We start from the raw sequence: 144,179 nt of genomic DNA, 5'->3' as shown, positions 1-144,179 counted from the left end.
TACCGTATATGAGAAGAGGCTGAGAGACTGAGGTCATCCAGCCTGGAGAAAATATTGCTAAAGGAGAACATAATTGCTATCTACAGCTACCCAATGGAAGCAGGAAGAGAAGGCAGGGCCAGACTCTTCTGTATGATGAGAGGACAAAAGGCAAGTGATACAAATTAAAGAAAGGGAAATTCTCATTAGGTATGAAGGAAAAGAAAAAGTTCATCCCGATGGTGGTCAAACAGAAGAACAGGCTGCCCAAAGGAGTGATGGAATATCTGTCTCTGGAGATGATAAAAACTTGAATAGATAAGGATACGAGCAATCTGATCAAACTCTGAACTTAGATCAAACTTCAAAAGTTGGCCCTGCCTTGAGCTAGATGACCTCCTATGGTCCCCTGAAACCTAAGTTATTCTGAGTTTATGACTTATTCAAACAAGGGAAAAAGCATTGCTAAATCAGAAGAGCAGCATTTCACAGCACAAGTAACTATAAAGACAATGGAGACCATACAAAATCATCACCTTCATACACAGGGATATGCAAACATCATTGCACAACAGACAGCTCTGTCCACAGCTGAACTGCATGACACCAAAACCGAGTTTTATACTTACCAAACTGGCCATTGCGTTTTACAAAGAGTTCAATTACACCATAGGCAATAGTGGTTGCAGGAGGAATTTCAAGGATCACACTAGAATCCTTCAGCATACTTCCATTTTCACTCACTGAAACCTAGGGGACAGATTTATTCACCATTTATCTGATTCAGCTATTGTGTAGCTTGAACACAGAATTAAGGGGAAAAAAATACAGAGAAACAATGTGCTTTATTCTCCATGATGTCTAACTAAAGCACAGGTTACATCTATGAAAGGAAACAAATAAGCAGCGAGGTAGAAGCACAATACCAAGAGCAGCTCTCAAACTCTTAGCTACCCTGTCCTAGTACAAAGTTGAGCTCCAGGTGCAGCTTTTGCCTGTGTCACTAGGAAACGGGTACCCACTCCAGTATCCTGCCCTGCCCTCTTCTATCCTGACACCCCTTTTGCCCAGCTGAAGACCGGTACCAGGAAGGTAACATTTGCACAAGAGGGTTGAACTGCAATTCCCAGATTTCTGCTACTGGAGACAAAAGTGATTCATCTCCAGCTTTAAAAAAAAAACACCAAAAACTTAGAATGAACGAGCATATGTTTTGACTTCACTAATTCCCGCTCAATTCAAAGGCAATTTTTCAGATAGCCTCATCATGTAGTTTATCTCTACTCCCATGATCAAAAACAAATAGCTTCTCAGTAGAAAACACTGCAAACATTTTTGATGAATGATTACTTCGGTTTTCAAATACATATGCTTCAGCAATGCTTTTTGTTCTTCATCTTTCACTAAACTGTTATATGTTTGGTTTATGTTCTGCTGTAGGCAGGAATCTACACAGAAACTGAATCACAATTTGACAGTATTGATGGAAACCATATTCCAGGCTCACACTAAAAGATAGCATCTTTTGCCAGTGAGACAACGGAATAAAATATTTTACCTTTCTGAGGTTCCAAAACTAAACAGTGCAGTGAGTTCTTGCAATTGGGAGAGTTCAACATATTAAGTAAGCATGAAAAATACTCTGAAATCTATTTTGAGAAAGCGTAATTTCTTCTCAGATAATCTGCAAATGTTATATACCTTGTAGATTTTTTAATAACTTTTACCTTTACTGTTTTTCTACTGCATCCCATCACACCGCTGACTTTTTCTTCAGTCTGGATATGTTCAGATATTGTACACTTCTGAGTTGTTATTATCTTTTCTCTCAAGATGCACAGCACCTCACGTTTTCTTTCTATTACTTGTTGCAGTAAACTACTATTTAGATTTATTGCTCTGAAAAAGAAAAGACGCCATTAACAACATAAATACTAGAATTGAGAAAAAACATTTTCTTAATTGCTTGAAAAAGCTTTTATTGTAAAAATAACAATTCAGTATGAGCAGTCTCCTCAAAATTATTACATCCTCTTTTGTTATTTCCTAGCAGTAAATATCCGTATTCCACAGTGAGTTCCAATGCATGTATTGAATTCTTGATTCCTTACTCTGTGTAAAAATGTCAGTTGTCTGGCTACTTTCTAAGCAAAAAAAAGCAAGGGAGAACTAAAGACAACTTCAGGCTTCCAGTGTAATATGAAAACAATCAGCCAGGCTCACGGACACTGGATTTAATCCTCTGCTACTGTGAACTCACACTGACATTAACATGGCCATGGCATGGGATGCCAGCTAACCATTCTCTTCAGAGTCTCACGTTAGCACAAAAAGTGTCAATAATTCAATGGGTCACATCCTGTAGTCTTTACTCAAAAGAATTATTTCAACCAAAAAAAGTTACCAGGGAGTACAAACAAAAAATCTGTTCTCATAGTCCGTACTATGAACTCCCTGCAGCCTACCACGCTACTGCATACATTATGCATGCGCACACAAAAATACCTATAATAGTGTAATACATAATAAGCATGTAATATAATAGTATTATCCACACATCACAAAGCTCTGCTTAGAAAGAGTGAAGTTGCAGTCAAGCTACTGGAAGCTAGAAAATAGATAGCAAGCAATCTTTCAGTCTGCTTAGTGTCTTTGTAATCGAGCCCCATTTTTCCTTAAAATAGTTCTTGGTTTTCTCTCTTTTACCTGATCAGATCAAGTCCCATTTCTTCCCCCTCCTTCTCATTCATCTCAGCTTTGTCCCACAGCCAGCCAGCTCACCAGTCCCACTTCACGTGATTTCGCTGCTATCTTCTACCCTCAGATGACACCAGCTGTTGATGGCTTCCAGCCTTAGTCTCTCCTCCTCACAGTTCATGGCTAGCACTTTCCAGCCATCTGGCCAACCTCAGTCTCATTTATCTCCTTGTCACCATTCAGTCCTGTCACCCTTGTCTTTGTATATCCTTTGTACATCCAGGTGCTTCTCAACAGCGGAGGTGACACGGGCTCCTTCATGCCAAAGTACTCACCCTGGACTAGGACAGCTTGAGGCGACCACCATTAGGAATGCTGGTTTGGCCTCTGAAAGCCCATGTGCAGGCAAAGGAGTGCCCTGACACACTGCTGAGTGACGCCTCAATGCCAACCCTCACAGCTTGCTATGGATCTGTTTCGGTGTTCACTGAAACCCTAAACTGGCTGAGTGGGATCATCACTGAGCAAGTGCTTCAAAGGGCTGGATGAGAAAACAGAAAATACTTCATAGATTTTGGGATTGGAGGTGATTACTGAAAAAAAAAAAAACCAAACAAACAAACCCACCCGCTATAAACTCCTGTGTTATTCACTGGTATAACCACACAATTTGCAATGACTGACCAGGACTCTCACAGTCAAAAGAAAAATGACCTGTGGGAGGGACCTCAAATCTCCAGCCCATGCCTCCAACTTAACAAGGCATCCCTACTCCACAACATAATTCAGTGTGCATTTAAATCCTGCTGGAGATACTAAAGTTAGGTTCTTCTTAGAATGAGCAGGAAAAAGAAAGTGAACTCCCAGAAACAATATGAGAGGATTATTTTCTAAGAAAAGATGACAAAATTCACTACCCTGTCTTCTGGGGTGTTAACAAGCTTTCCGGTAACAGTTAAAGCAACTTAACTGTACTTGATTGATTAAAACGTGTCAAATATATTACGCTTTTGCAAAATACCCACTGGTGGTCCTCAGATGAGATGTCATATTTTCTTTGAACAGACAACTCTAGCAAGACAGCCGGAAGATTAAAAGATTGCTATCCCTGGCTCACTTATTCAGTCTTTTCTCCTTTTTACTGTAAATGGCTATTCACGGGGCTAAATGGCAATTCCCCCAAAATATGACAGAAAGACACATCTGACTCCGCTTTCTTTAAATCAAGATATCTCCACTTTTAATTAAAAAGTTTTAGATTTATTAGATTCTGGAGTTTGGGATTTATGCAGTCTGTAAAAGACTGTAGTCGGCTAGGTTCTTTATTAAATTAAAAATATCCTGAGGCAATTTTTGATCTTTGAAGAGTTACATGCTTATGTGAAAGTTCAATCAGTTGGAATGAACTGTCTGAAAACCTTAAAGTTGATTGTTTAAACAAGCTAAATAAAATACCTCTGACGCAACGCAGTAGCCACTAGAAAAGCACCCCCAAACATTCCTGAGGTTATTAATATAACTTTTTTTCTTTTGATGCAACGCCATGCTTTATGCTTGGAATGCAATGAATCTTTGGATTAAGCAAAAACTGAAGAAATGTCAAGCAATCACAAACACCGCTGCTCTTAGAAGTGTCTGCCAAACCAGAGCTATTAGTTATCACAGTAACAGACCATCAAGCCTATCATACACTTCACAGTAATTATTCATGATTTTGAAGAGGTGCACTAAGCATCTTGAAAATACAAATTAAGGCATTAAGAACTTGCAATTTTAACATTTGACCGAAGAAGCCACAGAGGAATACAATGAAGAAGCAGAAAAGCAATTTGTCATTTGCTCTCATATGATGTATTTTTTGCCTGTTTTAGAGGATGACAAACTCACTGGATATCTCTAAAAGTTAGGGCAAAAGAAACAAAACAATCAAAGATAGAAAAATACAGATTAAATAGAGATTTGTTGTTTCTGAATGAGTGTTAACATCAGAAGCATATAGAATATGGTTTAGCTTTATACAAATTAATGACCAAAATAATTCAAGAGACTTTTTCTTCTATCTACTTCTACAGTATTCTGCCTGAGGTGGGACTCCCTCAGGCCCTTTCGTGCTCCTGGCTTTGAGGTTCAGAACTAACAACAGAGTGGCAGAGCGGGAAGAGGAGAAGACATAGGTAAACTTGCAAATAGGTGCAGTGAAGAAACTTCTCAGGCAGTGCAGGATGAGCTGCTGCTGCAAAGCTGGCAGAAATGCTCTCCTCTTCCCAGTAACTTTCCTGAGTCAAGCCCACTGGATTCAGAGTTTTAAAAGGATTCAGAGTTTTAAAACGCATACCCTTACCAACAGCTGCAAATACCTCTTCTGTTAAGGTAGCACAGTTAAATGATCTCCTCTAGACTTCTGGCACTGAACTATCATAAAACCCTGTAGACTCCAGGGCTGTGTGTGGGCACATCATAAGTTATCACTGGGGTGCAGCCTGTGGAAGGCAAAACATTCCGCTCTTCTCAGCAACTCAAACAGGAGACAACATGAGGTAAGCAAATACCCAGCTTATCTAAATTACCATTGAAAATAGTAATCAGGAGGAAAATGCAAGAGGGTTAAAGTTTGACAAGCAGAGCAGAGCTTACAGTATTGCAGGACAATGGCCACTGAATCTGTGAGTGGATTTTTGGCAAAAGCTGAACTACTTTGCTAGCATAACACACTGAATATCATGAAGATACCTAAATAACAAGAGATGGTTGAGTTAAACCCCCAAGAATACATGCATGCAGGCACACGCATTGCATTTTTTTATTTTACAGGTCACGTTTCAGAGCTTTTATTTCTGTTCTACAACAACCACTCTTACCACCTCTGTCACCACATACTGTACAGAAGCCCTCAACAATCTTGTGTGACCTGCACTACTACATCAGCGTACTCCTTCCCACCTTGAGAAGCTGAGCTGAAGTACTCAAAAGTAAGACTATATAAAACACAATGAGATGTTGGTTTGCTAAGTCCCATTATCAACACACAGAGTATGAGCCTGTATAAATAAAGATAATTTAAAATATAAGGATTATGGGGTTTTGTTTGATTGATTGTTCTGCTTAAATAACCTTCCTGAAATCAATGATTTACTATGCTGGAAGCTCTTTAGGTCAAACATGAACAGAAAACAATTTCTTTTGAGTTTTGGTCTCTCTCCACATTTAATTGGATTAAACACTTCCACTTTCCTACAATGCAAAGGCTTCCTTCACTTTTATTCAACCTTTTTCTTCTTGCATGAGGAAAGGAGTGGAGAATAGAGATGCACAAAGGCAATTTGCTCCAGACTGGAAGCAGAAAAGAAGGGAAAAAGGCAGAAACCCATGGAAGGCAAGAGAAAGCAGACAACACCTGGCAATAGAGCAGGCTCTCACAGTTAAAGGACAGAGCAGGAGCCTGCTCTAAACCCTACAGCTGTGACTGAGGGTCTTTCCTTTAGGCACAGAATCTCTGACCAGATCGTCTACAAAGCAGGGGGGCTAGGACCATTCTTCCATCAAATCCTGTCTAGCCTTCTTAGTAACCCACCCTACAAATCCTTAAAGCAAGGTGCTTGCCAATTTACTATGAATACCAAAAAGAATAGTTGCTGCTGTGAGTATTCTCCATCCTCACACTGAAGTCAGCACTGTTGCCTGCCTGCACAAGTTTTCACTTGTCCAAACTACCCACAAGTGAAAAACCTTTTCAGTCCTGCACTGGGCAACGTCACCTCAACACACCTCCTCTCCCAGCTGTAGAGACATGGACAGCCCACTCTCACAGCCTCGCCCAAATGCAACTTCTTCCATAACATTCACGTGACTGACTTCAGAACATCTCTCACTGCTTGGCCAGAATTCCTCAGCTTGTTCAGTCTTCTACACTTCATTTATAATCTGCAATAGTCTGATGTCTTCCATACCTGTGGTGCGTGCTGCACAGTGAGAGGCTTCACCTACCTTTGCTCCTTCTCTATTAAGAGACCTCTAGATGAGTGCCATGGACTAAATCCACCTGACCTCACTCTATCACTTTCCACCAAGCACAGATGCATAATATTTCTTTTGTTAATCCATTTCAAATATAACCTCTCTGACCTACTTCTTACAGTCATACCAGAACGCAGTACCTGCTATAGTCAGTTTACTGATAGTATTTCACAATTTTCCCTACAGAATACCCTGACATATAGAACATCTTCCCCAAGAATATCGGAGACTTTTGAGAATGCAAGTGACAGATATTTCCTCTATTTTCTATTGGGCATCCTCATTTTTTAAATCAGACACACACAATGGGTTTTTTTCAATCCTGTCTTGTAACACTCTATGACTTCAGCTTACCCACACAGTACCTTTGGTAGAAAACTGACTAGTTTTCTCATCATACACATAAATGCTCCAGGAGTTTTATGGAATAAATAACAAAATGGGCTGAACTTCTACTGCACTCAGATTAGGAACAGGCACCTATTTTTTGTCTCAGTGTGGACAATATTTGAATCAATGAAAGTGCATATTAAAGTGCAATATGCAATACCGTAAAAAATATCTTTCAATCACGCCAGTGTATATACTACTAACACCCTGTTTTTCTAATATGCTAATCATAGAGTTAGGAATCACTCAAATGAAATAATGGAAGTGTGACAGGCAAACCTTTCTGCAGTTGATGTGGTCTGACTGACTGCTGCCACTTGGTCATATTTCTTTCCCTCTGCTGTCACTGTCCTCTCAGAACTTCTATTTCAATCACCTAACACAACTTAGTGAAATGCTAAAAACAAACAAGCGAATTTCTTAATCCATGAAAACTACAGAGATTATGGCCTTCTCATAATCCTTTTCACTGGAGGGGAGACTACAGTAGGGTTGAGGTTGGAAGGTCATCTGGTCCAACCCCCCTGCTCAAGCAGGGCCATCCAGACCAGGCTGCCTAGGATCATGTCTTCAAGGAAGGAGACTCCACAACCTCTATGGGCAACCTGTGCCAGTCCTTGGTCATCCTCACAGTGAAAACGTATTTCCTGATGTTCAGACAGAACCTCCTGTGTTGCAGTTTGTGCCCACTGCCTCCTGTTCTGTCACTGGGCACCACTGAAAAGAGCCTGGCTCTGTCCTCTTTGCATCTGTCCTTCAGGTGTTTATGCACACTGATGAGATCCCCCTGAACCTTCCCTTCTCTTCTCTAGGCTGAACAGTCCCAGCTCTCTCAGCCTTTCCTCAAAAGTGAGGTGCTCTAGTCACTTCATCATCTTCATGGCCCTTTGCTAGACTCTTCAGTAGCTCCATCTCTCCCTTGTACTGGGGAGCCCAGCACTGGACACAGTACTCCAGGTGTGGCCTCAAGTGCTGAGTAGAGGGGAAGGATGACCTTCCCCAACCTGCTGGCAATACTCCTCATGCAGTCCAAGATACTGTTGGCCTTCTTTGCAGTGAGGGCACGTTGTTGGCTCATGTCCAACTTGGTGTCCGCCAGGACCCCTAGGTCCTTTTCTGCAAAGCTGCTTTCCAGCCAGTCAGCCCCCAGCATGTACTGGAGCTTGGGGTTGTTCCACATGCAGAACTTTGCACTTCTTTTTATTGAACTGCATGATATTCCCACCAGCCCAGCCTGTTGAGGTCCCTCTGGATGGCAGCATGACCCTCTGGGTGTATCAGCTACTCCTCTTAGTTTTGTGTCATCAGCAAACTTGCTGAGGGTGCACTCATCGACCCCACCACCCAGACGACTAATGAAGATGTTAAACAGCACTGGACTGTGTTGTCCCCTGGGGAGCATCATTAGTCACTGGCCTCCAACCAGACTTTGTACCACTGATCAATACTCTCTGGGCCCAGCCACTCAGCCAGTTTTCAATCCACCTCACTGTCTGCTCATCCAGTGCACACTTCATCAGCTTCTCTATGAGGATATTATGGCAGACGTACTGAAAGCCTTAAAATAGAAGATGGAATATACTCTTAAATCCATAGCAATCTCACAGAGTTAAAGGCACAGGACTCTGACCTAAAAGCAGTACGTTACAGTACTCTGTGAATTAGGAAGCATAATGTAATATGAAAAGTAAGAATAATGTAAAATAAAATATGCTAAGTCTATATACCTAAAAGTACCATTTAACCTGATTTTTATATTGCACATTATGTTAATAAGTGTGTGCTGCATTTAAAATGTCATTGCTTCTGCAAATCAGGAAGGATCTCATCCCACATCCTTCAGCTGTCATCCCTTCTCAGAAAAGGAGAGCCAATGCTGCATCTGGAATCTAATTAAAAGATCCGTAAGATTCTCCTTCAGAAGGTTCACATAAGAAGTGACAGGAAACCTATTTGCTGCCACCCAGCACTTCCAGCTTGCTGAACCTTGAAGTTTAGAAGCTCTATCAGCTTTGACTATTTATTTTTTTTAGATTTTTCTGCAACTTTGACTTAAACAGCCTAATACAAGAACAACATTTTAAAATACAACTTAATTAGGCTATATATGTAGAAATAATAAATGAAACAACAGTTGACCTAGCAAGCACAAGCAACATATGTCATTAGATGACATCAAGAACACTTAGCTGACTCATCTCACCAGGACTGACAAGTAAACATCCTCTTAGTACCATAATGCTTTGTATCCAAAAAACACTAACTTGTAGACAACAGCTCTCCTGAATGCTGAATTCCTGAATTCCACACAATGCCCCATGAACGAGACGAAAGCTAGAAGCTTGGACACAGTCCATCATAAATCATAGAATATTTATGAATGAGTAACTGGAATTTCATTTGTAAGGCATTGCCACAATTTCCAGTAAGCCTCGGTGTTATGCTGAAGAAAAAAAAATTAATTATGCTACCCTCATCATTTTCAGTGACCTGGCAGAAGCCAGACTGACTGCGTATCAATTATACGCTTTGCCTCACAAGCCTTAATAAGCTATGAGCATCTTTTCTATGAACTAGGAAGTAGCTCCTTACATAAAATGGCACACACATTAACCTCATTTACAGGTATACTCAGATCAGTGTAGAACTACTGATTTTCCACACACAAAAGAATATATTTCTAAGTATTTAGTTACATTCAGGATTATAACCCCCAGATGCGCTGAAGTAAATCTGATTTACTATGGGAAGATTATTCATTTGAACACAGTAGGTAACTTCCTGCAGAAAACTAAGTAAAAGCTTACTGACCTAAATAGAAGTCACTCCAGTTTGGTTTTCCATAGGATTCTATCTAGTGTTAGAAACAAGATTCTAAATCTTGGCTGACACTATTTTTCTGATACTAGATGCATACTAATTTTACAGCCCTGGTATGCACATTTAGCCCAGTATTTTCTGCTTTTAATAAGGCATTCAGTACAAAGATAGCAAGGTGCCTTATTAGAGTAGGTTTGTTGACTTGTGAATGCTCATGATAAAGAGAACAGCAGCCATTTGTTCCTGTGAACACTGAAAATTGATTGTTTCTAGAACATCAGTGTATCTAAAAAAAATGCACATTGCTCCTGACCACTTTTGCACTGATAACAAAAACCTATCATCTTTATCTTCAGAGTATCAGCAAAGTCTATTAAAATGCATTACACCACCTCCTACAGACCTAGGGTACAATGCTGTCATAAACAAACCACCCTCATCTCCCATGAGTCAGGACCTGCAATACAGAGCAGCCCCGACTCGTTAGTTGGTTGCCAAGTAGGCTTTGGTCCATGACTGTCTTAGTGCAAGATTAAATCGGTCCCGATTTCAGAGTAGGACAGGAAGCGTTGCATTTCTTGTAAAATTAAGATTCTAGTTCCCTATAGCTATTACAGTGTATAACAGTGAGCAACCTATAAACTATTTTGTTCAACCCATAGAATATGCATTGACCATGCTTGCTCACCTTTGCTATTCCTTCAACTTGAAATAATCCAATTTTCTAGCACAGTCGCTCACACACAAAATTATAAAGCCTGCTTACAAGAACATTAGTAGTTCTGATTTCAGTTTCCACAGCATTTGCCCCAGTTACAGAGAGAAACCAATCCATTTTTTTTCCCAGATTGGTACCTCACTATAGTCCCAGACGGGAGGATTTGGCTCGTTCCACGTGGTAATTCATGCAAATACACAAGATGAAATTGCAGAGAGATGTTTTTAAAATGAAAGGGAAAGGTTTGGCCATCAAACCTTCAAAATCTGGAAATTTTCATTATTGTCTATACGATTTATCATCTGAAAATGAGAGCTTACGATAAAAATAATTTTCAAACTATGGCAACACGACAGCATCAATTGTTCAGTGATCACAGCTGGCCCAAGTCTTTTCAGCTCAGTAATCTTTCCTGGCCATTACAATGCCCACATTAAAAACATACCTGTCCTTGACGTCTTTCATAAGCTGCTGCAAGTCAATCTCCTGCTTCCTCAGGTTTCCAAATGAGGACTGGTTTTCCACATAGCCCTTCCCTCCAGCTCCCAGGTTGATCTTCCCCAATGAAGTTTCAATACTTCCTTGAAGAAAATCTTCAAACTTCCCCATATATTTTGCAAAGTCAGACTCCACAATTACTAGGAAAGCAACAAAAGTAATTTCTACCTGTGAAGAGAAGTGCTGAAATGGTCTTAAAGTGAAACTTACAGAAAATATGACAAGGTAGTGAAGGTAAGGAACAGTACTGAGTAGGTAAATAATGAAATTTACAGCTCTGCAATTCTTACTTCTGCTTCCTCCATATTTTCATCATCTTTGCTTCACTATCTTTTATATTTTGCCATTTTAGGAAAACATAATGTGATTGAAATGCTGAGCTCAGATGCTATGGAAGATATATAAAGAATGTTTGAAACTTATTTTGGCTAAAAGAAAAACTACAAAGCACACCTGCTTGTACAATAGGGTTAGTATTTTGCCATTATCTTGACATATCTCATTACAGAGCTGTCCCAAAGCTGACTGAAAACCAATGGAAGTATCTAATTGGCTTAAAACAACTCTCAATCTTATACACCTGAAAGCCAAAGAACTGACTCAGAATCAGCTAATCTTCCAAGCCAGCTACAATTAACATCTAAACTTAGGGACTTATCTATTTTCTTATATGGAATTGTGACATGCCCAGAAATATGGGATTCCACATCATTAATCCTAAAACTTGGTTAGGACTACTGCAGCTGGATAAAGAAAGAAGTACAAGGGTCAACCATTTTTAACAGTCTGTGCAAGAAGAAAAGAAGCAGTGGTAAAACTTGCTCAGCCTTGCCTGTGCAAGCATTTCCTGGGCAACTATCACCAAGACACTGTTCATCCAGTGCTTTTTGACCTGGAGCACTACTGGTTTCGCACTACTATCATATACTGAATCCTCCAAAAATATTCTATGGGAGCTCCTGTGGCTGCATTCAGCCCTGTTACTAAACAGTAGGACTGTACAGCTTGATAACCTTCAGCACTATTTCAGTAGTCTATCTAGGCAAAACATTATGTTTTTTAAACAAACATTTATTATTACTGCTTTTAGTTAAACAAATAGTCAAGTAAGAAAAGATCCAGTCATCTCATTTCCACAGATGGAGAATACTTCAGAGCATTCCTCTAAAAGAAGCCCTCTAGTAACACGATCGAGAATAATAACAAAAAAAGATTAGGCTCTGCACTCTTTTTATCTGCAATAATAGTGCTGCCCAAGTATGCCTTTACCTGGTTTTATCGGCTTGTCTTCAGTAAGCACATCACTCAGGGTGACTGTCAAGAAATGATACTTGGGCTTCTGCCAGCACCAGAATTTCTTCCTCTTCGTAACTAAGCTCAGAAGCTGCAGCTTGTCTGAGGCATTCAGGTGGGAGACAGGGATCAAGTCACCTCCACTGTCAGTTTCCCTCACAAAATTCTTTGTTGCTTTTGCAAACATCTTGGGGAATCAATTAAAGCCTGAAAGAATACATCTGTTTTTCAACAACTACAGCTGTAAAGTATAAATATTTACATTGTCACTTTAAGAAGTTCTTAGTTGTATTGGTATCAGTACAGGGATAGTTAGTGTTTTCACCCCACCTTCTCCACTCTGAGCTGGGAATCATGATGGTTTAAACCACTTACCTAAAGTTAAAAAGTTCTCATAATAACAGATGAAAGAATTTCACTTGAAATTTTAAATAAGCAACAGTGAATAAGCAAAGAACAATGCACTGCAAACACAATATGCAAGTCTTAAACATTAGAAGACAAATGTATGAAATTTATGATCACACAGATAATGAAGAAAGAAAATAAATGTGTGAGAAAATAAATATTCCCATCTACAGCTGAAAAGTTCCTTCAAGGAGTGCTCACAGGTGATTAATCTGTTAGGGAGGAAAAAACTTACACAGCTTACCCAAAGTCCTACGTAAAAGCTTCTACTAATGAGCACCCCACAGAGACCAGGTGGGATGAGGAGAGCACTGGTGCAATGGCAGAGGATTTCTACCTCCACACAGAATCCTTTTATTACCTAAGATAAAATCATCTTACTCCATATAAGGTAACTGGGTATTATTCACACAAATTATCTTGTCCTTTTTAATAGTGAGTAAACACAGATAAAGATAATAAAAATTATTCTATAAAAAGCAACAAATATTTGTGCTGGCATCTTTGTGACTAAGTTTTGTTTCTGAACTACGCCCCAATTAATTTTTTTCTTTCTGAACCTTTTTACCTCCAATGTTTTCCAATTTTCTGTTTGCCATTAGCATAACTAGAGCTAAATTGAACATGTTATTTGCAACTGTTATTCATACCTGCTAAACAGCTACATATATTATCTTATTCTAGCTCTTAAATTAAAAAATATTGGCATCTCTTATTGTGTAAGGTTTCCTTTATCCCAAGCAATGCATTTTGCTGTATTTATAAGGAACTTTTTCAATACTGGAAACCAGCTAAACTCACAGGAGAAATGGTAAGAATGACCATTCACAAGTGCTAAACACACAATTCTAATAAACTAATTTTTGATCTTTTTAAAAAATCTATTCTTTTTTAGTTCTTCAACTCTGTGTTACTTGACCTCATGATATTTCCAGAATTAAATCAGGTTTTTTTTTTTTTAAAGTTGGCAGCATTTCCTTTGAATCCCCCAACTAACACTGACTGGAAAGTTCTAAGAGCATAAGATATCTTAGCTGGCTATCCACCCGTTCATGATTAGTTACATTTCTTGCTCCACAGAGATGTTAGATTTGTCATTTACAAATACCAGTCAGAATAAGTTAGAACAGACTTCAAACACAAATTGATACTGCAGTGGGCACTCCAGGATTATTGAGAGAAAAATGGAAAACTGAATAGATATTAGTGGCTGGACCACAGGCTCCATGTTTTATTATCAGTTGGAGGAAAAAAAAGCCTTTTTGCAGATAGGAACTTCCCCTTCTGTCAGCGTTTCCCAAATATCCCATTTCAGATAGTATTTCCCACAGTATTTACCAATTCATGTTGAAATATCTACCAACTCATTAAACCCCTATGACCTACTTTTAGTTCTCTAGGTAAGCAAGTAAAGGGCGTTTCCCACAACAGCCGCATGGAAAGGATTTGAATGATGTCAAAGTCACGTAACATTTCACTGAAGAGTCTTCTGGGACTTTCATTGTAATTGCAGCTGCAACAAACACGCAGCACAGCCCCAGCTAGATGCACTGGGAATATTTCCACTCACATTCTTATTCTCTGACCTTTTCCTAAACTCTGAACTGAGATTGATTTTTTGCATTCTTAAATCTCTCCTCATTAATTTCTATGGGTTTAATGTCAGAGAGAACACTTTAACAGAATAAGCAATGCAGCTCCACTGCACCAGAAAAAAAAAAAAACAAACAAAAAAACCCCAAACCAACCCAAACAAACCAACAGCCCAAAAAACTAGCATTCTTTTTCCCTGGGACTTCTTTTGCATGACACTGTATTTCATAACCAACCAGATGACTGAATTGTAATGGAGGGGACCATCAAAAAAATTCTCATTGCCTGCATGAGCTCCTCTCTCCCAGCATAACCTTCTTGAAACACTTCTGTGCTTTACAAGATTGTTCACTCATTCTGATCCCATTCCTACATAACCAACTCACGTGGGCATAGCCTCTGTAAAGAAAAAGACGCACCAATTTCTGAGGAGTTAATGATAAGACAAAATGCAAAAAACAGTTCCTATGATTTGGCAATGTTACACACTCACTGAATCTCATGAGAAGAACCACTAACACCATTCTATAAAACTCCTGATGCATGGTGGTTTGTCTTCACTCCCAGTCACCACACTTTTGACTAGCAAAAAGGTCATCCAGGAAAGACTACAGAGTGCTTATGAGAACTGCTGAGACTCACCAGGCAGGAGAGATGGGACTGTCTTCAGCCTCAGAGTGGCAACGTCAGTGTCTCCCACACTTTGATGTGCTGGGAATGTCTTTGCAGGAAGCATATTTGCTTGTGCAGCTGTACCTGCTAGCAAGAATAATCTATTTAAATTCTTGTTTATGTCTCTTTGGTTATAGTGCCTTTAACACAAATTCTAAAACACACCTAAATACCTTGTTTCACTAGTTCACAAAACAAAGAGGAGTTGAATATGCCCTTAGCCAACATCATGGAGTTAATACAGCTACCAGGATCAATGGCATCCTGACTGAACGGACACGGAGCGGTTACGGACATAGCATTAAGAAAACTCTGCCTTTGGAGTTTCTTCCTCTGGAAATTTTATTAGAGCTATGCTTGGTTTGGCAGAATTAAAAGCAAAGATATCAAAGCTGGTAGGAAAAGCCTGTCAGAGTGAATTCCCTCTTGCAGATTGATAGCTAGGCGTGAAAGCAGAAAAGGAAGGAGGAGTACCTTCCTCGCCTACTGAGAAATTTAAAATTAGCCTGAACCTGGGCTATGGGTAGATTATTCAACAAAGAGGATGGGCTCAAGCAAAGATATTTACAGCAACTTCACTGTTTACTTAAGCAAACAAATCTTACTCTGCTCCCTTCCTTTATCACAGCTCAACAGAGTGGGACATTAGATCCAAAGAAACATTTTATGAATAATCAGTGCTTACTTTTGGCAGCACAAAAGCAAGTTCTGAACAGTTGCCTGATACTTTTTACACTCTGTATACACATACATTGACCTTTAAAAAAATACAAAAACACTCTTTTTTTTCCCCATTTAATACAAGATTACCTATCACACCGGGCACAGTGCACAGGGAATTTGGGAAGAAGGTGACAACAACTGGATTGCCAAATACGTTAGTACATCCACTGCCAACCCAGGTTGTAAGGAAATAGGTTAAAAGGACAATCCCTAAAGGCCAAAGATGGCCATGCAGGAGCCACGGCATCAGAAGAGCTGTTAGGCATTAACTTCGCTGAGCAGCAGTGGTAACGGCCTTTGAATCCTAATGAAGTTGGAGTTTATGCTGCAAGGCAACTACAAGTGTAGAAGTAATGACAAGCAATACGTGTATTTTATTACAAAACCTTATTTTCACCTCCTTTCTAGATAAATTAAAAAACAGCCACAAAAGCTAACATGCAAAACCTAGCAGGGATGTTCACACAACGAATTTCAGTCCTTGAATGTACAAGGTCCCTGAAAACATATCCAATAAACTTTAGCCCTGGACGTAGCCCTCTTCTGTGCCTCCAGGACTTCACGGTTCTCATCTCCAAAGACTCTACGCCACACAAAACCACGGCGGTTCGACGCACCCAACAGGGTGCCAACCTGCAAGGCGACGCCATGAGGGCCGCACGCTTTGGCAATGGGCTCGAAGCATGAGGAGATAAGCTGCCTTTGTCCTTGGCGAGCAAAACACTGCCCACCTCACCGAGACTGCGCTGAGGCTGCTCACGCAGGCGTCCCAGCGCGGGCATGGCCCTCAAACGCTACTGCGGCCCCGCCGCGCCACGCTTAAACCCCTCTCAAAACCACCACACGTGAATTGCAGCCATTCAGCCTTGTTCTTCCCCCCGCGAAGCCGGAGGGCGCACACAGGCAGACAGGGAATGAAAGCAGAGCTCCAGCAGTCAGCGAGGCGGCCGCAGCAGCTTCCCCCTGGGTGTGTGACAGGGTCGGGCGGGGCGGCGGGGGGCACACGGCGCGCCCAGGCCCCGCTCCCCCTGCCCCAGCCAGCCGGCGGGACGCGGGGGGGGTCAGCCCACCGGGAAGGGAGGAGCGGCGGCGGCGGCCGGAGCCCGGCATGGCTAGCCCTCACCGCCTCTCCAGGCCCACTCCCGTACTCACGGCTTTCCCGGTGATGCCCGCCGCCGGGCCCCGAGGATGCGGCGAGCTCCGCCCGCGGGGCGTGCCGCGCCGCGCCCCGAGGCGAGGTGCCGAGGGCGAAGCTCAGCGAGGAGCCGGAGGGAAAGCCTCCCCAGCAGAGGGGGTTTCTTGCCAGCGCTATGGCGCGGCGAGGGGCGAGGCGGGAAGAGCGCAAGCCCCGCCCAGGTGCTCATGGCCGTGCGGGGAGGGCGCGGTGGCGGTGCCCCGGGGCGCTGATCGAGGCGGCGCGGCCATGTTGGTGTGCAGGGCCGCTGCCCCGGCTCATGCCAGCTGGGCTGGGCTGCGCCTGGCTGAGGCCCGGGCGCTGCCGTTGTCTGCCCGTGAAACCCCGGGGCAGCTTCCGTTGACATTTTGGCTCCCTCACCTTCCCTCCAGCCTGCCTTATCTTCCCTCAGGGGTTGAAGATCGAGCTGCGAGGCAGCTATACACAGGGGACAGGTGGAATGGGCTGCCAGCCATGGCGGGCTCTGCCCGGGGTGGCACACCAAGTCCTGGCCCCGCCATGCTGGGCGCAGCTGTCTGGCATGGACACCCAGCCAGAGGTGCCCATGGGGGCTGCCCTCGTGGTGGTGTGGCCCTGTGAGGGGCTGAGATGGAAGGCTCAATTGTCCCCATCAGCCCCGCCAGGGGATGGAACAGCTGGTTTCGCATGGTTCCTTCCAATCAAATAACACAGGCAGCTTCCTTTCCATACTGCTAATTGCCTGACAATGATGTTTTATGACACAATTAAAAATGAAAATTTTGTGACATCCTCTCAAATCTGTCTCGGATCGCCCATGGTCAGAAATGCAGAGTATCAGCAGCCAGCGTGCAAAGTCGGCTGGAAGCAACAGCCCTACCACATTTTTGGCTGTGGGTTCGCAGCTCTGGGCTTGGCTGGCCTTGCAAAGTTGCAGTGGTCTGAGTGGGAGCTTCCCCCAGTCCGGGGACCTTGAAGAGCAGTACTGCGGAAAATGAGAAATGTGGTCAATGGAGCACAGGGAGCAGGTTCATGAACTACAGTGTGAAATACTGAGTTCTGTCACCATAGCTCAGCCTTTTGAAAACAATGCAACACCAAAATAAAACAACTTAGTTGTTTATGATACCAAAGGACTGATCCAGAGAGAAAAAGATGAGTCCACAGAAACCCAAGGAGTAGTTTTTCCAAAATAATAAACCTCAAAGAAATATTTTCAAGTGAACCATGCCACAGGCCAGGTACTTCTGTTGAGGTTTGAAGAGAGAGCATTTGAGGCTGTGGGATACAGTCCCAAGTGTCACATCACCAGACCTTAACACAGTAACACCTGGGCTTTGGAACAAAGGGAAGTTGAAAGTTGCATGTCCTTAAATCAATATTCCTGGGTGAGAGCTAACGGTTAACACATATAGCTAAAGTAGTATTCATTTCTTCATTTCTGTTTAACTCTGTACATTATCGAAAACTTCCAATTATTTTCAGCAAATTTTAATCCATCACCCCTTTCTGATTCGCCCCGGTGACATCCTTGATAACAAATCAATGATAAATAGATTTCCCTTCAGGGGTTCCACCTGCTTACAGAAATTTGAACAAATACACTGGACGAAACTAAGCAAGTATCTGCATTTGTGATAATTTACTTTTTATGGATTAATATATAAAGCTCCATTCTTAGAGCCTCCTCCTGAGAAAAAGCACCTACACATCCTCAGGAGATCTCTTTTTAGGATGAGCACCAAGCTGCAGAATCGCTAGCTCCTGTAATAATCTCCCACAGTGGCCAGTAATAGCACACGTTTCATCAGCTATCATGTGTTTTTCCAGGGAGTGGCAATGTGTGATTCATTTCAATTGCAAGTGTCTGCTAAAGCTTATTTTGAGAAATGAAGCCAGGAAGTTGCACTGAACAAGATTACCATGGAAATATTCACTGGGGAGGGAGGACACAAATAAAAACAGTGAAATTTGCTAGTTATTTTAAGGATGCTACCAGCAGTTGCGTGCACACCAAATAAAGGGTACCCACACCAGGAATTTTTCCATCTTTTCAAGAAAAAACTTGAAGCAGAAATCTTCTATCCACTTGAAAGACACAAGGTAATATAGAATCATTTTCAGATGCTTCTCATTGATTAGAAGAGACAAACGTAAGTCTGGATATTAGCAGACAGGTTTTGGGCTATGCAGCAATTAATTTAAAGGCTTCTAAGACTGTTATCAAAACTGGCTCCAAACAGGAGATGTTTAGGATTGAACACCCACCTTGAGTCTTCATGGAAATGCTCTTCAGGTGTACTGCAAATACACATTGTGAGCGTTGTCTGTGTTGGGATGTCTGCCACGCACGCCGTCTCCTGAGCTGAAGCATGAAGTGCATCACTTCTGCATTAGAAGATCCTTCTGCATTTCTGCAGATCCTCTGGCAGAAAGAGCAGAAGGAGGAAACCAGAGCTTTTGCCTCTGGGACAAACTCCTTTTGGTATAAGACAAGATTTGGCTACCTTATTTAAATAAATGAGACAATCGACACGAGAACTTCACAGACACAACTTAAAAAATGAGTAATATACATAATAAGTGAGCAATAACACAAAAGATAGTAGTTTGAAAGAAAAAAAAAACCCAACACAATAGTTGTATGCTCTTTGAACACTTCTGTGAAACTCCTCAGGTGTGATACTAAGATAAGACATCATTGAACAGGCCACCACAAGATGTCAGCATTGCAGAATGGTTCTTCCTACCAGGTACAGAAAAGGTCTTTGCATCCTGTAAGCGTTTGGTGTTAAATCTTTGGGTTTTTTTCTTTTGGTATGATGGCATAATCTGGCCTTATTTTTTTCAACCATTGACATTAGGATGGAAGTCCAAAACTGGCTGCAAGGGGGAATTTCTTAAATGGCTATTTTTTGGGGTCTCTATCTATAAAAGAGTTGACTGACATTCAGCCTGTATATTGGTATGTCCAGAGGCTGTCTGAAGTGCTCTGTTGCTGCGTGCTTTTTTTAAACCCTCACACTGGCTGGAGAAGGGTCTGCTGGCTTCATTTCTACAGAGGAAATGGGAAGAAAGTGTGAAACTATTTTGGGCTTTCATTTAGAAAAGAAGGATATTTGGGGCAGCACATCTTTTTAAAGGTGTCCAGCAACATAAGCCAAATCACCAGCAAAAGAATGAACTTTTTTCCTCCATTTCCTGTTGCAAGAATAAAAGATCTGAGCAAGTTTTTTGTTTGTGTCTTTCAAATCAACTAACTAGCCTTATTTGTATTTCACATTAAAATTCATCTCCTGTTTTGGTGGGATGCTCTGTAGTTTTCACCTCTACTGTTCAAGTCCCCCAAAACATTTCCTGTTGCAAACAACAGCTTTCTTGCTCTGCTGCTGGTACGGCTGTCATCAGCCTTTCCACAGTGCCAGCAGCTACTGACAGGTTTAGCAAACACCAAGTTACCTTGTCCTGCTCGGGGGAGACCACTGAGAGGGTGTAGTAAGCCAGGAGGGACTGTCTGAATTCAAAGCAGCCAGAAAGCCATTCTGCTGCATTTCCCTACCTGTTCTTGAACGCGGTGATGGGAAAGTGGCATCTTTAACTATCTGAAGAATTTGCCTGTGAGATGAGTTTGGCCACTGTTTAGAGGCTATATGTTTTATTGTCAGGTTCAGCTCTGCTGCCATATATCTCTCTCATACAGGGACATATGAGGAAAAAAAAGGGTTCACTAGTGGATCATTTAGTCCCTTGGAGGGACAACTGAAGAGTGGCATGCAGAGGTGCAGGAGGAAGCGGATGTGTTCAGTATAACTCAGTATAGCCTGTGTGCTGTAACTCAGTCAGATCTTGGCATCTTGAGTATTGATGTTGGCATCGGGGGAAATGATGCTCTATCTGCCTTTCTGTAGTAAATGTGTAGTGGCACAGGGCTCCCCTCTGTCACTGTAAAAGCTCTCTTATCCCCATGGTGACTGTTTTAAGGGACGTGCCAATATACAGGCTGAATTTCAGTGAACTTTCTAAAGATCTACCTATGAAAACCTTGTGATTATTTGATGGTTTTCCCATGATTTTAAGAAAATTGTCAGAGTAGGCTAGGACCATGTCTAATAGATTGTGGTCACCTAAGGAGTCATCTACTGATGTCTCTAACAATAATCTGGAGGACAGTTTGCATGAAGCTGCTTGAACTAAGTGCTTCTAGTTTTAAATTGTAGATTAGACGGCAGCCACAGAACTTTATTTCTTTTACAATAATGATAAATGAAGACTTAGGAATATATAACATTTCTTGCATGTTTCAAAAGTCTTTTTCCATAATAGCTTATTATGAACCATCTGGTCTTATTAACATTTTATCACAAACCATCTGGCTGCTATATTCTTCAAGTGATTCAGTATTAGGACTTCCTTTTAAATTAGGCAAAAGGAATGGCTCTCAAACAATTGGGTAGGAGCCCCAAACATTTATGTAGGTCCTATTTTAAAAGCATATTATTCCACATTAAACTACAAAAGTCTAAAAAATAGTAATAAAATCTGAAATGAAGTTTACTCCCTATGCTTCTTAATTTTTCTCTTTTTTTTTTTACATCTTTGGTTCTTGGCCAGTTGGAACAGGACCTACAAAGTCAAATGGTGAACTGTATTAAAATAACAAACATTAGGATTTTTTTTTTCCATAAAACATTGCAGAGGATACCTGTCACTGAGCCTCAAAAAAATGAGGCCCTTCATCTTTGTATCTCTGCACACATACACCTTTCAGACTGTAAGCACTCTGGCAGGGTTCTTTAAAATATAACTGTACAGCACATGGCACTATTTGAAGTATAGTTGTACAATGCCTAGTACTATGGGCAGCTAGGTACAACTGATTATAAATGATTACCCAATAGGCATTGATTTAGTAAATTGAACTTCCAATCATAATTTTTCTACTGTTACATTTTCAATCAAGAAAAAATGTGATCCTAAAATTAGTGCAGTTCATATTGATTTTGTTATTTATAGACAACCTTAAAGTTACAGTGAATGGAAGAACTAAGGAAATCACATCTAAAGAACCCATAGAAAGTTCAGGACAAAATTGGCATAACTAGAGGAGTTAAACGATCCACGGGGAAAAGCCTGTGACTGAAGCTGCCTGAAGAGAGGAAAGCTGACTGTAAGGAACAAGTTTCTTTGGTCAGCCCCCCCAGGTTTATTCTGATTCACACAATTCCTCTTGCATCCTCTGAATGGATATGTACGCACAAGCGCCCTCAAAAACACTCACTATCTGACTGCGAGAGCAAATTATTTGGGCAGAATTGTCCAAAGAATCCGCAGGATGCGATTGTGGTTCCTCACGAGGCAGCCGGCCGGATGGCGTTTGTATTACACTGACACAGAACTGGAGCATGGCCATAGTCAAACCTTGCAAAATGTTCAGCAGCTAACATTAATATTTCATTGAATAACACCAGACACATGTTTTCATCTACTACAACATTTGTAGCAATAGCTTTATTATGATATAAAACAAATTTTTACTCTCCCTTCTGTTTTTTGTGTCACCTTTGTTGTATTTCCCAATTATTTTGCAACTCCTTAACCCCCATTCTCATTACCTGTTAACTGTCAGCTCAGTCTCTCTCTCAGAACTGAACAACAACTGGAATTCCTGTTCCCGAGCAATCTGAAAGGGGTTTCTCCAGGAGGATGAGATAAATGCACTTTTTAAGTACCCATAAAGACAGAAATTGATGGTTTTATTTGGAGAGCTTTGAAGCAGGCCATGGCCCACAAAAGTAGCATATGCACTGAGGAGAAGACCACAAATGGCAAAGCAGCCAGTGGCTCTAGAGGGCCCTGAGGAGCTGTGAGGCTGCATTGCTACTACACGGTGAGTCAGGACTCCTGTGGCTTCCCAGGAGCTGCCAGGGGCTGTCTGCACCTTCTGCTGTGGAAATGCACAGTGCAAGGAAGGACAAAAGGGGAAAAACCCCCGCCCCATTTCACACAGGGCTGTGGGGCTGCAGGCTGTTCAGTCCTGTTGGGTACCAAGACTAAGGTTTCTTTTTAAAGCCATTTCATTTTTCAGCTTGCTCTTGCTGCCTCCTAGCTTCAGCATGCAAAGGGTCGTCTTTTCAATGTCTCACAGACAGTGAGGTAAGAACATACCTGGGTTCTTTCCACTAAAGGGAAGGACAGTGAAAAGAACACAGTTCTTTTTGAAACAAGAAGCAAGAGCTGGCAAGCAGCTCAAAACTGTGTGGGCCGTTAATTGCATAGGAGTTCCTTTTATATTATAAAACAGTGTTGCCCAAAAAGACAGCCAAAGTACTGTAAATGGGGTGATGTGGGTCAAAACAGATTGGTATGTGTAGGATACTGCAGCTGTTCTGTGAACAGGGGGGGAACCACCACACAGCAGTGGTGTCCTGCAAATTCGTGGCTAGGGCTAAAGTCACACAAGTCCAGGTTATTGATGCTGTTTGTTACATTGCAGTTACACATACAGACCAAGTCTTCACTATGCTGGGAAAAAAACCCCACAACATCACATAGGAAACAAAGTGCTGGCCTGTTCTCTGACAATTAAAAATGTATTTTATTTGCTCTGTCGTAGGACTGAAACTGGTGTCCTTGCTGCTTGCACTGCCCTTGTTTGTCTGAGTGACACATTGACTTGGGTGAGTAGCATCTGTAATAGGTGATGCAAGTAACCTTGGGTGGATGGCTTGCTTATTGCCAGTAGTACCCTCTTTGCAAGCAGGAGAGGGGAATGCATTTCCTACAGAACTGGTTGTAGTCAGCTTGAGCTGGGGCTTATTTGGTTCTTCTGCAGTTACTGTCCAGCCCCACCAATGCTAATACACCACAGTGTGAGCAATGTGATTTCTAAGAGAGAAGGAAGACCACCTGTGTCCTGAGAGGAAGTGTTAGTATGAAAGGAAACAATGAGCAACCGGTACTGGCAAAGCATGAACTGCAGTCAGTCTGCTGGCTGGGACCTTGTGACTGCTCACTTCAATACTGAGAATCTTATTTCAGTAATATATACTCTTTCCTCTCATTCCTTTCCCCCATCATTTCAAACAAAAGAATTCCTGTTGATACCAAGGCCAAAACATTCCCACGTGCATCAGCTTCGGGAAGCTTTGCAGCTGGATAAAATACAGTGGAACTCCTACTATGGCCTTTCATGCAATGTGGCACATCCAGATCTCTTTTCCAGTTTCTGATATCCACAAAAGGTGAGAATATATTCTTGACTTCTCTACCCTCCATCAACTTTGGCTGAAGTTTTACTCTGTCTCCAAAACAAGGAAAGGGGAGACGTTAAGGATGGACTAGGCTCACCATCCTTTGGTACCTAGAGAACCAAGATAGAAAAAGTCAAGCTTGCTCTAACTGACCTACCTGCAGTGCTCTTTCTCAGGCAAAGTCCTCAGTAGAAGTTTTTCCCCACAAAAGGCCTTAAGAATTTGGTGTGCTATTTTTGAACTTCATAAGAAAATTTATTTTCCCATCCAAAAAACCTATATAGCTATTATATAGCTCTAGTGGTTTTCACAAGATTTGTTTCACTGACTGAAGTGCAAGTAACAAACAATGAATACAAGTAGAATGATCTCTTGACTTCACTCCATCTTCAGTCTGTCAGTGGCTGAAATGGTAACAAACGTAAGAGTAAACAAAACAGTAAATCTCTCTCAGCTATTAGACAGGTTCTCATCTATTGATAAATCTACATAATCTTCCTTGCTCTAGGCTGCAATCTAGACATTGCAGACATATCCTCATAAAACCTAAGAAGGAAAGGATTTTTCAAGGCATGTACTGCAGTAATTCAAACTAGATTTACTTCAGCCTTTACCAAGGCGCTTTTTTTTCCCCAACACAAGTTAAAAAGAAATTTGTCATTTAGGAAAGAAATTTTTATTAAAGAAATTTTAATAAAAATGTTAACTAAGCAGAAAATCATATTTTCAAATGTTAATATTTGATCTTAGTAAAATAGCAAGTGAAACATCAGCTCAGAAAATCCTCAAAGAGGAATAGTGCCCCAACACATTAGATAAAGCCAATAATCCCTGAAGTCTGTGAAATTACAGACAGAAACATCAGTTGATACATCATCATACACAACATCTTGTCTTCCAGGAATTTATTATTGTTCCAAGAGCCTGTAAAAACTTACATCAATGAACACACAGAGTCAAATTCTCAGTTAACTTAAGCCTCAGTTATACTCAGCTCAGCAGAGCAATGTTGATTTACCTCAAATGAGGGTTTACACAGAGCAATTTCAAATATTTCCCTTGGTACAGAGTAAGCAAAGATACAAATTCATAAGTATACAGTAGAATTTGGTATCTGGCCAGCTTTTAGCCCCATTTAAAAACTCAGACTAACCCTACAAATTCTAATGCATCTGCTGGGATGGGGACCTAAGTTAAAAATCAACAAATTGAGCATGGAGAGAAATGTTTGCAAGACAGAAGAAATATCACAGAGGCATTAAAAAAACAGAAGAAAGAAAAAGAAGCCAAGAAGTGTCAGTTACTATGCAGAACAAGCTTTGCTCAGCTGTCAGTGTTTTTCCTCACGCTATGGTGGTTTGAATCATTTTGCAGTAAGCAAAACGATTTTAAAATAGAGATTACTGTAAATGAACAGACAACTGAGCTTAAACACAAATTGGATGCAAGGTCTGTAGGAGCCAAATTTACCTTACACTTCTGTAGGGCAGACCCAGCCTGTTTTGTCTGGGTAGCACTGACTACACATGGGTACCTGGCATGTTATTAGCTCCAGGGGCAATTGTGAGAAATTCACTCCATATCCATTTCTCTGTAAGAGAAGTTCCTACTGCCCTGGGTGTTCGTGATCAGGGCACCAATACTGAGGATCCCTTGCCGTCTTGTTCTCCCTTTTATAATTATAAAAACAAATAATTACTGCTTCTGTAAACTGCTATTTTCCCAGCAACTTGAACAACATGCTAGTTATTTCAGGTACCAATTAAAGCATATTAGATTTCTCTGAAATTAATCAGCAATTAAGTGATTCCCATGGACACAATGAGCAAGTTCCAAAGTTCTTAACCCAATACAGAACCAAAATGGCAGGATTTCAAAAAAACACGAACTGATTCTTGCCCACTATAAAAAACTGTTTTTCATTTGGCCTCTATCCCTATTCTGCCGTGTACAACAGCTGAGGATATTTGGCATGGTAACAGATTTATTGATCTAATTTTCCTAGCTCTTCCTGCAACCTCTATGCTCCCTCCCACCAAATCTTTGTACACACTGAATCTGGGAAGTGCTGCAGAACTGCAGTCAGGAATTACAGGTTGGTCAGGAATTACACTCACTGTACTCCCACATTTTTCAAGATCCTAATCCATCCGCATTGCATCTTACACACATACAGTGTGACCGTGAGACAGAGTTGAGATCTGATTGGCAGAGCTGTCCCGAATGACCATCTCTGAGGGAGAAAACACTATATCGATGCCATTTCCTTCCAGTTATTTATTTTATCCAGTAAATACTATGTTTCTGTGTTTTTACAAGTTGTTTTATGGAGAGCATGTGGTTTGTGGTCTCCACATTCATGCTAAAGCATAAAATTTATGCTGCACATCTGTCTGCTAAAAACTGCTTTTAAGAATCAACTTCCAGCTGTAAATGAATTCCATCAGCTTACCCCTTTCCCTGCCCCAGTGCCTGGCGTAACAGCCATATGATGGTGCTGTACAGTGTGTGCAGGTAACAGGTAAACAACTGGAACACTGGACAACTACCAGACAGATTGTGAGAGTGATAAATAAGGCTTCTAGCAGATGGAAGCTCTTTCATACTTGCTGTTTTCACAAGTGTAAAAAGCATAGATCGTTACAGCAGCTAGACTTATTTCAGCTGTCACTGACAACCTTTGAAGATGCTTACAACCCCTGGGAAAAAGTCAGGGTGCTCTATGACATTTGCAAGTAGGATTTATTAACATCCAACTAAATTGGTTACAGAGACAAAAATAATAAATCAAATTGTGCATCAAGGTGCTCCAACATTATTACAAATTTTTGGAGTAAGTGAAGCAGAAAACAGGAATGATCCTGACTACAGAAAGTTTTCTCAAAAATCTGAGAGTCAGTGATAATTCTAACACATAAGATCCCTTTCTTCATTCTCAAATCACTAAAGCCCTATCAAAACAAACAACAAATTCAGTATTTAGCAGCTTTGCGTATGTAATACTTCATACATGTCGTATGTTGTTCCAATACTGGAACTAGTAAAATACTGTTAACATAAATACAAGACTGCCTGATTCTTAGGGATACCAACCATCTCAAAGGTGCAGAGCTGAAGGAGCTCATCACCTTTTGTGGATCAACCTCCCAAACATTCCCATAAGATTTAATATGGTTTTAATTTTATACAACAAAAACACCAAATCCACAATTTATACAAAAAACAAACCGCTTTAAATGATTTTTTAACACATGGCAACTATTTATGTGGAAAATTTCTCTTATTGCTTTCAAAAGCTGCAGCAAGAACAGTATCTAAGAACTGAGCAGTACAATACTACATTTGGTGATAGTTACAGCATTCACTAAGTTTCAACAGATAAGCCAGATAACATGTGCAGTTTCTTAGGAACCCACAGCTGCTGGAGTAAGTTGCGCTCACCAGTAGCTAGAAAATAGAAAGGATGTTAGTGAATACTGTGAATTTTATTTATAGTAGGCATAATCCATGAATGAAAACACACTTAACCAAAAAAACCCTTCCATTTTAACTTCACTCCTTTGAATCGCACCATCTGACTCTAGCCCTTACAAGATGTATTCCGTTACGTGGAGAAGCTGGATTTCATCCTTCTCTCTATTATATATGCATTGTGAGCCAAGTTTTGCACTCCTCTTCAGCTTGCCCCCCTGTACACGTTGTACGTAAAGAAAAGCTGTATTGAACAAAATAAGATATGCTGAAAATTTCCTGCTCTGCAAAGTTGGTCATCTAGAGAGATGACGGAAGAGATTTACACAAAAGCAGATGCAAGGACATTAATTAGGAGTACGCTGAGCAGATGTAGCTGCACATTTCCATCGCACGCTACCCTTACCAGGCTGTGGTCTGACTCCAGAGTGCAAGTGGGAAGAAAGTCCTGTTCACAGTCAAGGAAAAGATACAGAAATAGGCCACGGTGTTTATGGGGACAGTTTTTACTACAGCTTTTAGGCATGATTTGTCATTTAAAAGCTTGTTAGAGTGGACTGTGTTCCCGTTCTGCAGAAATTTTTTTAATAATGAGAAAATGGGACACTGAATAAGGACTTTTAGATATGAGAGGCCACATAGAAAACCTCAACAGGACTGTAAACAGCTGAGGGCAAGTGGGGGGCATAGGAAGGGGTGAAGTTTTTGTTAGGTTGGGGTTTTTTTGAGACCAGCACTGGACCTTTGTGCCACCCCAGAGCTGTCCCTGGTCGTACGTTCTGGCCCCATGAATTTACGTTCCATTCTGTGCAGTGATCTGGCTTCAGCACTAAACTGCCAAATTAACAAGGTGACCTTGTTTGCGACCACCACCTCCTTCAGGGGCCAGGTTTTAAAAGAAACCAGCAATCCTGCTTCAGGCCCTTCAAAGAAAATATGTTGGTGAAAGAACAGATCTCTAGGATATTTCCTTCTCAAAATTTTGGCTGTTTTCACTCTTCCTTCCATCCATCTAATTTTCTGAGCTCTGTATAAAAAAACCCAAGTACTTTACTGAATCTATATTTCAGAAAGCATCTAAAAGAAGTAGATCAGTGCTGGCAAACTAACACATAAAGCATATCTCAGAGAGCAGAGATTCAGAAAGGAATGCAATGATTAATGGTGCACTCCAGTTCCACTCAGTCTAACGGGCACTTTATGCTTCCACTCAGTCTAAAGTCTGAGTGCTATCAAGAGTAGTTTCCTAAACAAGTTACACTGTTGTTTCATAATCCCAAACAAAAACTGCACCAAAATCAGAAACTAAGTGTCAACTCTGCAAATCTGGAAGTAGACCTGTGGGTTTCTGTTTCTATGAACACTATTTCCCTGGATTCTTTTTTTCTTTCTTTGCTGTGTAATTTGAAAACTGAGTCAGTGTTTTAACACCCAAAGGCCTGAGCTGCTCCATCATCTTGATGTAAGTTTATAGTGAATTTTTTAACTTTGTGAATGGATACACCAAGAAAGGCAATGCTAGATGAGTGCTTCTCAAGCTGCCCTCCAAAATCATATCGACTAACTTTTATAAAGTCATGAAATAAGAGATCTAAAACAGCAGGCAATGGTCATCAGGAAATTTTAAGACTGATCCATTGAGCTGAACAGCTTGGGGATCACTGCTGTGTATGAAAGGAAGGTAAGTTGCCTGAGATGTTCTTTTTACCATTCAGGTAGAAATGGGGGAAAAAAGTCACTCAATGTCAGTTATTAAAATAACAGCTGTCTTAGTTACATTGCAGAAAGCTAATGTAAGTTTTGAACCCATTAACACATCTGAAGTTTTGGGGAAGAAAGTTACCAAAACTTCATATTTTACCAAGAATAACTTTATAGAGTATACTAAGGTTTGTGAATTAATATATTTTTATGCAGAAATATACAGAAGTAACACTGAGACAATTTTCTTCCACTTTTTAGTATACACTTGACAGCAGTTTAACAACTAAACCTAATTGTTTCCTACAAAAGTAAGCTGGGACAACTATACTGCAGTTGGAACATGGGGTCAGAGGATCATTCACAACTGGTTGCACCAGGTTTGCAGATGTGTAGAGATGTACAGGAGGAGTTATTGTACAATGATTTTGCTTCATGTATTTAAGAAATGCCCTGGATTATTCTCAGGCATTATTTTTCTGGAAATGATAGTAAAATTCTTAAGTTTACCTTCCTGATATGGGAATTTTGCTGAAGAAAATTTTATATAAGGCACTACTGAGCCCAGTGCTTCTTGCCATTAATCAAATGTTTTTTAGACATTTTAGATTGTAAGATACACAGCCACACTGCCAGTCTGATTTCTCAAAAATCATGACTTGAACACCGAATATGAGATTAGTTTCATTTGACACCTGCTGATTTTAATGCATTACAATGCTTTAACTGTGTCTTTTGGCCTCTAATCGTTTAATTTCAGATGCTATCAACTATTAGGTCATATGAAAAGTATGGAGAAATCCCCTCCATATACAGAAAATACAAACCCAGCAATCAGATCAGACAGTAATCACAGTAGCTGCCAAATATGATGACGAGCAAGTTTAAAGCATCCTCCACAAACCTTGCTCCCTTTCTTAAAAGCTTTTTTTTTTTCATATCCCCTACCCTCTTTTGTTGTTAAATTGTTATTTCTAGTATAAATGGTAATTACCAACAGCAAGGATAATTACAAATATCAACTCATTTCTGTGCCAAGCTTTGTCAGTTAATACAAGAATAAAACACAGGAAGGGAACAAATCACAGAGAGATCCTCATTTTCGTTGAAAAGCCAAACAGCCCTGAAATGTTAAGATTTCCGTTAGAATCCAAGCCCAGATTTTGTCTTCATATTGATGTGAGCATTGCCTCGTTGTAAGCTGCTGGCATGGTAATCAAGTCTTTAGAAGACATATTAAATAGAAAGAATTATGCTAACTTCTTTGGTAATAAATTACAGAAATGATAGTGAGGCAGAGTTCCCGGGCAAAGTGGAAAAATGGTGAAAAAACATTCATCTGCCTGTAAGACAATGGGGCTTCAAGATAACAGAAATAAAAATTCAAATGTACATCTAATCTGACATCACAGATTTGGTTTAAAATGGAAGCGTTCATAGTATTTCCTTCATATTACATATAATACATGGATCTATTTCTAATGGGTTTTCTTTAGAACAATGCAGCACCCAGTAAAGTGCAAGCTTTTCCAAGCTAGTAGTCCTCCTAGGAGTCTCCCTTATCCATGCCCTGTCCAACCATTCCAGTCATAAGCCAGTTAAACATGCCAACAACATTTGGGTTTATTTTGTGTTGTTAGAGTGGCATGTAAGAAAAAGAAAAGGGTGGTTGGTAGTGACAGGATATAGTTCTAAACTTGGAGACCGTATTGTTGCCATAGAGTCACAGACACATACAACAGACTTGAATAATCACGGGTCAAGCTTGAGTTGCAGATAGGTAGGAATGCAAATTATTCCATTAATGACTGTGGCATTGTGATTGGATGGAAAAAACAAAAATACTGCCCATCTAATCTTCGTTCAAAAGTGCGACTTCTGCTACATTGGTTTCCTGCTAAGTTTCTGACCTATGTTTTAGTAGTTTCACAAATCTAGCCATATGTATAAAATTACAGGAAAGGGACGCAATTGATTTAGTGCAAGACACTTCAATATTTATCTGAACATAACGAACAAACAGAGGAAGATCAAAGACTCCATACATTTCTCCATAAGGCAGATGGTCATTTTTTAAATATAAGATCTTAAATACGCTGTTTATTTCTTAAGAGGTAGAAAATATCAAAATACTAAGAAAAAACTTCTAGCTTAAAACAATCAGTTTGCTTACTTTTTAAAAAGTCTTACTCTTCCAATTTTTAGGTTAATAAAAACAAATGAAGCTATGGAAGCACAGGATTTTGTGCTCTGTCTAGATTTTACTTACTGGAAAAAGAAAAAGCTGTTTCATCTAGTCAGTGCTCAAGCAGTATATACAAAGGATCTCCTCCTGTTGCCCTGTTGAGGGCTATAAATCTGAAGATTCCCAGTGGAAAATTTTGGCGACTCCTGAATTTCTAGCACTACATTTAGCCGGGTATATTTTATGTATAAGGCAGTAGAACCACTGATGTAAGCTCAGAACTATCTCTTCCATAATGCTAAGAAGAAAGGTAATAGAAACAAAAGCTTATTTAAATCTTTTCTACAGGCAGCAAAAGATCATACTCAAGATTCCAGCAGCAGCTGATAATCTGTTTTAGCAATTTATACCAGCCCAGAGACAGCTGAACTACTCATTGAACTGTGGAAATCTACTTACAGTTTGAGTTACTAAGGCTTGCAACTCTGATTTCTCAGCGCAGCTAGGAGATGCTGATGCTACTGTCTCCAATGCAATTCAATAAGGCATAAGTTAACTCAGAACTGACATTATTACATCTTGGAAAAGTAGTGTAAAAGCTCCTTTTTTCCCTCTCACTGTTAACATTCAGTACTTTTTATTAAATATTTTTATAAAAAGAAGTTAGGGTATTTATACATTCAAACAATCACTGCAATAATCAGAGTAAAGGAAACAAATTATCAGGTTCTAAATTAAGCACAATTCTGGAGCTATACACACTTGCACACATACACACGCCCCACACATATATTATATGTGTGTATATATATGTGTATATATATAGATATATTTTATATATACTTCTTTTAAATCAGATCTGAGAATACAGCACAGAGTATCTTCACTTAGCTCCTCTTTCACCAGAGGACAGGATTATCCAGTTTGGAAAAACCAGGTTCTTTTCTAAGGTCCATGTAGGTCCCATTGCTCACCCAGGAGTCATCGCTGGATTTCCTATCAAAGATTAAACAAACGTCTTAAATGTAAAACTTGTATTTTCCATACGTACACTGTGTAATGCAACATAGCACTATGCACAGATACCCAATCCAGCCCATGAACCAGGCGCAGTGCAGCTCAGTACAGCCTTCAAACAAGGCAATATAGCTTGGAGAGTTGAACTGGTATGTCTGCACTGGGCCTTGGAGATGCACCTCAGTAGCCTGGTGTTCAGCTGACATCAACACACTTATTTCAGTGTCACACACCAGTGCTTAGCAGTTAAAACTACAGTCCAGCTTTATTTCGTAATCTCAAAGGTAGCTTCAAGTGGAAAGTGGAAACTTCCCTTTTACCTCTCTAAAGATGGCTCACCATGGTTATTTCATAGAGAGCCTACAGCTCTCAGCCAAGAGGTGAGACTCATTGCACTAGACACAGTAACCTGAAGGAATCAGTCTGCTTTTAATCTAGTGTACAACATTTTTGGCACAACAGCAAATTACGTTTCAAGTAAATCAAGGCTTGTGATTTGTTGAAAAGAGAAACCACTATTGAAAAGCCACATGCATAATTCATATCTACTTTACACATTTTTGCTATAATAGAGACCATGTCCTCACTAGCATTCGGTTTTGTCTTTCAATGGTTGAAGTCTCCTGTTAATCAATTATTTACAACAGGAAGAAACAAAGTACCCTCTGAATGATAATTCTTTCCTGTGAAATAGGGGAAACGTGTTGAAAAATAGCCCTGGAAATGAAGGCTCCAACTCTGCACACTGCTGCACAAGGCAATCCTACTGAATTTAGAAGTTCAGCAGAGGTAATTAAGCTAAATTCAGCTACTTCACCTTGCTTGAAAGAATCGAAGATGCTACATTCACTCAGGTAAATTCAAACATAGAGTAAATATCAGTCACCATCAAGGCAAAAAAATTGGAAAGAATTCAGGGATGAACTAGTGAAAAAGCAATATATAATCCTGAGTTTTAACTACGTCTGGAGTGTTCTACATTGCCAAAATACAAAAGTCAAGAATATAGAAGAAACCTGGAAAAAACTGGAGTCTGCTCTACGGCAGTTTAGAACCAGATCTATAAGAAGAATCTGAATAAATTATAGTATATGCTAATTATTATATAGTACCTGAAAAATCTAGGCTGATGCTCTAGATTGTTTTCTTCCAGCACCTTCCGTCGTTCTCTCTGCAGCTGCTCGATCCTCTGCTTTTGCATTTCAGCTCCTTCAATATTCCCTTCTTCTAGGAACCTGTAGTACCAGGGGTGATAAGAGACATAATTGGTGCTCCTGTCCCCCACCTTTGCCAGGTCCTCTAGAGCTCCAGAATCTAATCTTTACCTTTCGAACACTGAACTGCCTGCTGTAAACAGCTACATCTGCAGACAACTGCACTATCAAAAAGCACTTAAGGAAAAGTAACTCTTATAATAAGCTCAGAGTCATCATTATATTCCTTTCCTTGGAAGTTAGCAACAGTAGAAATTCCAACACAGAAAGAAATTTCAAGCGTCTCAGTTTCTGGCTGTTCAAACACAGAACATCTGGTACCTGAACTACTGAAGTTTTAACATTTTGGGAAAGGCAGTTATCTAAACACTGAAGCATCCAAAAATCAATTTTAGGAAACACTGGTCCACAATGACTAGGCCATCTCTTGGTAAGTGATTAAAACATCTAATTTCAGATGCATATTAATGTAGAAATGGAAACACGCTGCAGGTATCTACACAAGTTAGTCTGGATCTTAGGGTAAAGTGAGTGTACAGAAGATTAAAAACTGAGAAAGATATTTAGGACAGAAAACTTCTTACCTTTGGTCCGGCCTAAAACGCGTATCAGTGGATGGGAGCAATGACCTAGTTTGCAGATCCAGTTCATTTAACTCCAGTGCAAATTGAGTAAATCCATACCATTGTTCGTAATCTTTAGGCATTGGATCTACAGAAGAAAAAAGTACATTCAGAATTCCAATTAAAGGCTTTTATCTTTAGAAGGAAAATTCCAAGCTCCCTTAAGTCATTTGTTCATCTCTCAACTGCGGTCTCAGTTCTGGGGGAATAAGAGGTTTTTAATAATGTGACAAGAGAGAACATCCCCCTTGATAACTGCACTGCAACAAAACATTTTTCTGTTCTCTCAGCTGAATCAGAGCACAACTGTGAGGAAGGCCGTGCTATTATCATAGTGCATTTTCAAACTACAATAGACAAAACCTAAGTTTGAGAGAAGTTCAGATATAGCTGTCATTACAGAATTGAGCTTTGTGGGCTATCCTCCAATGTTTAATACATGAAATATATCACACTTCTCTACAAAAAAGTGGGGGGTTTGGTTCCTTTTTTTACTTTTTGACTTCCTTTTAGAGTCCTCAATACCCACTTCATGCCCAAATATGAAAATGAGGGAGAATGGAGAAAATGCAGGGAGTCATGGGATTAAGTTCTCCATATTATTTAAGTTAAATGATGCATTCTTCTGGTCTAAATTTTAAACGCTTCACAAAAATCTAATATTCCACATAGAAATAACAAGAAGTTGGGGCCTAATAAAGAGATGAAAATAGTAAGCTTATTCTCAAGCACATCTTAAGTTCTGTACATTAGCCATTCTCATCACTAACTTGCTCTCCATATGCAGTTCGAAGATGAAGTCGTCCCGCAGTATAAACTGTCATGCCACTTCCCAAAGAGTCGATGCACAACTTTCCCAGCTTTATCCACGACACTGCCTTCAATCTCATGTGCATTTGGATTCCAATACTTCGCCTAGAGTTAGAAGGAACAAGAGAAAAAAGGTGCGTAAGAGATCAAGTGTGAGTGATTTTGCCATGTCAGTAGTACCATGCTGTAGAGTGGTTTTCTGAAAACTGTTCATTAAGCTGTGCATTACAATATCGTATGCAAACAATTGCTGTTAGTACTAGTAATCAGTTTATTAAAATACTAATGTTGAGAACTGTATTTATTTTGTTTGCCTTTTTTTTTTTTCCTCGGGACAGTACTAGGTGAAGCATAGCTGACCTTGAATTTTGCCCAATGACAGGTAACACTGATTTAATATAGATCTTCTCCTTCTCTTCTGCAAATTTGGGGAAGGAACTGATACAGTGAGCTCCACTTTAGACAATTTACAATATCAAAGATGTAGGATTTGCAGGCTCTCAATCTTTAAAATTTGAACTCTAAACATCCACTACAACTCTGCAAATACATTACAGTACTTTGAAATAAGTATTTGGAAAAAAAAAATCACAATGCTTCTCAGAAAGCACAAAGTACTCAAGAAAACAAGAAAAGGAAACTTTCCTTCTGCTGCAGAGCACGCCATGCTGCATAGTTATGCTGAAGTACTTAGCTTGTATCTGTATGTTCTGTTTCTGTGTAAAGCACAGCCTTTTTCCAGCAATCAGATACAGGAAATGCAGGTTAAGGTTAAGTCTCCTAGCATACTTTGCAAAACTATTTCTCAGGTTTGAAATTTTGGCATTGTTTTAGGTTTTCAATGATTTTCCTTTACTAGGAAGAAGTCATCTATTGCCAAAATCTAATTTTAGTTTCAGTTATAAGGGTATTTCCTGAGGAAGTTATGCCTTGATGCCTTCTACTGAAGCAAAAGCTTTGAGTAATGCCACAACCCCTTACTTAAGCTCCTCCAAGTACCTGCAAAGGGCAGAAAAGAGCATCAGGTGAAGCACCCCACACAAGCACTGGGTCTACTACTACAAGCTGCTGAATGAATAAGACCACAGCATATGCCAACGGGTTAGCAGGAGGCATGTGGTAAACCACTGTCAGTAGACACCTTGTGCCTACCTCTCTCATCAAACAGAGTAGATTTTTCATCATATTTCTTCCCTTCCTTTCCCCATCCTTTTCTGAATCTCAGGTGGAATCATCCAAGAAAGCTGTTGCTTCTCTTTCTTGTCTGGCTCTACTGAGTGAGCGGCAGTTCCTTCAGAGTTAAAGTTTCTCAAAGAATCACAGGCAATTACAGCAGAACTATAGGAAAATACAGCTTGTAAGCAGTTGTACTGAGCTTCAGCAGAGAGCATCCACCTACTGCTGCGTCTGTTGGAAAAGGCACTGCCAACATTGCTGCAGTAACTGCTGTGCTTACCTTTATGAAAGTCAGTTTGCAGTGGCAAGTGTCATCGTTAAGATTTTTGATGATGATCTCTCCGTAGTGTTCAATCCATCTTTGCCCACTTAAGATGTTATGGATGCAAGATGTCACCTTGTTCCATGCAAAATGGTCTTTAAAACTATAAGAAAAACACAAAAAAAATCTCATGCCATGTTCAAATGAGCTCATAAACTTGTGAAAAAAATTTGCAGAGAACTTGATTAGAAAAACCCCATAAAACAATTTTTTTTTTTTTCTGGAATGCCTCATCATCTTGTCTCACACCTTCTCAAAAACAAAATCTATGACAACAATCCTTTCTCCCAGAAAACCCTTTCCACTTCTGCTATAAACATTGGTCTTGAATTCAGTTCTCTCTCAATTTACTTGTCCCTCTTTACCAGTTTTAAGTTTCCAAAAGTAATCATTCCAATATCTTCTACTGGCTAAAAAGCCCATTTCACAGCTTCTAACACTGTGGCAACTGAAAACACAAGGACATGGGCCACTGGAGCCAACAGAAGACTGAATGGAATGAGCTTGGCTCAAGCTTTCAAGGCTGAGCCTATGTGTGTGCTTTAGGCAAGAGCAAAAGTTCTCACCAGGGAGTTCAAGATGCAGTCGCACACTGGAACACAGCAGACAAGAAGAGATGAACAAAAACTATCCTACTATATTGCAATTTTACCCATTTAAAAGAAAAAGGCATGCTTAGTTGCTTAGTCTAATGAGTGCTAAGTTCTTGGGTTATTTTTCTTTTTTGTTTTTCAGATGGCAGAATAATTAATTTTTTAAACTCTCTTTGGAAAACAGATTTAATTGGAACATTACACAACCTTCAGACCTCTGGTTCTGCAAACATGATGGATATGGGCCAAATTTTAAGGGATTTTAATTATTGATCTATAACGGGCACTCTGACAAGAGAGCGTAGCACATTGCAGATTTTTATTTTTTAGAAAAAAATAAACTGTACTCAACACTTAACTACAGTGGCTGCTTACTTCCTTTGATAATAAACACCAGATATGCAATTTGTCCTATTTATCACTTACGATAATTATTTCTGCAGTAACAATTGCTATCGGCCTCACCTACAGACCAGGACCCCATGGTGTTAGGGTCTGTACAAATACAGGTACAAAAGACAAGAAAAATACCACCACCACACCCTCCCCCAAAGCTATATTCAAGCAAAAGAATTCATAGCTTCCTCTACCATGCGGTTTTTCCCTGCGAGTTTAAAATGCATGATGCTTGAAATTCAACTGAAGTATGAAAATACCGACTTTGTTTTTTTCAAGACACACAGGAATGATGTTTTTTATAACCTTTGGAAGAGTTAGTGCTTCTGGTTTATGCTTCTGGTTTTGGTTTGGTGGTTTCCCCCCCCCCCCCCCAACTAAATCATAATCACCAGTTCTTCCAAAGGTCTAATATGGCACAACACGGCTTGTTCTCATCCAGACAAATGTGGCTCCAGTGTGCGCAAGCATGCCTGTGCCTGTGTGTGAACAGCAATGCATGACTGCAGCACTTACGCTGGAAGAGTTACATGTGTTGTACCAACCGGAACAATTTCCATGGACTTTCCCCAGAATTTGTTTTTCCATCTTACATCTGAAACAGGGAAAAAAAAAAAAAAAAAAAAAAAAAAGACAGGCTTAGTCATAGGCACGGGTGAATCAATCTATTTCTGGGTTCTACTGTATTTTCAAGAAATGCAAAATAACAAAGTGCAACATAAAAGTGTTCAAAGAATGCTGTGGACCTTTTGGGTTTTGTTTTGGTTTTTTTTTTATTTTCATTACATTATTGGTTATTTAGCAAAGTAACAGAGGTTTAAAAGTCCTCTCAAAAACTTTTGAAAAAGACAGGGATTTGAATAAGCTACAGACAGCATATATTTCTCTGCAATTCAGTTGCTAGTGAACAAATGCAGACATTTCCAAAAACAAAGCAGAATTTCAAATCCAAAAATATAGCAACTAAGAACATCCATAGTGAAGAATGTTTCAAAGGGCACAAAACTGCAGAGGGATTTAGTCTAACTTCCTCTGTAAGTTTAACTAGCCTTTTAAAAATCTTGTCTGAATTACAGAAAGACATGTCCAAGTCTCACGTCATTTCTCAAAAAAAAGATGAGAAATCTCAATACAAGTTTAGCCAAATGTATTGAGCAAAAACACCTGGAAGAGAAAGAAACATGGGCAGAGAAGCACAGCAGAAGGGATATAGTTAAATTAGGCTAGATATTCAGGCAGTAAGTTTCATAGTAACTTCAGAGCTCAGGGAAATAGTATTCTTGCTGTATTAGACACTAGGAGCTCCATTCCCTGCCCAATCTGAAAAAGAGGGAAAAAATCATCTCTAGTCTGAAAAAGGTGCTAGTACTAACCAAAACACTGTTTCCTATGCAATTGTGGAGGGAAGCTGCTATACTGGCTGTGAGATAGATGCTCAAACTGTAGTTAGGAGATGACATATCTCCCCAGTATATATCTTCAAGTGACAGGACTGAGCCGCACCAAGCTGCCTACCATTGCAAAGGATGGAATGGGACATCGGGCAGAATTCCTCATGAAAAAAATGATCTTTTTATTATCACTTGCAAGAAGGACCTTTTCTTTTTTTTTTTTTTTTTTTAATTTTGAAGTTTGATGCTGGACCAGCATCCTTAGTGACAGCAATTCTGTTGTCATTCTCTACTGCACAATAAGAGGTCCAAAACTACCTTGACTATGACGGTGTTGAGCCGAATTCTGTACTAGCTTTCTCTCTACTGCAGTGGGATAGAAGAGAAAGGGCAAAGGCACACCCTGCTGAGTTTAACAGTTAAAATGCATTATCAGACTGTGTTATATTCTACGTTCTCATAAACAGCACAGCTGTCCCACAGAGATCAGTACATGGGAAACACGTTGGGAACCAGTGTGTAACTTGATCATGCACAAATTTTAGGACAGCTAGGAAAAGTGAAGTGTTATTTTCAAAGCTATGCTCAGATTAGTTCAGGCACAGATGCTGTAATAGCTGGAACTTTCTATTCTGCATTTCCATTGTTCATATGTCCACACTCCTTTACAAAAGCAGAGTCAGCTTTGTAAGTCAGGGAAAAGATTTCCAAAATAACTGTCCCTGTCAGAACCCAGTCTTCTGGCTCACTAGAGATGATCAAGAGATTTCTTGATGTTGAAACAGATGAACTAAGGTCAGTGTCTGGTGGGATGACAGCACTACTGTGGCAATGTTGCTGAGGACTGTCTCCTTTTCAGCTGAGGAGATAATATGGTAAGTGAAAAGATCTTTGCACTCAAAGAACTTACCTCACTGACAAGCTACCTTTGTGATTAACTTGGTGTTAATCTTTCCACATAAATTAATATAGCCCCATAACAAGAGGCCACAAAATTTACAAATTGCCTTCACATTGGAAAAAATAAAATAAAATCATTGTCTAGATTTCCCGTAAGCTCAGCTATCCACATTTAAAAACAAAACAAACCCACAAAACCCTGCAGTACCCTGAGTCTCCTGTGCTCATCAAGACCAAATCTCAGGCTTTCTCATTGATCAGATTCTCAGCTCTCATTTTCAAAGAACAGCTTTGTTCTTTAAATGCACGTGTTAAAATATTTGAGTGATAACCGTTGTCAAGTTCTGTTAAACGAATCAGTCTCATCAGTTTTCATCAAGAAAGGCTGCTATCTAGTCTTATTTATACAGTATTCAGTTACTGAGTAAATTTTTGGTCACCTTTGCTTTTTGCTAAGAACAGAAGGACTCTTGTCCCTGTATTTGTTTACAAAGCAAAGAATTATATTGAATAATGAAACCCAGACGAATGACAGAGTTCCAATTTCTGTTCAGTATGGCTCCATCCGTAATAACTATAATCAAGTCAGTAGAGTCAATCATAACAGAATTAAAGGTTATAATATGGCTAGACTGTGAATTAAAAAACCTCCAGGCGAAGGACTTCAACTGAGTTAAGAGGCGCAGTTATGTTCTGGGTACACTCCAGAAACATCTAACCACACAGGTACTGTGACCAGCTAACAACTTCACCAGCATTACACAGCAAACAAAACTCCAAAACAGTTTTATTGGAACACAATGTTAGTAATCAAATAGCATGAAATCTTACATACAGTAATAATGTCAGCAGAGAAAGACCCGGTAAACATATTTATCCTTGCTGTTATGTTCATTTTGGGAAGTTTTTTTTCATAACAGGTTTACAAGTTCTGTCAAGGCTCAGGATGTAACGTGTAGTTTTTCAAGCTGTGTTCTAGCTTGTTTGTTTTATAAATAGCTTGAGGTATAACTCTTCTTTACTAAAGAACTCTGCCCTGCCCCCCCAAAAAACCCACCAAACAAAACAACCCACCAAACCTGATTTTAAAGAACTGCAGATATTTGTACATGAAAAGAATAATCAATTAATGTTATTAAAAAAAAACCACCTTGAACAACATTTTTATTATGGCAGAACATCCAAATAAGAAGCATGCAAAAAGTATAGGCACTTCTTAAAGCCATTCTAATACAATTTAAGCAGGAAATTTCACCTTTTCCCAATTTCTGGATATTTCATGTTAGACATCCAATGAAAATCCTATGAACATTGTAAAAGTAAGTGATAGACTGAAGAGTTACCTTGCCAAAAAGCAAAATTCACAGACTCAGCGTGACATGCAGAAATAGGTGGATGGTGACTGACCTAATAGCACGACATGAAAAGAGGGAAAAAAAAAAAAAGATGGATATATTAACACTTGAACAGTCATTTTGGTCGTTTTTTGTTCCCCCTCCCTTCGTTTTCCATTCATATATGGCACTTACAAATTCAACATTTACTTTCCTTTTGCAGTTGTGTCCTGAAGGGGGAGTCAGTGAGATTTATAAGGTACTGAGACCTAAGAAGCCTTGCAAGAAACGGGAAGCACTTCTTTTAAAAGGTCTGTGAATTGTGTTCATCGAGTGAAAAATCTAACTATATGTTTTGTACATTGTCTCTAATGTGATAATTACACTTACCCTTAGGGCTCCCTTAATATATTAATGGAAGCTGTACTTCAAGCACAAGAAAAAATTAAAAAAAAGGCCAAATTCTTCTGTACCATAAATACCCTCAAGACCCTGACTCTGAGGGAGGAGATAGCGATCACCCTCTCTGAGGGGGCCACAGGTGGAGAAATCAAGCCATGAAATTCCATCTAGCAACCACTGCTACTGTGGTAGTGACACCTCAGGTGTTTCTAGTGCGAAACTCTAACCATGTGCGCTGCAGTTTATCAGCCGTGGGTAATAGCACATACATGAATTAGGGCAACCACCAAAATAGTAAAGTAACTTCACAAAGTGAAAGCAGCCACTCCTCCATGGCTGGCTGTAAATTCTCCCTTCTGGGTGAACATGATTAACAACTGACCAGGACCAACTCTTTGATGCGTGATGCCTACTGTTCTTTTCACAGACAACTTTATTTTCAAGTCAAATTGCTATTTCCCACTATGAATTTAATTTCTTAACCACCTACATGCCTCATAGGCAGTTTTGCTTTCTTCTTTGTTACTCATTTTGCAAATCTATTATCAAGCATTTTTTCTGCAGGCATGCAGTTATTTACTGAACATCCTCTACTTGGTTAAAAAAAGACAAAAGTACTAATTACTCTCAGCTATGCCCTAATCCACCAAGAGCAACACACTCTCTCACACACTGCACTCAGATTAACCCCAGATGTCACTATAATTCATAGGTTAAACTTAGCTCTCACTTGAACTGTTATAATTCCCAAGTAAGGTCATGGAGCTAAGTAGAGTTATTCTAACCTTACTCCAGTAATAGAACAGAATATCTGTTATTTTGTACATTTTGCTTATCTATTTCATGGATTATGTACTATGTGCACTAACAAGTTATCTAGAGTAAGCATCAAAATGCTTGCGCAAACAAGCAATAAGCAACAGCTCCTGATGCAAAGAGAAATATTTAAAGCTTGCAAACTGCATGAACCTTCTTTCCTCCTATACCATCCTCCCTTCCTAATACTCCTCCACCCCACACTATTACAGTAACTTTACCACCCTATAAACTTAACTATTGTTCTAATAAGTGCATAACAGCCCACACCCCCTCATGTATTAAAATTCCTTTTTAGAAAAAGTAGCCTTTTTACTGATTTATCCAATATTCAGGGGAAAATCTCTTCCTTTAATTCAATCTAACATTAATCTCAGTACCAACCTTTATTCACTACTGCAGTGCTCTATACACATCGTCTTAGAACTGAAGTAACACAATGAAGAACCAGATACATTACTTGAACTTTAAATTTGATTCTTGCTTTGACTGTTTTGCTCCCCCCACCTTGTTTTGACTCTTGCCCGTGACATTTCCCAAGACTAAGGAAAGATAACATAGCACTCCTGTTTGTCAGTTCTAAAACTTAAAGTACAAAATGTTGTATCTTCAGAGGTGGTCAAACCCACTTTTCTTTTCCTAAAGGAAGCCTCTTAGAAGGCTTTCTCTCATCAAATTTCTAGGTTGTACACCCTTGCCAACTGCACTTTTTATAGATTTTTTTGTTATGTCTAGACAGAATGAGACAGCTTTCAATCATTCTTACTGGGCTAGGTACCAGAATATTTAAGTTTCATCTCTTTGTAACATATGTCTCAAGCTTAGCAATTTTGGTAACTTGCCTGGTTTAAATTTAATATTTTTCACCCATACTTAATAATTATTCTCCTATTGGGAAATTATTTTCATAAACCCTCAGAACTTGATGTGTTGTATACATCATTCACCTACTAAGCTGTGGTACCAGATTTGAAAGGCTTACCTCACAAGGTATTTGGGTAGGAAGCAGAAATATTCATGGTGCCACAGAAAATACTAGCGATTGACTGACTTATGCAGGGGAAATATTTGTTACAAAAGAAGACATTAAGCAGCTGAAGATACAGTATTTTTAATGATAGCGCACAAAAGAAAATGACGAGAACGTGAATGCTTGTTGCAGTCGTGATCAGATTTCAGCATGGGGAATTGCACTCTACTTAACCAAGTTATCTAGTTACTGGAGTAGGCAGCCTGCCAGCCTTTGCTTCTCGTGTGTCAGCTGTTGGTTGTCATGTTCCATCCCAGAGTTAGTAGACTTTCCTCAAAACCCAATTTCCCTCATTTATAATTCTGCAGCGTCTCCTGAGTTTTGCTGGGCTCAGGTTACACACAGTAATTTTGTATTTTGTTTAATTCCAGAGGATTCCAGCCCTGCATTTAGAATTAAGCAGTTTATCAAGTAGCAAATCTAAGGGCTGCAGCATACAGTACCTGTTCCGCAAAGAACTGGAAACCCTTATCTTCACGAATACATTCATAGGTTTCTCCAAGCACAGGATTAAATGGCTTACTTCCAGCTCGGTAGTAACTGGATGCATACGCAGAGACTGCAAATGCAGCTATATACACCTGGGAACAATATATGTGGAATTTTGAGTAATGAATTTACCACAGCCATGCACAATTTTTGCTATACATTCTGATTTAACAGAAGGGAAAAAAAAAATAAGGTCTTATCCTGACATCAGATTCTGTATTTTTCCCATCATTTGCAGACTACAAGCATGCATGCCTCCTGCAAATTAAGCACTACCTCATTCATTACAGAATTATTCAGTTTTCAGAGAGTCATTCAATGGTCCAGGGATGGAGTTATTAGGGTCAAACGCTGCAAATTTCATCAGCTGAAAACAGTATTTCTGAAAACTGTTTGAAACAGCTTAGCATTCTGCAACACAGTTCAAAGCAGTAACCTTAAAAATTACTGCTAGATTTTGTATTATAACTGGCTTGTACAGTTATGGTCTGTGATTCTATGGATCTACCAACTATCCTTTTCCTAAACATGGCACAGGAAGCATTGGATGAGTTTTCACCAAGTTTGCTATTTCTAATGCAGTTTGAATTGAATTGCCTGTTATCTACTGTGTGCTATTACCTAATCATGAAACTGTTCTTGATTATGATTGAGACACAGGTTTCTTTTGTACCATTTTTTCTCCCTTTTCCTCATCTTATGAAAGTGTAGATGCTCTCCTTTCACAATTTCAGAAACTGAATCCACTTCAGAATGGCTCTTTTATGAACTATTGCAATTACTATGCAACAGCTACCATTAATTTTGCCTCAGGAAATTCTCAAAGGCAAAGAATACTCCATTCTGAGGTAAATTCCAGATGCTTGGGTGTGGGAAGGAGGGAAAAGGCTTCTTTTCACTCCCATATGAACAGCTACTGCTCATTTCCTTTTCCTTTTAACATATGTTCTCAAGAGAACAAAACAAGCTATGCACCTAAAAGCCCAGTTAATAGCCACGCACTTTGTCAGGAGGTGGGAACAGACACTAAATTGTAACCCTTGCACTGTCAGAATGAAGCAAGAGTCTTTTCAAACAGCAGTTATAATATGACTGCTTACATTAATAACCTCATTTTAAGGTAAGATATATTGAGTTGCAAAGGCGTAATTCAGTTTAAGGGAAAATCCATAGCTTCCATTTAAGAGAATTTAGAGGGCTTGTAGTTGTTTATTTACAGGCTTACATGTTAAGTAGTTCTCGTGTACCTGGAAGCAGAATAACAAAAATGCATTTTTCCCTTGTTCTTCTGCCAAATGCTGAATTCAGGGTTCTGCACTGGCAGATGACGACACCATTATTGTACCAAATACACATTCATATTGCCTGGTTTTGAGATCCTGAACATTTTGAATCAACACCAAACCTTCACAAAGCCAGTTAATAAAACTAACGGAGTTTATTTAGTTAATATAAAGCTATCACAGTAGCATAGGGCTGGAAGATCCAGCATCCTCTATGCACAAATGTGTTACTAGATTAGTCACCCTTAAAAAAAGATATATTGTAGCTTTTATACTCAACAGGGAAGTAGTTCAACACCCCTCCCCCCGTCCCTTTTGGCTGTAAATTTTTAATCTTGCTGATTAAGACCTGCAAACCAGAAGTAAACCACTACATTGTTTAAACTTGCAGGACAGCAAGGTACTTCAGCAGAGACTTGCTGACAAAGCAACAGAAATTATGCTGAAGAGTCAAAAATAGCGGGTATGTAAGTATGTACAGACACGTTCGGAAAGTCTGCCTCTCTCAGCTGGGAGAAAAACAGAACAGAACATCTTCATTTCTTCAGCAGATTGTTTTTATATTTATTCTAATTATATCAAATGTTACTAAGTATTTGGAATAACATATTTACCATTCGTTCAAATGGGTTAGGAGTATGCGCTGCTTTATCTAGTAGTTGACTGTACTCCAGCTCCTCGCAGAGACGCTGAAGGGTGTTAAGTGGCTCATTTAATTCAACAGGCATGGCTACTTTGGAGAGATCCTTTCCTATGTTATTTCTCAGGATATTCCATAGGCTGATGTTACTTGTATTAGGACATGGAGCTGGTAAACATGTTCTCCGTTTAGAATTGCATCCAATTCCACTTTCAGAAATACAGTCTGAAAAGGAAGTGGCAGAACAAGTCAATTCACTGTTCATTCAGTTCCATCCCCTTTTGCAAACATACACTGAAACGCAACCATCTTTTTTCTGTCAAAACTTCCTTCCACCCTCACAATTCATCCAAGTATTTCACTTGTGGTTTGAAGATAGATATCATAAAAATGATAAAACTAAGAACACGATTTTAATTTCTGTATGTTAACTGAGGTAAATGCCAGGTACAAAAGATGCATAAAAAATGACCTTCCTTCCCCTTAAAGGCTATAAGAAAGGCTCAGGCTTTCCATTGAATTTGAAAGAGTAAATATTATAACTATTTTATTTGTAATGGAGATGGATTCCTATCAGTTTAAGTGACATAAAACCTCCCTCCTTGACAGAGCTTCAATTAAGTTGACACTTCTCAGAAGGCAAGGCGTAACTTACAGATCCAAGCATAACAACAACTCCTACCTATCTTTTCCTACTTTTTTTGAATACTCCTACCAGGAAAATTTACTCCACTACAGATTTACATGCAGATTTTTCCTTAGTGCTCCCCATAATGCTTAGCATCTAAAAAATTTTAGTGATGTTAGCTATTAGATACTCCCGCACATTGATGGAGAAATGGTCTGTTTTAAAGGTGGAAAAGCTGACGCAACTGTGGAGCTATGGGTTTGCTGAAGATTAAAAAAACCCAAACTAAAAAAAACCCAACAAAACCAACCCCAGAACTCATGTCAAGAGTCCTTGACATGAATATCTGAGGTCTGTGTTGCTATGACACAACAATTGGGACAGGATAAATACTTCTAAATGTGCCATAAAATGATTTGTAGCATGATCAAAATAGAGCTACAAGCTTCTGCAACAGGCACTAGTCTGAAGTGATTACATTTCTTAGCTGTACATCAGTCTCATTTCAGAGAGGAATACGGTTGCCACTACAAGAATATATTTTATCTTTACACATCCTTAAAAGCACCTTAGGAAGCTCTTGCCCTACAATCAGTTCAGGTATCAGTGGCTTTCCTCACATAGCTGTCTTGGAGGAATTAAAACAGCACTGAGCAGCACATCTTTTCTGTGCTGCACACGCCCGAAGAATCCCTGCCCTTAAATGCATGACTTCAACCAGTATTTCCTCTGCTGGTCCACTGATGTAAGCATGGTATCAGCAGTGCTTCTAACAGTGACAAAGTACAGATAACCACAAGGGCTAACTTCTTCATCAGGGCCACGTGTGCTAGTCCATGCCTCAGATGAAGGTTTTCAAGCGTAATCAGCAGCCTCAAAGTTTTGAGGAAGAAGTTTCCATCTTTTCTGCCATTTACAAACTTAAGGTCCTAATATCTCATATGGCCGAGTTACTGTAACAAGGACAGGTGAACTATTTGCAGTCTACTGGCTATCTCTTTCTTTTTGCATAAAAATGGCATGGGCACTATGAATCAAGAAAATCTACGTGGAACAATTATGCTGTTAAGAATGAAGAGGGTTGGCCCTTATACTTCCCTCTTGGAAGAATTTATTTAATATCAGAAGAGGCCAAAAAGAAGGATGCCTCCTTAGATACCTCAGGGCCAATGGGATCTCTGGAGAGGAAAAATGCAAATGCTAAAGATTTATCCTTGTTCAAAAGAGCTCCCTGAAATGGGATTTGGCTATGTCCTTTGACAGCTTCTGATTAAAAGCAGAATACTAATTGACTGAACTACATATCTGGACCAGCCCATTAATTGGGGTAAACTGTTGGCAAAACGAAGTACAGAAACAACTAAGATATTCAGATACCAAATTTTCTATACAGTGAGGTTTACCCTCCCTGAAAAGAAAAGCCCGTGCAGTTCTGGTTTGCAAGAACTATGACAAATGGCCAGCAACAATGCTAAAGGAGATTAAGACATCTGACCTCCAGCTAGACTCAATGACTTTTAAGGCCAGAGTGAACCATGATCATCATCTGGTCTGACCTTCTACATTACAGTGGCCAGAGGATTTTATCATAATCCCACAATTTATGGTTCAGCTAAAGCCCTGGAGGAAAAAGACATCCCGTTTGCTATTAATGGGAGTGGCAGGCTGCCCAAAGCCCAGAAATAGCAGGTACCAGAAGCACGTGGAGGTGCTGCTAATACGGAAGAGCTTCAGTAATAGCCTTTGTTACAAGAAGATGAACAGCCACACTAGTACAGTTTTCTAAGGTCCAGATCCTGAGATAAATCAATTTGCATTCTTTCCTTTTAAAAAAAAAAATTAAAAAATCTTAATTTTTAAACAGTTACAGCATACAACAGATCTCCAGGCATTTCAAACTACCCAAGTTCATAGGGATCCACTGGTCCTTGGAAATGATCAGGAAACAGCTGCTAGTAAGAAACCATCGTTCAGCAATTTTGAAGATAAAAATATATTGATAGAGTGGGAAGAACGTTGTGATTAGTTGAAAGGAGTTGAAGGCACAAAGCCAATTAGTCTGTTATGACAAATTCTTCTCCCTCTTTCTTTGATTCCGTCTCTAATTAGCAAGACAGTTAAATAAGCTTATGTACTAAAAAGACTATCATGATTAAAACATGCAAAAAAGAAATCCTTATGGTCATACACCAGGCCTGCCAGCGTGCAATTATTCTAATGTTCCTTTAAACACTGAGTTCTGCTAAAAACAACGGAACTGTGAATGGGGTTGTTAAATCACAGACTGAAAAAAAAGAGTGACAAGAAGAAAATTACTTTCAGAAAAAAAAGCAAGCAGCTAGGCCTTGCTACTTTGAAAAAGTCTGTGGCCATGACAGGAATTGAAAAGGAATGGGAGTTGCACCAAAGAAGCCAAGAAAACAGGTGTTTCTCTGCTGATACAGAACCACCATCCGCTTAATCAACATTTTCCAGGCCCTATTAATCAGATTAGCCAGAATGTGTTGTTCAAAACTAATCTGAGGCTGTAAGAGAAAACACACAGGCTAGTGACATCTCAAAACCTGTAATATCAAATTATTTCCAGTAAGAGAAGAAAAAAATATCCCAAAAATAAACAAACAAAATTCTCAAAACATGGTATAATAAAACACCGAACTTACCTAAAGTTTGTCTTTCATTCTCCATGTCATTGCTTAGGTTATCTTCCGAGACATTATCACTGATATCACTTACATATGAGTCATCATCTGATACCTGAGTGTGGGGTGGGGAAATAAGCAAGATACATCACTCATTAAAGTAACCCCATTTGCACATGAAAATTGTTACTTTCAGATGCAATTATTATTTTAATAGATTTGAACTGTTTAAGCTGTGTTTCAGTATTACAGGAAAGTAATAACAAGTCCTAAGAAGACACAATTAAGTTTGGAAAAGATCACCATCATTGAAAATTCAGCTATTCTTTTAGTGGAGACATGCTTCATCTTCTTCGCCCCACAGGTAAGGCAGCTTTCCTCATAGCAAAAGCCAAGGTTTTATGGAGTCAGAGAGAGGTGACAAAACGAGGTATGACCCCAAGGTACATACAGGTACCACAAGGACAGGTATGAATATATATGTCTATGATACCATTTCTTAAGCTCCTGTATAATGACTTAAGGCAGACAGTACAATATATGCAGTATCTGCATACTAGCTACCTAATTGCTATTTGCCTTAATGTGCATATGACACTTCTCCATAATAATTGTTACATTTTACTGTGAAGATACAATGACAATAAATACATGCAGCATATTAATTTCTAAATGTTCTGAAAATTTTAATTTATTGGCAGTCATCTGATGTGCAGTTAGCACTCAAAGTCTGCATGTCAAGTAGCAGATAAGAAACTACATCAGAATGATGTCAATCTTTATGCTCAGACCTCATTTTCTGAAGAGCTAGCAGACAGTAGGACTTCCTGTGCATCAAAAAATTCAGTGAGAGAGTCAGCTATAGACAGTCTGCTTTCATTGGAGACCTGGTGAACCAGACCTCTGCTTTCTTCTCTCGCATTTTCCTGTTTAAAAGAAATAAAAAGTTTTGAGAGAAGTACCAACACAAATAGTATTCATGCATGCAATTCCAGTCACATAACTTAAAAACACTGGGAGAAGATTGCACATGCTCCTCTCCAATTTAGTAAGGTAGCATGTGTTTCAAAGAGGGATTTAAAACCAAAGTAAAACAGACCAAAGAGAAGAAGAAAAAAAAATGAAGGGAAAAAAAGCAATGCATATTCAGTAAATCAGTTATGGCATGGTATGTACTTTTTCCTTAAAAAAAAAAAAAAAAAAAAAAAAAAAGCTTTGATATTTGAGTGACTTAGCCAGATATACACAAGCATATCATCAAAAAGCCCCCAAAAGAACAAAGCTCCCATCTCTTTATATTATATCCTAGATTCACATTCCCTTCTGATCATAGCAAATGAATTAGTCTTTTCCTCTCAGGCCTTGCTTAACACAAAGCCTGTGGTGCAGCAGCATACCAAATTCAGAGTAGCAAAGTTGCTTTCTATATAACAGCAATACTTTCCCAGCTCTTTCTTCACTAGATAATTTTCCGTGCTGGGCTTCGGAAAGCTTTCCTTCAGATCCACACCCGAAATAGCTCCGTGTTAATCAAACCCAGCATATTATCAAAGCCAGGTAAGTACATTGCTTTTGCTTCTGCAGGCATGTTTGACTGCCACAGAGATCTCGGTAACTCCTCCCATGGAAGCTCTGCAGATCATTGGCATCAGCAGAGTTCCAAAAGGTGGCTTAGCAAAGGTGGGGTGGCCAGTGAGACTTGGTTCATTCTGTGGATGCAGTAAAAGAATTGGAGAAGATTGTGCACTACTGTTTTGCTTGATAACCCCACCAACGCTAAGGAAAGCTTTTGGGCTAGCTGGCCCAAAGGAGCGTATTAGCTTCTCTCAAGCTTTTCTGCATAAGATGCTTTACTAACTTGTAACCATGACTGCCCTATCATAATTTTGCAGGAACTGTAGTGTTTTACTTTCAGAACAACGTAATGAACAATCTGACAAGTCTATAATCAAACTGACAAATCTTCTTTCAAAGCTTTTCTGCTGGTAGATTTTACTATAGTATGGAATGTTATTCAGTACGTGCTGATAATGGTGACATGGTAACAAACCAAACTGTCATCATACACAATTTTTTTTTTTAAAAGATATATACTTCTGATAAAGCAGCAAGAAAAGAGGAAACCTCAACATTGCTGCTTCTGTGGGAAGGCAGTTACACTAGCCTATAAGTAAAAAAAACCCCAGAACTCATACACATGAGCATTGCTACCGGCATTATTTCCATTACTGTTTTGAATCTGAGAAGGAAAGTGTGCAGGAAAGGCTCATTAAAAGAACAGCAGGTTTTTATATCTATCACATGAGAGTTTCATGTTGTCTTCTTTCATGTTCCCACTCTGGCATTAATAAACTACAACATAAACTGCCCAATAGACAAACTAAACTTTTACCTTATGCAAAGGCTTGAGATACTACTTCATACTGCTTCAATTTTCTCATGACTATCATAGCACCCGATGTATCATTTAAAGCCAAGTTTTGTGCAGTGGCCCTGCCTTCCTCACAGCAGCACTACTGTATCATAGTCCTCAGACAAACCTAACATGAAACTTCTCCAGTATAAGTATATATCCTTAAGTTCCATCCCAAAGTATGCCAGGGGAAATTTGTGAATGAAATCTCTAAAGGACCTTTTGAAAGCTATTTTTATTGTGTGTATATATACAGTGCATAGAACAAGTCTCAGAAATAATCTGTTGTCATTGCAGGGACCTCCACTAAATAAGAAAATAAAGAACTCCTGAAACTAAAAACCAATGCATTAATGCTTGTCTGGATAGCAGTTTAAATGCTGTTCAAATTGTCAGGGGATTGAAAGTAAAAGGCATCAGAATGATCAACAACCTTAAAGAAAAAAACAAACAAAAACAAAAAATACCCCCCAAAACCCCCCAAAAACCACACCAACAAAAACCCAGCTAAATAAGACCAAAACACAACCCTACTAAAACAGGACTAAACCAGAAGTGAACAGATGGAATGACTTAACTGTCTTTAAAAATAAAAGGAAATAATAAGTTATATAAATCCCCCAATGTTACATCCACTCAAGTTTTAATGAAAGATTTATACTACAAGCACAGCAGAAGTTTCCATATGAGTTAACATTTAGGAAAATCCATCAGAAATAACACAGTTCTTGCTTCCCTCACTAGCACCATTACCACCTAGATCCTATGACCTATAAATACACCATATTCACCTGCATTCTGCAACAAGTCAAAAAACTGTCTGAACATCAGTAAATCTCAAACTGGCTAACTGGATACATAGAAGACACCCTGGCTTCACACAAAGAAAACTAAATGGCTGAAAGGGCTCTTGTACATCTCATTTCTTTGATCTTTCATGGAAACGTCTGATAGTTGTTCTAAACCACACACAAGCCACACTGGTAGCCAGCATTCTGGGCTAACAATATGTAGACAGGCAACAGAAAGAACTACAGAACTTGAAAGTGAATGAGGGAATAAGGTGGGGAGAAACAGTAGCATGAGGGTAACCAGGCAGCAGCTCTGTTCATGCTGAACAGGAAGCGAGCAGGAGGCAAGGGAGAACACAAGGAGACTGTAGCAAAAAGCAATGGAAAACTGCTCGCAAGGCAAGTCTTTGAAATCAAATGTTACACAATGCATCATCAGAAATGACTCAACCATGAAAGCGGACTCATTTTACTAACACAATGCACCATAGGGAAGACATGAAGAACAGGACACAATGCAGCACTGTCTATATGTAGGGGCCTGAGGAACAGACATCACTGAAAGAGGAAATCCATACCCACCTTCACCAAATCTGGACTTGATTTTGCATTAGATGCTGAATCAAGGATCATAGATTCGGCATGTATTCTGCGTAACCGGTCTTTAAGATCTGTGTTTTGTGCTATTGCCTGGAATATTTAACAAAAATATCGGGGATATAAAGTTCTCTCAACTAACTTCAATGTGGCTTTATTGTGTAAAAAGGGGCAAAGAATATTTATAAAGTGTAGCATAAAACACCACCACCACATGATTTTTTACTGCTTTAGCAAATCATTTATTATAAATGCTTCAAACCTTGTTCCTTATCTCTCAAATTAATATTATTTTTGTCCAGTATGAGAGAAAAGACACATAAATGGAGGGGAAAAAAAAGCCCAAAATGGCAGGGATATTTCAAGTTACCAGGTTTTGCAAGCTGATTGAATAGGTTATAAATGAATGTTGTGCACCTTTTTTCTTTTCAAGCTCCCTTCCTTCATTCCTATCTCCAACCTAGCCTCTCTAAACATTAACTCTTACTCTTGCCACATCCAAAATCATTTGATTTTTCTATCAGCCTGGTATACTGACAGTTCCCTTTGCCTTCCACTGACAGAGAAATAAGACTTAAATTCAGACAGGCACAGGTACAATTTGCGTCGTATCAACTTATAACGGCAATGATCGGAATAAAAAGTCTCTACTGCAAACTCATGTTTGTTACACGTTATTTACTCATGCTGGGTGCATCTGATGGACACACATCAGTTGGAATAGACTTGTAGGAAAAGAATGCAACCCTGCCTGCAATGAAAATATCTCTGGGAAAAAAAAAAAGATTGGGTTACTAATTTTGGAACAATCTTGAAGACTTACTGCCCACTTCAGTGATCTGAATCAATACTAAGATGTGGAGAACCCTGCTGTTTATGCATCTGCTTTGTCCCACAAATTTTTCTGATTTTGACAGTAATTTTTGTTGGAAATATTCTTGAGGGCAGGAAAGACAGTGAGCTCAAAGTGATGAAAGAGGGGAGAAAGTATTTTCTGGCTTTACAGAATGTGTAGTCTGAATTTGCCATACAGGCACATATCACTTCTGTGTAAAGCGTTCAGATGGACAGCATTGTGTTATACCTACAACATCAAAAAAGTGCAACAAAGAATTTACACAGCTTTCCTGTAATAGCATCTTCTAATTTTCATTATTTGATACAAAGTGTTTTCTTCCTTCTGTTGTCGTCTTCCTCCTCCAAAAATAAAAATATTGTACTTTACCCCATTCTGTATTTACTTTTCTTAGACTATGTATAAATCAAGGATACTATCTTAATGAGGGAAAAGCAGATGCAGAGATGCTAATTTTGTGGTGCTTTATCCACTTTAAATCTGTTCACTATTCTTCCCTTACCAGGCTGATGAGAGCAAAACAGACTTATGTTTGATAGCTTTCAACCCGTGAGTCTGGTTTTTTGTTACTCATGTACAGAAAACAAACTGAAATGAACAACAACAAACACTAAGTCAAAGTCACCAACGCAGGACTCTCTTGCAAGGAAGTCTCAGAAATACGTCAAGTTTATCATATCTGTGCTTCCATATGTCTTCAAAGGAAGCTTATTCCTTTCTCCTACAGGTTCTCTACCATACAGGGTGAGAAAATTTCTGTTGGCATCATGGCTTTACAGATCTGCAGGCTGAGAATAGCTCTCACAGGTGTTAACCTCTGCTGAAACTGCCAAGGCTCACAGATCACTTCTGGATGGGCCACAAAAGGCTTATTAAGTGTTAGATAAGACCTAAGAGCATGACTTTTAAAAGAGATGTATAAGATGAAGATGCATAACAGAATTTCATTGCTCAGAAAAAAAAAAATCATGCTAAGCTGACTATTCACTGAGTTCTGAAATCTTAAAATGGAATTTTTAAATAAAATGGTAGGCAAAGAACACTGGAAAAATAATTGTCACCTATTCAAATATCAGAAGTGGAACATCTGAAAGCCAAAAACAAAGAAGCGCAAGTGAGTGACTATAGTTATTATGCAACAGGTTTCAGCTTTCTCTAAATAAAATGAAGACATCATGACCTCGAAAGGTCTAGACAAAGGGGCATGTTATATACCTAAAAAACTATAACCATCTGCAGCTTTTGTTAAGCAAGGAGAAGCTTTCATACTGAAAAAATTATAAGATGACCTATATCACATTTATCAATGTCTGAGAGTCACCTCTGCCTCTGATTAGGAATTTGCAACAAACACTGAAATTTTAAGACCACGGTAATGGTGGCCCTCATTGCTCTGAAACCAGATCACTGTTTGGTTGACATGTTCAAACATGACCAACCTGAAAGTTCTGGTCTCAACCAATTACAAAAAGCACACCAATCAAAACCCCCCGCCTTTTTAAAGAGCACAATCTTTTGTCATTTAGAACTCTGCCCTAACAGCTCCATTACCATTACTGCTTTTAGATGACTAACAGATAATTAAGCTTGGAAGTCAATATAAGCAAGTTGTACTTGAATTTGCTTTGCAGTGTCTTGGTGCAGAAATGGTGAAGCTCTAGTGCATTAGAAGGGACAGCTGCATGCTTTCAGCCACTCTCACCTTTATTTTATGCCAAGTCATACAGTGAATACTTGAGCACTGTTTAGGAAAAGAAAAGGAAACCTGCAGCCTACCAGAACTGAGTGATTAAACAGTGCAAGTTTCAAGAGAAAGTAGACTCATCATCACAGAACAGTCCTCTGATACTTAACATCAAATGATACAGATTATACCATACACCTAAATCAATCTATCAAACTTCAGCGATTTCACAATACCTTTAACACTTAGGAAAGAGTCTTTGAAAAACACCATATATAACAACTTACTATGCTTCAATACTGCAAATTCTAGCACAGAACAGACACTAAAGAAACAGAAATTATCTACTATAAAATTTAAACATAGTATCTGATGACAATGTAGCTTGCTGAACTTCAGCATGTTACTTACGGATGTTAAGGCATTCTTCAAGCCAACTATTTGTGCCGATGGAGATGAGGATGCATCATTCTCCAGCATCTGCTTCAGCTTTTCTCTCTCTGTAGATATGGTGCTGAAAGCTGACCTCAAGGTGAAGTAAACTAGAACCATTTTGTAAAAAGTGAGTTAAAAACAGCTACCAATTGTATACATACCAATTATGTAAAACTTCAATGAAACATCATTTATGGTGACAGAAACAAGAATTTAGGTTGAGAGATCCAGGGTGGGTTACTAAAACCAAGTAATATTAATCAAGGTTATAGGGTAGATTTTTTAGTAGGATAAATGTTTATGGCGAATGCTACCATGTTGACTATATTAGCCACAGTCAAAATTACTCTGATTATTTGTGACAGATGGCAACAAAGCTAACTAACCACATCTGCTCTTCACTTTCTTTTGTTCCCCAATTAGCTTGAATCTTCAGATGATCATGACTCTATTCCACATTCCTTTAAGAATTCCACTGGGGGAGGGGGGAGAAGAAGAGAGGGAAGAAAAAAAATGAAATAGAAAAAAAATCATAAAAGCAGCTATAACACATACTGTGCCACAGCTATAGGGTTAGTAGTTTCCCCACAAGCAAGTCAACTGTGGTGTTGAGTTTTGTTATCTCTTTTTGGGATAAAAAAATTTCAGCTTGTTAGATGATTTAGTGACTCAAAGGGTCAGATCCTGAATGTTGTGCAGGTTACGCTGCTACTTCTACTCCTTCCTGAGCCAGTATCACCAGCCTGAAACATTCAAATCAGACAACAGATCATGCAATTTTAAAATCACTAGATTTTTTAAAGGAAAATGCACCTTTTTTTTTTTTTTAAGTTTTAAGACCGTTTTTTCTTTAACCACAAGGAATAAAAATTTATTCAAGTAATATCTGTTTATGTAGAATTTCAACATGCATCTAACTGGAGAATGCGAGGATTTCTGAGGGCTTAATCAAGCCTTGTAATATAGTCATGACAACTGCAAATGCAAAAATGTATCCATTTACAGGGAAATGGAGATACAAAATCTAAGCAAAAATCAAGAAATCTCTGATCTCTCTGTCTTCTAATCATCCACTCAGAGTTAACCTGGATCATCATCACTTCATTGCATATTTGATGTAACCTAATTTACTCTTCTAAGAAAATATTCTTAAGGTATAGTTCAGCACTGCAAACCATTACCAAAGCTAATTCTCATACTTTGACCTACCTGAAGAAATCTTTAACAGCATCACAGAGGGTGGGGAGAAAGAGGTATTCACTATGATCTATTCTGTTAGTCATATGTGGATGACATGACCACAATCTTCTGTGACCTTAAATGTCATTTAATAAGTTGTACACAAACTTAAATTTTCAAGAATTATTACATACTAAAGTACTAATGTTACATTTTATTTCATTTGTATCAAAAGCTAAAGCAAAAATTTTCTTCACTACCATTTTTGGAAGGGGAATGGTATAAAGCAACTTTGGAAAAAAATTCTTTGTACTCTTAATAAAACAATACAGTATTAAATAGTACCAAGTCAATTGTCCCCTCGAATGCATGGCTCAATCTAACCAACGTTTCTGACGTGGACATTTCAGGTAAGATGATCTTGAATAGGTGATTTCTTTGCTCTGCTTAATAGCAACTTTTCCAACTGCACCCCACCCTCCCTTCTTTTCTCTTTTTAGAAAACATACATAATTTTTGACTATAGTTGACTTTTTTATAAAGTTTACTACTAAGATACATTCCTTACATAATGGAATCAAGATATATCAGCACCAGAGGGGAAAAACAAGCAAAGAATGCTTATTGATAACATCAACCATTATCTTCTGCAAAAGAGGTCAGAGTCAATACTTCCAGAAGTCTTTCGGCTATAAATGCTTAAGTGCCTTCCTTACCAAGATCACTTAAACAATAAATAGTTCTGGTGCAAGGGTGATGGAGCAAAGTACTGCTAATGAAAAATGACTCCGAGAGAAGAAACATTTCTAGTCAAGCTGCCCCTCTGGCTGCTTTACATGATTTTACTCTTCTGTATTCACTAAAAATAGGTTACTACCATAGCAACCCTTGCATCACCAACAAATGTTGACTCTGAAATACAGTGAAGCACACTGAATATACAAACATACATGTGCTCATATACACACATATGCATGTGCATTGAAACACAAGAGACAATAAGTCTGCTGTTGTGTTTATAGCAATTGATTTTAGGATTTTTGCCTTTTGGCAAAAAAATGCAATCTAGGTTTTTAGCACATAAACCAAAGGGATGTCCTTTATTAAATAAACAAAAAAGAAAATGTGATGATTAAGCCACTTTGAGTGACTCAAGATATCAACATTTGCGATTCCTCAAGGGACTTAAAGGAATGGAGGGCATTTTCTGCTTTTTGTAAACATTAAACAGGAAGCATTCTCAGAAGTCACGTAATTATTTAAATTGTGATGCTAGAAAACCACATATGAAAGACAATTTCATTTACCTTTATGTGCAATGTGACATAAGTCCTCTTGCATTTTAGTAAATTCTGATGATGTTTCAGAGCCATCAGAATAATTTTTCTCCTCTACAAAATCTATTGTAGATAAGTTAGGATTGGAAGCATGCAGTCTCATAGGAGCAGAAAATACTGAAGGCACCTGTAAGGAGGAGAGCCATTTGTGATGTTTTTTTACAAACTGTAAAGAAAATTTTGTTTTATTGTACCCACCTGGGTTACATGTTGGAGACACCAAAAATGGAAAAACTACTGTCAACTACCAATAGGCTTGGAATGGATGACACCTGGCAAATGAAACCATAGATACGACTTTGCCCAAGATATCATAATTGGAGATTTGGCAAAACTCCAAGAAACAAGACCATTGAGAGCTGTAGCATATGCTATCTATTTTTTCCCCACTTACAAGTATCTAATCTCATGGTCTTTGGATGCAAATGTGTACAAAACTACCTGGAGAATTTGCAAATATCCGTACTGATAAAAAAAATCCAACACCGCAACCCCTCAAATTGGAGGCAGACCGAAAACAATGGTAAAAAACATGGGCAGTCTCCTGAAGGTAACAGCGCAGATCCTATTGCAGCTATCAATGACAACATATTTGTGATATATTACTGCTTCAAATGAGCTAGCACAGGACACTACTTAGAAAGGATTCATATTTCCTAAACTGGTTACACCAAGAAGTGATCAATAACTAAGATTTGGAGAAAGATGGGCACTGAAAGGACTGAAGTTACCTGTAACATTCCTTTAGCCTCTTTCCCGACAACTCTGGATCGCCACCTCCTGTGTGTTCTCTTTTCCTTCTTTGGACTTTCAAAAGGTCCAACCTTTTAACAATACACAGGACAAAAATAATACAGATTGACATAAAACTAGCAGAGCTAAGAAGAAATACTTCAATCCTTTAGGATTTGGGGTTGGTTTTTGAAATTGCAAGGGAAAACTTTTTTTGGTTTTGTTTTTTAAACAACAAACCTGCATAGCATTTATAGCAGGCGCTGAATATGTCCTGTGAAGAACATCCATGCTCTGTAACAGCTGGTTCATTTCCAGTAAATATGTGTGACAGTTGGAGAGGTCTGTTTTGAACAAGAGAATATTTTCAGTTGCCCTAAAGTAACAGACACACTCAATTTTTTTTCACTTTGTAGGTTAGTCTTATTTTGATTGTCACTAGTATAAGTTAATTGTTGACTAAAAGCATATTATTAGACGACTGGATAAAAAGCTTGTATCCTTCTATCTTCAAGTTCAAATTCAAAATACTGAAATGCATCTATATGGTGTGTATGATGATCATGATATTTTATCCTAGCTGGCTGCAGAAAAATGAGAATAATGTGACACTTGGTGCAGTTTGGAACTAGTCAGAGCTCCTCATGGTGAGGGTAACCATGCCATAGGCATCAAGACTGAACTGTACATTCAGAGCTAGAGATGAAGCTCCTCTATATTAGAGCCAAAGCTCACTGGTGGGTAGAACTTTACCAAATAAGTATCAAACAGACATTACCAACGTGAGAAAGATCTTCATGCTCTTAGGAAAGCATGAAAGCAGAAGGTGACTTAGAAGTATAAAGATTTAGTGCTTTTTAAATTATTAGATTTTGGAAGCTTCCCTTTTTTGAATACTCAGCTTAAGAAAGTTCGGATCTTACTACTGAAAGTGATGTTCATATATAAAAAAAAAAAATGTACTGAAATGCATACAAGTTCCTTGAAGAGGTGCCCACAATTGATACCTCAACATCCAAAATCACTAGTCCTTTTGAAAACAAGCAAGCAACCAGTTAAACAACTACCCCTCCCTCCAGTTTCAGAGAAAACTCTAACTGTAATGACTACTTACAGTGTAGTACTCTCATTGTCACAGAAAAACTAGAGGAAATATTAGGTTACTTTCAACTTCCCTCAAATATCATTACCTCTTGAGCATTTTTCCATGTCTTCAGAAGACTGTAGCCAAGATGAAATCCTGGAGTCATTACTCGAAAAGGAAAATGACAAGTTACCTCCAGCTGACAACGAATTCTGTTTGGTCAAGCTGCCTGCCTGTTCCAAAGAAGAGCAAGTGAATAATTAACAAACAATATTTTGATGTTGTATGCACAAATTTTTACAACCATCTGTTGAGGTCCATGATCAGGGACAAAGACCAAAGGCATCAATAACACAGAGAGGAAAAAAGTGTATGAACTACACTCTGTGTACAGTCATTGAGTGTAATGTCAGGACATCTAACAACTGCTGTCCACGAGCAGTGGAAGTACTAAAGAAACCATAAAAATTTGCTGAAAACTAAATTTTGAGGAAGGGCAAAGTTCTGCATCAGTTAAGTCCACTCAACACAACTAAAGCACCATATCTGAACAGGACCAAAGTCGGACGTTCCGTTCCTTCTCCATGCTCCCCAAAGAAGCCCCGAAAGTAACTTAAATGTAACATGCACATATTTGTTAAAGCTATTTTTCAGTGAAGAAAGCAAGATCTACTAGATGTTATTTAAAAATGTTACTCAAGGTTAGATGACTTTAGCATGGATTTGGCTTGGCAGGCCTTAATATATGTGTGACTATACACCTCATCTGGGCAAATAATACCCTTTTATAACATCTCAGTAATAATTTTCAAAGTTATCTCATTTTCTGCAGTGCCAACTATCAGATGCTTCAGGAGACGCTGGAAATTCTGTGTAAAAGCTAATTGAGCAGTACAATTAAGTAGTTTCCAATAGGAAGAAATTTCTACTCAATACTACTGCCAGTTGATTGTGGCCTGTAATGCTGTTTTCTTCTCTAATGTAAGCACAAATACTAGCCATTCAAATGCCTTATTATTTTTAGAACTTACTAAACCTTTCATCTTCAACATTATCTATGTCAGGAAGTTACACAAATTACATGCTTTGTCAACATCTTGTTTAAAATTAGTTTTAAAATGTTTCATCTTAAGTGCCATTACATGACCACTTTACTGATTATGAGAAAAGCTGATTAAATTGTCTCCTCTCTAAAGCATACACTTAAACTTCATTAGCTCCTGCTCACCTTATATCAAAACTCAGGTTATGCTAGTTTTAAATCTATTCATAGGAAACATTATCTACATCTCAGTCAGTTGCTGTTTTCTTAGTTAGTCTTTTTAAATTGACAATATATGATCCAACTTAAGTTGCAGAATAAAATAAAATGCACTATCCAAGTGATGTCATTCAGTACTATGTCAATTTATATACTCAGTATGCAATAGTTGTAAGCATCAATAAGCACACTTATTTTTAAATTAATCTATCTAGTTTGGCTGGTTTATTCCTACAAAAAGCTGTACGAGCTTTAGTCACCTATGTATGTATACCCAAATAATAATCCCAGCACCTTTAAAAGCACAAATAAACTGAATTTAAAGAGAAGCAATTTTATTGGCATTTAGTGAACAAATCCCACACTTATCACTTCAGAAATCTATCTCATATAAACAACTTTTCCAGAATTCATATATATGAGGGGCACAAGCAGGAGGGAAGAAGGATGTAGGCATTACCAAGAAACAGGCAAGAGAGAGTTTGTATAGCTCTAGTTAGCAGAGTTTTGCTTTTGATCAGCACGGCTAAGCTTTAGAATCCAAGCATTCTACATAAACATATGTAGATACATAAACCCACCTCCCAAAAACAACAAAAAAACCCCAGATGTGAAAACTGACCAGGTGTTTATAAAAGCAAATAAAATGCAATGCAAAGTTCACTCAATATATTTTTCTCAAAATAACCTAAACTGCTGGATTGATATCAACTAACATCAAGCTAGGGCTGGTGTAAATTGGCAAACTTCCATTTAGCTTCAGCAGAGCTAAGGTGATTAACTGCAGCTTAAGAACTATCCCCTTCTATTTTTCACATGAAAATAAGTAGGGCTTCTTTGCAGTGCAAATCTGGATTAATAAATTACAAGTGAATTAAAGTCTTTCATGCCAAAGAAGAAATGGTTAGTTTCCTGACAGTGAGCATAGATCTTAGATATGCTGGCCACATGGATTTTTTTATTTATTTTAACTTGAGAGCACAGGCATAGAGATACCACAGGCTTTGCAATGTTCCACTATTGCCCTCAATATTCTTCTCACCCTCTATCCCTGCTGTCTTCTGGCAAAAAAAAGAATCAAATGGCCACAAGAGGTTTGCCATTTCCTTGCAAACACAGCCTCAGAAGAGCAGGCTGTCAGAGCCACAGAGGTTCTGGCACCACAGAAAGCATGCAGACAGAACAGCCCAGTTACCTCAGGGTGAGTTACTGTTCTTTCAGCTGCCCGCTCGCACAGATCCCCTCCCTCTCAACAGCTAGCAAAAAGCTGTTCAGGCACATGTTTGTGTTTGGTAAAACTCATACTCAGTTCCAGGATAGTCCCACCAAAGGGATGAACTGCAGATATTGGGGAACAAGCCCACTCAGATCATACAGCAATATAGCCAGGGAAAAGAAAACCTTAGACAGGAGGATAACAAAGAGGTGACTGCTGCTTAGGAGACACTCTGGAGTTGACAGAAACAGAGACACATTTCAGTTATAGTAAGTAACACAGTATTGCTAAATGAGATATTATTCTCAAAAGAGATCAGCGGTTCTAAACTGGAGCAGAAGAGCTTCTTTGGGTGAGTGTCAGCCAGTCAATGTGCAGACTGCTGAAGGCACAGAGGTTGTGTCCAGGCACAGAACTCAATATGTGGTTTTAAAAGTCATCACGAAAATATAATTTGCCGCATTAAAACAATGAGACAATAATATAAAATTTAACAGCATCATAGAGAAAACTACTTAGGAGTAAATCAATAAATAATATCATTTTCCTCTTGACATTTTATATCATAACTTAAACCCCATCAACAACTTCCATTATGGTCTTTACTTAATAAACACAAATCAAACTAATTTAATCCCCAAGGAAAGCTCATTATTTATAAATCATAACTGTTACCTTTCTACCCGGAGTAGAATCACAGAAACCAGGGACAGAGTCCGCAGTAGTAGACACAGGGAAGAAAAGATTATTGACGTCATGAGGAAACATGGAGATTTCGTTCTGACGGTACATTCTGTGATGACGAAGTTTTGCTACCCATTCATCAAACAGCTCCTGAGATTTCACCTACACAAAATTTCAGGTTCTATAACATTCACATTCAAAATCACTAATATGAAATTTTGACCTCACTAGATAGCTAGTCTGGCTGATCTTTATTGGCAAAATATCAGGAAAGTTTTTCTAACAATGCTCCTACTAAAACGCACACTGTGTGAGCTTAAGCATGACAGAAAAATAATCACAGGATAAAGTCAGTAAAAATAAAAACTTCAATTAGTATAGTTATGACTTCCAAGGCAGAACACAATACTTAGCAACTTCTAGATGGGAAAAAAAAAAAAAAAACAAACAAAAAAACCCAAACCCACAACAACTAATTTCATTTTTCATTCCTTAATTGTCATTTTTAAGGTTTAGCCAAGATTTAACTAAACACTAATTGAAATTTGATTTTGGTGATGTATTTTAAAACAATTTATTCCACAAGGATAGATAATTCTACATATTTGACTGTGGAAAATACTTCCTATAGATAAGACAAAGAGCAAGATACAACTACTGAAAATAAAAGCACTTATGCAACAAGTGCATACCCTTTGCTGAAAAAAGTGCTGGATGAAAAGAGTGCTGCTAAACATGAGGCATCTTCCAAGTTTCTATTCTGAACAGGGTTACTGACTGTGGAACAGTATAATAAGGCCTCTCAAGTTATAAAGTGTAAACCAGTGTGCTGAGACTAAAAAGTAAGTTATTAGTGTAACTAACAGACCTCCCACTATTAAAAAGTCTCCATCATATACAGCTAATGTTATTTTGGGAGCAAGGTTATAACAATCTTGAAGACCTACCTTCAGATGGTATATCTGCTCTTCTGTATCCAAATCTATACATTTTGTTGATTTCTTTACAGACATGACAGAAAGTCCAACATCAATGCAGCCATGAAGCTTCCCTCTCTCTATCTGCAAAAAATTAAAAATAATACAATCACTCCAGAATAAAGCAAAAGGATAGATACTACCTGCTGAAACCATCACTTCCCCCCTTCAACCAATTGTTTAGAACTGCTGAAACTCTATTTCCCATTGCCAACAACACAGAATTATTGTTATTTTGGATAAAATAGTGTTGTTACCTCATAATGGCCTTAAAGGGTTTCAGATCACTTACATCAGCTTGACATTTAGAATACTTCAAAATCCCTCTGTCCAAAAAGAAGTATCTCTGTAACCAGAAATGCAGAGAATTAAAAACAAACAAAGCACCCCAAAACCTCCCCCCAGAAAAACCACCACCACAACTTCCCCCTGTATTTCTTTGGAAAACACTTCCTCTGCTCTTACGTAACCTTTTTGCCACAACACCACCCCAAGCAAGTCCCACTCGCATAGCATCAGGCTTTCAGGTACACATTCCTTTCCTACCTTGTGCCAGCCCTTCAAAGGCCATTTCCTTTTTTTCAGCAAGCAGCCCTCCTGCTTCTGTGGCTCCTGGGTACAATTCATTGCTCCCCGGAGTCCTTCTACAATTTCCCAGCTGTCCTGCTTAAGCAGAAAATACAAATGTAGATCTTATTTCTTCCAAAGAACAGAGTTGTTAAGAGAGATTCAAGACAAAGAAGGCTAGAAGTAAAAAAAACCCCAAACAACGTAATGATGTTGAAATCTAACCTTTGATCCATCTTTACACTGTTATTTATCTTTCAAGAGACAAAATTCTTTTTTACTTTGATAGAAACAATACAAACTAAACAAAACTTTATTTTTACGACACCATCCTTCATTGAATGTATGTGCTTACCAGAATTTTATACGTATATTTTTCTGTACATACATACACACAGTATATAGCCACAGCCTAGTCACAATTTATGTTAAAAAACCTTTTGCCATCACATAAAGAAAGTCTATGCTAAAAGGATATGTTTTGTAGTTTATGAAGCTGAAATAAAAGACACTGCAAATGAAGACCTTTTCTATAAAACTCTTTTGCCCATATTCAGTAACTCAAGGCTTTGTGTTTGGTGTGAATTGCAGCCTTTGTGAAACAAAAATAATAAAATGAAATAAAAACAAGTGAAAAAGCCAAGGAAGTAACCCAAATAGTATGAGGAACATGACATAAAGGGAGAGTACATGAAAAATTAAAACCATCCTTCATCAGATACACCTCTAATTAAAAGAGGATCTCTCCTTTTTTGCCAGCAGGAACTCTTAAGCGTAAAACCCTGCAGCAACATAACACAGAAGAAATAAATCTCATAGTATTTTTAAAGTTCTTATTTATGGAATGAGTGCTAATGACAATGTAACAGGAGTTTCAAGATTTCTGATCAGAGATCTCATGAATTATTTATTGCCAGCTACCATAGGACTTGACAGATCTAGAATTATGAACAACTGACAGGAAATGGCATGTGCTAGTACTAGCCTCATATATTTGAAAAAGACAAAGAATATGTTAACATATAGAATTTAATGACAAAAAAGGACTCATATGAAACACTCTGGAGAAAACAGAACTATACTAGGTAGGTAAGTATTTGTGGTTCTCCCTGTAAGATACATAGGGAAGTATTCCCAAACAGAACTTGACTGACTCAAAGGTTTAAAACAAAAACGAAACAAAAATCAGCAAGAGCGGTAGTTGTGCTCATGTATCCATCTCCAGAATCCTTAAAATTCACCCCTAGAAAAAAAAAAATTACATCATGTAATATGCTCTTTACCTGAGTAACAAGGCGTAACAGTGAATCATCTTCAAAAAGACATTCATTAAACAGCTTAAGGAACGTGATTTCTTATTCCACCATGTTACTGGCGGCACTCCACTATTTTGTTATTATTTTCCTTGCACTGCACTTTATGGAACAAACTGGAAAGCTGCTCTGCTTCCCTGGCTTGAGTTCACTCTGCCAGCACTCAGAACACAATGGGCTGCAAGCACTAGAAATGTGGGGCTGAGCAGCTCCCGTCATTCAACACCCTACAGACTGCCCACGGATGTTCTGCTACCTGAAGGTGAGTGAAAACTGCAGTTGTCCTAACCAAAATTGTCACCACGGCACACATTTTGTGCCCCTACAGGTTTGGGTTTTATCCTTGTCACAGTTTTGTAACAAATAGCTTCTTTACTCCCTCCAGTTTGAGAGATATTTTGACAGCTGCTTAGATACCATTATTTCTAACCGACAACCATGAAATCATATTTTTCCTACTGAAAACTAGAAGTTACACCCCACATTCTTTTTTTTTTATTATTATTTTTACTGCTTTGAGACTCAAAGTTCTCAATAATCATGAACCCTTTCCTGCTTTGGGGTAAATGACTATGATATCAGATCAGTGAAGAGAGAAGTTACTCATGGATACGAGGAGTCAGTGGGCTGAAGGGAGAGCAGGCGGCCTCCTGGGCTGTGTCCAGCACATCAGCCCAACACCAGCCACAGCAGCGCAGGCCAGAGACCAACGGCACTGGTCTTTCACAGGGTGAAGCTGGCAGAGAATGAAGCAGAGCGCCAGATGGTACCCATGCAAGGATAGTTAGCTAGAGCTTGCTAGCTGCAGTTTGACAGCTATTCAAGCGCAAAGGCAGGTCTAAGCCTCCACAATTAAGGACTTCAGTTTTTTTGACAGAACATTCCAGTCTATAACCTTGAAAGACAAAGAGAAAAGATGTTCTACTACCTCTTTTGCCATAAATGTAAATATCAGGCCACTACATGCTTTCTGTAGTGGTCTTGGATTTCTTTTTCCTGTTAATTATTTATTAATCTTTATATAATCACAAGGATTGGGACCGTTATGATGACAGTGAGCAGCCTCTTTAAATATCATCAAATGTAGTGTACTGCTACAATTTACATTAACTAACAGCTGAACTTACTGCTGCTTAAATGTCCACATGTAGACAAAATCTCATCTCCTCAGAAAACATGATCTACTAAATGAGCCAATATAAAAAATAATCTCAACATTAACCAATTTCAAATTGGGGAAATGGGTAAAGGTAAATGTTTTAAAAAAGTGAGAAACCTGATGGAACTAGTGAGAGATAATTCTAATTAAGAACTAACACCAGAAGAGCTTAAAAGCTGTTTTGCTTAATTACTAAGTAAGATATTTCCCTTGCCTTTGCCAAAATATATTAAACTGCAGTACCCAAATACATAACTTTTCCACTAAGAGTTAAATTGATAGTAGTCAAGACTTGTGAACAGTAGATCCTTTTCAATATTCTAGTGTTACACCTAATGAAACAACTTTATTGAACTTTGGATCAAGTTCTCACAGACTTTGGTTAAGCTTAAACACCATATATGGTTGATATAGCGGTCTGCTTGCAGGAGACAAGCAGAAATTCGAGCACAATCATAAGAAACCCAAGAATCTAGATTGACCTTTCTGTAAGGGTAAGTTTAGAAAGAAAGGGACTCTTGAAGTGAGACAGACCAATACTACATTGGACATATGAGGTGAAGAGAAAGGAAGCAGCTGAGAAATAGCTCAGCCAATTACACCCACCTGGAATATACACGGTGTCAATAGTTTTGGTCAAACTTTTAAATACAGAGCACACCCTGGCCGGCATTACAATTCCAATTTTGTCTGGGCCTCTCCTGCAGTTCAGACACAAGGTGTCTCCCACGTTCCTGCAGGAAAGCCACATTTCTCACTGTTCTTCAGGTCAGTGAGGCAGCCAAGAAAGTGCCTTCACAATTAAAAAGTGTGAAAATGGGAAGAAAAGCTTAAGTGGGAGCACTTCTTCCCATCAAGCAGGCCTGATGGCCTGCCAAATCTCAGGTGGTGAAGGCAAGTCTGCTACCCTCATTTCTGCCCTGGGAACTTCACACTTCAATTGCAAACTTTATGTAAAGGTATCTTTAGTTGCATTACAAATGGATCCTTTTAAAAGCACAGGACTAGTTAATCAACTAAGTTATCCAAGCAAAGGCAAAGAATAGCTCAGAGAACTAATAGGATGGGGACCTGCTGGATACATGCAAGGTGCAACACTGCAGTAACAGTACCTGGTCCTCTTCCACATCCATCCATCCAGAAGAATCCAACCTTTCCCATCTGAACCCCCAAACTGTCACATTTTTCAAAACACTGCTGCTGTAACTGGCTTTGGATCTGTTCACTCTTGACCCAGACCCTACGGGATCTTGATCAGTATTTTGTTTTGCAAGAGATCTGACACCTCATTTGATGAGGAAAAAGCGTCAGTTGGCTCCTGCTGGGAGCAGCTGCAGAAGCAAAAGAAAACTGCTTACTCTCCAAAATGAAGGCAAATGAATCAGGCTGGTCAGTTATCATCTGTTCTCATCTGTCTGAAATAGCAGAGGAGCAAATTGGAGATACAGGATTTCCTGAAAGCTACTGGAAGCATTCAGATCATGCTCCATTTTGCTGATTCTTATCCCATAACAGGGAACTGAAAGAGATACCCCAAACCACAGTGCTAAATTAAAAAAAAAAAAAAACAACAAAAAAAACCCCCCAAAAAACCCCAAAAAACCCACCACCACCACTCCCAAAAAAAACCCCCAAACAACCAGAACTCCCAGCTGAATGACATTAACAATTCCAGCATAAGCCTGATGTCCAGATTGGTAGTGCCTGGAGATTATGACACTACAAAAGATTTTGTACCATTATGGGCCAATATCATGCTCCCAAGCAGAAATGTCACTCGAGGTGAGGGAGGAACATACTCTTTACTCTTCTCGGGTCCAGAGGTGCTCATTTCAGATCAGCACTGAAAATTCACCCTGTAGTTGCTAGTTGGCTTATACCTGCGCTGTGGCTGAGAAAAAAAAACCCAACATACACTTCGGTCTTCAGAGATAAGCCTGTCATAAGGTAACTGTAGTCATTTTCTTTATTTAATAAAATAAAAGCCTCCTCATTTCCTGCAATATTCTGTACCATATAGCTGCTCAAGGCGAATTATTTCAGGAGAAAGAAGGAGGTAATGAGTTTGAACAGCTCTCAGACCGATGCTTGCACTTGCAGCTCCCTGAACGAAACAGATGACAGTGCCAGACTTTCTTCCAGTGTAAAATGCAGTCAGTTGTACCGAATATTTTAAGGTGCCAAAAATAGAAACCCGCTTTGTGGAGGATAAGGGTTGGCATCAGCTGCAACTAAAGCATTTGTTACGGTTCATAAAATTGGCAGAAATGATTTAATTTTCTTTTTGAGAACATGAGTTTTTTTAAGCAGCTCTCCTGACATAAAGCTTTTCCCTACTGAATCTATTTTAAAGGTTAGTTAACAAATTAGACTTAAAAATAACTACCACAATATATCTTCTTTTGCTCACAGGTCAATTTAAATTTAAAGATATTCTCCTTCCTCACAAAACACAGTTTGAGTTGTGGCTTTGTGGAAGAGATCCCTTTCCATGACTGAAGGAAAGGGGCAGAGAAAAGCAGAGAGGTGGGATGTGGCAGTAGCCTCCAACCTGCTACGGACCTTCAAAGTGAAGGTGAACTTAGCGGAACAGGATTAACTGTTTGTGTCTTCAGTTCATGCTGCAAATTTGTTGGATCTGCAGAAAAAGGGCACCAAGCTAGCAAAGGAAGGAGTAGGCCCCTCCAAGTTCTGCAGCCCTGCTTAAGTCAACTCTTAAGCACATCTTCTGCATCACAAGACTCTGTGCTTTGCACCACTGACTTATATTGCTCTGTGGGGAGCAATAACTAAATTTTAGCAGGCACAGCAGCCTTGTACCATGGGGGTTCCATATCCCAATCTCAGGTAGCTTATTACTTGGTACTAGTATGTACCGGCAATGGAGTCTGTGCCTAGGAAATCAGAGAGATTCAAACCTCAGATCCCACTATTTTGGGGGAAAAAAACAAATGAACTGTCCAGGTCCCTTCCCCTGAGTGCTTCAGAATTTCTTTCTACTTAATCAGATTAAAAGAACTGTGTCAGATCAGCAGTACAGAGAAAAGCACCTGTCTGGCAGATCTGTCATTAACCTGCAAGCAACGAGCCTAGCTCTCAAGGTCCCTTGAGATAGGCGCAAGGAGGAATAAGAAGCCCTCCATGGAGCTGGAAGAAGAAAGAAAGAATATAAAAATCATAGCACTTCACTCCCCAATCTTCACAGCATATGGCAAAATTATTTAAAGTTTCATGATACTATATAATAAAAAAGTATCAGTAACAGTGTTACATTATACTCTTCTACCAGGGCTTTGCAGAAAAAAAACAACAACAAAAAACAAAACAAAAAAAAACCCAAAACAAAAACAAACAAAACCAAACCAAAACCCAAACCCAAAATACTGTGTTACTTTTTAGATTGGGGGATTTTTAACAGATTTATAGAACTTTAGATTGTTGCTGTTTTCTTAATAGAACACCTAAAGTACTGTCATTTAAACTAACATACAGATGAAAAGGGCAAATTAAATAACTGTCAGACAGTAGCATCACTCATCCCCAGCCTTGTCAGCCCTGAGAAGGTAGATATTAGTAGGGACGGACTGCAAAGCTCCAATTTACCAATACAAGAGGCTGAGTGAGAAAAGAAGTAATTAATGATATAAACAAAACTACTTGATCAGGTGTGACAAGAAATCCTCTGTGGAAAGGGGGGAGCAAAGGGACAGGACACAAGAGATCTCTCAACATCCTCACTGCACAGACTGACAATTTCGATTTTACAATATATATACCACTAAAGAAAGGGTCTACCTAGCAAGGTAAAGATCTTTATAATCTGCAAGATCAGAGCCTTGCAAGATCAGAACAAGGATAAGATATCCGTTCCTCACCGAAAGCACAGCTGTGTCCAGGCCAGTAAGTGCAGAGTATTGCCTCTGTTAGACCTAAAGATCCCTCTTTGCAAATGCAGCACAGAAGAGTATATCTAACAAAACATTCACTGAAAAATGCTACCGTCACAAACTATAATGAACAAATAAATTAAAAAAAATGTAAGGGAAAATGTCCCACAAAAGTTATTTTCAAGTAAATATCCAGAGCCCATAGTGCACAGGATATTTAAAATCTTTGTTTTCCCCAGCAAAACAGTTTGTTCTGTAAACTGCAGAACAACTTCAGTGTGAAAATAGACACATGTAAAACACCAAGAACATCACGAAATTAAGGAAGGAACAGCAATACACAGCCATACACATAAATACTGATGATGCTGAAAGAAACTGTAATTTAGAATTAATTTCTTTTTTTCCTTACTAAATTTCACTGCTTTGAAGGAAGACCTCTAGATCACTTCGGCAAATGCAAACAAAGTTATAGGATAAGCTAGAAAGTTACTGTACCTTGTAAAGAAGGAAACAGAGAAAGTATTAAGGTATTCCTTGCAAACAGAAGTCCCTATTTAAAAATAAAAATATCAGAAAGACCAGTGGAACCTTAAAAAAAAAAGTGTAATTTCTGAAAAAAAAGTTTGTAAATTTTCAAACTATATAGAAAAAGCAAGCAAGCAGAGCTTTTAGCCCTGCTTAGTGATCATCTCCCAGCATATAAGTCACCCAAACTCCCCAACTTCTGTGGGCTTGCCGCTATCATTAGCACCCCCTGAAAACATGGACAATCAGTCAACCCATGTAGGTTCCCTAGACTCAAAAGCGTACTGTTACTTACTCAGTATTGCAATGACCATGAAAAGACTAATACTGAAACATTGATCAAAGTGGAGATATTTGTCACCATGCCCCATATTATCACGAAGCAATATCAATTGTATCACTCTTCAATATACATTGGGAAACAACCCACTTTATACCTCCATTTAGCTTGACCTCATAGGTGTATGAAGCAATTTACCATCTGTCTGACTATAATGAATGAGCACAGATGTACCATGAATACAAAGAAAACACCAAGTTGCATCTCTCACCTTGGCCAGGTACACCTTGCATTTTTGTACAAGGATGGAAGACTAAAAAAATTGGGGATTGACAAGATGACATTAAACTTTACTGAATCATTCCTTTTCTCCCAAGACAGCAGGTGAGAACAAAATGGGTAAGAAATGGGACCTGCTAATAATGATATCAAAAGCCTGAGCTAGCCAACAGATTTGACCATGTTAAATGGTAGTAAGTGAGGTTCTTGCAGAAATTGCTTCTGCATAAGTATGGTTGCTTATACCAGCTGTGTAACACATCAGTGGATTTAGTCACGCTCATGTAAATCTTATTATTTAAATACTACATGATAACACTTGATAGACATGAACTGTTGAAACAGACAATAGCAAATGTTTTAAATTACACTTTTTAAAGGTAATCTCATATCGAGGATATAAAAACTAATGTTGCAGGAAAACAAAAAAGGCATCCCGAAAGCAAGGATTTCTTTGCTTAGTATACTAGAAAAGCACAGCATTTCTTACAAGCGCAGCACTTTAAAAGGCATAAATTGTTCAGAGATTTGTCTGCCTTGCCAATTGTATGTACAGGGTCAGAAGTCCCAGAAAAGCAGGTGCTATTTCAAAACACAGCTGAGGTCTCCAAAGCTTTTGGGGGACTGGGATGCTCAGTTCCAATTAAAATTTCAACCTGAGGCAGCTTCAAGAGCTCCACTAAGACAGCATCTGTACAAATAAAAGTTTATGTTGAGCATATCACTTATGGTTTTGCAAGCATGGACTGTGTGTTTAAGCTTAATTCTCAGTCTGGCTGCAGGTCAACATTTCTTGTCCAGAAATAAAAGCTGTCTTCAGCAGTCTAGTCAGGTGCAAACACTCATAGACATGTTTTTTAAAACTGTAAGGTTTAAAGAAAACAAACTATCCTTTGCATTAGGCACCTAGATGGATCACGTTACACAAATATTTATTTTGTTAACTACAGTTCTACAGCAACAAACAGCACACACAGGCATTCACAGGCACTTTTTCATTGTCAAAGAGGCCCTATGTCAGGTTTCAGAAAAATGCATTCTTTCACACATGTACGTGCACCGTTCCCCAGAAAAGAAACTTGAAATAAGCAGAGCAGTTACACAATATTCTACCAGAACAATGGTATCATCCCTGTAAGATTTGGAATTTCAGGATCAAACCACTGAGACCAAGCCGCTACAGCAGCAATATTTCACTATAAAGACACCATACATACAATGTGTTAGGAATTCAAATTCACCTTTAGCATTCCAGTTTTACAAATGCCTGCTATTCAATAATGTCTGTTTACTGCATTTGACTCAAAACAAGATGCTGCTACCAAAAAAAAAAAAAGAAAACAGAGTCATGATGAAATAAAACAAGCAAGCAACAGGAAAACAGAGTTGAAGAGATTTGCCGATATTCAAGGGCAAAAGTAACAGCCAATCTTAGTAATGATTTCAGCTTGGATAAAAAAGCTTGCATTACCTGTCGACTTCCCTGCTTGGAGGAGCAGCTACTAGTACTTCTTGAAGGAGACAACATTTTCTGGGATACACCAAAGCTTTTTTCTTCACTCATGATCCAATACTATCTGTTTCACATAAGCTCACTTAGAACACCATTAAAAGGTAATTTAGAAAACGTGTTGGAAGACTCCTGAGAGAAACGCAGAACTCATCCTTTACCCAAATGCAGTCCAGTGGCATGATCTACATCCCATGGAAATTCCTAAAAGGGAAGAGAAAAGCAAAAAGCCAAGTTGTCAGATGCCATCTCTTACTGCCATCCTGTAGCACTGATCATGAAATCACAATAAAGCCTTTGGTAATACAAGCCACTAGTAATTGATGCTAATTGCAACTATTTATTCAGAGGACAAAGTACAGTATCAAGCATCTTTTTAAAGATCTAAAATAATAATCAAAAAAAAGACTAATAAAGACACACACAGTATAATAAATATCTATATAAAAGAACCAAAACACCCTCAAAATGAGAAGAAAACACCTAATAAAATGTCTTACAAAAAGGATGGTGAATAACCCAAAAAATATCTTTTTCCAAGTTCCTTGATAATTTAAACAAGTAAGCATAAGTTCAGGTTGTAAGGAAAGAAAAAATAAATCTCTCTCTAGAAGAGAGCAATACATAAAAGCATGCAAACTCAGCTGCATAGAGCTGTGCATAACCACTTTTACCTAGAATCAGAAAGTTGTAACTATTGTCACATCAGCTGTCTACGTCAGGGACTGGAAGAATAATTAACAATCTGTTTAATAACAGTGCTGTTTGTAGCATATGCAAATAAAAACCATGCCAGAAACTCCCAATAATGGATTTCCAGTGTGGGTAAGAGTTGTCATGGTAACTGCATTTTTTTTTTTTTAAACAAATAGAGGACATAATAAAAGGGTGATGCTTTCCAAAACTTGGGGTGGCAGAGGAGCTTTATGAATTGTGTATCGCTTCAGATTTTATTGTCTTAGGCAAGGAATTTGCACACTGGGAAAAGTGCAAGAGCCACCACTAAGGAAGGTAAGGAAGTTTCCACAGAGAGAAATGAAATTTCATTGCAGAAACAGGCAGACACTATTTCACAATCCCCTCGCTTGCACTGTTAGAACACTCCTGAACTAGGCTCACTGGTTATTGAAGTTTGCCATTTATTTTTTCTTGAAAAGGCTTAAAAACTTTTTCTGAGAGAAGCAGCATTTTCAGATCCCTAGTAAAACACTTGATGAATGCAACAGTATGCTGCAGAAAATCTCTCTCCCTACCGCTGTAGCCTGAACCATCCAACTTCCGAACAAAGACCTTTTCCGATCTCCAGTGCCTCTTTGGCAATATAGTTTGCTGTAACGTTTCAACCAAGATGCCCTCTTTCCTCCTGAAACAATGTCTCTCTTCATGGCATTTACCTTACCCCCTTAGAAATACTCGGTCACCCTCAGAGCAGATCTATGCTCAGCAACAGTAATGAAACAGCCCCAGTCTCCAAAATTTAGGTAAGAAAGCGAGCTCTGCTGAGGCTCTTTCACTGGCCAGTCAGATTGGCAACTATTTCCAGGAACCATCAGATGGGTTCAAAACCCGTGAGCACAATGCAAGAGCCTAAGGAAACCAAAACAGCACAGCAATGTGATAGCAAGGTCTGAATTGGGTCTAGCACACGGGTTTTACACTGAAATTACTACTGAGATTAGGAATAGTGCTTTTTGGAGAAGATATAGTGGCTTCCTATCCAGAAGATAAATTTGTGTGACATTTCATTAAGGACTAGTACTTTTAACAGGTTTAGATTTATCTAAACCTTCATGGAGGTGTTTAACTGTGGAGTAAATATACAGTATATTTTTCTTGCTTTTGCTGCATTTAGTAAAAGAGTTTAACAACAATGTCTCAATTAACAAGCAGAGGTCAAATATTCACAACAGGAACAGAAACACACTTCCTGCAAGCTCATCGCCCAGACCCCTCCTTGGAAGTACCCTGCAGCAAGTGCTTTATTTTTTTGGCACACTGTTCGCTCAGTGCCTCAGTTCGCCTGGCCTCTTTGCTGCTCCACGTTCAAAATGAGCACTTTATCACTTGGCTTTCATTGGTGACTATCTGCCAGTCTGGCAAAAATTGGCAGAGTTCATGGCAAGAAACAGGCTCTAATTCGCAGCAAAATGCACTGAAAGTTGCTGTCATCAGAACCTTGAGAGTATATGTCCAGGACACACTAGATTTAAGTCATACAATGCCCTTTGCCTGTTTGAACACACAGAACCATGGTTGTGATGTCCTGGATGTGTCAGGTAGCTGAAAAAAAAACCAATGGAGTTTTCATGGACAAAAGCACAAAGAGAACCCATATAATCAGAAGAGTATTTCTATCACCATGTTTTTGGTGTGGAGGAGTCTAAATGAAATTAAGGTGTGGCAAGGCCACTCCCGCTACAAATCTCCTGGTCATCCGTGTCATCGTCCCCCACCCCCCTTGCTACATTCAGGTTTGCACTGCAGGGCAGTCTGGGAGCATGGGAACCAAATCTCTTTTGGATGAAATGTGCTCCAGGAGTGCATCCAGTGCTTAAAACATTGAGTCCACAGCACCAAACTAGAGCTAGCCCATCCTGGTGTAGATGTTGGGTCCTCACCTTTGACTGACTACAGAGGTCCACTTTTACTGCACTGCTCTACTTGCTAACATTGATGTAATCTAGACACAGACTTATGCCACCTAACTAAGTACTTAAGATCTATGGCAATGTCATTTGTCCTTTTGGAATCAAAAGGATAGAGACACATGGGCACTTTTCCAGAATTCAAATAAGCTGAAGGTGACTCAGCCACCTAAACAGAGGTACTTAAACAAGGGGCAGGAGACAGGAGGGGTAAATCTGACGGAGAGCACCTCAAGTATTTTGTTAGTCTACTTCAAAACCAGGCTTTTGGATTTTCCTTTATTCCTTCAAATTAATTTATTATATGGGATGAAGAAAAGGCTTTTGTTACCAGTGCTGAAGAAGGCAGGAGTGAAATGTGCCTTCTCTCCAAAGTGTTTTATCATTACTGCATTGGCATTTCCCAGTAATTTAACTTATTACCTTGAGACTTCCAGATTTGAGCATGAAAGTGTATGTGAATAATGAACATGGCCCCAACTCATCTGTGAAAACTGCTGCATGCTCCAGCAACTACTTTGTGCTCCTTTTTTAAAATTCTCTTCAAGTTCAGGGAAAAAAAAAAGAAAACTGTGGTTGCCCTTCAACAATAACCCACTTAATCTTCCAGGAAAGCGTGAAAACACTGATCCTGCATCCCAAACTGACTCTTATACTCTGGCTGCCAGCAGCAGTGACTGGGCCTCTCTAGGGTTACTGATATTTTATATTACCTGTGAAACTTAAGGCTACCAGGTACAAGAGCAATTACAATTTTAAAGCAGGCATAAGAATCAGTATTATGCTAACTAAGCTAAGATTGCAGCTGAAAATTATGTTTTGAGGTCATCATGATCCAACTGGTTCAGGTCCAATACATTTTGGTCCTCCCCATGCCACAGGACACCCTCAGAACTATGTTTGCTCCCACCTTTCCTCTGCAGCACACAGTGCCACTTACTTTGGTATACTCCAAAAAGACAAATCAAAGGTGTGAGGCTGAGGCAAATCCAAATAAATTTAGGACAGGTATTTTCACAAGTGCTAAGTATTGGCCTAATTCTTCGCTATCAAGTCAACAGCAGCAAAAGGAGGCCAAGAGTGCTTTTGCAAATGACCTCACCAGGTGCATTTTAAAGAATTAAGAATACATGAGTATCAAATATTATTTATAGCTACTACATCTTAAACCCATAAACTGCACTTATCTCTACTTATCATCTGTTACTAAGAGCCTTATCATTCTACATCAATCAAAGCTAATGTGTACAACAGGAAGATATATTTTTTAAAAAAGTACCATCCCAAGTTGTCCTTAAACCTTTAAAATTGCATGGGTTCAAAGCAGTCTCTCAGTATCACAATTCATCTCTCAACTCTCAAAGCAATAAGCTTACAGCAAAATCCAAGTTTTTCTACATCTCACAAAAGAAGAAAAGCAGAAATTCAGGAAAAAAGAAAAAAAAGGAAAACTGCAGTAAAAAAACATTAGGCAATTATTTTTGTTATGGCTCTGGAAGAAAAATAAAGCCTTAACAGCTGCTTCAGAGCTGATTCAGCAGTGAAAGAACACTGAAGAGAGATTTTGAGCAGCAAAACTGGAAGCGTACATCTCATTCTATAACTGTAGTCAATTAAGGTTTTGTGGATAGAAGAATAGGAAGAACAGAAAGCCTGATGAGAGTCATGTGGACACAGCAAGCACAGGACTGAGCAATCCAAATCAGAGCTGCAAGCAACCTTGAGTGACTTTTACAGAATTAAAAAAGAATCCGTGCTGAAACCTTTGCTCTGTAGCTATTATTAAATTACATTCACTCACATCCACCTGGATAAACAAAGCGATAGTCTTTTCCAAGTATTACTCTCATAGCTTTCTCTGTTATGCTTCAAATTGTCAGCTTTAATCTATCCCAGTGTCTCATCTGGCTCAAAAAAGGAAAGAATTATTTATAGACTACAGATATGCCATGTACAACTATTGGAGATGTCTTTTCAAGGCAGGCATTTGCTGTTCCTGAATTACCCTAAGATTCGTACTATTGAAGGACAAAGCTCACAAATACTGTCCTGTTGCTAGCTATTCTCTTTACAAAAGAAAACTTGCAGAAACAAACAAAATAATTTAAAACAATTAAGTTATTAAAACTATCTTTGAAAGCAAAAGTTCAAACAGCTTAGGAAGACTAACAATAACAGGAAGGATTTCAGAACCGCCTTCCATCAGACAGGTGCTCTCTCTAGACATCGGCCAAATCACAACCTCTGCTGAGCAGATGCTTTCATTAGCCATGGACAAATACTACTCTCTGAAATAGTCTGTGATGGAAAGAAACGGTTAGTTCCATCTAGCCCACCTCCTTAAGGAGACTATTGCAGTAATTAAATCGTGCTATTTCAGTGACCCAGAAGAGGAAAATTTAGTTCAAACAAAACTCTCTTAATTGTCTAACCAAGAGAGATACAGAAGTGGGAAAGGGAAAAAGCTAGACAAACATACTGCATTTAACACCAGATTACTTTTCACATATAATGTAAATCCCTCGATGAAAGAAAACCCTGTATGTTCCAGTGTATGGAAAACAAATAATCAAAACAAAAACCCAGAAACAATCCAGTAGAATACATCCCAAGACAGACATCCAAAGAAGAACATGCTTCAACGTCAAGTCTAGTCAGACTCTCCTGAAGCAAAGCAAATATCTGCTGTTTCACTAACCCTTGGGGCGAATAAGTCAATCCTTACATTAGAAAAATCTTATATAAATTTAGAAATAGGTCAATTGGCATCCTGAAATATAAGTGTATAGTTGTATATCAACTTTCCCTCACATCCACCATAGAAACCGGCTACAATACTGCATGCAACATGATTCATTTTAAATGTGTAATCTTGACACTGTTTCCGCCCTGCCAGGAGATCCGTGATAGATTACACTTGTATGAAAAAAAACTTCCTGGGTATATATTCTAGACAGGTATGTTAAAAAAACTTGGTGACTAGCGATACAGAAAATACATGCAGTAATGGTTGTATTATTACAGTAATTAGTCAGCTGTCATATCACCTTTTCCACCCAACTTTTAATCACAGTCGGGAATCATAACTAATAGGACTGACCTAGCTCACAGCAAGGTCCTAAATTATTAATAAATCTCCTTCTCCCTCTACCCCTTTCAGAAAGGGCCGTGCCCAGGGACAGCCTGGCAGCTCAGGGCTCTCCAGCTTGAGCTGCCGGACCGAGTTGGGGTCCCCCATGCCCCCTTCCAACTCTTGGTGTGACTTACACACTCAACTGTGAAGTCAGAAGCTGGGGCACCGCAGGAACCAGTTTGCGACCCAGTAACAGAGGGGTCCACGGTCTCCCTGTTAAGAGGGTTGAACAGAAAGTAAAAGCTACTGAGCTGTGATCAAATCCTACACTGGGAGCACATACACTGCATACAGCGGTTGATAGCCCTCCCTGTGCTCAAATAACAAAGAAGCAGTGGGCCTGTTTGCACTCTAAGTGCTATTCATCTCGAGAAGACCTTACAAGTCAAAAGGCAAAGGATGATCAGGCAATAGAAAAGAGAGAAAGGCTTATTACCATTTTCAGTAAGGAAAGTAACAGGCACATGGTATCATTTTCCAGCCTGTACTAAAAACCTTGGGAAGGCCCATCTGTTAGTGATAATGTCCCAGAGTTGGTATGAGTGGAAACATTACCATCAGAGTTTTGGCACGAGCTTGGTTGCGTTTCATTTTTCTGCTATCTGTTACTATTTAAAGCTTTGCTTTGTTCACTAAAACAAAGACACTCCACTATGCCCCAAGGCTTATTCCTTTTTAAAACTGCACTTGTTGCTGCTAAAAATGTTACTGAAATACACACCATTTGTTTTCCTAGATTTGGTTTTGATAGGCACAATGTTAGTTCTGGAAGTCAATGCCTTCTTGTGGAAATATCTGTCAGTCTGCCAGCACGTAGTAATTCAAGATCTTAAGACAGCACTGCCTGCACATGAAAAAAAAAACAACCCATCACTTTCCTGTCAAATCCCTGAAGGCATCCATGTAACTTCAACTCAGACTGTCTCTTTGTGACCTGATAAACTGCATAATGCTGTGAGATGCATAAATCTATCAAGGATGACATCAAGCAATATATTTTATTAAACCAGCTGACATAGTTTAACCATGGAGAAAGAAACTCCAAACCAGTCACCTGTGGTTTCAGGTAGAACAGCTAATAGGACTACCAGAAGAGTTTTGGCAGCCCAGGAATGATCCCCACCAAATTCTGAAGAAATACATCACGGGGTATGTATGAACAGTAAACACAACACAGAGATCCTTTATCTCATGCAGGAAAGCTAGACATGTTCATTAAAGAGTGGCAGGATCCAACAAACCTGCTTTGTCCTCTTTGATATGGAGTTTTATTTTTTACACTTTAGCATCATCTACTTTCTAAAAAAACCCACAACCAACCAACCAACAAAACCAATCAAAAAACCTAGGGTCCCCCTCTCATATCTGTTTTTCTATGATACCCTGGAATTGCCATGTATGTCTTGTGTATGTCAATTTCTAAAAGAAAAAAGTTACAAAAGAAACAACGCTTCCTTTTGAGAATGTTTAGTGCTTCTCCTTTATAAGCAGGCCTACTAGCTCAAAATTTAAATCTCATTAACTTTAATGACCATGGTAACAAGATTCAGTTCTTCCTAGGATACACAGAAAATTGTTTACACAGTTTGTAAAGTGTAATGACCACGAGTTATGAAAATGTCACATTTCTTCTTGATCGACTTACCGTATCTTTAGAGGCTTCTGTCTCTAAGTCCATTCCAGTACACCTTTTTCAGTGTACTTTACAACATTAGTATTTATAAATGCAGACAGAGCTACAGCCTTCTTTTAAATATTATGCAGACTATTTCTTTAAAGAAGGTCTTTCATATTAAGATAGCCTGAAACATCAAAAGAGGCATGTAGTATTCTGAAGGACATCAGGTAGTTGTTAACACATCAGTGTTAACCCTTTCTAATATCAACTGTAGGCGAGGGGCCACTAACTTCCCAACACTGTGTTTCTGAACACACAATGTGTAAATAAACCTTCACAATTTAGAGATGAGTTGTAGGAAACAATTAACACACATAAAATATACCGAGGACAATTAGTACTACAAGTGCTAAGTATTTTTGTTATTAATGCCGAAAGGTAAGAGTTTGTTAATGCCAAGCTTTCAATGAAAAAAAAAATGCAAATATAGAAGTGTACACAGAAATATGTTTCTTAAATAAAAATTAAAGATGTTAAGGCTTGGGCTGGAAATCTTCAAGGACAGGCAGGATGACGCCTGCAACCATCCTTTTGCTTGGAAACACGTATCACAGACACATGCAGGTGACAAGAACTGTAAGAAGCAGATGCAGATGGAGTGAACCATGCTCTTGGAAGATTCTACATCACAGTTGGTCTTAAATCCATTCATGTTTATGGTTGTAATGAACACCTTGACAATAGGAACCAGGAAAAAGGTTCCACAGATCAGGTTTTCTGCAACATTATCCTCATGGCCTAGGATAAAGATCAACTGAAAGAAACCTAGAAGCAGAGAGATGCAAGATGTGGGGAAACCAGATTATAAATCTGAATGATTACATGCAATGTTTTGCTTAAGTAATATAAAATGAGAAAGTACCAATCACAATAACTGGGTCAGGCAAAAAAAGATGTAGGCTAGAGCTGAGGGCCTCCATCTAGGTTAACAGGGTAGCTCTTGAGCAGGAAAGAGACCATAAAAGGGATCTTCTCCTCACCTCAAATGATAAAATTTCACCGCCACCTCCTCAAGTTCTGAAATGCTGGAGGAGAACCCGAATCCAGCTAGGCTTACCTTAGACGCTCTACTTGGACAGAGCTGGTAAGAGAACTTTTGACCTTGAAAAAGGAATAAAGTGAACACAAAGCTGCAGAAGCAGCAACCACCTTGGGAAGAACATAAGGTCGATTTACAGAGTGAGTGCTTTCATGTCAGATCTTGTCCTGCTGCTGCCTAGCTACAACGGAACAAAATCTAAAAGCAAGTTAGGAGATTGGCCAAAAAGGAAAGCTTCAATTAAGACTTTGTGAATAATTTAACACTATTACAGACAGCCCAGAACCAGGAAGATGTATGTAGTTTTAATGCACTAAGTTTGCTTATACAAGCTTGCTACAGTATGACATCCCAATGTAAAGACATGGCCTGCCTCCAGCAACAGAGCTCAGAGTCAATACAAAGCTGCTGAGACCATCTATGGGTCTCAGTAGTAGCTCAGTGCCTTCCACTGACAGGTTAGAGTTTGAATTCATATGCACTTTTAGAACTACCAAAGTAGTTAAAGAAATTCTTGCTCCTGAGCAATTTGTTACTGTCCCTTTTCTGGAGATTACCAGTTCCACTACCAAAAATAAATAAATAGATTTTAAAAAAAAAATCACAGGAGCCCTTCCTAATCCACTTCAGTGGAGAGTCATTTGTCACAGGGGGTAGCTCACATACTTTACTTTGGCCAAAATGCAAGGATGGTCATGACCAACTTGTGGGCAAGAAAGTGGAAGTGGTAATATTTCCAACTGATCAAGGCAGATCTGAAAAAGATATTCTGTCCCTAATCTTACATTTAGATTCAGGTTAGTGCAACCTACTGACTATCTATTTGAATTTAATTAAAAACAAAATAAATTCCACATGATTAAAAACCAGCTTCAGCTACACTCCATTGCAAGCATTTTTAGAAGTTTAAAAGATTGATGTTTTTAATTAGGACGTCTCAGCAATATGAAAGAATGACTAATTTACAAATAATTTGATTTGAGCTCAGTGAAATGGTGCCTCAACTTAACAATCCATATTTGTTATTTTTAATGAGTACACTCATTTTTTACTTCAGTTCCAGTCGCTGTAAACAGGCTATTGAGACAGCAGACAACAACGTGAAGAGTTTTAGAATGTGTTCAGTCTAGCATCTTGGTTGCTTCATAACATTTTTGAGGTTGGTTACACCAGAACTGCAACTAACAACCTAGATTTTAATCATAGGCTATAAAACCAGCAATAAACAGAAGTGTTTACAAGTGATGTAGATTCCCCTTAAACTGCTTAATATTAGAAGAGTGCCACCATCCTTGGTCTTTGCCTTCTATTTCTCTCCTTTCCTCCCAACCTCTCATCTTTTTGTGTTTGTTACTAAAATGCTGGCATATGGTACTGGCTTTTCTAGACCATCAGGACTTACAACACAAAAATAAATTAAACCTGTGGTTAATGATGAGTAGTGCAGCATAAAGTGCATCCTGACATACTTAAGACATTTTCCACAATTTTTCATATAATGCACTTGATGAATTTCTGAAAAAGAAAATAGAAAAAAAAGTAGCAATTTCGTAGAGGGAAGAGCTAAAAGAGGGTTTATTTTTAATAAAAATATGTCTAAAATAACATGAAGTTGCAGGAAACATAATACTGAAACCTAATTTTTTAACAGATGGCAGTCATGCCTACTTCACCCATGCTGACCTACATATTTTTTTCTTAACTTCTATTGAATATTCATCTTTCATTGACTGTGTTTTCCACAATTTTGCCAGTAAATGATACTTTTAGGATAAAAGGTCTGAGAAATTCATTCAAGTACATCTTTTTTACATGGTAAAATATAGAACACATAAAAGGAGAACACCTTTACAAAGCTTATGCCATAAAATTGCACTTTTGACAATTTTATGTCTTTTCAAAGGATGCTCAAGATTGAAACTCTATATACTAAGTTTTAATCAAGTCTTGACCACAAAACTTGAAGTTAGCAGACATTAAAGCATTTTCATAACTCATACTTTCTTCTAGAAAAAATATACCTGTGCCATATATTGAACTGAATGACATTATTTTCTTCTATGCATTTAATTGCAAAAAGGTAGAAAAAATAAATGCATGTAGAAAGTGAAGAGCTGGAGGAGGAATGTGAAAAAAAATTACTGTGAATGGTAATTTAAGTAAAGAAAGTTTAAAATTTCCATATAAAATGCCCCCAATCTTTTCTCCTAAGCATTATATTATACTGGTTTGGAGAGAACATCATAAAATATGTCAAAAATATTCAAATCTTTTATTTTTGTTACTCCAAAATTACAAGGATTTACATAGAATGTCACATTAAAGATAAGTCTTGGAATGACCAATGGCAGTTGGAAGGATTACATTTGAAAAACATATATCACCAGCATTTGCAGTTGTCCAGTCTTCTCTTCTGTACTCAAAAATAAGGAAATAAGTCAACTGTCTGTCCTAGCAGCAAACAAGGTGGCTGTGGGAGCTGGCATTCCCCCAGCTCCTATTTCAGACTGTCCTTCTCAAGCGTGCTAAGTTGCCTGACTGCTCATCAGCATCCAGGGAAAAGAGCAAGGTAGTTCGAGCATATTTTCACTTCATGTGAAATGGAGAGACTGCTGCAAAAATATCCTTTTGGAAAAACAGCTTTTTGTGGAGTAGAGGAGCTGAGCTTCTATTGTAACAAATTCTTTATGGATGAAATTTATGAGCAGCATTTTGTGTTTAGGAACATAAAGATGTTGAGAAAATACCACATGTATCTGATTGCCTAACAAAACTGTGAAAGGCTGCATATAGGAGCGGAGAATCAAAAGGACCAAGAGTTCCTATTTTGACTGAAGGACCAGCTAGCCCCGATATCCCTCATTATAATGATCTTCCGGAGTAGAAAAATTGCACTAATCTGAAGAATAATATAGCTATTGAAGCTATTCCCACATTGTTCCCAAAGCGAGACAATTGAAAAGTTGTCTAGTGTGATTTTACACCACCAGTTCAGCCGGTGAACAGTGGAGGTGATCATTGCTTCAAATCAGTTACCAACAATAAAATACAGTGACAAAACAAGCAAGATCTCATGTAATACTCCAGTATCATTTGCATCACCTAGAGACACGATTTTAGGAATAGATTGCTTATCATGCTGAATGGATGAAAAGGTGAAAGTCAAGAAATACAGAGTATAGCACAACACATTTTTTGAGCACCTGGTGTTGTATTCTGTCTCTTCATTTTGGTAAACTGAACTAAAACACTGTTAGAACTGCATGCCAGTTTATTTAGGAAGCCTACACATCAAAATCTAAATAATTTATATTTGTGTCAAGTACAAAAAAATTCATTGAATTACTTTGAGAAAAAGATTCTGATCTCTCTCCTTGTGTTTCTCTTTCAGCACCATTAAGTTTTTCAACAAAGATTTTGAAAGTGGGACAAATGGGGAGCCACATGCTAGGCTCTGAACAGCATTCAGTGGAAGTTGACCACATTTTCATGCTAAACCTCCACACCAAAGTGCAGTTTATTTAGACTGACCCAAAACTGCATTAAAAACTTTCACACTTCACATTTTGGTTTCACATACATGTTAGCATTCCCAGCCATACAAATTCTGACCTATCACCAACCTATTCAAAAACTCAGTATCATTCCCAAAAGCGGGATGCAAGTTTGCCTCTACGCCCTATGGCATCCAGCAACCCATTTTGAAAAGTCTGTCATTTACTCTTGTGGGTTGTTTATACAGTTCCAGCATACAGTGCTTTAAAATAATTAGAGCTTCCAGTAAACGCTGCAATGCACTGCTTTTACTGCCTTGTGCAGAGGGATCTGACTTTGTATTAATTTTGCCCAGGGACACCACAGACTGCTTGAACAATGTTCACATCTCCTGTTGCCAGTTTGTACATTCACAGGTCCGTCTCTCTCCACCTTTTGCCCTGCCCCACTCCCTGTGCCTGGAACACTTTTCTAGAGCTAGGCGAGGACATGGAAAAAGCACGAGGCATTTGGAAGTTAAAACCAGCAGCTTAACCCCCTTGTACAGCAAATTTAAGAGGCTTAAACTCACCAACAAGTGCAGGAATTGTCAAGTTGAGCTTTATGCATTAAGCATGAGAAAGTAAATACATGTGACAAATACATTTCTTCCCATGTGAATGTAATGATTCTCAGCTAATGTATCTAAATTAAGTCACACATTACTTATGTCTGAACAGAGTAGAACGACAATTAACATTTTGTACATAATCAGCCACTGGCTTTTATATATTCCAAACCAATTCCAGGGACGCTGCAGGCCTCACTTTTCTTCAGCTGAGCAAGCAGCAAGATATTATTTCAACAACATCCACTTTGAGTAATCAGTGTTCACATCCACATGCACAGAAACAGGTTATTTCACATGTAGCACATTAAATAAATCATGTGAAAGCAAACAGTTCAAATTGGGTGGCCACAGTTTATCCAAAACCACTAAACAGCCTTCCATTTGATCTTCCCTGTAACATACTGAATCAGGACTTCTTCACCACTGGTAACAGAAATAAATAAATAAATAACAAATCATCAGTGCTGGTTTTCACAATCATTTCAGAGTAATCTGAAATACAAACGCATGCCAAAATGAGTACTACTTTTGTGATGGCAATAAAATATTATTTATAAAGGAAGGTACATCTTCCTTACCCTGAACTTTATAACATGCTACACTCATACCAGCTAAATAAAGACCTTACTAAGGACACTTTGTTAGACCTCATATAAAGGCATCCCTAAAAAAAAAATAAAAAATGAAGGGCTGTTGTTCTGAGACTCCAGCTTACTGACAGGAATTTTACTGACTAACACTCACTCATGGCAGTTGCAGCCTTATGCTGCCAGGCTGAAGGACAATTAAAACTCACTGGCTATTAGATCACACTGGCCCCATGACAGAGTGTATTCGGATGCTGAGGCAGAAGCCCCCTAGCTCTGAGCCACTGCAAAGGCTGAACATTTCTGGGCATTTTACTTAAGACCAGCATCACTTGGGCCTTCTGCGCTGGCTGCTGTACTCGGATCACCAGTATGCGACCTGCCTGGGAGACTCAGGTAGACCGCAGCCTTCCTCTCTACCAAATACACCTTCAGTTGCTGTATTCCATTTATCAGGATAAGAACTTCTGCAGCACCTTCCATGGCAAAACCCGCAGTTCTTGCTGGTCATAAAGCTGCTTTTATTTCCAATACCTATGCAAAGTACATGCACATTTATATACATGCTTTCTACACGTACAGCTACAGTGATGCTATCACCTGGTTCAAGTGCTAATGATCCTTTGCAATCAAGTCAATGTGCAAATTTATTTTTTTCTATGACAACACCTTTGTGTTTTAAATGCACACGTTGCATCTAGCATGTTGTGGTCAGACTTCTGGGCTGTAAGTTAAATAAAATGTGATGCATAGTTACGTAACTGAAAAACATGAATTTATCTTCCTGCGGGTGACAAGCCTAAGAGCACAGCTGGAGCGTCCCCACAGCCAGACATCCAGGCAAAAGACAGTGTTAGTGTTTCCTTATCTCTTGCAAGCCACTATTAAAAGGGCCTCCAGCTTACAGCCAAAGATCCCACTGCAGAAGTATTCCTCAAATTTTGTGCTGCTAGTCATGAATTAACCAAGTCTGAAGATGCTAACAAGATAAATGCCAAAATATTCAAATCTGTCTAAACGGATGCACACTAAATAACCTGTGGCTTGACCAACAGAATTTTACAGAGGTATTTATATCCTACTCCATTAGGACTTCAAAGAAAATAGGGAAACTGTGATAGTCATGTACGTTCAGTTGCATTTCAGTCTTAATGAGGGTTTTCAAAACCTTTAAATTTACTTTGTTTATATTTTTAAAAAAACAAGACAACACTGACAGGAATAAAATGAAATTCACTTAGAAATAAGATGTTAGCCTAGTTATGTTTTATAGAACCCTGAAATCTGTTCACGAGTTGAAAACATCTTTCTACTTTTGCTTTAAAAGACACATGTATTATACAAAGCCCAATATCTGATTTTAAGTGCAGAGACACAAAGTTATAAGGAATGAAAGAAAGAAAGGAGTGATAAGAATTTCCTACATTTCTCTAATGTCTCTAGTCACTATCCTCTACATCTTTCAGCCCTACTGTTCTCCATACTTACCACCACGCAGAGATGATGACTATTGATGCGTGGTGCCACTCTCCTACCAACACATCCACTTTTACTAAAGCACGGCTCATTTTAGTGATACTGTTTTGACATACTGACAATCTGAAAGATACTCAGTATTCAGGAATGTTATGTGTTTCTTCTTTTGACAAATACTTCTGTGATATTGTTCAAAAATCTTTCATCTGAAATACAACTGTAGGGACAAAATAAACTTAAGAACAACACAGCCAAAACCAGTGAGAGCTTGCAGGCATTTCTGAGGGTGAGAAGGGAACAACCTCAAATGAAAAATGAAGTTTCTCATTGCAAGTGTCTTGAACAAGACATCTCAATTTTGTTAAGTGAGATTCAAGGATACAGTATAAGGTGTTTATCCCCCCCCCCCCCCCTTTTATTTCAAGGACCAATTTTGTTATTGTTGCTGTTACAGTTTGCTACAGTCATTGCTTTCTTTAGCTTGACGTTTGGGGATTTTTTTTTTTATTTTATTTTTAGTTTCACTTTTTTACTTAAATTAAACAAGCATTATTTTTCAAGCTGACACATTAGGTCATGGCAATTGTTGCCAGTTGAAGTAATACACACCAGCCATGAAAACAGACTTATTTTTGCCAAATATATCCAAGGTCAATCCCTATACTATAAATTTATTTAGCTTTGTGTATACCATGAAGGTATATACTTATTAGACCAGGATGTGCAATTTCTATAAACTCAAAAGAAAGAGAGACAGCCTTTTTCACATCAGATCATAAGTCACTCTGATGAAGATTATAGGAAGGGTCTGACAAAAGGGCAAATGTTTTATAACTATTCAGGATAAAGGACTGATGCACTTTCCACCATAGCATCTGGTACTGGTCAGTGCCAGGTACAGAGAGACACAGAGTACATCCATCGCAGCAGCCCCTGCACACTGGTCACCAGCATCCCTTCACCAAGGAGCCTGCAAATACAGGTTAGACAGAAATCTCACAAGTTGCAGGGGGGGAGATAGCTGTAGGGGAAGATACTGAATCACGCCCTTAGCAGCTGTTACTTAGCTATCACCACTTATTAGCATGTTCTTTCAGAGTTCCTTGAGAACTGTATGGCACTAAGAAACTACACATAAACCATATGCAAAAAATTTAAAGGTGAAGTATAAACTACAGTTTGGCCAGAGAGAACAAATAGCCTTCTAGATTCAGTGTCTAAGTGAAAGCATGAATTACAGCCTGAGGGAAGAATAATTTTGCATTTAGGAGACTTTCAAAAAATTTGGAATTGCTGGTCATGGGGATGACTTTGAAAATAGGCAAGTGAACTCCCTCACTTTCCAACCACTGAATCCTAGCAGGACTTGGGCTAGTAAGGAAAGAAACCTTGTCTCCAAATTTGATACATCCAGGTATTTCTCTGTAAATTGCCAATACAGCCTACTTCTGTAGAAGAGCCCACGCTGCACAAAGCCAAGAAAAGGATTTAACTGGGCCAGTAAACCCCTCACTTTTCTTACAGCCAGTCACTGGCCTCCCTCACCCACTGCTGGCCTCCCTTCTCTTCTCTACATCTCCTGACAACAAGTGAAATAAAAATGTATGCTGTCAAAGACTGATTTAGAAGAAAACCAAACTGTCCTGGTTTCAGCTGAGAGGGTTAATTTTCTTCATAGTAGCTGGTATGGGGATATGTTTTGGATTTGTGCTGGAGACAGCATTGATAATATAGAGATGTTTTTGTTCTGTGGACCTATTGTTGAGCAGTGCTTACACAGGGCCAAGGCCTTTTCTGCTTCTCACACCGCCTTGCCAGTGGGATGGCTGGGGGTGCACAAGAAGTTGGGAGGAGACACAGACAGGTGACCCAAACTGACCAAAGGGATATTCCATACCATATGATGTCATGCTCAGTTTATAAGGAGCTTGGGGGAAGAGGAAGAGGGGAAGCAGCGGTGTTCGGAGTGATGGCCTTTGTCTTCCCAAGTAACCGTTATGCATGATGGAGCCCTGCTCTCCTGGAGATGGCTGAACACCTGCCTGCCCACGGGAAGTGGTGAATGAATTCCTTGCTTTGCTTTGCTTGTGCGCGCAGCTTTTGCTTTACCTATTAAGGTAAAGTCTTTATCTCAACCCATGAGTTTTCTCACTTTAACTTTTCCAATTCTCTTCCCCATCCTGATGCGGGGTGAGTGAGTGAGTGGCTGCGTGGTGCTCAGCTGCCGGCTGGGGTAAAACCACAACACAAACCAAAAAGTTTATCAGTATTTCAGACACTTCTACAGCTGGTCATGCAGCAAAGAATACAGCATGTGCAACAAATTCTCCAGGCTTAGTGGTCTGCTGTAGAAAACCACTCACTTTTATTTACATTTTCATTCCTTTATGTTTACTTAAAGAGAATAATGAGTATCCATTAATACATTTTACAAACTACAACACTACAGATCATAAAACCTGAGTTTAACCAGTGTTGATTTAAAAGTCTTTGGTAGTTACTCCTTGTAAAATGTATTATTGGAAGCAAATTACTGTCTGACTGTTATTTAGAGTGTGGCAGTTAGAGCTTTTGCATATTTTATGACCTGTTGTCTTTCTCATTTAAAGAGCAGAAAGAAAGGAGACAGGGGAGCCGTGTTCTCTGTTTCTCAGGGGACAGGTGGATTCTGTCACCCCAGATGATGACAGAACATTAGAAATACTGAAATTCCGGTCACTATGGACAGCCTGAAAGATCAGCAAAAATAGTCTTATCAAAATGTTTTAACTTTGAAGTTTTATTTCTGAAAGTATGATGACACTACCCAACAACAGTCTACTAAAAATTATTTAAATTGAAAAAGCAAATTAAAGCAGCATATGTTTAAATGAAAGGTTTTAAGGGGACTCTGACATGGGATTAGGAAGAGCTGTTAACCACCCACTTGAAATCAAGGCTGCTTAGGAAAGTTATCATGAACTTTTATATAGCAACATCTTCTTCAGGTAATATATGCTGCCTAGTCTTAAGTGTCCTCAAAAGGGGGAAGGCAAATGGGAATTGAAAAAAATCACTAGTTCTTCACCTAATAAATTAACAAAATACCAACAAACTGCAAGGGAACAGCTTTTAAACTTCTGAAGTGCAACCAGAAACAAATCAGTGTAGTGGTACAGTTGTACATTTCTGGTTCAGCAAGTTATTTCTATGTATGTTGCACATTTTAAAATTTAATTTAAAAAATTACTTTTTCATTATTTTAACCAATTACCATGGAAATACAGTTTACCACAGATCATACATAGATTTTCTTAATCACCATTCCAGGAGCAATAAAAAGTATAAAGTTAAGAATCTGATTTAGACATATCCCATGCCATATAAATGATTACTTAAGCAAATATGTACAGCTGTCTGTGAAAGTACTTTGTTTTGCTAAGCTAAATTTACTACCAAATATTCACATATAGTTCATTAGGTTTTAATGAGAATCAGTCTTTCCATATCTCCATAAAAAGCAAACATACAAAAGGATTAAACTAAAAAAAAAACCTATAAAATTTTCTTCTGGATTTAGGTACACTTTTGTAGCTTTCTGATATCACCTTAATTTACATGACCACAGAGAAATGTAGCATGTGTCCTCTTAATAGGCAGAGGACACCACGACCATTACAATCTGCTCTGTTTGTCTTTTCGTATCCTCATTTCATTAAGGAACACAAAATTTAGTGAGAAGTTTACTAGCTATGAGAACCATCTACAGGCATAGAAAATTTACAAGTTTATACTACCCTCATGAGAAATCAAAATCCACTGAACTTTTCAGTTCTTATGCCGTCCATCTCCCTCCATATAGTAGGGAATCCAGTTTCCTTCAGAGTCCCAAAGTTTGAGCTGAACGATGAATGCTTTTTCCAATTCTCCTGAACCAAATGTTTTCTCTCTAAAGCTGCTGGCCAGACACTGGAATGTATTACAGGTAAAACTATAAGCTAGACTGTCTTAGGGTACCTTACCTTTTCAGCCACTTGTTGTTTATATCATTTTGTCCAGTGATGACAGCAATAAAATCAGCAGGTGTGTCATTAAGTGTTAAAAACTGCATTAACGAACAGTTTCAACCTTTAGAGGTAAAGAGTTGCTGCCTGATACAACATGGCACTTAAATTACACATAAAGGGACAAGGCACTTTTGAAGTCCTTATCCTTACCAGCAGCAAAAGTCTACTGATGTCTCCCAACCAGAAACACGCACAACTTTTTCACTGTCAACAGTGAGCACTGCTGTCTCTGGACTTTTACTGTAGCTGACAGCATCTACCTTTTCACTTAACATTAGAGCCCCTGGAATTAAAATGATTTCATTTTGTAGCATTTGACAGTTGTTAGCAGTTCAAAACACTTGCTGAACTACAGAAGGACAATTTTCTAGTATCAACATTTTCATTAATCATTTAGTATTAGCCTTTTAAAATATAATAATATAAATGTCTCTGATTTTTCTGAAAGCAAAAATTCCTGCTGTTTAAAATAAACTACTACTTGCAGCACAAACACACCTGTAGATAGTTGTAAAATTTTCCAGATATTTCAGTATTGGGAGTAAAAAAACCTCCTCAAGACAAACATATACATGGACAAAACTCATGGGGGAAAAGATAAGGAAAATTTTTGGTACTTTTTAAGGTAAGGCATCATTAGATGAAGAAGTTTTCCTTTTCTTTAATAACTTGCCATCCTCCAACAATACAGCAGCAGAGCCCAGATCTCCTCCAGGAAATATGGAGGCACAGAAGTCACCTGGACAGAAAGGAAGGCCAGCAAAACTTACAGTAAAATATGCTGCTGCATTGAAAACTTCTTAAAACTTTCTAAAATAATTTTATACTGTATTGCTCTGATGCTCACTATTGCACCTGCAAGTTACCAGCCAGCATGTTTTACTCCCTACCAGATGAGACCTTGCCTGGTTTTCTACCAGAATCTAGTGTTCTTTCAATGTAATTTCAGCTGATGGGGAAAATATATTTTCCTTCTCAAAAGTTCTTGCTATGGTTTTGCAACTAAAAAGCATGTGTCTCCATAGTAGACATTGTCTTTCATAAGTATATGCCACACGCATAAAGTTTAAAAAGCTTATTAAACAAATACTGCAAACATGTTAAACAGAAATGTATTTATGAAAGTGTATTAATCACTACTGATAATTATCCTTGGTCAGGTTTGACCGTTTTTCATCCCTCATATATGCTTTGATAAGATGTGTAACAGAAAAAAAAAATCTACAGATTACATGCCTGGACTAACACGTGAGGATAAAAGATTAAAACATATTACTACAGAAGCACACTGGTTGTGAACTTTACACAGATAGATTTAAAAAAAAAAAGTTATATGGTTAACATTTTACTCAGTCTTTAAAGCAATATTTACTTCTTGAAAAGTACCTACCTTAATAATCATAATATTTTTCTGTGTAGTTGAGGAAGCTTCTTCAAACCTAAAGGAACAATGCAATTTTCATTTCTTCTTCAAATATCTATTGCTACAAGAACCTACCTTATGAATTAAAATGAGGATATAACCTTTTTCCAAAAGCAAATGGGAGTATAAGGCATTTAAACTAGGAGTCAGAGAATGAGCATAGGAGTCACTAGAAACCAAAAAACATACCTCATTCACAATTACACATGCCAGGATCAGGGATTTAATTCCACAGCCTCACTGCCATACTACTAAAGGAGTCCACCAACAGCTGCAGCCTTCTCCTGCCCTCTCATGCAATCAGCTTGCATGCAAAACCTTTGCTATTGCACAACTGGAAAGCAAGGGGCCCTGAAGCTATACAACAGTTGCTCTTCATAAATAAATTTCTAAGGCCACCCTTGAAATGTGACAAATCTTGTGCCTTCTGATGTATCTGAAGCATTATTTTTATTTTTCACCTGGTGGATAAATAAGCAACTTATCAGAGTATACATAAGCAAAACCAAGAAAGAGTTACCCAGTCTTTCTAAAAAAAGATAAGGCTGATGGAAACACATGTTCAAACGTGTACTGAAAGACAGAGATGGTATCTTAGAGCTACTCTTAAGATGAAGGGCAAGTTTTCATGGCTTCTCCAGGCACAAAACCGATTTACATCAAAGGACTGACTGAGTTCACGACCTCCAGATGAAAAGCCCGTGCTTCTGCTCAGTAGGAGCACGATGAAAACATTTTCTGTGGTAAGAATTCGGACTATCTGTATCACTTTCTGGAAGCAAAATACAGAATTTCACTTTGTAAAATCCTTCTTGTGATGCCAGGAAGAAGGCAATTTGTTCCTGTTGCTAAAATGCAAAGTGACCAACCTGATTGTCTCTGGAACGATGAGACACACAGCAGTTGCTACTTTTCTCTGCACATAAGCATAAGGAATCAAAACTTTGAAGAACAGGAGACAAGATTCACGATCTTCTCTTATAAGTTACTTTGGCTATGCTAATTACTTATTTCAAGCATAAGTTCATAGTCTCTCCCAAGGCAGGAAGCAGTAACTATTAAAAAGATGTGAATTTTCATGTCTGAAACCTACTGTGTGCCTACTGCAAGGGGAAGCGTCTGTGGCCTTGACACCACAGGATCAAGGAGCTCACAACCTTTTCACACCATTTTAAGCCCAACATGAGCCTGATATGTTTGGCATTAACAAGTGACAACTTGCCCTAAAAGATGCATTTAAGCTATGACTGGTTTACAATGCTCTATTAATGAAACCCTGCCTGTACATTTGATCCACCCTTTTCATAATTTCACAAACATTTGATTTCTACCGACGCAAATTCTAAAAATGACTTTATTCTGTAATCATACTAAATCAGCAGTCCAGTTGTTTCAAACAGTTGCACTGTCTAATCAGGTATTATATGTTGAAGACCAAAGCACCTATGACTAAAACTAAAAATTACAGATCATGCTCTTACTAGTTAAAGGTATCCTGCTTCTTCATCCCTCCTTTCCATAGATGCCATCCATGATGCTCAGATGTACAGTTTTAGTCTTAAACAATAACACAAAATTGACTTGTTTCAATAGCAACTAGTAAGGCAGTAAATTAACAAATATCCTTTTTCTCCCCCTCTCCACTCTTTTTCTGCAGGAATACCTACCTGTGCTACTATCCATTGAACAAGTTTGGGCTAGTATTCATAACTAAATTCACAAGAAACACTTTGGAATTAATCTGAGAGAAGTAGCTTAAATTCATAGACATGAGCTCGTGCACAAAGAAGAGCTAGGGTTGTGCACATTGGTTACTTTTGCATTTACAGGTATACACACACTATGATTTTACCTCATTTTCCTTCGAAGGAAGGACTAAATGACATATTTTAGCACAGAATTTAGTTCTATACAAAGAGCTTCTCATAAGACAGTTAGTAAAGAGCCAACAGACAATGTTGAGCTGCCAATATTCAGCTTACAATGTAAAATGAAATACCTTTCACAAGATTTACTATGTCAGTGGTCCAAGTGAGAGAAAAACAAAAATCAATGTACATAATATTTGTACTGAAGAACTAAGTTTGGAATTTTAGGTTGGAAAAACTGAGAGAAAAACAAAGGAATACACAGGAGTTCCATGAAGTTTCTTAAATAAAATTTGAGGATTGAGGATCACTTCCTTCACTGTATTTTCTGACATTCAAGAGAGTAGTAAAGAATTCCTCTAAAGGCTCAGTAACATGGAAACCGCTTCTATAACAGCCATAGATTCAGTTTTCAACTTTGTAAAAATGAATTTAAAATAACTTTAAGGTGAATTCACTTCAAGCGCCAAGTACTGTTTCCTTCCTTTTTCAAAGACATAGAGCTATTCAGTGAAATTACAGCATGTGTTAATATGAGATTTAATATATCTCCAAAAAAGGGCATTACAAATTAACGCATTCCAAGAACATATGCCAACAGTACTACGTCAGTACAAAACCAAAAATATTATTGTTAACATAAATGCTAGTTCTCACTGCAGCCTTCTGCTACAGCTGTTAGGAGAGCAATGAAAAATTCCCTTTTTGTAACTGTTCAAGCTCTGTTAGTTTTGTATCCCTGTAGATCTACCACCCTTCCTTTTAGGAACTATCAAAATCGTCTTTCACTGTAGAACATTCTTGCACTGGAAAGATTAGGATAAGCAGAGTGAGGTTTTGCCCTGACTTTTTCATAGGTTCCCTGCATGAGTCCATGTTAAGTCATAAACATACCTGTTCCACAGGAACCCTCTGTAAATAAAATAACCACATGTTGCACACTGGGGTGGGGCAGGTCTATATTGATTTCTGTCAAGTACACTGAAACATTTTGAAAGTCATTAGACAATCATGAAACATTGCTTTACTATTTAAACATAAAACTTTCCAACATAATCAGCTAACTATTTTGTAATAGTATTTGATAAACGTTGCTGTCTACATGGGTAAAAGGATTCTATAGCAAATGGGCACCTCCCAGAGAGAGCCCATTGTAGCAGTGTGGCAGTACCTACCAACACAAAGTAGAAGTATTTTCTACTCCTTGCTCTCCTCCCTTGAATCTTTTTCAGCTTCTAATTTATAGAAGCTGAGAACACACATGGATGTTAACATGCTTGACAGCAGCCACATCTAGCAAAGATTCAACCCTTGTGCCTGCTACATACTTCAGTTTTCATGACTCATCTCCAGCTTTCCAGAGGAAAGTCAGTCCTACTGGGCAATATACAGCTAGCAATACCTTTTACATGTTCACAATAGAAACTGTGAGAAATTTAGCCTAAAAGAATTCACCAAGCTTAAAGCAGTGACTAAGCCTACACAAACACAGATATAAGTATAATGGGAAATTAGGGCAGAAGACCAGTGCTATATTCTGCTTTCCAGGTAAAAGATCCACATAAGCCTGTTAATACTCATTTCAAAACATTAGTTTATGTATAATCGCAGGACTGTAAGAACTGCACAGTTCAGAAAATCCAGCCTTCCACAACTGCAAGCAAAAATGTAATTTATATGCTTAAGACCTACAACAACCTACCTGTCCTATGTGCTCTATAATACTAATTTAAAGGTAATAGGTTAAAAAGGCCAAGAATATATTTAAAAAAAAAAAAGTTAAAATGCAGCACAAGCAGCTAGCCAGGAAGCTCAAGTGCATTATCAACGTCCCTACCCTAAAGGAGAAATTGTTAAGTGTTCAGGATCTACCATGAGTACATTTACATGCTATCAAAGGAGGTAAAACACCACAGGTGCCATAACTGGCAATATAACTTTCCTCCTAGTGATAAATCTCACAATTAGTGAGCACTCTGGCAAAAACCACACCCACCAGCAATACCAGAAGTTTTTTTAGTATCACTGGTAACATAATTGCAACTTTGCCAAAGTCCTATCTTTGGCTGCAGTCCATAGAGAGCATTTCTGAATGAGACACAAACCACAAAGACTCCAATGGCACAATGGGTGAGAGGGTCCCTTCCTGATCTGGAAGGTGACCAGTGGAAACCCCAAAGCCTAAGATTAAAGGGAACCCAAACACAGTACAACCCAACAAATGGTATTTTTTCTAGTTCCCTCAAAAGTAACACAATTACCCTCATCTCAGCAGAATATAAGCTTACATTAGCACAGCTTCAGGATTACCTATTCCATTTCCTTGCTACATCCTTCAATTCTGTCTAGAAGAATGTCCCCTCTAGGCTGAAACTGGCTCCACATCAATTTAACACCTGCTTTCCTATAGGGAGGGCAGCAAATCCATGACATAAGGAAGACTGACTTACAGTGAGTGGGTGGTCCCTCAGTGCCAACTATGGAGAATACAAATCTCCTCCTCTTTTACAGCAGTGAAAATCTGAGCAATTCCATTAGGCAAGATGTGGCAAGCTCACACGAGTCTGGTGTTGGACCTGAAAAACAAACAAAAAATAAGACGAGAAATAAAACTTCCTGCTGCATTGTCCTTTCATACCTGGGAAGCACAAGGGAGGTAAGGAGTACAATATATGAATATCTGGAAAAATTTCTAGCTTGTTTTTTGTGTGTTTCCCCCCCCAAAATATTTCCCTAAAATATAGCATGTACAGCTATATCTTCCTGTCCTGAAAGATACGTATTAGAAGTTCAGGTTAGCAACATACTCCTATATAAATAGCAACTAAGTTTTAGTCTACTAACTGAGCAATGAATTTTGTAACAGAAATCTTTCTTGCCCCAAGGATCTAGAATTCTGCTCAAGTGTGTAACTCTACTGAGGGCGTAGGGAACCCATTCAAACATCTTGTCAGTACAAAAAAAAAACGAAAGAAGAATCCTGCACAGAAAGAGATGCCAGGGGCACTACCCTGACAAACTCGTATCAGTCATCAACTGTTGCTTTGAAGCAACCAACATGCCGTTTTGACATTTAGGCAAATGCACTTTTTCTGAAGACAATCCAATGTTACAGTTTTGTCAGCCTACATGACTTCTCTGTAAAATATGAACACTACCAAGCAGAGATGGCTTATGACAAAGTTAAATGTGCTCAGTTTCAGACAAAAAGGATAAATAGTTTAGCCTCTGCATTCATAGACTGTATGGTTCTTCATTCCAATTATTAGATTTGAATTTCTGTTGCACCTGGTCAGTTCCCATATCAGCTTGATGATAATCTTTCTAAAAGTCTGTAATCAACACCAGAGGAACCAGTACCTGTGTACCATGTATCATTTACAATTTATAAGAACTAACACCTCATTAAGCTTCCTCTGGTGCTCTGAGGCTTTCCTGATCTTTTTTCCAGATAAATATGAGAAACAGAGAATTCCTCAAATTATTTGTACCTTACCTCCAAAACTGTTATCCACTGTTATAATTTAACTTTTTTTCTTAGCTATATTTACTACACACTGTCAATAGACCACACAGCTTCGTTTCAGTAATGGAACTAAATTCTTCTACATTTCTTGAATTACTGACATTACTGCCCTTATTTAGTATTATTCTTAAAATGTTAGCATATTTTCCAAGGAAAAAGGAAATCCTCTTCCCTGTTTTCAACTCACTGAGTTTTAAGCAATAATTTTGCCTTCTCTTGTCAGTTGTCTACATTTAATAACTCTTAATTTCATGTTTACACTCAATTCCTTGCTGCTTCTATTCGTTACATTCCTGAAAATGCCACCGCCCCCAGCTGGCTTGGAGTCTAAACATCTAAGATCTAATTTTAGCATTAGATTTTTTTAATGTATGAACTTGTATATTTTTAATAATAATCCAAATATTAAGGGTGGAAGTTTTTAAAACTAAAACAAGAAAGAACACTTGATGTGTTAACTTTGATATTTTATATTAATCTAAGGTTCTTTCAATTTGTGCTGCCTTTTGAGATGAGAGACCTAAAATAGCTATTAATGTAAGAGCCTATTGACATTTTTAGCTTGTAGGAGCGTGCAGTGGGCAGACACAGTTAAAATAATAACATATTTCAGTGGTGAACCAGCTTTACAATTTTATTACTCAGACTTTCCCAAATCTATGGCTGGCGTTTTTCCCAGTAGCTCAGAAATTAAGCTGTTCTACATTTAAAATTTCCAACTAATCATACACCAAAAACTTCTCATGGTTAAGGCAACAAAAATCACCTTATGATAAGCCTTTGAAAAAATAAATAAAAATACCTAGCTTTGAAAAATAGTGCCTTTAATTCTTTGTGTTATTTAGATGAATAATGTAAGAGGAATAGGAAAAAAAATCTGATATAGGTTAGAGACAATTATATTAGTTATCAGGAGTATATTACATATCACATTGAAATAGCAGTGACCCTAGAGGGACCCCAAAGGAAAGTAACAGATACAAGGGAACACAACCTAAACACTCTCCCTCACTAGGCACATTAGGCCATCAGCAGTTCTGTACTAACTTCCAAAATACATGATGGCTTTAAAAAAATAAGTTAAAAAAATCACTATCCCAAAATTAAGAAAAATAATTGAGCTTTTCAACATAGCCCACAAGGTCAGACCTTATACAGCAACGCCACAGATTGCGGGACAGGAAAGGGGAGTTTCCATTTCCACCATTTCAATCTCAAAGCCTTTATTTAGCTAAGAGTTGCCCAAAACAATATCCAGAATTTTCCACTTTATTGTGCAGCCCCCTGTGTAAGAATTTGGCCTTGTCTTCACAACTACAGAATTCATGAACTCCATGCCATCCAGAACAAGCCAAATGCAGGGGCCTTCACCTTCACCCACGAACAAACAGAAAAATTCTAGAGCCTGATACATTGGAATAGAAGGATAAATTGAACAATAAACATGTCCCTCAGTGGGTGACTACAGCTAATGTGAGCATCATAGAGGGATGCTCATTTGATGCAGAACAGAGAAAATTAATTATTTGGTACCCAAGGAAAAAAAAAAAAGAATGAACATGCATTAATTGACCTTTTAACAACTCTACAACAATTCATTAAGCTGTTTTGTACTGTATTAGTCCCAAAGAAGCTACACATTTTTAAGTATTTCTGGAAAAGCCTACCAGGAGTGTAACAAAGACCTAATCTATCAATAGAGTGTAATTTGGTGTAAATCTGCAGCATGCAGAACTGGACCCTTGGAGAGGAACCAGCCAATTCTCTCCCTTCTCAAAGTTAACCGTTTATTTCTGCTGCGAGTCCTACTAAAATCAGTAGCAACATGACTGCAGAGTGGGAAATGAATCCAGTTAATAACCAAACAGGAAAAAGGCCAGATATTTAGCTACACTGCTGAACCAATTCATTGCATGAACATGCCGCCAGTGTACCAGAGATGAAAAGAACAAATCAGGCAGCTGCAGACAGGAGGGTAGAGCAGAACTACCCTTTTTGGAAGCACCACAGGATTATGATGGTTTACACTGAAAATGGAACAGTAGGAAGAAAGCGATGGAAGAGTAAGAAAGCAAGCAACTTGCCCGAAACAACCTGCAACAGCCATGACTTCTAAAATTCAGAGTTTAACGAATGTGCACAAAAGCTGCCAGTAATGCCAAGTCTAACTGAAACCAAACATTAAAAATCTTATAGCTTGCATGATGGATAAGCTAGTTACAAGTGTCATTATATAGTGCTAGCTTTAATTGCTCTAAGCTAAGTATAGCTTTCAGAATTTAATAGCTCCCCCTCAGCTTTTCTGTCTTTCAAGGACAGAAAAATCTTCCCGTTCGAAAAAAGCACACAGGCACCACAGTTGTACGTTACCACAGAGAAGCAGGAAGCAAACCATTAAGATGATTAAGTTAGAGTCTCCAGTTAGAGTCACAAGATAAATTGCTTTCCTATTCCACCACTCTGGTTCCAGTTACAGCGAGCGGGTGACAGAAGCATGCATACCTGCTCCTTTGCAAGCTAAGCCATTTTGTTTCTTTATTAGCGAACTGTACTGAATCTTGCTCACCCCATGTTTCCAGTCAAGATGTTGCCTTTACCAGCAAGCTGCCTGGTACCCACATGCTTCTTCCTGTGCCACCTAGCTAGGCACCGCAGGGTAGGAAGAGGAAGAGAGAGTCTCCTGCACACCCATGCAGCCTGACCCTTCCCTGCAGCATTGCGGTGGCATGACATATATATCAGGATCCAAAATCTGCTATGGCAGCACCCTGATAAAGGCAAGAAACAAGTTCTCTCTTCTGTCTTCTTATAGCAAATGAGGAATTTTAAAAAAATTAATGAAGAGTTCTATGTGGCAGGCTTCAGTTTCCCTCTCCAAGCTGATAAAGGGTTTCAAGGCAGAAAATCTGGCTGACAGCTAGAAATGCATTCTACAGATTCAACATTTCTGTTCACCTTCATTTTAGAGGTCAGTACATAATTGAAGAGCCTGCAATTTTTCTACAATTCAGGGAATTCGGGGGAAAAAAAAAAGCCACTGCTGCAATGGCAGTCTTTCTACTTTCCCTCAGGCCATGACTACAAACCCCCTTCTCTCCATCCCCAAATCATCACCTGGCTTTTGCCCTCTACTTATTTTCTCTCTAGTTTCATCCATCCTCTTCTCTTTACTGAGCTGAATTCTTATTTTTTATTAAGAGATCTGGTCGTCTTCATCCATCTTTGCTGAAAGAGGAAAAGAATAATGCTACTTATGGAAAAGAAAGTATTGATCAGACTGTATGAATTACTGAATGTCACATTAGAGCTGAAGAGATGGGCCAAAGACTCCAGGTTTGCCCATGTTACAGAGCTGTGCATGCACTGTAGGAGTGCCAGCTGGAGGTCTGCCAGGAAGTAGCTACTACACCAAATAAGACCAAAGGTAGTATGCCACAGCTTTTCCTGTCCCATGACCTACCATTTCTGAGGTGCAGACCAGGCTGCATAAAACAGGTTAAAGGAACTATGTATATTTGTTGCTTAAGTGAGATTTGAAAATGAGCCTCCTGACATGCACTGTTCTGTACTGGAACATCCATGCTGCACTGCTAGCTGAGCTGCCACAGAACAGAAAGGCTCCCTACCGTCAGTGCAGCCCTAGACAGACGTCATCTATCCACTTCTGATAAAGCACAAAATCACAATGCTCATTGCCATTAAGACTTTTCCTTCTGAAGTAACAGACCAAAACGTGGATAAATAGCATCAAAACCCGGGATGAATACTGGAAGCACTTTGTATACTAGATCTGTCACTCTTTCAGAAGAATGCTTTAAAACTCTGCCCATCAAAACAGCCTATTTAATACAGATAAACATTTAAAAAACCCACACAAAACACGTACACAACATTATGCATCTGCTACAGATAAATGTAATCTTAATGCTACATGTTAACTGTTGTGAACTGGAGCTGAGTGACCTAGAACTCTGCAGGGCTTTTCCTAGTTCAGCTGTTCCGCTCTCGGGCAGGGCAGAGCAGCCTGCCAGGTGTGGCTGCACAAGTCTGGAGCACCAAACAACCTCTCACACTTGCCCCACATATAAAACCATCATGTAAGGTGCAGTGAGTAGAGACATACCATATGTGGCCTTTTAAGAAATTAGTAGAAACACTACACAAGCAGAAGGATGGAAGAACAGTGGAGATCAGCCAAAGTAACCATGATATCAGTCTGGGACAGTAAGCACGCAGCTACGTGACTGTCCACTAAATCTGGATCTGGGGATTAGCAGGAGAGAAAAGATACCAGAAAAAGGTGATTTGTTTTCTTGCCACCAGAAATACCGGACAGATTTCACTCTCCTCTCCAAAATTAGAACACCTACGTAAGTATAACCCCTTCTTCTTTTCCTGTTAGTGTCACATGTATACGCAGAGACACACACACAAAAAAAGCATCATCAGTCTCAGGTCAGGACTGTTGAGGCCTGAACGTTTACAAAACTTTCACAGAAGCATTAGTTAAAAAGCAATTATGTTAAAACAACAAGATTCATCAGAATAAATATATACCACCCTCCAGAAGCTGCAACCTATTCACAGTAAGTTTATTCAGAGATTATGATGCCTACAAATTCCAGAATCTATTTATTTACTAGATGCTTTTTTCTACATCTGTTGACCTGCAAAATTGCCTCAGCTGTATCAATAGCTGCTGAAAAATTCTGGCAACAGCTACTACTACTACTACGTCTGTGACTTTGTAGGGAAAGAAAACTATATATAAATGTTTTCTGTTAAATATATATATTCACTTAAATGTAGCTTAAGATTTTTTTTATTGTTTTGATGTAGATAAAGTCACATATAAGTGAGTGCTTTCACAATCTGATCAAATGGTTCACATATATTGGCCCTTCCCCTTCCTCCTTGCACTTTACGTATTTCCCTGCTGATCTGAAGCTATATTCTTTCTTGGTGTTCAAGGTTACTTAAGTTACAGTCAAAGAACAGAGGGGGGTGCAGAATCAAAAGATTATTTATATGGCAGGACTTCAAACAATTGATCCAGCTATATCTCAAGGGATTTTATAAAGAGGTATTAAAATAATGAGAGAGAGAAATGGGTGAAACACTGGAGTATTCAGTGTCTCATTCAGGAGACAAGGACATTGAGCGTCTAGGACATGGTGACACACCCAAGAAAGGATTTACAGATGAAAGGGAGAAGTGAAAGTTGTTGGGCACCCACGCAATCTCCATATCTAACCTCACTATACTAGCAAAAGAAAATGAGGATGTGGCCAAGAAGGACGCTTATCTCTGATCATTTGATAAAGGACTAAAAGTCCACAGATGAGAACAGGGGTCAGGCAGACAAGTAATCTGCCCTAGTAAACAGGCATGACCAGATAAAACATTTTGAAGTATTTGTGAAAAGAAAAAAAAAAAAAAAAAAAAAAGGAAAAAGAAAAAAAACGGGCCTATACTACAAAACTGATGAACTTGAATTAGGTACTAAATACAAGGCTAGATATCACAGGGACAATGGAGTCTTATTGGCTACAACACACATCGAAATGTACACACTATTAAGAAATACCAGTAGTGGTAGGGCTGGTACATATCTACGCCACTTAAAACTGTGATAGATTAAAAAAAAACAAAACAAAACATACAACAAACCAGAAAAACCCACAACACAAAACCACCACTGCAAAAGAACGAACAGAATCCTTCTGGGTCCAAAAAAAGTACTTTCAAAAAAAAAAAAAAAAAAAAGGACAGTCCTGCTCAGAGCGCTGGGAGTCTGCAGTAGATTCCAAGAAACCAGCCTTGGTACAGATTTTAATTTATTAGAATGAAAAATATCACGGTGAATTTGGCATTACAGATGATTAACATGTCAGAATCAAGTAAGTAATAAGCAAAAGGAACCAGTTTAAGTAGTCAGGTAGACTGAGGAATTCACACTCTGAAAATGCAGAACAGCTGCTTCATTAAATGTGCAGAAATGAATCTGGAAATTCCTCATGGGATGCAGTGTGCAGCAGACAACGTGCAAGATGAAATAAGCTTAACTAGATAAATAGCTTGCCTACCCCTCCCAAAAAGCCAGGGAAGGAGTTGATTAAAGTAGTTGTACACCATACGTTAGAGTACAGAAACAAAGTTAAAACTTTTAAAAAAATTATTTAAAAGCTATTAAAAACAAAGTTCTTCAACAACACATCAAAACTAAGTGAAGTACTAAACTGGTAGTGAAAATTTCTTGGTAAAGAAACAAAGACAGGATGTCTACTATGACACAAGCCTGGACATTATCACAACCAGCGTGGAATCAAAGTAACAGCTTCCTGAGCATGAGTTGAAAAAAAACAGATGATACTGCTACAGACTGCTGAAAGGCAGATTAAATTGTACATATAGTTGCAAATAAAACTTTCATGCATTCTGAAGTTATTGTACCTACTTCATCTCTAGCCAATATAAACATTTAAAAAATGTAAACTGTGCTTTTTAAGCATACAAAAAAACAGATATTCTATGACAGCAGAAGAGCAAACAGAATACCTGTCATTAAGATTGGAGGTGAGGGGAGAAAATGGAAAATAAATCAGCCCTACTACAATCAGTAACATGCAAGATTTCAGATTAAGTCAAAGAGTCAGAAGGAAATGGTATCAGATTTTTTTTTTTCAAATTAAAAATACAAGGGAAATCTGTAGATCTCATGTGGACCTGATAACAACTGCATAAAAAAATTAATAAAGCTGTCAATGATCTTATTTAGTAAAATAACTGATATACCACTTACCAACATTACTATTGCTGATTTAACCTGTGCTGCAAACTGACCTTGCCTTAATGCTTTAAAGTTTCCATTAATAAAAATAAATTACTTCAGCTTTACTCACTTATATGTATTTCTTTTGTGAACAAAGGTTTGTTGTTTATTTTTAAGGTATATTAATTTCAAAAAGTGGCAGGTCAAGGAAACCGTACTTTTTAGAATCTGTGTTTAGGCTACCAGACATACGAGATTCTACTACATCAGTTCTGACAATTAAATTGTTGATATTTTCTTCTTGATTTGGTGTCATTACTCTGCATGCTCATACCTTTCCGAAGATGATGACTGCACTTTCCAGAGTTCTGGGACTCAGATACACAGAAACAAGCATTTCAGAATCTCATTGCAAGGAGGAATTAAGGGATCAGACCAGTTTTCTTCAATTCCCTTCTTCAACAAAGCCAATCCAAGCACAAGTCTAGCCAATCTATGCCTTGTGATTTTTGTTTGCACTCCTCCTACATCCCACAAAACATTCTTCCATGCAAATGTTTCGGTGGCATTGACAGACTGGGCAAAAAAGTTGTATTTACTTTACACTTGTATTTACTCAGAACAGCCCCATTAATCTCGAGGACCAAAAAGAACCACAGGGAAGTAAAAAAAGCAGTTTTGTCAACCAGAATAAGAAGTGAGAGTTACGTACACTAATATATATAAAAATCTGTTTCCCAGCCCTTTATCCCTTGTTCCCTTACAAAATACCATCCTTCCTCTCAGCTATAAGTAAATTAGGCTAGGCTAATATAGAAGATATGATTTTATTGATAAAGTAATGCACAACTGATGCACAGCCTACACCTTCTCTCAGGTAACCCATTGTGAAGTGGATCAAGTGGCAATGCACTTGCAGACTGTTAAGCAATTAAGAATGAAAATCCCCCAAGAACTCAAGTTCTGCAAGACATGAGTGCTGGGAGAGAGGCAATAGTGAGAAAGGCATTACATCTTCCCAATATTCAAGGGACAAACTTTTTTTTTTTGTTTAGAACATAAAATTCACTGAACAGCAAGCAAAGATGATCCTTTTGCAGAAGGGCTCTGCACAATGAACTACTATTAAATAGTTTAATTTGGGAAAAGCAGAAGCAAACAACTCATCCTGCACTGAATAGAGGGTGTGTTTATGCTAACTATGCATTCTAGTCATATTAAAGTAAATAATGCAAGCTCATTTGGCAAGGAACATTTGGTAGTTCAATGTGAACTGTCATTGTGTCTGGATTATCAAGACTGAAATGGCATCCACAGTTAGGAAAATGTGGATGTTTTCAAATGCTGAGCCATGCCTCAGAAACCAAGATTTCCTAAGCCTATTCAAGTAGGAAGCATTCACCACCACAGACAAGTCCCACAAACATTTCCCAAAGTGAAAAACACTCAGTCACTTGATGATACTGAGATACGGCCACCATTCTACCACTGAATTACTTTGAAATTAAGGAAGCCTCTTGTTTAAAAATAAAGAGATGGCTGACAATACAGTTAGAAATAAATGGGAAGTTGCATCTTCCCTTCTCAGCTTATCAAACTAATCAACTAGGACTAAAAGGAGATTATTAAATCTTGCCTGATGAAAACAATGACCTTGTATGCATTTAAAAATACTCAATGGTGTCCCATTACTTGAAATTTAATCTTCTAAAATGTAAGATTATCACCCGTAAGGGATCTTCAGTAGACTAGCAGTTGCATGCATATATAATGGCAGAAGAAAGTGACCTTAAGTGTTCCTGCAATAAGGAAAAAAAGTATTTTACAAGTCACCCTCCTCAAGTACTCCATTTTGTGAAAGCCTGACAAGACAACTGTCCTGGACTGTCCTGGTTTCAGCTGAGAGGGTTGATTTTCTTCATAGTAGCTAATGTGGGGTTATGTTTTGGATTTGTGCTGGAGACAGCATTGATAATATTGTTCTATGGACCTATTGTTGAGCAGTGCTTACACAGGGCCAAGGCCTTTTCTGCTTCTCACACCGCCTTGCCAGCGGGATGGCTGGGGGTACACAAGAAGTTGGGAGGAGACACAGACAGGACAGGTGACCCAAACTGACCAAAGGGATATTCCATACCATATGACGTCATGCTCAGTTTATAAGGAGCTTGGGGGAAGAGGAAGAAGCGGTGTTCAGAGTGATGGCATTTGTCTTCCCAAGTAACCGTTATGCATGATGGAGCCCTGCTCTCCTGGAGATGGCTGAACACCTGCCTGCCCACGGGAAGTGGTGAATGAATTCCTTGCTTTGCTTGTGCGTGCAGCTTTTGTTTTACCTATTAAACTGTCTTTATCTCAACCCACAAGTTTTCTCACTTTAACTTTTCCAGTTCTCTCCCCCATCCTGATGGGTGGAGTGAGTGAGCGGTGGAGTGAGTGAGCGGTTGCGTGGTGCTCAGCTGCCAGCTGGGGTAAAACCATGACAACAACTTTTTTGTTGTTGTTCCTTCTACTAAAACAAACAAACAAACCAACCCCAAACAAACAATAAGTCTCATATGCCAAAGTGACATCCTGGCAATGGGTCTGCTGTTGATTTTCAATTAGAAGTGTTGATACTGCTGAACTTCAAAGAGTACAGTACAATATAGTATTATACATAGGAAAATAAGCTGTGAAATGAAGTGTGTGTGTGGAGAGAGCCTACAATTCAGCTATCCTGTGGAAAATTCTAACATCTTATCTCCAAATCTGAAACGAAATTCCATATTTATTCAGTGAATTGCATGAAAAAAGTCTATTTCAGCAGTACATTTAAATTGTTATTCTAAGAAACAGGATGTTAAAAAGCTTGTTTCAACAAAACAAACTGGACATCAGCTAAAAGGCAAGAACTTTATTCACAACAGCAGTTCCCTACCTCAGAAAGTTCTCCTTTCTCAAAAATTTGAGATTCTCTAAGAACCAGGAAATATTGAATAAGTGAGCCTTAGTTTTATAAGGTTATCATAATATTGAGTGCTTCTGGTTTTAATACCTTGCAGATTACATAGGTGCATTTGATGGACAGTAACAAATCTGCTAATTAACTCTGTGTATTATTTTTTAAACAGGAAAGAATGAATGGATTTATACTTCCTGAATTTCAGCAGCTGTGGCACTAGTGTAAGAGCTTTGGATCATTACTTCCTAACAAGGTCACTCAATAAAAAAATATCAGTACCATTCAGTTAAGGAAAACAAGAATCAATCATAATACTTTGGTCCAATATTTTGCTCAACACCCAAACTTTAAATGTCATTTCCCTTTAGATCTGTTTTTTGGATGGAAGGTTAAGAGTAACATGAGCAAAACAGCCCCTCATGCCCAGCCCAAGAATCTAAACCCAGCTGGATGCCTGCTCAGCCTAGCAGTGGTACAGATACCACAGCCGTAGGCAAATGAGGGTCCATGATACATCTTAGCTGTCCATCATTTTATTTAGTAAATAGTATTTGTTGATGCTAGTAAGGGTAAGCCTACTGAACTAACTTCTTTAAAAACAGTAGCTTTCTTGCCAAGACCTGACAAAGTCCTGTAGGCTAACACCTAAATTCTTTTCCTTCCATTGTTTGACCTTAATCAGAAAACAAACAAGAAATATCAACACTTCTTTCCTAATGTGGTTGTTACTAGAGCTCAATAACAGGACTAGATTCAGCCTAGATTCTCCTCTCTTCATACACAAATTCCTTGTTATTTGACCTTGCTATCAGCAAATTAGCAAACCCCATTAGTTCTAGTTCTCTTCTATTTCTAGAAGTCAAATTCTGTCAGACAGCACCAATCCTCCGTAAGAAGCCTGTTCCAACAATGGCTGCACCTTGCTGTATGAAAGATGACCTGTTTCCCAATCACAAGGTTGCTTATTGACTCGAAAAAGAACACAAGGACTTTTGGCTTTTCCAAAATAATTTCTAGATCTAACAGAGCTTGAAGAGCAGACTTGCAGTAGACTAAGCTTCAAAATACATTTGTAGAATTATCACAGACCAGCTGAGGTTGGAAGGTACCTTTGGAAGTCATCTGGTCCATCCTCCCTGCTCAAGCATGGCCACCTGGAACTGGTTGCCCAGGCCCATGTCCAGACAGTTTTTAAACATCCCAAGGATGAAGACTCCACGACATCTCTAGGCAACTTGTGCCAGTGCTTGGTCACACAGTGGGAAAAAAAAAAAAAATTCCTCATTTTCAGAGGGAATCTACTGCATTTCAGTCTGTGCCCATTGCCTCTGGTCCTGTCCTGCTACATATCTAAACAAGTGGCAAAACCATTATCAGAATGTTATCTTTTAAGGAAACTAAACATGGCTATTCCGGGTGATACTACTAACCCCATTTAACAGTAACAGCAAGTAAGATGCAGTTCTGAGAATCTTCCAGGACATCACAGCACCAGGGTAGACCACAGAGCCTTATTAATCACTCTTACCAGCAAAAAAGAAGTTAGGGAGAAATCTTATCTTCAAGCATAATCTTAATAACACCTCTTGCTTTTTTTGTTTGTTTGTTTTTGTTCCATCATCACTTATTTAAAAAGCAAATACCTGCAACCTTTTAGCAATAATGCCAGCTCCAAATAGCCTGATGCATACTAGGTGGCCTGCTTCTTTTGAGGTGGTGAAATCATTGCTAAAAAATGGACTAGTAAGTTCTTAGATCATCTGCTACCTAAATGGCTGTGTAGTTCCCAAGAGAGAGGTCACGTGCCACTGAGCTGCACAGAGGCAGATGCATCCAATTGTGGGGAGGAAACCCCACACAGTTACCAAATTATAGAAAGGTATCTCTCAGCAAGTACCAGCCTGCCTGCCTTTGGCAAACAGCAAGGTATCAGGCAGTCAACCTGTGAAAGCCACCACAAACTCCTATCACAGTCATCTCGAACTAGCAAAGACTCAGCAGCCCACATCCTTTGGAGTTAGCTTCATCGGCTCCCTAGTATGCAGACAGTAATCACTAACATTTCTTAGGGATCACCATTGCTACTGATGATTTATACTTCGTTATTGTAAAGTGCTCAAGCAGTATCACAGAAGGTTAACAGACACTCACTGTTTCTTTTTTTAAGGTATATGAGACAGTCAGTGACTAAACATTCATAGTGAAACTTCCTCCCTCCCTACATTGTAAGCTGCACTTAAATTCACAGTTTAAGCTTTGTCTAGGGGATCTCTGTACCCATAGTTGTCACAAGCAGGGGATATAGAAAGAAATGATAGAACCATCCGCTTTCCTTCAGAACACAGTATTTTATAAGACTATTAAACAAGCTTCTTTTCTAGCAATATGGTTGCAGCTGGCATAGTCCCAGGTTCCAGTATGAGCAAGACATGTTCTGCATTGTGTTCAGGGGAGACGCTGCTATTATGCCTCGCAGCCTGAGGCAGTGGCAGAACCCTTTTGGCAATAAAACTTACCAAGGCTGGTTTCAAAGCCATCTGTTGCCACTGCAGACAGGTCAGCAAAAGTTCTGTAAAAATGAGAATTGTGTATTTCACTTGGGGAACTAAAGAGTATGAAGAAACTCTCTCTGTCCCTCTTCAAGGCTCTTTTTCTAGACATACTGACAAAACAATTATCTTGCAGAAGAGGGAGACATTACAACAATTTTTTTTAAATGTGACTTGTTGGCAAGATGGAAGAAAGTAATGCCAGAGACCTATATCCTACTCTGCTCATGTAAAAACTTGAAGGGCAGGCCTTAACCTTCTGTAACAAGCAGAATTAACAGTGACACAGACGGGCTTGTGCACCGAGAAGGATAAAGTCTCCTGCACACACAGTTCTGTTGGTGATTGACAAGCTGTTCAGAAATCATCTCTTCTGTGGTTTCAACTACTCTCTGGGCAGAAAGAAGTAAACATGTAAGGCAAATGGAATATACCCACACAGTAGTTCTTTATCGGAACCATTAAGACCAGGAGCTTCATTCACCTTCACCAGCAACTACATGAAAAAGGAATAAACTAAAATCAGAACAGCAACAATGCATATGCTGTGACTAGGAAAAGCCTTCAGAATCACAAGAAAAAGTAGCGTAAGTTTGATCAGAGAGAGGTGACCTAGAAGTGACCTAAGTGATCACCCCAACAGATAAGAGGCGACACTTGTGATGATACTGCAAAGAGTCTATTATTACGAACAGTAATAACAGAATTGGCAGAAATTAAGATGAGGAAAGAGTACAACTACATTCAGCCAGGGAAACATTTCAGACTTCTACCCTAAAAACATTCATCAGAGGATATACCAAATGGCTAGAAAGCCCAATGCTCCAGGTTTTTCTAAAGGCAACAAAAAGTCATTACTGAAATCCAACATCAAAATGTAACAGGTATCATTATGGTAAACACAGAATAGCTACAAACACTGGTACAAGCAAGGATTAGTTTCTCACCTTTCCTATTTTGTATTGTTACCATCTTCATTCTAAGAACAGAAGTTAAATACAAGTGCTGCATGACAACTGCAGCACCACATACCATCACGTTTTTCCTGTGACCTTTTTTTAGGTTTCAGCTCCACCAACATGTAGGCAGAATCTGAAGCTACCACTAAAAAAAGCTGCTATTATGGAAACATGAATCAAAATAAAAATCTCCTTAATTCCCAATTCATGCATTACATTGGAAGGCAGAAGAAAGGGAGATTCGTTTGCATACCCATGTTAACATAAGTGCCAAAGAAAATGTCCAGAAGGAAATAATTAAGTGTTGACATGGCAGCAGCAGTGTTTGCCAACCTAAATATGATTCAGCCATCAAACCTCCACAACTTAAAGACTAAAGAGGGAATCTTCGGTACAAGTACTTGTAATTTAACAACTGGACTTGAAGGTGAGAAATCTAAAAACACAGATATATATATACACCTCTTGATCAGACAAGGAACACAGAGCTTGGCTAATATGCTATTCAATGACTGTAAAGGAAGGATTTTTCAAATTCAGTCTTAACTGTCACAAAATTGAAAAGCAACGCAGAGAGGCACATAAAGAATTGTATCTGCAGCCTTCCTTCTGTGACTTACCAGATGCTATTAGGCAGCTGCTGCTTTTATGTCAGGCTGTCTTACAGCCAGATATACAATTAGTAAGTTGGAGATACCTCCAAGAGCTGGAAACTCATAGCAATTCTCAATGCACTACTTCAACTTAGGGCTGAGAGGTCAGTGAAAATCAGTTCTCACTCTTATTTCTCCCTCCTGTTGCACATAACAGGGATTCCTGTCAAGTCATGCTTATCAGTACTTATTTTCCACAGAAAAAGATTCGAGAGCCATGTCTAGAATAGCCATCATCCAAAGATTGCGAATCATTAGCAAACAGGCATTGCAAAAAATTACTTAGCACATTCCACATCAAAAGCAGCTCAGCTCTATTTCTTTATTTTCGTGGTTAGCATCACAGAGCACCCAGACACCAAAATAGGATTAAGCAGTGCCGTGCTTACTGCTACACACTTACACACGTGACTTCTACCCTAAGGAGCTTGCACTGAGTCAGTGCTGCTCTGGCACACCAGACAGGCAGGACAATAGAGGCTGAGCACTAGGCTGAACTGACCAAATGCCTCTCTCAGTCTCAGCCAGCACTTCTTAGAGGGCTCACTGCTTTTTACTAACAAGGCAGGTATCAGAATTGCCATTGATTTTTTTTTTTTTTTAATAACTCTGATCATTTAACAGTTCTCAGTTGTGACACTTGAATACAAAAAAAAATCAGAAAGAATTTGGGCAAGTTTTCTGTTTTCTTCCTCCACTACTGAGGCTGTCCTCAAGCTTTTTTTTTTTTTTTTTCCCAAAAATGTTTCAAGCAACTTGCAACAATGTGCCATGAGTTTCATATTGACAGAACTCTAACACCACGACTCAAACACTGTATCAACTCATGTCATAACTTCATATGTAATAGAACCTGCTATTTCTGAACATATGCGCTATGTGAAAGTCACGAGCAGCTTCGAGAACTTTGCATGAGCAACAAGCTAAAACAGATTGAAAGGAGAAGGAGTTATGGATATCCTGCCTCCCAGGATCAGGCCCACAGCTGTGCTTTTCTTAGCTATTATTGTTCCAACTTTACCTAGATTGTCATATTCATTAGCATCAACACACACATCATTCAGCCCTGAAGGCAGACAGCAAACTTCACTCTAGGGTAATTAGAAATAAACATCAAGGAGATGTATTTTATGTTAGCAGAATAAGGACAAGTATCCACAACAATGTTACATACGCAAAATCTCCTTGTCCTTCAGATAAATGAGAAACCAAAGCAATGAAACATGTATTTTGAGACACAATATTCAAAGATTTATGTACTTGTACCACAAGTGACAGCTGCAGGAGACTAAAAACGTTTGTCCCCCAAAATATACTGCTTGAACACAACCATGAATGCAGAAGACAGACATCAAAATCCAGCATCTCAAAGAGCAGAGCTGCGTAAATTTAGTAACAGAAACACATTAGTCCCAGTCTGGAGAGCTGTTTGTCAGATCTCACAATATCTGCATCCTATTATCTGAAACTTGATACAGGAAAAGGCAATTAGATTCTCCTAGAAGTTTCCTTGGCTACCTTAGAAGTGGCGTATTACAGTATCTATCCCCTAGCCTTTTACCAGCAAAACTTTGCGCCTTTGGCAAGTCAAATCTTAACATAACTGAAATTAATTGAGATTAACTTCAATAAGATCAAAATATGCTGGTATAGATACTATGCTTCTTCCAACATGTAAAATACCTCATAACTGCACAGTCACATATTCATTCTGCTGCCTTGTTCATCACTGCATTTTTTTAAATGCACGTTACAGCAAATCAAATTTAAGCCGAATATATATCAGCAATTTATATATTAATTACCTTTTCCATAGGAAGGCTTTTCTCAATTTGTAGCTAAGAGCACTGTTTGTAGTTTTACGATTAGAAACCAGGACTGCCAGAATAATGTCCTGTTTCCACTCTACTTTCTAAACAGCATGTGACAAGACCTACAGAACGCAACAAATGAAGGAAAGGCTGTTAGACTGACATGCATCTGTTTATAGTAATGCAGCTTGAATTAGATCCAATTCTTTATGATGGCAAACACACAGCTACTAAAAACACCCAAATAAGGTTTTGTATAAAATACAGTGTACTTACATTTGCAAAACCAAATGAGGTAGCCACACACACAGTGTTGCAATAAGCAGACTCCAGCTGAGTCTCACCATCATTTCCTGTCCATGGTGAACATGCTAGTAATTTCAGCCCAACCACAACTGTTCAGTGCACACAAATGCATACTCATACATAGACAGCATCTCTAATCCCTAAAACTCCCCTCCCACCTTTCCTGCATGCAAACCCAGATATTATACAAAATGATAAGGGAGGACATAAATGGGCCTAACACAGTGCGCAGGGAATGGGATGTCAGAGTAAAGGAAAAGAGAATAAAAAATTGTGAATGCTATTGCTTTGAAACTGGACTAGGAGCCACATTGGAAAATATTTTGCTTAATCTATTGGGAGTACAAACTAGGGAGTATTACTTAAAGGTGGTTTTTTTTAAAAACAAACAAACAAAAAACCCAAACCAAAACCCAAAACATTTTGAATAATAAAAACAAAGTTTATGGAAATTAAAACTGTTGTTATCTGTAGCTGTACAGAAAATGTCCGTGAAAACACTTGCTTTAAATACCCAAACCGGACTTACAAGCTCTGCTGAAATTAAGTAGAGTGAAACATTCTGAACTCTATGATTAATCAATGAAAGTCAAGGGATGAAGCAACAACCAACTGTTCCCTGCGTCCATTCTCAGGAAAGAAGAGAAGGAAAAAACACTGTTACCATCATTAGAGGCCTAGGACAAAAATGTAAGGCAGACAAGTTACCTTACAAGGAAGAAGTGAATTTATTAAATGCCCTTTTCTCTAGCCATTCCAGATATCCTCCTAGTAAAAATAAATCAGCAAGTGTCAATGAAGACTACTTCACTCTCAGTGAACTGTACCAGTTTCCAAGTAATGGAGTATTTAAATGCTCATATTGCCTGATTTGTCCTCAAATGGAAATTAAATCAACCTGGAAACTGAAGTGGCTAGATTTAATTAACCTATTTTCTTGAAGATATGAGCAAGAATAAGGAAAAAAAAAATAGCAGCGGCATATTTTATTTTACACGAGCACAGAGAACCACAGATTTGGCCGAGAGTGACAGCTTTGCAAACACGCCCAAGACTTCCGAAGTTACATTTACCAGCCAGCCGGCTGCCAGCTCGATTCCCCAGAGCACGCAGCAAGCGGGGAGAGCTGCCCCTGCCCACCCCCTCCGGGAAAGCCACCGCTCCGCCCGGGAGGCTGCGCTTGGGAAGCAGCTGCCCGGTGCATCAGTTAATCTGGAATTCGCTCCGTCTCGGTGCTACACCGGGAGTTAAGTATGTGAAGAGCAGCCTTCACTCAGCAACACCCTGCCGAAGCAGGGAAAGGTGTTTAAGTTGGCGGCCGCTCCGGAGCGGCCCCCACAGGGCTGTAACAGCGCGGCCGGAGACCCCGAGGGCCCGCAGGAGGTGACAGCGTGGGTTCGGCGGGGCAGGCGGGAGCAGCCGCCCTCCCACCCGCGCCCCGGCCAGCGGCCCTCGGGGCTCTCGCTGCGAGCCGGGCGAGAAAGGTGCCTTTTGTGTGGTGAAAAGCCACTTTTCTCTCGTGCCGAGTTCGCAGGAGGCCACCGTTCCCCCGGCCCGCCCCGCGCACCACCGGCACGCCGTGGCGCCTCAGACAGGGGGGCCGCAATCAACGCCCGTCCGCCCGGGGTCTACGCCCCGCCACACCGCCCACGTCCCTACGGCGCGGCGGGGAAGCGGCCCCGCGGCCGCCAGCCCCGCCCGGACACCCACCTGAGCTCCTCACCTGCCGCCAACCGAGCTACCGGGCGCCCCCGCCATGGCCCCCGGGCAGCAGCAGCCAGCAGGAAGGAGAGAAGGAAGAAGGAATCGGGCGGGAGCAACAACCACAACCATAAAGAGCCGCTCTACCTGCGCGGGTCCCGACGGGGAAGGTGGGAGCGCGCAGAGCGGTACCTCTGCTCGCTTCTGCTTCTGGGGAACGTCCACGAGAGGGACCGGGGGCGGGATAGTCGCGTTCGATTGGCAGCTGCGCTAGCCAACGGGAAGCACCCGCTCACTCCCCCCCCCCCCCGTGCTGAGTAGGCGTTACTCCCGCCCACCCTCCTTCCTCGGCCGTTGGGGCGGGGGAAGGGGGTGTTTCCATGACGTCACGGGCGGCGCCCGGCGGACAGGTGCGGAGCAGTCCCTGAGGGGACGCGGGGACAGAGCCGCGGGGGGACAGGAGCCCCGGGCTAAGCCGGCGTTGAGCCTGCGCTGCCGGCCTTAAGCAGCTGGGGCGGGCCAGGCTGCGGGCAGAGCACGGCACGGCACTGCACGGGGTGCTCGGGGGAGGGGGCGAGGTGCGGAGCTGATGCCGCACCGGCCCTGCGGGAGCCTCGGCGCCGGGGGAGCGATGGTTCCCTCAGCCGCGCCCTCGGGGCGAAGTGTGGGAGGGCGCCGACAGGGAGGGCTTGTCGGGGGGGGTCGCCGCACTTCCAAGGACCTGAGGAGATCAAAGGGCCGCCCGGCCTTGCCCGCCGCCTCGGGAAGGGTTCCTTCGGTGGGAGAGAAACACCCCTCCTCCGCTTTCCCCCGCCCGGCATCCTAAAATTAGCGTGTTCCTCTGAGTCTTATTTAAAAAGAAACAACTTGAATGACTAATTAGATCCAAGCCGTTAGAAGCGCTCTGGACTGCTTCCACGAACCCTTTAATGTGAGCACTAAATCTTTCCAAAATTATTACCGCTTGCGAGGATGTAGACGGGATGTGACCTGGCACACAATTCACACAGTTTTTACTTACAAAGTGTGATTTAATCCACGCTTAGGAGAAGGGGAAGGGGGTGCGAAGAACCACCCTGATTTCCCTGCTCAGCCTTGTGTGCTCAAAACTGATCAGCTGCTTTTCAATTTCATTCAGAACTCAGTGCTTTTCTCAACTGGAATGATTATAGGAAACAGAAACCCTTTTCTTCATTTATACCATTCATACTGCGTTAGAAAAGGGCAGAAGCACTTGGAAAAGCAAGCTCAAGTGGCATCCAAAAGGTAGGGAGAGTATTCATGAATAGGAACTTGTGGTAGCATAACCCGGGAGTAGAGTAATACCTCACACTTTGAATGAAAACATTTGTTATAAGGGTGTGAGAGAGACCACAGCATATCAGATTTTTTAAGAACAGTATCTGGCAGAGAGTTCCCAAACCATAAACACCAAAGCAACCCAAACACCTTGAATGCCATTTTCAGAGCTGGCCTGCCTGTGACTAGAGCAGAGAGGGCTTCTGTTACCTGATGATCGCTTAAGGAGATGATGCCTCCACAATGAAAACTCAAGCAATGATGTTTCGGTCAGCGTCAAGCAACAAAGTCAATGAAAAGCAAGAGAAGCAGTTTTAGTTTTGATTATATTGTTTAACATAGCTTCAAGTTGCTGCTGTGGGAATTTGGGTATTGCCAGAGAGCATTTATCAGCTTGTAAACAACTGGAATTTAAAAACAGCATACAGCAATTCCTTAGGTTTCAGATTTCATAGAAGTTTTTTATAAATACAGGTTTTAGGACAAAATTAACACTGTCCTTTTAAAGACCACAATTTTTGGACTAAAGGCACTATATAGCCTGCAGCACCATATAGGAAACAGTATGTTTCCTATACATGCATGGCCTGTTCCAGCTCCCACTGAAACCAAACTTCATCCACCTCTTGATTTAGAAAGGAACTGGGTGGCTCTCTGAGGATGTACAGTCCCCAGGCTCTGCAACAAAAAGTAAATGAACAAAGCAAAAATAATATTATTTTCCAGTCCAAAATCTCCATCTTGAGCCTTGCCGTATAGACATTGCACTGTTTGAGGTTCCTGAAACATTTAGGACATATACTGTTCCTGTGTTTGTCGCAGCAAAAAACATGGACTGGGCACATCTCTGAACTGTATTAAATTATTTCACTGGAGTTAAATCAGGAAGGAGTTTGGTCTTTCTATGGATCTATAAAACCTTTTGTTCTGCCCTCCTGTCGAACAGAAACGATGAAAAAATATTGGAGTGCTCTCTTTTCTTGGGTTAAAGAAAAGTTTAGTAATAAATTAATAGGCAGCCCTTTGAGAATAAGATCATCGTTTCTGTTAGAAAATCAACACAGAAAGAAATAGGGACAGTCTAAACTGAGATGGCAAAATACAAGATGGTTGTATACATCAGGGTAAATGTATAGGCAGAAAGCCTCTGTCTGAATATAGATTGCTGTTTTTCCTTGTTAATAGATCCATCAACACAAACCCATCCGGTTTATAATAGTAAAAGGAAGGTGGTTAGTTTGTTCCTCAGTGCCATGCACTTAACTTCGATTTATCCTTGCTCTTCGGTTTTTCTGTTCTGATTGATGAAGTTTCATGACACTCTAATCTTTCCAGAGCTATTAAGGAGAGGAACTCCATTCTGCATAATCCAACAGGTATTTTTTTTAATTCAGTTTCCCTTTGATCTAATATAATTCAGAATTAAATTACATGGCCTGAATTAAAACTCTACTGCTATGTGTGTCCTTTTAGTTTGCTCTTTCCTGTGGTTTTGTAAAGACAGTTCACAATACTATTTCCAGTGGTGCAATGAAAGGGATTGTCTTTTGATTTCCAGCTTCTTTTTTTTTTAATTATTAGGTGAAAATAATTACTGCATCTCTATTGAACTCAAAGACATGCTTCATGTTTAAGCAATCTTAGTCTTGTGTGAGTGAACAAGCTTCCATACCATGTATATGGATCGGACAGAGAAAGGCTCATTTTGAGATACAAGTTATGTCCTGTGGTTTGAGCTGAACAATTAAGACAAACAAGACTTGTGATGAGCCTCTACATTTACAGCAGAGGAATATTTTTATCAGTATCCTTGTGGCCAAGAAGGTGTGAGCAGCAGCAGAGTTGTGTACATTGCAAAGTTATTGGATTAATCTGGCTTTCTCTTCCAATGACTATGCACATATATCTTCAGTCTTGGGCAGGAGTTACCTGTCTTAAAATTCATCTTTCCTTGTGCACCAAAATAAATCTGTCCTTGGTAGCTTTCCTCTTTCCACCAGCCCTCCCTATCATGTCATTTCTGTTCTTACACCAGTACCTTTTATTTTATTCTCAATCACTGCTGAGAAGCCTTCTATCCTATTGACAATGCTTTGGCAAATATTTCTGTTGTCCTGTTGCGTTTACAGGCTGGTATTATGTAAGCTACCAGCCCTTCTTTTCCTGTATCTGGCTGGGTGGTCTTTCTAAATGCTTGCCTATCTCCCTAATCTGCCCAGGCCTCTTTTCACATGACTGTAGTCACTGGGCCTTCTTCCATGGCTTGTCTGGCTTCCCAGCTAGAATTAGCCTTGTTAAATTTCCTTTGGAGCCCTTTTGAGTACCTCTGAGGTACTAAGTTTACCTCTGAAGTGCCTGATACTGTAATGCCCATGTGAAAGCATCTCATATGTGTGGCAGAATTCATTAATTGTTGCAAATACTTTTAGCAATCTCAATTCTGCCCTTCATTTGTATGGTGATCAGAGCTCTACAGCTGTGGGGAAAAGCAGATCTGCTGTCAATCTTTACTCTTCTCCATACAGACTGCTGTAGTTTACTCATTCAGATGAGGGCAGAGAGAGCAGGAAGCCTTATGGTCTTTCCATGTTGGCAAAGCAGGTGTGTGGCCAGAAGTTGGTCAAAATGGGAAGGCAAAAAACTGAAAAGAAATGAATATCGACCAGCTTGGCACTCACCAAGGAATTATCCCTGTGGAGTGTACCACGGTGAAGAAAGTAAGCAGACATTCCTTTCCCAATACCCAAATTGCTCTTGAAGAAAGTCCCTGTGCCAAATAGTCAAAAGAAGTTCACTCTGGCCCAAGACTTACAAAGCTGGAGTAGGATGAACCAGGCAGCAAACATTAATAAGATGCCTAGATTTACTGTGGGTGCTATGACTATGCATAGCGTATACCTGCTGGGTAACATGACACAAGATAGCTTTACAGCCTCTTTCCACAGCACTGTTGATCCATCCCAGAAGGTGCTAGTGCACAACAAAGGAATAGAGAAGGCATGCAACATAAGTTCTTTTAAAAAAAAAGAAAAAAAAAAGGCAGAAAATGCAGACTCTGGTCAACCCTGTCTTCTTTGTGTTTGTGCAGCACCTGCCACAGTAGGATCTGTGGACTTGGAAATAGCTGAATTCCAAATCGTAACATTAATCACTGGTGTGAAAAGTACTTTTCTTGCTGTTGATTTGATTTGCATTTGTCTGTTCCATTTAGTTCCAGGGAAACTGGGAGGGCCCAGTTGTACTGGGTCTAGCTCCCAGGCTTACTGCATTTGAGGGCCAGCTTGTGAATGTCAAGTGGTCACCATGTGATGAATGAGCAAATCTAATGTCCAGACCGCTGGAGAAACAAGGAGTTAAGAATCACTAAGCTTCTGCTTCACACAGATGAGGATGTGCTTCAAGCAGTAACTTTTAATACTGACTTGGAAATGAGATGCAACTCTAAAGTTTTCAAGAGAAAATTATTCTGATTTTTTAAAAATAGTAGCATTTTCCTTTAAGAAGAAAAGCTAAACAAACTGGCAATTGAAGATTCTGGATTTGTCAGTCTTGTGCTAGTATCATACACGCCAGACGCTGTTTTATAACATTTATCCTCCTCCCCCTCATTGGTGACTATTACTCATTCTTCCAAGTATTCTGGGATTTTAGTATTTATCTAAAATGCAGTCAGATGGAAAAAAATAGTCCTATTTTTTCCATATTACTTAAGGCAGAAAATATCAGAGTACATGGAAGTTTACCGTATTCAGAAAGCATGTTTACAGAGACATGATACAGGTCTCTGCAGAATCTGGCATCCAGATGCTGTTCAACTGGCAGAGGGCAATACAGCTCTTAGGAAACAGTGTACTCCAGTGCTTTGTGGGCTAGATTATCCTTCCCTACTGATGCAAGCCTGGTTATTCATGTTGCTAGTGAGGAGTTCTCTCTAGAGTAAGAGAGACAGAAACCTTCTGCGGGGCACAAAGTATTAGCAGAGATACTACCCATCCACAGGTCTTTTGCCTTTCTAAAGTCTTACATAGTTGCAAATGGAAGACTTAACGTATTGTCCATTGCAACCAAAGTTTCTTCTTACTTCACTGGGCTCTGGGTGAGGCCCAGTCATACCTCTTGTGTTATTCTTTCTCCATAACTATTGCACACAGCATGGAGCACTTCAAGTCCAGGCATTACGTCCCTGCTCTCCTTTTCTCAGAAGAACTGCACACAGATTCTTTAATCTTTGAAGACTATCATGTTTTCTGCAGTGAGAATAGGATCCAGATTTCTCTCATTAGGGCTAGCTTCGCTATTCTTTTCCTTTGAGTACACGCAATAGGAAAAAATGTGGAAACATTAATGCACAAAAACTGCTGACGTCAAGTTATTTAATTATTTCGGCACTATGAAAGCAAAAGGTAAGATAAAGCACTGAATCTATATCTGGAAGGCATTTTCTGGAAGGCCATGGGATAGATGCCTTTGCATTTCACTTCAAAGTAAAAATAAATGATATTGTTCAAACCTTGTAAATTGTACCTACAAAGTACATTTCCTGCCAGCATGAGCAAAGTTTTCCATTGTGTGAACTCCTTAAAGTTGCTAGTGCTTCCTTTGAGTGCATGCGATACTCAGCAAGAGTCAATAATGGCAGTAACAAGCATAACCCTGAAAATGTATACGAGTCCAGCTACAGACGTTAAACTTGTTAGAAAACAGATATTCCTGACTGGCATCAGAATTAAAGAGCAGAGAATCATCTGTCCTCACACTCACTTGAAAGTTTGGCTTCTGGCCTCCAACCAAAGAACTGTTTCGGAGCCTTCCTGCTCCAGTGATCAGACAGTCTCCCAGTTCTCAGACTGGGCATAGTTACAGCCAGTTTGTGCCTATTGATACTTTGCATCCGTGGACCTGCACCTCAGTGAAAAGTTAATGCACCAGACCTACCCACTGCTGCAGCTCTTAGATACACATACTTAGGTAAGAATTTCAATAAAGGAGACTAGAAAGCATGCCTGTTGCTGCTGTGAATTGACTGTTCATTTAGTATCAGGAGATTTCCAACAGGAAAGTCTGACTGCCAAGTCACAGTGGGGAAAAGCTAAGCTAGATGGGTTGAGTTCTGCTGATGTACAGTAGTAGCCTCTCCTCTTTCTGTACTGCAGCCATTAGTGTCATGGCCTGAGTTTTAAAACAATTCAGAAGCTTACTAGTATGGCTTATTTCCCATTTTCAATGCTGCCAGCAGACCTTATTTGACAGAAAAATATGTCTTCCCAGACATCATAACCCTGACTCCACACTAAACAAGTCAGTAAGTCCAGACAGAATTACTTTTTTGTTGTTGGTTTTTTTTACCAGAGGCTAGCAATGGTTCCAGGTGGAAGGGATGTCCAAGAAATGGAATCTTCACCTTTATTCAAAGTAGCATTACAGTTCCAGTCAGCTGCGTCAGACCAAACCTAGAGCTGTATAAATCAATGGAAAAATCATCCTTCAAGTTCAACGAGCTCTGGGTCAGATGCCTCACCTAACGGATCAAAATGTTGAGTGGCTGGGATTTTCCCTTGCATCTCAAGACATTGATGAGAATCCAGGCAGCTGTTGGGAGGACAACCAACTCACCCCACTACTGCACCACAATAATTGAGGCAAGACAGGCTACCCAATCTATTGCTCAATGCATCCTTTTATCCGTGATGTCTTCCTAAGGGATTGCTGCTGAGGAATGGGTCTCTGTGGTTAAGAACATTTTGACAATGATAAAGCAATGAAAGCCTTCAATTGAATTCAAAGGTGACTGCTGAGAAAGAGAACAACAAAAGTATTTATGGCATTAGTTCCACAGCCTGACACAACTGCTGACAAAGTAAAATAGAGGAAAAGCAAACCTCCCGCACAGCCTGCCTTGGGCAAACACAAATATTGACATCACTAGCAAAAGGCATGAAAGGACATTTACTCACCTGCAGCTCAGGTATAACCAGTTCATTATGGCCATCTCAATCCAGTCAGTTGCTGATCAGGCAAGTAGTCACTTGGCACAGACTGACAGTGCCCTCAACCATGACAGAGATGTGCAGCTGCCTTTCCGCTTTCCTGCCTCCAGAAGAGGTGTGGAAAAGGGATATCATTACAAGGTTTTAAAGCTAGCCACTTTTAAAATCTCCCTTTTGAATACAAATAGACACAGATTTACCAGTTGTTAAGATTTTTATTTTACTAAGCTGCTATTTTTTCATGGAATTAAAAAAACCCAAACTGTTGAAAAGTTAAGCAAATACTATAGCAAAAAGGTTGAGGTCATTGGTCTGTACACATGTGTAAGAACCAAGAATGAACAAGTGTATTTTTAAGTCTTCAAAAAGGGAAAGTCCTCTATTCACAACTGAAGAAGAAAATATTTGGCAAGGACAGGGAGCTGTTTGTGTACATTCATTATCACACTAGTTAGTGTAATGGAATAGAAGGAAACAACTACCTGTGTGGAATTCAGGGGTTTGTCTTGAGTTTTAGAAGTAAAAAAGACAAAAGACTTCTGAAAAGATGAAATTACATTGCACTGCATAACTGGCAGCAGGTGATATAAAAATGTCTAGTGAGAACTAAAATAAGAAGTAGCTGACTTCAGGAAAACCCATCCCACAAAATGAAAAACGTACTTTGAATTAAATGGGCTGTTTGTCTGACCTCAAAGAGCTAAGGCAATGTGTTACGGCAAACATTTACTTTGCAAGGAGAAAATGAAAAACATAGTATTCGCTTTTTAAAGTGGAACTCATGTTGATTTTAGGAATCATATAGATTATAGAGTTTTAGTTCAATGTTGAGGTAAAGAATTAAAGGTGCATTTCTGAGGCAGCTGGGAGACTGTTATAGACTGGAAGCAAACAGTCATAATATGGGGAGAAAAGCAAGCAAATAGGCCTCCCATGCACTGGCTTCAATAAGCCAAAATAAACTCACTTGCTAGTGTTGGGAAAAGCATTTATTTTTGAAGATGTAAACATTATTTCAATATTAACATAATGGCTAATGAAGGATTAGGGGATACAATTAATTTAGAGCCTTGAAACACTGTCAATAAAGTCTTTTTCAAAGAGGCTGTAAAGGAACTTGAGAATCAGAGGTGAAAGGTAAAGTTCTGTCATGAATTAAAAACTAGCTGAGAAAGAGATTAGGAAGAGCTAGAATAAATTACTACCTCTTAAAATGGAAAAAGGTTAATAGCGAGATGCCCCAAGGACCCCGGCTGGAGCCAGTGTTCTGTATAGTATTCAGAGTCTGGGAGGATGAGTGGTCTGGTGGTAAAATTGTGATACAGATTATTTGGGTTTGGCACAGTTTGGGAGAATTATGAAGAATACCAGATGGATCTAATAAAGCTACTGTAAACGTTTGGAAGCAATATAATTGTAAATGAAATGCCAACAGAGAAAGTTCAAGATAAGGCTCGTTAGAAGGAATGTAGGCTGCATACACTGACACTTGACAAGGGACACTTGTATGCAGTGGGCTCTGAATGAACTGTAACCTCCAAGGATAACTCTAAGCTGAACTGGCAAGAAGATAATTCAAAAACCACCAGTAAAACTGCCAGTGCGATTGCTGTCATCTCGAGATTGTTTGCAAATATGAACTGACTTTGCCAGATAGCTTCAGCAAGAAAAGACCCATGAATGTTTGAGGGCCAGATTCAAAAAAGTGAAGTAGTAACTGGAGCACTTGGCAAAGATACGGGAGAACCAGTTCCCCTTCCTCCCCTGTGAGGGATGTGTGCATCTCGTGGGGGAATGCCAGAGATACTACAGCACAAGCTGTGCCAAAGGGTGTGGGTCAAGAGGTTTCATTTACTCCAAGAAAAAAAAAAAAAAGAGAATGAATCACTGACTTTAGCAGTGATTAAACTACTCCCAAGAAGACACAGTGCTTTGATGCCTCTACCTGATCTAGTGTGTTTAATTAGTTATATACAAAAACAAACAAAAACACCCCACAACAAACAAAAACCTTAAATCCTTTCAGCTGTCCCAGAAAATGCTTTAAACAGGTGGTTAGGGCTCCCACATCATGGGTAAGCACTTACTGAAGAAGCAGGTACAGTAATGTTGGAGGGTTAGATTATATTTTGCTCTACTTTTCTTCTAAGCAAAGCCTTTCTTTGAGGCTGAATGGGAATATTTGTGTCAAATGAACTAGTGTTTCTCAGGGGTTTATTTTGATAAGGAGAAGATAGATTTGAGTCTTGATTGTAACCAATTTTTGTTTAAATTGTCCAGTTTAGCTGTCAAATCAATTTGTGGTGCTCGAGATGAAAGTGCATGTTGACAGCTCATCCAACACATCTTCCAAGTGCTCAGCAAATGTCAAAAAGTGAGTAAAGTATTAACATTTGTAAAAAGAAAATGAAAGGTAATAAAAAACCCAGTATGATACCATGCAGTGTTCTTCTGATCTTCACTTTGTCAGTTAACAAAAGACTGCTACAGAGAAGGCTTGAAACTGAAAGGCATTTTGCAAAGCCATCTCACATTGTTTTCTTGTGCAACTTTTTGCACTCCCACTCCTTCATTTCATCTATCTCTTTTCTCCTTCGTTCCTTCACCAGGCTCACATGGACCATAAGTGCAGACTCCAACATTCCCTCTACTATTTTTCCTCTATTTTTCCCTTTTTCTCCTCTCACCTCCTCAGGTGGCCATCCTGTCACTTCGGTATATATTTGAGATTGAGAATAACTTGAATTTGAAAAGCACCTTGTTTAGCATGTACATGCTAAAAATCTCTATGCTTTCAATTCTTGAAATCTCACACTTGAAAGAAAATGATCCAGACATAACCAGCTGACACTTTCACAAATCATGACCGTCATCATAAAAGTTCTCCAGTGTCAATGTGAGGTGTATATGCATTATTCACTCCCCAAAAGAAGAAAAGTGACACAGACAATGCAGGGGGGAATGGAGTGTGCTGCTTGGGCTTCTGTGTTCTCAAAGTAGCTCGGGGGGAGGTGCCCAGAAAGGTGGCTGTCATTTTTATCCAGCAAATGTAGGCTGAATGACAGTGACATCTTCAAACTGCCAGCTGAAAAGATCTGAGTCATTCAGGTGAGATTTCTGCATATAAATGGAAAAAAAAAATCAGAGTAAGAAACTCCAGAGGGAAAGTGAAGACAATATTTCATGGCTAGCAGAACTAATGTCTGATCTCCTATAGATTTGTTTCCCTGAGTGTTTCCTACAAAGCTCCACTCAATAACCCCAGTTTTCCCCTCATCTTTTCCAGCTTACCTACATGACCCTAAGCTCTCCTACAATAGTCTCGCCTCACTCCAAGCCCTCTAATTACCAGGCAAGGATGAGGCCAGATGTGCTGTAGCTGAATTAGAGCTCTGCACCTGGTCAATTAGCAGCACAGACTAACGGGCCAGCCTGTTGTTCTCACCCAAAAGAACAATGGCTGAATTTTTCCTCCTTTCCCTGCATCATGAAGGCAATAATAGGCTTTTTCTATCTAACCACAGATTTTTTTACATGATTTGCAGGAACTTTGCAAATTTGCCAAATCTGGCTGAAATCATTCTGCAGGTTCATAGTTATTAGAACTAAATTGATAGATGGGTGAACAAACAACTTGGCTGAGTAGGCATTGTTTCCTTAAGAAAACACACTAAAAATACTTTTTCCGTTGTGAATGCCCAACACTCTGGGGGCTCTTTTCACAGCGAATAGACTTAAATAATTTTCAGCCATTTTAAAAGAAGTAAAGCCTAGCTATCTGATCCAGCTGAAATAACTTTGTAAATGGAAATCAGCTCCTAGAAATACAAAGGAAGAAAAAGGCAAAAGAGTAATAATAGCTGGGTTAAAGCATTGCAAGTATGGAACAGACTTCTGGTAAAATACTGCCATCCTAGCCACCAGATCCAGTCATTCTTGTCTTTTTTAGCTTGTATGAAATACAGGCAAGTGGGTTTTAGTTGATATTAACCCATCAAAACCCAAACAATGGCAGTCTCCTCCTGCTCATCGGGGGGAGAATTAACTGGGTGGTATTATAACTGTGCTCCCAGTGCAGAGACAGCCACACAGGCTCCATGTGAGCCAGCCTGAATCTGGAAGCAATATACCCATGTTCTCATGGGGATGCGCTCTAGGACTTACTGGGTTGAGCTCATACTAGTTAGGAGAGCCTTGTACTGCAGAACTGCTGACTATTAAATCTCTTTGTATGTGCTGATGCCAAGTTTTACTGGTGTTTTGTGTTAATGTTGTTATTGTCTTGTCCAGCTTATCCTAACAACTCCTTCACAACTAACTTGGCAGGATTGTGCTCCTGAATCTGGCTCAGCAACCTGAGGGTGGCCTTCATGGACTCTGCCAGGGAAGATAGAAATGACCAAGTTATTCCCAACCAGCTTCTTTCTTCCAGTAGGGCCCAGGTAGGATTCAGCAGTGTTTCTCCAGCCAGATATACTTCAAAATGTAGTTGTCCTCAAGCATTCACCCCAAGCCCTTTAATCCCAGTCCCAGCTAATGCAGTGGGTGAGGAATAGAATCTTAGAATGGTTTGGGTTGGAAGGGACCTTAAAGATCATCTAGTTCCAACACTGATGCCATGGGCAGGGACACCCTCCACTGGACCAGGTTGCCCAAAGTCCCATCCAACCTGGCGTTTGGCAGAAGACACCACCAATCTGGTGTGGGAGGTGAATGTGGAAAGCTTCTGTCCTACGTGAAAAAAGTGTTTTAAATTGTGCACTCTAACAGGGCACATAGTTGGGTGTATGTGTGTGTGGATGAATGCCTGAAGCTGAACTTCTGAACTGTCAGGCAGAAACCTGCTACTTACTAATTGCAACTGGTACTAGCTGATAGTAAATTTTGGTAATACCTGGACTAAACAGAAGTGACACATCCTGAATCCTGCAATTAACAAAGAGACGTGAAACAGAACCACCAATTATGAGGCTGATTATGCACATTGTGCTTCTGCACACTGGCTGTTCAGATTGGGAAAAATGAGGCCCTGGCATTCTAGAAAGAAGAGCTGGTGATGAAATGAAAGGTTCTCAAAAAGAAGTGGTATCAATAAAAAGAAGGTGGCCTGGATAAAGAAGGTGAGGATCTTGGCTGGAGAAAGATCCTGTAAGTGGAAGAAGATCCTAGAGACCAGAGGGCTGTGTGGAGGTGAATGCTGGGGGATGCTCAGGCACCTTGGTCACTAACATCTCAGACTGGTGTTTGCAAGCAGCAGCACAGCATGAACTGACACAACTTTCTGCTCAGCCTTTCTGGATGCAAAGTGATGTCGCTGCTGAGAAGGGAAGTTGAGACCTAGTGGACATAACACTGCAGGGTGGGGTGGGGTGGGAGTGAGTTAGTGTGTGAAATGATTAAGAAGAGTAAAAGTTCTAATCTTGTTGGTTGTTAGAGAAACCCCAGATCCACCGTGGGCTGTCATTTACTCTGTCTTGTCCATGACACTGCCCTTTTTAAAGTAGCCTGCATTTCCTGGGCTAGAGATGATGTCAACTTGTGTGAGTTTTGTATATTTGTTTGCTGTCGTGATACAAAAGATTAAAAAGAACATTGTCATATAAATACTGTTTTCCCCAAAATATTTCTCAGCTGATACAAAAGCACTCCAAAGCACACCTTTCAGTGGGAGAGGAACACTGACACTTTTAACCTTGCAAGTAGGCACCTGAACCAGAGTAATACCATATAAAAGGTAAACACTGGTCTGTTTCAAAAAACTGCTGGTATTCTAAATATTTATGCATGGGAAGGGCCTTGTCTACATACAATAAAAAGAGCTAATATGGAAACTCATCAATAACAAGGAGTCTGCAAACCGTTAAAATGTGTGCAATTAAAAACAATTTATCAGGAATATAATTGATTTACAATGCAATAAAATTGATTAGTGTGTAGCTGAGTCATAGTAATACTTATTTTTCAAACAAATTACCCGCATCTAACAGTGACATGCCTTTGAGTGACTAAGCCCAAGTCCTTTTTGTGGTGTGAAGTGAAGCATTGGAGATTTGCAATGACATCTTACATCTTACTGTGCCTTAAGCTCATCTAGATAATAAGCACTAGTCTTGTATTAGCAATCTGCTTTTCCTTTCTCCTCTGTCTCCACAATAAATTCTTGACAACTCTTTCTGATGGTCAGATATGTGTTTCCTGAGCATGTTAAGCTGTCCATGTGGACGTAGACTTTTGTCACTGTTTTCAACAAGAAAGCAGAGCTGAGAAAAGTCAGAGATCTCTATTTCCTTGGTTACAAAGAGCCACTTTCTTTGGCAGCACAATACCTTGCTGCAGCTCAGGGCAGGCATTTTCTTCTGACAACATTCCAGGGATGTAATCATAAAAGCTACAAACAATTATCTTCTCAGAGAGTTTCTGAAACTTACTGGTGAGGGGAGCAAGATAAAGTAGCAAAAACTCTGGCTGTAGTGTAAATCTTGGAAGGAAAAGGAGGGTGTCACTGGTTTGGCAGGTCGTTTCCATTTCACTTTTTACTGCTAGATCTTCACAGTCCTAGATTAGGACAATAATAAATGATGGTCGTCTTATTTTCTGCAGAGTAAACTTGTGCTTTTCTTTTATTTTGGAGCACTTTTGCAGATTGTGTCCATTGCCTGTCTACAAAGAACATTGCAGCATCTTTCAGCTTGGTGAAATTACTATTGTGCAGAGTCTCTGGTTTGTTCTCTGAAACCAGGCTTTTCAGCTGCCATTTGTTGCCTGACAAGGCACAGCGCTTCCTCTTACAAGTCCTTGTAAAGTTCCACAATACTTTACCTCAGATCACATACATGATGAGTAACGTGCATCCTGAAAGTCTGGGGGAAATTAACCCAAGTCTCTTCACTTTGTCACATCCCACCACTTTCTTGGAGGCTCACAGAAATATTATTGCTGTTGCCATTTGCCTTAGAACTTCAGTAAAAACTCAAGTCTTACAAGAACATAACACTGAACTGCAAAAGGGTGACACAGTTACCTTGACAAAGGGAACAGCAGTCAGATCTATTGCAAATGCTATTCTTGGAAGTAGGTAACACATCTAGACTTAGTCTCCGGTTGGTATGAACTCTGAACTAGGCATGCCGCCAAGTGAAAAAACCTCAATTCACCGAGGAAGTGGTAAATAACTCTATGGTGGGCTGCTAGTGACTTTTATGCAAGTACTGTACAAATGGAATCTTGTTTCTTACACAACAGCAGCTCTTTCAAGGTCACAGCTTGATAAGGCCTATTCACGTTTGCAGAACACCCACACTAAGCACATCAGAAAGCCAAGAGTAGGAGAAGGTGCTAAACACTACACTTTGGGTAAGCTCTACTTACATGAGCTGGCTCCATAGTGACTTCTGCCTCTAATTAGTAGAGATCACTGCACAGAAAGAGAGAACCGCTGCTCATACACACACACAGACACACACACACTTTAGAGCTGTGACATTTGCTTACTGCGGTTATTGGGGAACTGTTCCCTGGCTGGGAAACATTTTTTGCCATGCTAAAATTTTGAGCAGCTGTGGAAGTTTGCGCCTGCCTCTCTAGTCATTGCTGATGAGGGACCCAATACAAACTCAAAGATACGGCAACTGGGACTAAGGAGGGAAATAACTTACTCCGTTAGCGGTAAAGCAAATTAAGCCTGACGTCTTACAACTGTTTTCTGTGTCCTGAGCACTAATCCATAATCCATCTCTCGCCTATGTTTCTTGCAGCACTGCCATCACCATGTCCCCAGTCTTTGTCTCTCCTAAATTCTCCTCCCCCTCAAGCGCCTCTTACAGTCCCTTGCTCTGTTTATACAACATCCAAAGGTCTACTTATGTCCCTTGTTTACAGCCTTCAGGCTTTCTGCTGAGCACAAGCGAGCACAGAATATGAAGAGCTACAGATACAGTCACTGGTTAACCAGCTGCTGTCAGAGAGAGAAGTCTCAGCTGACTTCCCCCTGCTGCTCCTTCTTTCTTGTCCCCATCCAGTCACCTGTCAGATCTTCATGCCTCTGAGATCTCTGCTCAGCCATCCCTTTTGTTGAAATTGGCCAACATGTTCAAAACTCTTTGACAAAGACTTTATTCCTTTAAGACATGAAAGTGAAAAAAAAACCCAACAAACCAACCAACAAATAAATCTGTTATTTCCTTCTTTCTCTAAGAAAAATAACCCACTAAGAAGACCGTGCACATTTAGCATACTTATACGTTAGTGAGAACCTACAGAAGTGAGAACCTGGAGAAGGACTGGAGGTGTGTGGTGCTCCAAATAGCAGAACAACAACCAAAAATATAGGGAAAAAACCTCAGGTTCAGCTCTGTATTTCTTCTTAGCCAAGGCCGAAGTGTCACTTATGCCCAGAGGTTTGTCTGAGATGCGAAATGCGAGTGGGACAGCATTCCCACGGCCACCCTGGATTCCAGGGGGTGATTGTGGCTCTGCTGCAGCAGCACCACCACTCTGCAGTGGGAGAGGTGTTGGGGTGACATCCAAAGCATTACTCATGTCCTTCTGTCTGCAGATAAGTGATGATGGCAGTCCTTGGCAGCTCTCCCTGGGCACTGAGCCCAGAAGGCCCATCACATCTTAGGGGGGAGGCACCGTGCAAGTTCTCAGACTCTTAATTCTGACTCTTCCCTACCCAGCCTTCCTGAGCTGCAGATGTTGTCTGAAAGGCCACAGACATCTCCACTGTATCAACATTAAAAATTCTGAGCAAATTCTGGTCCTCCAGTGTTCCTGTGGTCTGCCTCTGCATGATGAGCAGCAATACAGGTGACTGTTGGATCATTCATTACAGGGAACTTGAGTTAGCTACCCAAAATAACCTTGTTAGGATGCTTCATTCAATAATAAATGGAAAATGTCTTGCTTCCCAACACTATCCTAATTAGCCCTTATGCTAACAGCTCAGTAGAGCTCTGCATGAATACTTTTGTCCTGTGAATTTCAGCAGAGGAGTAATGTAAGTGTAAAACTCAGCTGACAACTGTGAAAACCAAGTACTGATCCTAATCCCAGCCATCAGATGTACATCAAGGAATGGAACAGCACACACAACCTCATTGCTGGGAGAGATCACTAGCCCTACTGCTAGCATCAGGGGGAAGAAAATGCAATGAAGATGATTCATACTTATAATATTTCCCATGTAAGTGTGTGGGAGTACTCTTAGCCTTTTTCCATAACCTAAATTTAAAGAAAAGCAACAACTTGTTTCAATTCAATAACAGAGGCATAAGACATCTTGTATTAGCCTGAGAAATGAGGGAGGACACTGTATGACATAATTCTCTTCTTTGATGCTCCATATTCTGCAAATTCATATTTACATGCTATATTAAGCCATTTGAAAAGCTGCTGTCAGCCAGAAGCAGCAAATAAATGAGTGGAGGAATATATTTGGAGAGTCATAAGGAGAATAGGCCACATCTTATCAGATTTCTGACTAATAAATATAGCATAGCTATGATGAGATCTTTCTAAGCTGTCATAAAATCTTTTGACTTACAGAAAAATAGAGAAGATGAACAAAATTCTCAAGTAAAGACAGATATGAATAGCTGGACTTAATAGCCTGACTTCCTTAAACAGCAACAAACAAGTAGATAAGCTCTTGCTTCAAGACACATTTCTATCCATAGGTACTACACCAGGAAGCTGGGCCATGAAGATCTGCTTTTCTCCTCTTTGTGCTGATAAAATGATGGCTGAAGCAGATTTTAGGTGCCTGGTTCTTTATTGAGCACTACCCCTGATATCCTCGAAGGTGCCAAGGGAGCCCAACCAGTTTATATGAACTAGAAATCTTCCTGTGAGAAACTATAAACAGAAGCTGTGGTGTAGGAGACTCATGATATGAAGTTAGCAATGACTGGCAGGACTGGATTACAACTTCCAACAGCACCTTGAATTTGGAACGTGTATCCTGATTTTTCTAAAGATCTGTTGGCATTTTTTAAAACAGTACTCCAGAATTTAACCCAGGAAAAGAAGCAGCTGTGCTCACAGGAAGGGGAAAAAAAATCCAAGGAATTTTTCAATATTCCTTTCTCTCCACTGCTGAATGATATACAATTACAAATCATAAAGTGTCAGTATGAGCCGTCATATTTCCTGGTCACTCAGATCATTACAATATGGAGAAAACTCTTCATTTACCTCCTGTATATCTCCAGTCATTCTAGCTATCACAGGGACTCCTTCATTCTGCACGGTTTCCCTGCTGTAACTCCATGTGAGTTACAGCCAAGAGTGCAACTACGGAAACCTAAGTTGAGATTATTTGTTTCTGAAGCTGTGCTGCTGCCAGCAGAACTCCACTGAAAGAATAGCTTAGAAGGACATGTTTCTCCTTATACCATGTATTTTTATCATTTCATAGCTTATTGCCAAATGTGAGAGTTCAAGCTATTGTAGCTCTAGCAAGCTGATGGAGATGAGCCAGATTTTACCACTCAGAATCCTGGCTCTATTTCCACATTCCTGTCCGCCCACTTGTTCTGTATTGTTCCACAAAACCACCTCATGCTTGGGCTATTTATTTTCAAATGTGTTACATTTCTCTCTAATTACAGTGAGAGAGTAGATGGACTTGCTAGTTCTATATGAAATATGCTAATTGTAACATAATCTAAATAATTTCTGAAAAAAATGACCAAGTCTGAATAAAGAACACAGTGAATGAAGGAATAAAACACAACCATATGCAACAATTTCAAGGCATGAAGTAGTCCTGATAACTCAGGAATGTGAGTCAGGTGTTTCAGAAATTTTGAAGTTTTGGGAAAATTGGTTTCTGGCACTGTACAGAAAAAAAAAAATTAAAAAAACCCCTCCAGGCTGCTTGCTAATACAGTTGAATGTAATTTGTTTCTTTATATAGCTTGCAGCATACAAAACTTTGCAAAGAAAGTCAAGAGTTGACGAAAGGGATGAGTCAGTGACTTAGAGAAGGAAAGAGGATTTTAGACACGTGGGGTAGCAGGCCTGACGCAGCAGTCCTCTGCTGTAGGACACTGCAAAAGTGCAAAACAAAGGAGACTTAGGGTTTGTCTGCAAGGGGACACTTGGTAAGTTAAGCCAATTCATCTGACAATGGAAAATCAACATGCATTAAAGCCCCAAATGGATGTCCTCATTTAGGATTAAAGTGGTCCTAATGTGACTAAAGTGGTCCTTAATCCTTAGGGATTTAGTCTGTGGTGAAAGAGTGCTCTGAATTAATTCAAAAGCATTTTGTAGGCTGAAATCTTCAACATGCAAGTTTCTCCCTTGTTAAGTTATGCCAACTGACTTCATGATTCTTCTTGACTCACCATAACATTGCTGATTTTCCCCATGAAACACAGCCTTAATTTGAAATAAGAGTATTCAGAGTGACAGGACGGAATGAGTCTTGGGCAAACTGCAGCCAAGCACTGCATTGGGAGCACTGAGACTGCACAATATCATTCAGAGAACAGGTAAAACCAGAACAACAGCACTAACCAAACTTGCCCTGAGATAAAAATTTCCAAGCAAAAGCCTGGAGGTAGCCACCCTAGACCAACAGCACACAAGCTACTGTTTCCAGGGTAAACCACCTTTGCTAACATAGGAATCACCCTGTGGTTTAGCTGGGGTAAAAATTTCCAGCAAGGTCAGATTTGCCTTAGTTCAAGAAACTGCCATGTTCTCTGCGGTGGAAAGCAGGGTGTAGGAGGTTGTCAGGGTTTTCCAAAGGTATCTCATCTACATGTCCATAGCTCAGGGTTAGTTATAAAGCAGTTGCAATGGTGCTCTCAGGGAGAAAGCGGTACCTGCCACAGTCACTTCCCCATCTCAGGATACAAAATATGCTATGGTACTTATAGATGAGGAGAATTACACTCCTCCTGATTTCCCCCCGTAAATCCATCTCTGCAAGGCCTAAGAAGATAAACCCCGAGGAAGGCAGGACATACTGATCTCCAGGGCATATCCAGCTTTCAGCCTTCTGCACTCAGCTTCAAGACAGGATGTCAGCACCAAATGCGTCAGCTTGTGCAGAGCAGCACCCGTCTGCTAGAGCCTGGACATGGCTCAGGTTAATTTTACACAGCCCCGGCAGCTGTTCCAGGCTAGCGGCTTCCCTATGAACAGCCAACAAATTAAAATTGACATAATTAAAGGAGGAAAATGTCAATGCCATCTTGGCTCCCAAGGACACTGGCAGCAGGGATTATTCCTGACACTTGTACACCTGCTTCACTCTTGTTTTAAAATCTTCCACTGAGGAAGATACAAAAACATTTGTTTTCTAATGAGGAAAGCCAAAACTGTGACACTGATAATACAGATTGTATCAGACTTTGCATCTTTTGACATGCTTACCTAATCTTGTAACATGCACTTACCTGCAGTTTGGGATTGTCTGTAGTCTACTTCTGCTATCAGTTACAGCAAATGTTTTCTCCATTCTGACTTCTGCGTGAGCTGAAGTGTGGGGAGATGTTTCCATCTCAGCTTCATTCTTCTTGAAGAATTATGCCCCAGGCTCTGCAGATCAGCTGTGGGCAGAAGAGTCCTAACAATGCTCTTGTATTCCTATATAATGGCCTCTAAGTGAAAGATGCTTGTGTGGCTAGCACTGGGCTAATTTTGGCGGCAAAACAGGCTAGGTCCATGAGCAGGGCTAGCACAATCTGTTTCTGAATGACAGTAAATAGTTAAACCTAGTTTGGAGTGCTGAGTCCAGCTACTGCTGTCTGCTCAGTCCTAGGACAGATAGTGAGACAATTCAGGCCAAATGCTGAAGAACAGGTTCATTACAGGTAGGGACATACAACATCTGCTGATATTCCCAACGTACAGCGTGGCTTATCGGCCACAAATGGCAGATTGTGGGGTGTGCTTTGGATCATAGCACTCTTTCATGATGTGGGATGCCACTGGACAAATCTAATCATACAGGAATGGAAACTTCCTTCCATCATGCTATAGGCTGCTAGTGTGACAATCAGGCCCAGAGGGATGAGAAACAACAGGTGGGAAGCTATATGTGTGTACGTGTCTGTGTGTGTAAGACACACAGAGGGAAAGAAAACAAACTTGATTTTCTCAGTATCAAGAGAATTTGTCTGGTCTGACAGCAGTGAGACAGGAATCCTTATTGATGCACTCATCTGATCATCCCAGTGGCTGAAGCACATCTGAAAAGAGTCTCTAGAAAAGAAGAACAAACAGCATGGTCTTTCCCTGGGGAGTTGTTGAGAAATTAGCTGTGTTTCTGCAAAGACAAAACAAAGTGGACACAGCAGAGTGGAAGTGCAGGAGATACAGATGAGGCTTGTGCTTTTGCAGCACTCCTTGCACCCTTGCAGCTAGGTTAAGTCCATAGCCTGTGAAATCTGGTGAGCTGGCATTAGCATACAGCCTCTTTAAGGCACAGCTTTCTAATCCAGGTGTCATGGAGGTGCGCAGTCTTATCTGCTCAAGGAGAGGGAGAGGGAGAAGGGTAATGAAAAGAAATAGAAATGGGATGCGAGGAAGGAGAATGCAGGAAGGACAGGCTGGAGAGAGAACAGTAAATTTTGGGTATAAGCTGAAGCTAGGGGAGATGATGATGTTTCCTATGAACCTTTCTTTTTCTTAGCAGAATTAGGATGACAAAAGCGCATCTCTCAGGAAAAAGGAAATGAGAGCCCTATTATGTTACAGAGCATTTCAGCAAAAGGTAAAAGTAGGGTCATGTTTGTAAAGCTGCACTCTGAGTGCCAAGTTGGGACTTTCAGCATCAGTACCAAAGTGCAAACCCAGAGGGTGCTAGCTAGGATGGCTTATCTCCTCTTTTATTTTTTTCAACAATAATGTCTGATTTCAGATTTACTGGAAGGAATCACTTTGATTTCTTGTTATGCTCTGTTTACCAAACATGATCTCAACACATGTTTTAGACAGCATATTCTTTACAGGCTAATTACTTTTTTTCTTTCCTTTAGCTTTTTCTGACTTAAAAAAACCAAATCACAGAGCAAGCAGAGTTTGACTTTTGCTGCTTAAGACACCTTGGAGTGTAGTCCACAAACACAAAACCAGCTCTGCCCTTCTGAAGGGCATTCTGCCCAGAGTGCAGTGCAGAACTGCCCTAAGGAGGGCTGAATCTGGGTCAGAATCATGCAACAAACAGCTTCGAGAATAAATCACAGCCATTTTCATCTCATTATATTTTTGATCATCCTTTAAGAAGCAAATGTCTGGAACACTTACAGTAAGTTCTGCAGAGGACATCGTTAAGGTTAAGCAGAGCTACATACATTCTGGACGATGAGTTTATGAGACAGAGGGATGAAGACATTAGTCTCTTTTTGAACTGCCCATTATACCTCTATGTCTAAACGTTAATTGCTGTTGTCTAGAGGAAAGTGATTTACCTTAAGATAAATGTTACAGTCTGTGATCAGCAAGCTATTGCTCAGTGTTAAATTAGATTTTCAAGTTTATTTCTGCACTGCAAAACTTGCAGCATCACAGTCGTACAATGCCAAAACATTTCTTGTCATTTGGCTAAAGGAAAGTGAGTGTTCCTCCGTAAAGAGCTTCATTACTGAGTCTACTGACAGTACATCCAAGACACAGCCCTTGTGCTGTTTGAATTGTACCTCATACATAGTTAAATACACAGTATTGCTCATTTAGCCTTCTCTTATCTGCCTGTAGTTCTAATAAGCTAAGCATTAATGCTGATTTATAGAACTGCACTCTCTCAGTATGAAATTTGGCACAATACTCCTCTCTCAGGACAGGCAGAGCCTGGCATAACAACAGATTTCCAGCAATTGAAGAGAAATATTATATACTGCTCTATTGCATTAGGCCTAGCCAACCCCATGAGCTTCCTGAACAATATGTGGAGGTGCAGCAGATCTTCTGCTGACATTTTCCACTTTTAGAAGAACTGAGCCTTGACTCAGCTTGATGACAAGAGAATGGAGCAAAATCGATAGCACTGCTACTGGTGCTGGGCGAAGCATTGGCTGTAATGACTGCAGAGCCTCCCCAGCCATTTCCACCGGCACTTGGGACGTGCTGCTCTGCTCAGGATCCCTGCACAACCAGTCCCCTTCAAAAGGAGGGGCAGGATCCTGCTCTGCTCAGGCTGGCGGAAGGAATAAATCAATATCCAGATCGATGTTGCCAGTCAGCCGCTGCCACCCGCCTGCCTCTCCTCTCATGGAGGATTTTGGTCAGGAGCCAAAGATGCAAAGGTCTCTCGGCCTTGCTGTGTCACTCATGACTGATCGCGTCCTTTGGAAGGCCATGGGACACCGAGCACGGATTGCTAACGGGCAGGCTTGCCTGGTGAATCACCTGAGGAAGCGGTCAGTGCTCTTCCCCTCAGAAACATTGCCCACATCTCCATGTCACAACGTGGTACCTGGCTGTGATGCCTGACCTAGTGCTAAATGAGTAGAGGCATCCAAGCTAGTTTCTTGGAAGAAGAACTTGGCTCTTATGCAGGGTTCTGCTAATGTAGCTCTTACCTCTTTGACAGCAATGCTAACTCAGTAAGAACTAGCCTGGAAATCTTTACATCGTGCTGTATTGTACAGCATAGGTATACCTAACCCTTAAAGTGAAAAGTCAGAGCAAGCCTAGAGCAGAAGAGAAGAATAGAAGCTCCCATTTCTGTTCCCACTTTGAAGTATGGAATCATTTCTTCCTAAAGGAGTTTTTACTTGGTTGCTGAAACATCCTTTTAACCAGACCTTCTCCTAAGCACAAATTCAAGAAATAGAGAAAGCTGATTGGAAATGAAAATACTGTCCTCAAAAACCAAGTAATGCACCTGCCCTATAAGGCACAAGAACTTCTTTAAAACATCATTTCCAGTTGAAATTAAACCTGTGTTCAGATGTTCCTAGACATCTACTTACTATCAGAGGATAGAAACTTTCTATATATTTACATATAAGCAACATTTTGGTTATTATTGAGCTGTAGGTTAATATTATTAAGAGGAATACAAATGGAGCTTGGGTGGTAATTTTTCCCATTCCATATTTCCAAAGCAATTTTAATCAGAAGATGACACTATAGGACTATCAATTTCAGCAATGAAAGATGCTTCCAAGAATTGCTGTCATTTTATGAGTTTGCAAATAAGGCTTAGCTCAATGAGTTACTTAGTGCTTCTTTGCTCTGGAATCCCTCCAAAGAAAATGGTATCATGGTTGTTCTCTTTCTTCTACAGGAGAACAAATTAAATAAAGTATTCATATCTTTATGAACAAATAAGATACAAAGCTCAAAACCATATGAAAGAGACCATAATTTGCTTGGGCATTTTGGTAAGTGTGGTTTCAACTGAAAAATTTACAATTGTTTCAGTGTGTGTATATGTCCTCCTGTTATATATGATCTAATTACTAATGAAGTAACTACACAATTCATAATATGAAGCTTCTCCACAGTTTTCAGTTGTTACCTCTTGGTTATTGTGCAGAATGAGACCACAGGCATTTGAAAATGCTCAGATGAAGAGCTGAGCAGAGTGAAAAATTAGACCCCATCCCTGCAGCTGCTGCCTGTGGAGGCACAGCACCTCACTATTGTAATATTGCTTTTTGCTGTAACATTACTTTTTTGAATTTTTATGGACTTTCAGCTGTATGAGTACAAGATCAGTAAGCTTTTCAGAATGAAAGAAAAGGGATTGGTATAGACTGTATTCAAAGGAGCAGAATCTAGAGAAGGAAACAAGCCATTAGTCAGTCACTCACGGGGCAGAATGCTGGATGGGCCAAACACTCAATAAAACAGCTGATAACATCCTAGTCCTGCTCTGATGTTTAGTTTCTGTTTCTCCAGCATCATCCTTTTATGTCTGGGTGAATTTTCTGTAGTCTTTTTCATTTCTCACACTTTTAATGGAAATTCTTCAGTCCTTTTAAATTGCATTTACTTTGCTCCTTCCTAAAGACTTCTGCTTTCCCTATGACTTTGTCTCCTTTCAGTGCTATCTCCCCAGTAAACCTTATCAGGTCCGCCTCCCTAATTTCCATCTGATCACTTCACTAGCTTTTCTTCTCCTTGACTATCTCCAGTCCTTTTGTTCTCTCCTTCCTAAGGAAGGGGTCTTGAGGGCCTTTCTTCCCCAATGAAGACTCTTCACCTTCCCTTCACCCCCTTCCACCCTCCCATGTTTCCCTTACTTCTCTCTGTATTTGAATTTTCATCCTTTTATTTCAGCACCTGTGCATTTCTCCATCTAGGTGCCGGCCATGGAGCACACCAGCTGCTCCCATGATTTGTACTTTCTTTCCTCCCCACATCTTTGTCAAATATGAATTATGTAACTGATTTTTCAGTGACTCAAGAAAACTTTGCTTTTTTGGTGACATTGTGGCTCGGTCAGAGGTACTAAAGCCCATGTTCGGTAACTGGCAGCAAGGACAGATACACGCATCCAGTGCTGGCAGACGGCAAGAGGCAACAGCTCCTTGCATTGCATGGGCGGTTCTTTAGTGCCACAGGCTGGTCTGTAATGACTGAGGAAGAGAATACCATTTCCAGAATACAAGCTTTTGTGTATAAATGTGGTGTCATTTGGTGGCCCTTATTGTTGAAAACATTAGTAGAAAATTAGATGTGAGCAACAAGGTGAATATTTGAGGCACAAACATCGTGCATTTTCAGTTCCCACTGTTAACTGATGTAGTACCCTCCTCCTTCCCTCAAGGACTTGCTGATTTCTTGTCCCTACTCTTTTCACTGTAATAAGCTGAAGTGCAGGCTTGCTCTTAGCTTGATTTTATTTACTTTCCTGCTTTCTTCTCACATTTCCTTAAGATTCATTTTTCATCCCTTTTAGTATGACAACAACAGTGCCCGGCTCCATTACAGAATAGACTATTGGCTCTATTAGGATGTGGTGACAGCAAATGAGGCTTGCACGACTTCTCTAACTGCCTGGGAGAGAAGTCTGCTTTACGCCAGCTGCTCCCAGGCCTGGTAACAGCCAAGGCAGGTCCTGGTGGATCTGCAGCACCTCAGGCATCGCAGCTCCTGAGAGGATCCCCTGGTTTCCAGAAACGCCCTGGGTGCTCTAAGCTATCGTGTGGTGTGCTTGGTCTCTGCAGCCACTCAGAACCAGTCAGGACACGGGAACGACCTGTCTGTCTTTCCTCTCCTTTCCCAGTTCCTGGAGGTGCAGGGAAGGTTTGTATTACATGGTTATGTTCCCTCCTGTCTGCCAAGTGTCTTACCTGTTGGAAGAGGCATATCTGAAAACGTATAAAAAGGCTGGGCAGGGACATCAAAACAGCTGCCTCTCATGCTTTTCTGCAGAATTTGAGTTCAGATTCCCAGTCCATCTCAGATTCATGGACCTTCTGTCTTTGTCCCCTCTGCTTTGAAGATCATGCACTCTACCTGCATCTAAATACTCTCCGTTTTGCCTGTCCTAGGCCAAAATTCTTTCCGCACTTCCCCCTGCTTTAAACCAGTGTGCACTTACGTTCATGCCTTACATTTATGCCTATTTGTATCACTATAAAGCAGAAGAGAATCAAGCCTTACAATTGTAAACAAGAAATCCCCAGAGACACAATAGCATTCCTACCCACTTTGATTTTTTTCCTGTAAGTAAAAGATAATTGGAAAAGCCTAATTGAAATTGATCCTGATTTTCTGAAACATTGAATGATGCTGTCCTAAATCAAAATTATATCAGCTATTTATATAACAATCATGATACTAAAGAGAAAAAAATAAATTGTCAAAACGGCTAAGAAATATTATCAATATTGTTTTGCTGGCTCATGAAACAAGAGCAGTCTTTGAGCTGCAGAGTGGTATATTCTTATTCAGGTAGGTGGCTTGCAGAAATCCAAGAAATCTGTTCCCAGAATGGATAATGTCACAAAAGCTAAATCTCAGCGTGGCAGTAGCAGTGACAGCAGCCAAGTGAGGACTCACTGCTGGCTAGATAGAAATAAGATATCATCAACAAATCCAGCCTGGCTGCAGAAAGGACTGATGAGAATTAGGTAGGTTTTGTCTATAGAGGTGAGGATGGAGGAGAAGCAGAAGGAAGCAATCCAACCCCCCAGTCCCAAAACTGAGTCAACCCTAAGCAAAACTATAAAAGCCATGAAGGAGCAAAATTCAGAATATGTTTCTTTTTCTACTATGAAGAAAAAAGAAAAGTATAAAAGACAATATTTTTAGAAAGATACTGGGCAACATAATTAGCTAGGAGACATGCCTGTAGTTTTAATTATATATGAATATTAGTATACACTAAACATTCTGCAAAATGTCTTTTTAAAATGAAAAAAAATAAGTGCAATAACAATTCTTCATATTATTCTAAAGAACACTGTTATAATATTAAAAGCTTTTAGACCTGCTGCCCTAAACTAGCTGTCAATGCATGTTAGTTGAAATATTCAAAAAGTTGTTGTCATTCACTGAAATATGTGCCAAAGTAGAGCTTGCCTTCCTGTAAATGATAACTTTTAATGCTGTTAATGAAGTCATGTTCTGCTAATGCATTCAATATTTTTCTTGGAGCAAGAAGCACAGCGTTCTGGATTTCAGTCCATGGTTGTGGTGCCATCCTTTTTGATTTTCATA

At 39.4% G+C, this 144,179-nt stretch overlaps 2 protein-coding genes across 6 annotated transcripts in view; both read right to left on the bottom strand.

Annotated features, from left to right (window-relative positions):
- GSDME (gasdermin E) overlaps positions 1-17,153 on the bottom strand; it is a 27,722-nt gene extending 10,569 nt beyond the window's left edge. The window contains exons 1-7 of one of the 3 annotated variants that reach the window (XM_054816111.1): positions 16,958-17,147; positions 15,053-15,166; positions 13,062-13,178; positions 12,386-12,616; positions 11,064-11,256; positions 1,707-1,878; positions 609-729 (exon numbers count right to left, since the gene is read on the bottom strand). In XM_054816111.1, coding sequence (XP_054672086.1) covers positions 609-729; positions 1,707-1,878; positions 11,064-11,256; positions 12,386-12,596 — 697 coding nt within the window. In that variant the 5' untranslated portion in view covers positions 12,597-12,616; positions 13,062-13,178; positions 15,053-15,166; positions 16,958-17,147. Of the gene's footprint in view, positions 1-608; positions 730-1,706; positions 1,879-11,063; positions 11,285-12,385; positions 12,617-13,061; positions 13,179-15,052; positions 15,167-16,957 lie in introns of those variants that run through there. The other 2 variants (XM_054816112.1, XM_054816113.1) reach the window with 2 other exon arrangements.
- A 7,794-nt stretch (positions 17,154-24,947) lies between these two features.
- On the bottom strand, positions 24,948-117,469 carry OSBPL3 (oxysterol binding protein like 3). 3 transcript variants are annotated; one of them, XM_054816792.1, is made up of 26 exons: positions 117,409-117,469; positions 112,270-112,327; positions 111,799-111,851; positions 98,491-98,616; positions 74,002-74,244; positions 65,064-65,183; positions 64,810-64,863; positions 64,488-64,601; positions 63,532-63,702; positions 60,486-60,612; positions 59,536-59,639; positions 59,295-59,387; positions 58,534-58,690; positions 56,024-56,154; positions 53,058-53,165; positions 50,063-50,197; positions 49,293-49,386; positions 45,976-46,226; positions 44,033-44,170; positions 41,351-41,414; positions 38,233-38,311; positions 36,686-36,830; positions 35,190-35,334; positions 34,381-34,507; positions 33,695-33,817; positions 24,948-32,561 (listed from the first exon to the last, which is right to left on the bottom strand). In XM_054816792.1, exons 5-26 carry the CDS (start codon positions 74,092-74,094, stop codon positions 32,465-32,467), a joined length of 2,670 nt encoding a protein of 889 aa, XP_054672767.1. In that variant the 5' UTR covers positions 74,095-74,244; positions 98,491-98,616; positions 111,799-111,851; positions 112,270-112,327; positions 117,409-117,469; the 3' UTR covers positions 24,948-32,464. The 3 variants fall into 3 exon arrangements, with proteins under 3 accessions (XP_054672767.1, XP_054672768.1, XP_054672769.1); XM_054816793.1 differs by lacking the exons at positions 53,058-53,165; positions 111,799-111,851; positions 112,270-112,327 and having other exon boundaries at positions 117,271-117,457; XM_054816794.1 differs by lacking the exons at positions 53,058-53,165; positions 111,799-111,851; positions 112,270-112,327 and having other exon boundaries at positions 65,064-65,180; positions 117,271-117,457.
- Between the last annotated feature and the right edge of the window lie 26,710 nt (positions 117,470-144,179).

This window comes from Grus americana, chromosome 2 (genome assembly GCF_028858705.1).
Source record: "Grus americana isolate bGruAme1 chromosome 2, bGruAme1.mat, whole genome shotgun sequence".
NCBI classification, from domain to species: domain Eukaryota; kingdom Metazoa; phylum Chordata; class Aves; order Gruiformes; family Gruidae; genus Grus; species Grus americana.
This window is presented reverse-complemented; position numbering and strand designations above follow the sequence as displayed.

What these genes read in the sequence shown, in the direction of transcription:
- OSBPL3 (XM_054816792.1), bottom strand. Translation starts at nt 74,094, where the DNA reads ATGAGTGAAGAAAAAAGCTTTGGTGTATCCCAGAAAATGTTGTCTCCT. An exon ending in ATTCTAAATGTCAAGCTGAT is followed by an intron (nt 64,602 to 64,809) that starts GTAAGTGATCTG and finishes AATTTTTTGCAG; the next exon opens with ATAGAGAGAGGGAAGCTTCA. An exon ending in AGCAGATATACCATCTGAAG is followed by an intron (nt 63,703 to 64,487) that starts GTAGGTCTTCAA and finishes AATTTTGTGTAG; the next exon opens with GTGAAATCTCAGGAGCTGTT.